Consider the following 140,000-nt stretch of genomic DNA (forward strand, 5'->3'; position numbering starts at 1 on the left):
AACAACAATAATAATAATCATAATAAAAATAAAATAAAATAATATATTAACATTTAACACAAAAAAAAGATTTGAGTTAAGCACATGCAAAATCACAATAAAAACAAGAACTCTCCATTCTCAGACCCCCTTTAAAAAGGTTTTCCAAAAATAAATATGCAAAATATGCAATTAAAAGTGCATAAGAAATCTTTTAGCCAGGCACTGCAGTATATAGCAGAAAACAGAGCTGATTTCATGGTCGCTTGTTAACGCTTTCATAGCTGCTCCCAGTGCAGCAAGCGGAATGGAATGGGTTGGACACTGAGCAGGGAGGGGGTACATTTTGCTCAGAAATTTCTGAAAAATAATATGTCATGCAGCAAAATTATACTATTATTATTGATGGGGATAATTTTGTCAGCTACAAACATTGGGGGGGACAAGTTCCCTCCACCCCATCACGTGGTTGTGGACAGCCACAAATATTCTGAAAAAGCATTACCTTTCCAGAGTTTAAAAGTCACACAAATGAGCACACAAATTCACAGGCCACCTGGAAGTATTTTCATCGCTAGCTGCTATGTAGGCTAAATGTAGGCGGCATCTCTGACTCAAAGCATTCGTCACTGCTGATTGAGTTTCACTGTCATGCTTTGAAATTAACGTGGAGGTGGAAAATTGATTCAGCTCTCCTGCTTTGGATCCCAGGATTGATGTGACAAGCATGTGAAAAATAAAAAGCAAAATGTCGGGATTTTCATCTACCCAAAATTGAAGCAAACAAGGAAACATGCCATTTTGGCTGATATCTACTACCTACTAGGTCTGTTATACATGGAGGTCAGATAAAGTCACTCAATCAAGCAATCAAAAAGCTTGATGTACTGATAAATACAAAAAAAAAAAAGGTTTCTCAATGTTCTCATATCCAAATGGAGGCAGCTACAAGCCAGCCAACGTGTCTCATATAGGACTGGGCCAGTGAGGTTTTTTTTCTTTTTTCTTTTGCATTCATTTCTTTTTTCAGCCTGCGATTTCAATCATTATGGTAACAGCTACTATAGTATTCTATCTGTATAACCTATTTTAACATGCCATAGGCTCCTTATTTTGTTAAGATGTGGGTGGTAAAACAAGTAAGAGGGGGACCGCACCTTCTCTGCATTTTGGAAATCCACATACTATAAGAAATAAGGTAACGTCAGAGTCCTTTTCACGACAAGGGTCCAGCAGATAGATTCTCACTCTAAAAATGAGCTAACCTGGAGAAATGTTGATAGAATGTTCATTGTTTACTTAGAATTTTTCTGGAGGAATTATCATTGTTGTCCGTTTCGCCATTGTATACTTGCACAAAAGTACTTGTACATAGACATGCTATTATCTAAGTTTTGTATAGGCTCTCTCAAACAGGATGAGCCCAAAAACAACCGTCTCTGAACAGTATTTGTAAATTAGTTGCAGAGAAAATGCATTTCCCCCATCTGCATATATGAATTTAGTATAACTTCAGCTCATCAAAGAACGGACTATGGGCATGTTTTTAACTGACGACTGAAAAGCATTTTAGCTAAAGACATTTTCCACAATGTATAATGTGTTAGGCTTGCATAAAACAACACAGCATTTTTTTGCATGTGTAATTAAACTAGCATTTTCAATATGCACGCAGATTCTGTTGCACTTTGGCAAAAACATTTCTTGAGATTCTATGCCAAAAAAGGTTGATGTTTTACAACAAAAAATATTTTGCGATGCCTACGTCTAAATAGAGGACTTCCTTTGGAGGAATTCCAAGGAATCTCTCATCTGAGTGACTATTTTTAAGGAAGATGGTGAAAGCACCATTGACAACCCAAAGAGGGCATTTTCAATGAAGTGACTCCATTTTATATCGGTGAGCATCAGTGTGTGTGTGTGTGTGTGTGTGTGTGCGGGTGTGTGTACATGCACAGGTGAATGACAAAAAATTTTGTATAGGGTAACAAAAATAATTTACCTACTCTTGAAATTTGTTTACTTGAAGACTTTTAGAATGTACCCCTGAAACAGCTTGCCAGTAAAATGATTAGAAATTTGTTTTGAATTCACAGCAAAGTACTGCCAGATAGCTGTAAAGTAATTCTGCATAAAATGCCTTTTGCCCTGCATGTATCATGTAAATTTACCAGGAATATTTAAATGTCAATTTACATCTCATATTGATATGTATAACTTCAATACATTTATTTTAACTAAAATATGAATTCCATTAACTCAGCCATTGATGTGTTTACATTCGTATCTTCCAATGTTTACAGTCAAAATAGATTTGTCCAACATTTGTCAAATTAGCAATATATTTATTTAATGAAACATAAAGGGTGACATTGTTTCTTGAATTATCCCTGTCACCAAAGACAGACACTGACTGAATGTCTAAATATATAATAAACATTCCATTATTCTTTAAAATGATAATCATGATCACATTTATAATCTAAATGAATGGAAAGAATGAGATGTAACGTTACTGTGTGATAGGTGAGCAAACCCTTCAAGCAAATTTTTATCACTGAATACAGAAACAATCTCAAGATATACTTGTCAAATTCAAATTCAAATTCAAATTCAAATTCAAATACTAGCAGAAAAGGCTTCTGCAGCCAAAAAATATATACTTCATCCATTATTGAATTCACTGTTCACACATGATGGGAGAAGGACATTCGGGAGTCGCATTTGAGGGATTGGGGTGATAAAATAATAACCAACAGGCCGAAGCCCAGTGCTCCTGTCTGACCCACAGACGGGCGCTTTGGCCGGGCACACCTGCGAGGCTGGGCCTTTCTGCAGGTGCGGTTCAGTCCTCCCAGAGACCTGCGCCCAACATTCCCCGCACAAAGCTGCAAATCCTATTAAAGCATGCTTCTGTAAATTGAATTTGAGTATTCACACAAACAAGGAGACGTATTAATATAACCTTTGAGCTAGCTTAATGCCCCCTAAACGCACTTCATTAGAATGTGCTTCCTTTAGGTGAGGCTTTATGAAAAACCCATTACCCGCCTCGTCTAGTATACCTGCAGTGTATCCATGTCTGGATTACATTTCATTCCTTTTTTAATTTTTTTATTTCTTTCTTTTCCCCTAAAAAACCGGCACATTCATTCACAGCACGTCTCTCTAGTGTGTTAAGAAAGAAAAGAAGAGTGGTCTGGGGGTGGGTGGGTGGAACTGAAAAGATTTCAGATCAGAACGAATGCTGAATAAATATCAGGAGATTTAGCAGGGGAAGTTCCGTCACGCTTTTTTGCCTCATAAACAATTTCTATTTTTTTCTCCCCTCCGATGTATTCAGCAGGCTAGGCAATACAAAGCTGGCCAGAGTGAGTCAGACCAATTACTATTGATTACCAATATGACGAGGGACACTTATGAGCTCATCACATGAAGAACAAAAACCATGCAAAACAATGAAAACACAAACAAACGAGCTAGAACCCAGAGATGCTGTTTGGTTGAACATTTGGTTTGGTTTTTATAAGGCAGCCTTGTAAAGCAAGGGATGCACTCTACTTGTTGTATGCCTGCTAAGTCCAACTAAACAACTGCTTCAAGATGTGCTACGACCATACACAAAGTAGGCCTATATTTAAACTGGGAATAGAGTCAAATTGGTAAAATCTCTGTGGGAAGACAAAGACAAAATACAAAGAGGCTATGGTACCTTTGTGTATGAGCAAAAAGGATTAAATCACGTCTGATGTTTCTTTAAATACAGATCGATGGTTCTTCTGTCGCCTATTCAAGCAATACTTTGCCTGTCTCAGTCCTTTGGAGATTGTTTTCATTAAAGAAGGACCAACTTTAATATTATTAATATTAGCATTAATATTATTTCACATATATTTAATATTTATTTTACACAAAACATAAGACACAGTTATTTAATCTGGTATCCCTACACTGGAATCATCAGTACCAATTTATATAAGGTACATTCATTGTAAATATTTTAAAACATTTCATAAGTAGCCACCCTAGTTTTTCAGAATTGAAGGAAATGTGTAACTTGTATCAGATGAATTTAAATTCAGAAAATTAGGGTATGACTGCAATTTAGGTGCAAGGTAGCAAAATTTTTTAAGTCTCCTCAAAAATTCAACTATGCACTTATTACATATAATGCAAACCACCTTCAATAAACAAGATGAAAGCATAGTCTAAAGTGAAAACAGCATTTACAAACCAGGAAAATCCCTCAGACTGTGTTCTGTACATATATTTATAAGTCTGATTGATTTCTCATTCAACGCAGGGGACTTAACAGTTCAAATATATTTCATTCTCCCAAAATACAGTGTCTTTTAAATTGTGACTTCAGAAACTGTTATCTCTCTCAAAAGATTTTTAGTGCATACTCATAATCAGAATAAAAAAGCAGTTTCAATAAAATTCCTACATGTCCTATACTGTAGTAAGTCCATTTAACAGAAGCTGGTTTGGTTTAATAAGAACAAATAAAAAAAGACATAAACAAAGCAGCAAGCAGTTTCACCAAAGGTGAGAGCATATTAATTGTATTGGTTAAAACCCAAAACGAAAATGTACACAAGCTTGGAAAAGAGAGATGTCCATAGGTAGCCTTTCCAAATAAAGAAATGTGTAGGGGAGATAAGGACAAGAGTGGGAATGAAAAGTCATGGGAAACCAATGATATTTCAGAAAAGTACATGGGAATATTTGGAAAGGTAGTATCTACTTTCTGACTAGTAAACAACCATTTAAAAGCACTAAGGGCTAAGCAACAATAAACGAAGAAGGAATCGCATGCTCCAAACGTTTTAAGTCAGATCCCTTCATTATAAAATACCAAAGTGCAATGCAAAATACGCATTAAATATAAATAAGTAAATACCTGAATACATCAGTGAGCCACATGCTCTGTGATATTATCCCTAATTAATTCTGTGCCCGACTCCTGCGGCGTGAAGCCTGAATCAGAACGCTGTGAATTATCGCGCGCACCTTCCTGCTGTTCAGAGACTGCATCTCTGCATTTAATTCACCTTAATCCTGGATAAAGAGACAGGCGTTAATACAGTAAACACGGCTTCGGCGAGTTTTAAATTAAGGTTGCAAATGAAATGTCGCACGGCGGAGACTTTCGTCGCGGTGGAAACTTGTAAACCGAAACGAACTGATTCTGGCAGGGAGGCTGGGAGGGGGACACAAAGACATTTACGTGGTGACAAAAAAACGATGGACCTTTACGGATCGAACATGTCGCCAAGGTACACCTCCACACACGAGCTGCGCGGCGGTCCCCGCGGGGGAGACTCAATGACCCGCAGCGAGGGCCGTGTCACAGCACACCCCCGACGAGGGTCCCGCTGGACACAGTGAGCATAATGCTCCACACCAGCCAATCACAGAGGAGCCTCCCTGCTGGACACAGTGCGCATAACGTTCCACACCAGCCAATCAGAGAGGAGCTTCCCCGCTGGACACAGTGCGCATCACGTTCCACACCAGCCAATCAGAGAGGAGCTTCCCCGCTGGACACAGTGAGCATAACGTTCCACACTAGCCAATCAGAGAGGAGCCTCCCCGCTGGACACAGTGAGCATAACGTTCCACACTAGCCAATCAGAGAGGAGCCTCCCCGCTGGACACAGTGAGCATAACGTTCCACACCAGCCAATCAGAGAGGAGCTTCCCCGCTGGACAGAGTGCGCATAACGCTCCACACCAGCCAATCAGAGAGGAGCTTCCCCGCTGGACACAGTGAGCATAACGTTCCACACCAGGCCGAACGCTGAAACCCGCCTCAAAGGAGACGGTGCCGTGGAAACCCATATTACAGCCAATCAGAGAGGAGCTTCCCCGCTGGACATGGAGTCAAGCCTGTGAGTCATACTCCTCATGCTGTGCTCTCAGACACTGGCGGCAGCGCACAGGACTATGGGACTCAGAAGGACACCTCTGGGAGTGCAAGCCTCGCTGCATATTTTCATAAAATATGTGCATTGTAAAAGCGTTTGTGGCAGGCACGTGACCGCTATCCAGAAGTGGTGGTTAAATCTGACGAATTTGGCCATGCCGTTTTAAACAAACAGCGCTGAAATCCTCTTGTCCCTCTCTCTCCATCTCTCTCTCTCCACACCCCCCCCCCCTCCCTCATTTGCCAAAACCAGCAAAAGTTGTTTTGACATCACACGTTCCATTTAACAGTCAGTTCAAAAGGGCAGGCAGTGAGGAACTCTCAGTTTTTCCGTATGCAAAGAAGACCCCAATTATAGTGAACTTTGTTTTGTCAAAGAGTCCCAGCGGGGGCTGTGTGTCGTGGAGAGATTACTGACAGTGACACACCCCCTGCCCTCTGTCCCCATACCAGTTCCCCAAATCACTTCTGTAGACAGGTTTTTATCTTTCAGGGGCAAGAGGACTACACTATTGCTTTATTCACTGCCTCAAAAAGAAACCAATAATTTAGCTTGGTCAAAGCTTCAACAGTGGTTTAACACTGCCTTCTGAAAAAAACATTCCAGAAAACCTACTCTTCAAAGGGTTAATCAGGAGCGGGTTGTGGTAAATGTCACTCAGTGGGTCTCAGGCTAGTGATGTCTGGGAGCTGCTGTCCTGCTGTAACCCCTGAACCCGAGTGGCAGACGGTCAGGGGTGGCACAGGAGCACGCCATTAGCCAGGAGGTACAGCAAGCTCATTGTTGAGGCCTGGCTTTCCTCAGAAACCCTCCTCACATCTAGGGGAGAGTGCCCAGGTAACACCAGCTCATAAATCACGAATGGGCGGTACTGGTACAGGCTCCTTTTGGTGCCACATCTGAGTACAGAGAATGAATAAGGGAATGTTTTGCAGTTTTACCTCACACACGCAATATAGCGTTCAGTGTCAAATCAACTCTGACAGAGTTTATACAAGTCGACTATAGCCAGAGAGCTCTTTTTGGTCTGATCTTGTTCCCCCCTCACTTGAATAACAGCCACCATTTTGTTTAAACCGACCAATGAGAACAGAGCAAAGCAGTGAAAGTGAACTGACAATGTGGGCCTGGTTTCATGACAACATGAAGGCAGTGTTGTATCACGAAACCGGTGTTCATATTTGACTAATATTTCTATAGTAAAATGATTAAAGTAAAAAGGGGGATTTTCTTTGTGTGTGTGTGGTATTTAAATATGGCAAAATAACATGGAAAATGTGTGTGGCTGATACGCCAGATTAGCAGCTGTCAGGCAGAACCAGATGCTGTGCTTTTCATGCTTTCCGGAAAAAAATAAACTATTTTCAGAAAGGACAAATATTTATAGGTGTGTAGATAAGATATACAAATTAAAAACCTTTAAATAATGGTAGAGAAAGGCATCCCACAAAAGAGGGGATTTTCACTCTGACATCAGAGTAAAAGCCAGAGAGGTTTTGCATCTTCTTCAAATAAATAATTTTTGATGTGAAGGGTGAATGTCACAACATTAAATTGACGCAAAATGTTAAATTAAAAAAAGTGTATTCACATCATACTGCCCATCAACGCAGGCCGAGACACGGATATATTTAACATGAAATTTCGAAGCTGTATTTTTTTTTGCAAATAAGACATGAAAATAGCTGCCACCCCTGGGCTCTACACAAACATTGTGTAGAACATGTGTTCCAAAGTTGAAAAATGAAGGAGAAAATCAATACATCCCAATAAGTGCATGCGCTGCTAAATTCCAGTTAGCACACATAAATTTCAGGAGCAAATGCTCATACAATGGGAGCAATATGGAGCCCGGCACCTGCAGACAGACAGATGGCAGTGACCTGGAGCTGCGATGTCATTTTTTAGTAGGACAGAACAGAATGAAACACGCTCCACATACAGCGACGCATGGAAAGAGTGAGAACAACACGTAGCAAACACTCTACAAACAGCCGGTATCGAGTCGGAAACACATCGTCTTCCCTTAAAATCGTAAGGGAGGAAGGGAGAAAAGGGCAGAAAAAGGAAAAATCTGAGAGATAAAAGACAGTCCAGCGCACAGACGATGCGTGTGTGTGCGGCGTGGCGTTTCTGGAGGCTGATCAAACACGCGGCGTGGGGAACCGGTGTGACGTTCCACACGGAGTGGCACTGGGCAGGCCTGATAAGAGCCCATCGTTGTGCCTCACCCCCCACCCAACCAGCACCCCCCACCCAACCAGCACCCCCCACCCAACCAGCACACCCCACCCAACCCGCACACCCCACCCCAGGCGTTTACATACACCCGGGAGCGTCCTGTGAGATTCCTCATCCCCCAGCACAACAAACTGGAAACATGACACAAACATATTAACAGCAAATATAATAGTCACCATAACTTTATTTATTAATATTCCTCTTATAATTATTATTATTATTACTTGTTCGTAATTTGTTTTTGTTTGTTTGTTTTCTTGTGTGTTGTTATCATTATTCAAAAAGCCAGTATGTATATGTTAGAGGTAGAGATAATTCATTCTGAGATTCTCTGCATACAGGGAACCACTTAATGACGCCCTGACTGTATCAGAGCAATAATATCCACCCAAATACACACATTCACCAAACCCACACCCACCCCGAAGATCAAACACATCTGCATACATATGCATGTCTGCGCACACACGTGCACACACACGCTCGCAGTGTGAATAAAACATGGCGCGTCCAATGCGGCACGATGGCAGAGCACAGAATCGATACACATCAATCGCTCCCTAACCAGCCGTAGTTTTCCAGCCCATCTCGGAGGACGCATTTACAATGTAAATCCTGCCCCTTTGTTTTATGTAACCGCTCTCCACCAGGCTCTCCAGGAGGGTCCACTGGCTCTCAGGCCCAAGGGTGGAGAAGGGAAGAGAGCAGCCACACAAGCCTCCAAGCACAAACGCACCAACCTGCAAACTCAGAGCTCCAATGAACCTGGATGAAAGGAGCAGATCTTCTCAGAAACAAACCAGCACTGACAGTAACAAACAACTGACACCCAATTAATGCAAAGAGTTTTATTCTTAATATGTGACTGAGTGTAGGCACACATAACAAAGCACAGAGCATCACTGCACGTGGAAAGGCCAGACTTCTAAAATCAACTGCTAAAACTGCGATGAGCTATAAACCCGTATTAAAAACCAAAATATTGTTTCTCATACTCATCGCAAAAGGAGAGACAGAGGGTTGGAGTGCAGGTCAAAGAGACAGAAAAACACAGTCACAGAGGAAGAGAAAATGAGAGGAGCAAAAGTAGGATTAGAGAGATAGTAGAGGGGAAAAGACGGAGAACAGGACAGTGGTAACAGAGAGACAGGGGGAGGAGAGATCTCACATCGGATCCTTGCCAAAACTATAGCACCTCCTTTCTGGGGCTCTACTGCATGCCCCCAGCAGGGCCTATATCACAGGTCTGAAATTAAGCAAAAAAACACCCACACCTCTGCCCGCATGGAGCTCTGCTGACACCTTAGAGTGATCATACACACGGCATGCACACACGCACAACACAGACGCACGCACACAGGCATGCACACACACACAGGCGTGTACACACACATACACAGGCACACCCATGCAGAATGCACACTCACACACAAACCCAGACCAACTTGCACACACAAACACACACTAACGTGCACACACAAACACACACTAACTTACACGCACGCACACGCACACGCACACGCACACGCACACGCACACGCACACGCACACACACACACACACACACACACACACACACAGCCTGTGGATTGCCCGGAGAGGCTCTGAGGCCACACTGTGAATCAGTATGAAAAACAGGACATGGAGGGGAAAAGAAATTCTGAAATTCTAAATCAGAGCAAATCTCCCACCATTTCTCCCTAAAACAAACCCCAACCAAGGAAAGGAAAATAACAGAGCAACATGGCCCACACTGCCTGGGAAAAGCCTCCATCCCCCCACCATCCCCACTCAGGTTCCATCTGACTGGAGACCAGAGAACGGGTAAGAACCCCCCTGCTCTTTCCCCCACCCCAGGACCATAACCCGCCACCCAGGACCCCACCAGCCCCTCTGCCCTGGGGGGTCCCACTGAAGTGTGGGATAAACAGGACGTGCAGGAAGGATTTATCGCCTACCCCCCACCTCTCAGTCGGCTGGATTTACAGACGGGAGACCGGCTGATTGTTTCCAGCCTGTTACATATTCCCCCACCCCTGACTCTTTTACCTTTTTACACACTGTGCAATAAAACTCAACCAGCACTACTCCATACATATTCCCACTCCAAACCAAACCTACAGCACTACTCCATACATATTCCCACTCTAAACCAAACCTCCATCACTACTCCATACATATTCCCACTCCAAACCAAACCTCCATCACTACTCCATACATATTCCCACTCCAAACCAAACCTACAGCACTACTCCATACATATTCCCACTCCAAACCAAACCTACAGCACTACTCCATACATATTCCCACTCCAAACCAAACCTCATCCTTTCCCACACCACAAAATAAAACACTGACAGAGCCAGCTCACAGTCATGCTAAGGACATATGGTTCAATTATTAATTTGATACTGGAATATTCTAGTGCAGCCAAGATGGAATATTTGAACCATCTCTAGTAGTAACCGCGATGGGATCCAGGTCTCACCCTGTCAGAACACCCCCAACCCAATCTCCAAAACCCCCCCCATCTCACCCCCATGCCCCCGATACCCTGACCCATTTACCTCTAGCACACCTGCTTTCCTGTCCTGCCCCACTGAGTTAAACGGTCTCTTTTGCGCCCAGTTAAACTGCCCCTCCTCCCCTGGCTCTGGCCTGGTGAACTCCATGGGTGGGGCAGGGTGAGGACAGGCTCCAGAGATCACAGGGAGCCTCTGTGTCTAACAAAGGCACACTGGAGGAAATCCCAAACTGAGCCGGACCGCATGTCCCAGCATGCACCACTGCGCAAGCATGGCCACTCGTGCAGAAAGCACGGCTCGCACCCAAAGCCCAGTAAAATTTTAATCAGGAAGAGGAGCAGACAGAGAGAGGAGAGAGAGGGAGAGAATGCACAAAAGACAGAAGGATTGTTTTCTTTTTTTAAACATCAGTGGACAGAGGAAAATACCAAGAAATAAAGAGATACAGAATGGTTTGCTGAGCCTGCAGGTTAAACTTATGTATAGACCTTTGGAGATTTGCTAAATATATTTTGTATTCATTTCATATGACTCAATAGCTTCTCGCAGCCTAATTAGTTTTCTCTTGAACTTTTCAGCAGAAATGAGAGCAGATTACCTGCTTCTTTCTCCACATTTGCATGCAGATCAACCCCCATGCCACAGCACAGGTCTGCAGATGGCCGAGGCACAGAGTACACTCCTGGCACTTTCGCTGCTTTAACTTAGCTGCGTTAGCTGACATTTCAACACTGAAAAGACTTCGGGGTGGGTTAATGAGCTAGTAGCTCAGGATTTAGTTATCATTCCAAGCTATAAAAGAAGCTCAGTTTCCTTTTTAGCCGCTAACGTATAAAAAGGCAGCAAGAGCAATAATAGGGTCTAGCTGGTTGTTTCTTTTCTTTTTAATTCACTTTCCATTTTTTGGTTCAGGTCTGTTTTTTCCTCAATATTCCCATTTCACTCATTTCTTTGTGACACTGACTGTAAAAATCGCTACATAAATAAAATAGAAATACACTTAAGTTAGCAATCTTAAAAACTGAACAAGTAAATATGGGATCTTTTGCCTGTGACTGCGTATCCAAGACAACCAAACACACTATACAGACTGTAAATGTCTGCTGTACCACCTCAGACATTTTACCACTTTCTCTATGCCCATACAAAAAACATCCACTGTTTCTGTCAGTCAGGCAATGCTGCTCAGCATGTTATTCAGTATGTGACATTTCAGACAAAGGTATGTGTACATGTTGATGTACATGTTGGCCAGCATGTCAGTCAGTTAGTGTGTCAGTCTATGTTTCAGTCAATGGAATGGATGCCTGGTTTGAATGTAAGTGTCAGTTAACATAGATTGGCTATCACCGTACCCAAACCATTTTAAAGAGGTCTGCAATGGCCTAATTTTGTCGCAACTTATGTCAGAGCCTATGTGTTAATTGTGTTGTGGATGAGCATGCTCTAGTTAAGAGACTCAGGGTAAAAAATAGAAGCAATCTTTGGTTTTCGAGTGCTTTATCCACTGAACTACGCGTCAGGGGTGAAGCATGGGTGAAAGCAATCTGACTGGGAGGTTTTTCAAAAACAAAGAAATAATTGCTGTTCATTGATAAAAAAGGCAAAATCCTAATATTTCATCTTGTCATTGGCGAAGAGTCAGGGCAATACTGCAAAATTTGGGAAAATTGTCAAGTGCCTGAATTCCAGTCCTTCGTCATCAATACCCCTCTATCCACACTGAATCCGGACCTATTACTGATAGACACAATATCTGTTTTTTTTTAACCAACATTTTATAGCAGCTGGAAATCTTTTTGAAAATGTGAAAAATCAGTCCTCTACAGGAGACACGTCTGACCTCAGCTCTAGGTGTTTCACAAATTCTTCAAGTATTGTTTACATTTAAGGAATTTACAGTGAAAGAGGTCCTATTAGAATTAAAACGCATAGATATGAATAAATCTGCTGGAAAGGATCATTTAGTCCCGAATCTTTTGCAGCCCCACTGACTGCAGTACTACTCCATACATATTCCCACTCCAAACCAGTAACTAATATTTTTTATTTGTCATTATCGACCGGGACTATTCCCAGTGTATGTAAAGCTGCTCATGTTCTTCCATTATTCAAGGGTGGTGATGCCAGTTCAGTAAACGGCCATCAGCCCATCTCAAAATTGTCTTTCCAAGATCTTGGAATCACTTGTTAAGCAACAACTAAGTAGCTTTTTAACTACTACCAACAATATTATAAATCCACAGCAATCTGGCTTCAGGCCGGGTCATAGCACCATTACAGCAGCTTCATTGGTTATAAATGATATAATAACAGCGTTGGATAATAAACAAACATGTCCAGCCCTTTTTATCGATCTAGCAAAAGCTTTTGACACAGTAGACCATACAATCTCAATACAAAAGTTGTCCTCCATTGGACTTGATAGCTTAGCCTGTTCATGGTTCCAGGATTACCTTTCAAATAGAACTCAAGCTATTATGGTTGAAAAATTGTAAAAAATTGTAAGTAAAGAAAGGAGTACCCCAAGGATCCATACATGGACCAATTTTGTTTACATATATTCTATATAAATGATATAGCTAGCAAATTGTAAGGCTCATTTTTATGCATTTTTATGCTGATGACACAGTGTTTTACCAACGGGCACCCAGGCACTTACTTATTTACAATCAGCTTTTATACAGCATGCTCTAGCTGGTCTTAAACTTGTTTTGAATACTGAAAAAACTAAGGACAAGATCTTTTCTACACAAAAGACAACTAAGCCAAATACTGATTGACTGATGTACAAATTGAGCAAGTTCAGTACTACAAGTATTTAGGTATCTGGCTGGATCATGATTTCACTTAAAACTCATGTGGCCAACTTGTCCAAAATAATTAAGTCTAAAATCGGGGTTTCTTTACAGAAATGGATCCTGTTTTTCACTGGACAACAGGAAGAGGATTGTGCAGGTGACAATCTTACCCATATTTGACTACGGAGATGTCCTGCACAGGCATGCCTCTAGCAGTACTTTAAGGCCCTGGGACGCAATTTACCATAGCGCATTGCGCTTCATTACAGGAGATGGTTTCCAAACACATCACTGTGCTTTATACAGTTCAGTAGGATGGTATTTTCTTCATTATAGAAGGAAGTAAAATAGCATTCCTTGTATTTATAAAGCCTTGCTAGGAAAAATTCCGGTCTACTTGACCAGGCTGCTGTCCATCCAAACCGTAAGTCATCGTAGCAGATCTCAAGATTGGATTACGCACCCAGAACTAGAACAATTCTTGGCAATACCGCTGTTGGTGCATTTTCACCTTATATGTGGAATAAATGACAGGATATACAGAAGTTAGATAGCCTTAACCCGATCAAGTCCTTCAAGAAATTAGGTTAATGATACTAAGAGAGGCCGAATGTACCTGCCTTTAGTGATAAATTAGGACAATCAGATCACTATTCCGTCTTATGTCCTTTTTATGTTTTTATTTATTTATTCTATTATTTTATCCCTATATTTCACGTGCTGTACGTGAATTCCTGGGATCCAAACTGTACATTTTGTTTTGTCACTGTAAATATTATATTATAATCAGGGCTCCCCTATAAAAGAGACCTTGGTCTCAGTGGGACTTCCCTGCAATAAAGGTTTCTATCGATCTATCTTAATGTGCCAGTCTATATGAGTCAGTCAATGGGCAGGATGCCAGCTTCCAGTGTGAGTGGCAGTCTGTTATTGTGTCAGTTTATGCGAGTCAGTCAGTGGGCAGAATGCCTGATTCCAGAGTGAGTGGCAGTCTGTTATTGTGTCAGTCTATGTGAGTCAGTCAGTGGGCAGAATGCCAGGTTCCAGTGTGAGTGGCAGTCTGTTATTGTGTCAGTCTATGCAAGTCAGTCAGTGGGCAGAATGCCTGATTCCAGAGTGAGTGGCAGTCTGTTATTGTGTCAGTCTATGCGAGTCAGTCAGTGGGCAGAATGCCTGATTCCAGTGTGAGTGGCAGTGTTCTTACCTGCAGAGCTGACGATTGCCCCACCCTCCAAGTTGAGCTGGATGGTCTTGTCAGAGTCATGCTTCCCCTGCCCGAGTACCATCCAGGACTCCAGCCCATCTGAGTCAGAATTTGAGTCAGAGTCCGCCGAGAAGTCGTTCAGCACTGCTGGCGGAGAGGAGGTGTGCACGTGAGGCCGCCCCCTGCTGGTGCGAGGGAGGCGCTGCAGCGTACTGCCCTTGGAGACACAGATCCCCTCCTCGTCTTCCGTATTGTCTGACACGGTGATGATCTCAGGGTCCGAGTTGATAACGATGACCCCCTCCAGCGGCTGTGCCCTCACCTCCAGCCAAGGCTGGCCTTCATCCTGCTCCTCATTCTCCACCTCCTCCTCTACCTCGATGTTGTCATGGCAGGAGGCATAATGCAGCTGGCTGTAGAGCTTGAACTCCAGCTCACTATCCACCTCTGAGGCACTGGAGTCCTCCCTGTCCTGGTACAGTTCATCCTCGTAGTCCTCCCTTGCCTCGTACCCCCCAAACATGCTGAAGGGTCCCCGGGCTACCTGAGAAGACATTCATCATCATCTTCATCATCAGAAGCCAGCAGCCCATTGCCATTTTAAATATCACAGCAGACATACAAGTCTAGAACTTACAGTCCCCTCTTGTGGCTATACCACAAGATGCAAACCACTCAGTAGTAAGAATCGGAAGGAGAGATTACAATTTGCAAAGAAGTACAGAGATGAGCCACAAAAGTTCTGAAACATTTTACGTACTGATGAGACCAAGATTAACCAAGAAATCTCCACACAAGGAAGAATGCAACAGTTTGGTGATGTCAATGGGTTGCAGGCTTGATGCAGCTATTGCAAGCAAGGGATATGTTACCAAATATGAGTGTTATTCACTTTAATTTATTAAATACTCTCTGTGTAAGTAGTTTAGTAAGTAGTTTATGTCCAAGTAGTTTATGACATCTAGATGTAAATACTAGGAAATAAAATCTGAAATTCTGAACTCTTGTCTTGTTCATTTATTTATCTCAACCCCAAATGTATTGTAAAAACAAAGGACAATATTGGCCTTGCTGTTCCAATACTTTTAAACAATTAAACAGTCCCTATACAAGGATAAAATGTGGTTTGTCCCATTTTAGGGATGGTATAGAACATGGTTATATTACATTGTGTGTGTTTATTCAGGTCTTTTGTTTCCCACACTCTCATCCTCCCACCCCATAATCCAGGGCAGCCCAGCCGGTCTCCTATTCCTGGAGACATACAGTCTAGCAGATGCTTTCAATGCTAATATGGCACACCTGATTCACACACCTGAGTTAGCAGCACAGTGAGCTCTCTAGCTGTGAAAACCTACAGGATGGTATACCTCCAGGAACAGGGTTGGGTAGCCCTGCTGTAAACCATGTTCCCTTCTGCTTGGTCACAAAACTGGGAGGCATTTCAGTAGTTTTGTTTGGTGATTCCTGGGTGTGCGCTATGATCCAAGCATAGAAGCACCATGTGACAAAAATGAATATCCCAAATAAACAGTTGCAAGTGAACTTTGCTTGGGTAGCATCTAAAATCGGCAAACTCATTGTCATGACACCGCACATGAAAGAACAGTGATGGATGTAGTATGTAGTATGAAAGTATGAACAGGGTCCATTTCTGTATAATGTGCACATGACCGTAGAATAAGCCCTAGTTTCACTCCATTTCATGAGTGTTCCCAAAGAATCTGCTACAACAGAACCTTATGAAATAGTGCTTCAAAAATTGATTGCACACAGTTGCATAAGATTGGGATAGTGAGCCTCTCATTGCTGCAATAATTTAAATTTATACCAGGGTTTGGTCATACAGGTACAGTTATAAAATTCCAGAAAACAAAAGCCAATCCAAAAAACTGAAGCCAGCCATTTCACAAATAGTATCTACTGTCAAAATGAGGTCATAGAAAAAACACCTGTGGACCCAATGAGAGGAGGGCACTTAATATTAGACTTGGAGAGAGCTCTCTGTATAGGCCCACTGATCTGTTCAGTGGAGCATCTCTGTAATGATAGCAGGTGATGAACAACTCGATGGCTCTCTCTATAAGGGACACAAATCGGTCACAAGTCAGCAACCGGGGGAACAGGACAAAGGGGGAAAGGAATAAGGAAGGAAAGACTAAACAGTCCAACTGAGATCCAAAATGTAGACCGTTTATTCATGATTCATTTCCCTGCAACGCTGTTGGGGGTTTGAAAAGGTACAAGCAGCTCTCTCCTGGTTTGAGACATTACATTGCGCATCGACCTGAACATTGCCACTTTGACTGCACTTCACAGGCAAGGAAAGAACAAAAATACTGTATGTGGGTCAGGAGTCCGATTCGAGAGAATTGTATAACTCCGTATCCTCAGCCTATAAGCACATCTTTGCTGATGCAATATGAGCTAATTCGTTGTGTTGTAATGCAGTGTTTTATAAGGACTGTATAAGGGTATGTGCAGCCATCTGATCTTTGAAAATGCTTATGCTGTACATACACACAGAAGCTTCATTAGATTGAAACCTACACAAAGTAGAACAAAATACTGAATGCTGGCTAATTTGCATTGATATTATAGCTAACGAATATAAACGGTCAAAGTATGTCATATCTTCGTGCAAAGTAAAATAAGGGATGTTAAATTGTTGTCTCATCAATAAGGGCCAGAACATTCTGTTGTAGTCAACCAGACCGTGATCACAGTCTTGGCACATAAAAAACAATAGAACTTCTTAGCTCACGCCAGCATTTCCATTCCAGGTTTAAACCAAGAACGCCACTCAACCTTAGACAATACTGGTTAAAAACAGGACAGTAATATATTGAGTTACCTGGCGTGCCAGCAGGTTATAGCTGTCCAGCAGCAATATGTAGCCAAAGCTAGCAAGGATGCGGAATTCATAAGCAAGTCGCACTTCTACAAAACGTCACTTCAGCACGCAAGAATATCATTAGCTAGCAACAGGCAGCTAGCAGGCTAGCTATGCAAGGCAAGCTATACAAAATTAGCCTTTCAAGAAAAGGCGATTTATTTGTCAGCGGTCAAACATTTAGAGTTTCAACTTTCTTGACATGAACGTGCATGTACTGTAACATGTTACATCATGAACAATGATATAATTAACGTGAATTAGCAAGCTAGCTAGTGAATAGCATGCTGCTTTCAAACTAGTAGGTTAACTCGTTTGTTTCGACCATCCATCGAAACAACACATTTGTACGCAATATAGCTGCACAGTTATTCTGAACTTCACTGTGAGTTTTTCAATGTGTTCCGCTTGTGTCAAACTTAGAAAATGTAGCTCCGACATTGTATTATAGCTCCTGTTGTTAGCTGCCTAGCTATATCCTGAATACCCACGTGTTTACGCAAGCTAGTCATACACAATTCGCTGCCAGATGTAAACCAATTTGTGCAGGCCATACAATGGTCATTGTGAACGTTACATTATCATTCACTTACAGTGCCATACAGTAGTACCATTTGCACTGCAATCGAACAAAAAACTCACCTCTATTTACCAATTTGCCAACAACTTTCCTAGCAATACTTCCAAAACCAGCCGCAGATCAAATTTGACCGATCAAAGTGTTTCCCGGGGTTTCAGAAACTGTTGTCGTAGCAGTATTTTGTTGTCCAACCATAGCACCAGTGTCTGTCTCTTTCCAGGAGTTGTGAGTGTGTGAATCGCGTTCAAGCAAGATCAAATTATTAGACTAAACCAAATATTAGACTTCTACAAATAATTGTTGTAAAATAATAATAACAATATTAATTACAACGTAACGTATCAGGCGGTGTGGTAAGAACGAATTGATGAATTGGAAGTCCCCGACTACTGCAGGCGTGCAAGTGGGAGCCTACTGCATAATGTGTAGGCTAGCAATTCCGTTTACGTGTCTGTATGTGTAGCTTGCTTTTTTGTTCTTTCGGGTGTGCTCTAGTCTATATTTACGTTAGAATGTTCTGAGCTGCTAGGGGGGGGTTCTGTTCTGAATGTCATCCGATTGTTGCGATGTTACCATGCGTGTCCTGGGCAGGAAAGCCCATCACTGGAGTAAATTGTTTTATTCCAAAGGACACATTCCCACCAATGGACTTAAGCTCGATACCGGGCCTTGCTTTACCAGGGGTTCGGTATCGGAATTAGATTTAGATGGTAATGCGTCACTGCTCCCTGGAAATAGAGATTTAGGGTTGATTTATTTTCTATTTATTTATCATTACTACAAAAATGAGCATTCCGCCTCTATTGACTGCTATATAAATTCAACCATTCGTGTGTTTAAGGTGGTGTTAAGACTGATGCTCTGTTGTGGATTGCACGCAGACATAAACCTGAGTTATGCATGACAACTGGATGAAGAACTGTTAATGATGTTAGACAATTTGATGTAGTGTAGGCCTATATGAAAGGATTATTCATTTTATAAAGGGAACATACCTGAAGGATTGCTTGATGGTTGTGCAAGTGAAGCTGTATAGGAGAATAATAGTTTACATTGTACAGGCAGCATTTCTTTTTCAGACAGCTTTATGGTACAGTAATACATGCACAATAACCTCTATGTTGCACCTGTTGTATTTCAGAACAGTATAGCCTATACAGATGTATTTGGGAAATCTTTGATTGACTAAATAACTGTCTCACCCAAGAATCTAATGGCAAAAAACTTTGTTCTTAAATTGTACCTCTAACTATTTGACAAATCCTCTTACACAGCCTAGAAGCCATCAACCTGCCATTATGGTTGTCACTCATTCTTCAAAAGAGTTATCGGTTATACAAATGACGCAAATTACATGAAATAACATGTTTGACTAAATTATAGATAATACTCTGCCTTTTCCATCCTAAAATGGAAATTTAGCAGGCAGGAGCATCACCTTTTTTGTTAGGTCTATAGTGGGGACAGGAACCAAGTATAACATCAACTTTCAATTTCAACCATAAATATGTGCCTTGAGAACAGGCTACTTTCTGCTGTTGTGGTCCAGAGAAAGAAGGAATACAAGTGTATGATGTAGGATGGAGGTGGAATCAGTTTGCACTATGCCTTCCCTTCAGTCACGGGAAGTCATGGAACACATTCCCTTGGAACCCCCCCAAAAAGTTCTAGGAAACATAGAACAAATTGGCATAAAAATGCTGTTTATAATTTAATGCTAGCAAATCTGTCAGAGGGGAGAATTTATCTTCAGTCAAATGTATTTGTTTTTTGTTTCAGATATGTTGTTGAATAAATTATTGTTTTATACATGTGTCAATTATCATTGAAGAAAGCGATTGTGTGAGCAGTGGTCAGATTAACACTGTTCAGATGAGTTATGTTTCCATTATTATACAGCAACTAAAGTTTATGCGATTTGATTGATTCCGGAATTTGAAAGAATCCCAATTTTATTCAACTTGTCGTTGTGAATACCCTTAAAATAAATGGGATTGGCTTGTAAACGTGACAGCTTTCACACCTCTGCATAGGAACAGTTTTTTCGAGTTGACAGCCTTTTGACCCACTGAAATAAGTTCCATGGATCCCATAACAAGAGGATTGGACACAGCGCGTGAAATGTAATTTTCCTCCGATTTTTAATCAATGGGATTAAGACCTGTAGAGACGGTCTTTTCAATAGCCTATTAGCCAAGTCCTGCGTACCGAGAGGAAATGGCCTTTTGAACGCTGAGCAGAGAAATGGACGTGTTGATGATAATACTTAGATTTAGCCAGTCGTTTTAATCTCGCTGTAACCTTCCATTTAGAGTAGCTTCGCAGCCTATCCCATTATGCATAACATTACATTTTTACACAATATCAGGCCACCTCGGTAATACCTTATCAAATCTAAAATAAAAACTGCTCGCTTAATTTCGTTACAGGCAAAATCGCCACAACATATCCAGCACCCATGATTCATCCTGAAGGCGCATGCATAGTCATACAAACTTTTCGTGCAAGGGTAAATTAACATTTGCAATTTATGCAATTGCCCCGAGTCCTCAAAAATAATAATAATAATAAATTCACTCAACCAGTAGTATGTCTAAACTGCGCTCCTTTAGAATCTAGGACGAAACTGTCAATTTTAGCCAATGGCATTAAGGATTTAATTAATTTAAAGGCATCAATCTTCGCATAGAATAAAAAGGGGCTTATTTTTAACTGTTCCGTTTGAAGAGGTTTAATTTGCCGACCGAAACCGAATATTCCGTGTTTGTTTGTTTGTTTGTTTGTTTGCTCAGAGCTGTAATTGTCCATTTTCATTGCAGTGTCTCGGTCTTTCGTGTCATTATTTTCAGTTCCACTTGGTCAGTGAGGGGTCGCAGAGTTAATTTGGCGAGTTCTTAGAAGCATCTCAAATATTAATTGTGTTATTAATATGATTAAGCGGGAGACAACAAGCACTGAGTGCCATATGTAGCCTACTTCTTGTTTATTTTTTGTATATGCAGTATGCAGTTTTAGCAGTAATCTAATGATATTAGGTTACTGCAAAAAGGCAACCCCTCATAAAAGTCTGATATAGCCATAATTAATTGCACATTTTATAAACAATATTTACTACTGTCTCATTAAGTCAAATCCATCTTAAAGTAGCCCATCTACAATTACGCAGCCATGTTGCCATTTAAGCCCAGCTATTGAAATCAATGGTCAATGAGAAGGAAAAGGATTTTTTCCGGAAAATATACTTATAATAAATCCACATTTAAACCAAACAAATACCAGGTATTGTCGACTGTAATCGAACAAGTCCATGAACAAGTTACTGAACAATAATAAATATTTTAAAACCTTTTTGCTTTTTTAAAAATTGCTTGTCTAAGCTGTATGCTTTAATGTAGTGGACTGATTAAACATTAAGGATGTGATATTACTAAACTGATCCACTAAACTGTAATCTGTATATAAACTGTAATGTTTAGATATTATAAATTTGCAGATCATTACATTATTATTTGGAATGAATTCGATATTAAATCTTACCTACAACCTTTGTTTGTAGGTCCTACTGTATCTATATAATTTTTATTTGGTCCTGTCATAAGCAATTCTTTTTTAAATTTGGTTTGCTCAACTTATTCCTACATTCCCTCGCTGAAGAATTTAATATTATCTCTAAATGTTTGAAAGACATTGCACGAAGAGTTTCAAACGTATTCCTCCAACGTGTACATATATTCACGTCTTGCCAATAATAATTTCAAATTAAAGATACAAATAGAGATCTAGCATGCAAACAACAATAAATACAGAAAAAAGTAACATGACTATCATCTGACAAGTTAAATTGATTACGGTAATAAATTAATGTTCGTACCTAATAAAAAGCATTCCATTTTCCCACGTTTATGTTGTGTATGATTGTATGTTGACTATGCCCATATATATGACTTTTTTATATTACAATACGTAGGTTATACAATATGTGTGTGTACAAATAAAATCTTTGGAACAAAGTAGAACTTTGGAGAAAGACGAGCAAACAAGAAAGGAAGATAAAATAAATATAATTATGCAAGAGGAAATAAGTATTTCTGCATAAACACTGGAAACGTGTACATTTGATATTATATATAATATATGCAAACCAAAATATTTTTAAAAAAATCATTTTTGGTATCTGTTCGCACTATATATATAGATTTCTTTTATTTTTATTTTTTTTTGAGGGGGGGGAATATTATTATTATTATTATTATTATTATTATTATTATTATTATTATTATTATTATTATTATTATTATTATGTTGTTGTTGATGTAAGTTGTAAGTATCTCTTCATGTTCCTATTTTCAAATCAGAATAATAATCTCCGTAGCAGATTTGAAAAGGTAATAATATGGCCAAGCATTACCAAAAAGATTAAATGTAAAATATATGTTCCACAAAGCCAGAGAGAGCCTGCACACCTTGGTAGAGTTTTTTGCAGGTGCAGCTTTTTTTGAGGTTAAACTTTTGAAAAAGTAAGGAAAAAGCGCAACATTGCTACTTTACAGAGTCAAATTATTGGCAGACGTGCTGACGTTTCGGCACTAGGCCTTCATCAGATGTCTGCCAATAAAGTGGTGACTCGGTAAAGTAGCAGTGTTGCGCTTTTTCCTTACTTTTTCAAATGTAAAATATATGACATGGAAATTATTTATTCATATTAATGTATTCATAATTTACATATCCATTTAGCAGACATCAATTTTGCATCCAATGCATTACTGTAGCTCAATGGTCGTAAAATCCATTGAAACAACAAATGTGGAATTTTGGTGGCTATTCAAAGTGCAGAATCTTTTTGGCAAAGTGCTGTCGTTCTAACAGTCCTTTGGTGTCACTTTATAAATGAGTTAATGTGTCTTCACGTATACTGTATAATAACGAATACTCAGTGGCTGATAAATTATTTTGGTTTAGGATTTCTTGAGTATTAATACTTTAGGAACAGTCAACCCCTAGTTTGAAATCAGATATTTGAATCAGAACTGAGCTTATTCATCTTTCTAAGTTAAAACAAAACAATGATTATACCATTACAAAGGAGTGCCCAAAAACTCAATTCATATAAAACTAAAACTGCTGTTTTACTCTGCATTTTGGCCGACACCTTACCCCCACAGAGTTAACTGTGTCAGTGTCAATCAAGGGGGATTTCATTAGCACAGATCATGTTTTCTGTAAAGGATTATTTAAGGTCTGGTTCAAGCTAACCACAATGCCCTTTGCCCTTTGCCCTCTCCGCTTGAGTATGTATTTAATTAAGTTTCTTTTTTTAATACTTACACAGACACATTTTCTTTTCAGTCAATGAGATTCATGAAACATGTTGTGAAACAACTGCCAAAATGTGCAAAACCACTTTAAATGACTTTCTCAAAAATAAAAGTTAATTAAAGTTAAGTCTATATGTAATAAATTGGAATTGAACCACTCAAGAAGTTTTTTCCCAAATATACCCCCAATACATTATTACCTAGTACATTTCCAAACATATCTGCTGATTATGCAGTGTAACAGAAATTATGCAAAGCCAATATATTGCCTTTATAAACCCATGCCATATGAAGTTATGCATTGTCATTTTTGTATCTTTAATCCTTTATTGACACAGGAGACTCAGTATTCTTGAGCTGAGGCTCTAGACTTTTACATTTACAGTAAGAAAGACAGGTGAACAACAGCAACTTATTGGTGTCCATTTGATGTAGCTGTTACCTTTGTGGGTCTGAGTAAAATGATGATTCACTCAGGATTAGCAACTTTCCAATAATTAATTTTGGTAAGTTAATAACGCAATAACATGCTTCTACAATATGGTGAAACCCAGAGAGTGATCAGAATGGCATTGTTACAGTTCTGATGATATAAGTGATGAAGTTAGTGGTATTGGCAGTAGATCTCTTGTTTCTGGAGGAAGTAGAATAATTATAGTGCATGATACTAGCTTGTTACAAACATAACAAGCTAGAAACAAACATAACATAAAAGATGAGGTTTAGAAGGGTTTAGAATATGATAAATAATATATGTGTTAAATGGCTGTACCAAAACCTTGGCAATCCAAACAGGAAAATTGGAATAGCACTAGATGAACCACGACACACATATCGTTCTTGCATGACCAAAGACTGTAAATGGCTGCATCCAACTTCATAAATATTACAATACATTACTGATGTCTGAGTGCTGATTATGTGATATACAGTACTGTACAAAAGTCTTAGACACCTGTATAACCTTCTGTGCATGTAAGATTCTTTCAAAAATAATTCAATGAAAGGCCCAAAATAAACATACTATACATTTTACATTACATTTTAGTAATTTGGCAGAAAAGTTAAAAACTGAATCAAATCAATTTTTTGTGACCACCCTTCGGTGTTAAAACTGCACCAGTTCTCTAAGATAGCCAGCACTGTCCTGCAGCTCTATAACACAATCAGCAGGGAGGTTATTCCAAGCATGTTCTGCAGACTTTGGTTGGCTCCTTGCCTCTGATCTCAGACAGTCTTGATCAAGTTTTTATGTAAGAAGTAGTCAATTGCTTACAGTAATATGTTACTTTTTTAATTAAACACAAAAATGAATATTTGGAAATTTCAAATGTGTTCTGTTATACTAACACACACAACAAAATAAACATATATAATAAAGTCTAGTGTGCCTAAGGCTTCTGCACAGTACTGTAAATATACAGTTCTGTCCATAAATGTAACATAATTAACATCATTTCTGTTTTGGCTCTGCAGGCTACTCTATTTGAAATTAAACAATGAATATGAAGTTAAAGTACAGATTGTCAGCTTTAATTTCGAACTATTTACATCCACATGGGCTGAAATGTCAGCCCATTCAGTTTCAGATCGAGAACACTATCCATAAGTTAGGCATATATGTGCCAAAGACTACCTAAAAAGAAGACTGCACCAGTATAACCTCTGAGGGTTTACTGCAAGATGCGAACTACAGGTAAGCTTCAAGAACAGAATGGTCAGGTTAGAGTTTGCCATGAAAAAACTGAGCTATGGAACAAACTCTTTTGGACAGTTGACATGAGTGGTGAATGAGTGTATGAGGGGAAGAGAAAAGTGGAGAAAGGTTCCATGCTCACGTACCTCCACTCATAGTTGAAACATGGTGCAGGTAGTGTTACAACTTAGGAATGTATGGCTGCCACTCAAACTGGGTCACTTTTCTTTATTGATGATGTCACTGCTGATTGCAGGATTAATTCAGAAGAGTACATAAACATCTGAGCAACTGAAGATGGCTGCATACCCAGCATGTTCATAAGCTGCAGACTTCAGACAGTCATCAAATGCAAAGGATTTGGCACCGAGTACTAAATATTACAAAATTAAGTTAATATGTGTAATTACATTTGGTCACCTAAAATGGCAGGACTATGTAATTCCTACATGGATCTTTGGTTTTGGTTTTGCCGAGCCTAAACAACAAAAAGTAATGTTGCTGTCCAAATATTTTCGGACTGCACCATATATGCAGAAAAATTGCTTTACAGCTGGGAAAACAGACAAAATTATATTTTATTGGGAATGCATATTCACTATGCATTCCCTTTTAAGCAAAGTGTACACATTACACAGAATTCAATCCTTCTAAACAAAGTATTAGTATGGTTTTATTGTTTCATTCATGCAACCTCCAAATATAGTCAGGGATGTCATGTTCTGCTGTGTCACACTATTGTGTGCTGTTTAGCCGATGAGGCATAAAGGTCCATAAAGAGCAGTACTTTTTCTTCATGGCCATGGGTGTCTGAGGGTCAGGTCGGGTGCATCGTCCAGCAGCCGATTGAAGAGAGCCGATTTGTCTTGGTTCCATTGTACGGGCTTCCATTGTCTTGAGGTTGTCTGTGCACTCTGGACCACCTCAAATCTCATGTTATTTTTGTTTTCTTCTTGTGTTTGACGGTTTCTCATTCTTGTTATTGAGGACTATGCGTGTCTACTGCAGATGATCACATGATGATAGTGTCTGCTGTGCACCATTCTTTCACCTTACTCTGAGCCAACAAGGCCCATAAAAACAGAAGGCTATGTGTGCTTCATTTTCAATAATGGCTTTTAAAATGACATGAAAGTTGTGACACTCGGTTTTGATTAATTAACAATTGAATAAACAGAATGTGACATAGTTGCACCTCCACAACATTTGAAGAAAAAAAACAACATCAACAACAGTAACAACAACACTGCAGTTAAATGACACAGTTAAATGAAGCATGCATTTAGAGAGGAAAGACTTGAAAGAATAATAGCCTATAGGAGCAACACAGAGACGTTTGTAAAAACAGCAATATGTATTACACGGGGTAAAATGTCAGCCCTTTCTGTTTCAGATCGAGAACACTATCCATAAGTTAGGCATAGATGTGCCAAGGACTACCTAAAAAGAAGACTGCACCGGTATAACCTCTGAGGGTTTACTGCAAGATGCAAACCACAGGTATGCCTCAAGAACAATTCCTTGTACATCTAAAGAACAGCATTCAGGCCACATGCTTTTATGTTGGACAGAAGAGAGGCCAAAGTTAAGGGCTGGTGCACCACAGTGTCTTTAACAGAAATCAATATAGACAAATATATATATATATATATGCCATACAGGATTCACAGAGACTGTTTCTGTTTAGAAATCGTAATTTCTTCCGAACTAACTATATAATTGATTTAATTCTGTCTGGAGAGAAAGGGTAGATACATCAAGGGATTTGCAGGTATATGATAACCCACACATTGTGGTTGCAAAAAATGAAAGGCTTCCAAAACTGTCGAGAGCAAAGTTCAAAGGCCTACTTGGTAAACTCAAAAGTTTGTATTTATGTAGCCTACACATTTGATCGTGTTATTTTCCCCTCTTCTCCGATGCGGCCCCTAAATCCTATGTACAACGAGACCTAGGGCGTCGAGGAAGGATAACAAATGTGAATAAAAGAAAGAAACAGAAAAAAAAGTCTAGAAAAGTGGGGCTCAGTAACAGATGTCAGACCGCGGGACGGTGTCTGGGGAAGGCGCGTGATGTTGGGGAGGAAGAAGACCCGGGCACACAGCGCGAGCTGCTCTTTAGTTCCTTAATCATTTCACGGTCCCCACTGAGCCCTTTTTCCACCTAAAACGTTTAGTTTCAGCTCAGTGAACACTTGCAACAGCGCAACAGGGAGCGGAAGAGTCGAATTATTTCAATCTACAACTCACCAAATGCCGCTGTAGGAAAAAAACTGGAAACTTTTTTGTTCTTTTTTTTTTTCTTACTTCATTTCCCTTCCAACCCCACGAACCAACATGGAATTAGACCACAAGCAACAGTCGTACAGGGGCGGAAGTTCAGGTAGGGGCACTCTTAATATTTTGCGTGTTTGAAGGAAAGTTAGGAAACACTCGGGTGTCACATATAAACCAATGTTTATATGGCTAAAAACGTTTCGCCTGAAAAGTTCGTAACTTGCATTTGAAGTTGACTTTGAGATAACCGTGACTTTGAAGACTTCTGCTGTTGTGTACCACTGCATCATATTAATACATTATAGCTATGCAACAAGTTCACACTATGTCCTAAATGTAGCAATTACTGTTTGTGAGAGAAGACATATTAAATGTTGTAGCCTATTTGTGGATCAAATAATTCTTGCTTTCAGTTTAATTACAACAGCTGTCTCAAATATAGGCTATTTTGTTACTTATGTCACAATTGTGCTTACTGTTTTAATTTTTTTATATTAATGTTTATCTTATAATGTATATTATTATTTTGAAAATAATATTGATAATAATATTGATTAAAAAAAACTATTTTCAGATTATATATTATAATTCTCAATTTCACGCCAATAGCATGTGTATTCTGAATGAATTAGGACTGACTGAATTAGACTGCAATCAGCAGCTAATCTTAATATTATTTTGCATTATGCTTTTAGATCGTACGTTAAACGGTATTTTATTCCGCCAGTGTTTTTATATAACGAACCCGTTTTGAAGAAAATGACAAAATATCTTTCTTCGTATAGCCTATATGCCTGGTTTCCATTGCTCACACGTGGCTCCCAAATGAGCGCGCGCCCTCGTTAAGGGTGCTCTTTGTTTTAAGTGGTTGCTTATTGTATTGGGTATATGTTTCAAAGAAGGCCAACGTAAGTTATGACATCTAAACCTATAGAAATAAAAGAGAAAATCAATGGTCATAATGTGTGTGCTTATCCCACTTGCTCGACAGGGGAATCGATGGCCAGTAACACGTTCTTGCAGGAACACTGACGTTTCTGCAATAGTTGATATATGTCTATATTCTCGTCAGTATCAACGTTTTTTATTGTATTAAAGGCACTGTATTTTCCATATTAATTTCTTCAATTATCATTGTTTCTCTCCCTTAAATGACGGAAGCGTGGAGGAAATTTTCGTCTTGGTGCGTACGTTAATCATTTGTTAAACAGTTGAACTCATGTTTTTGAAACCGCGGCGGTAAGCACATCGCGCGCACAGTCTCAGCGCGTGCCACTGCGCGTTTGATTAATGTGACCTATGCATGTGAACAAATTGTGTAATCCATGATGAAAGTAATTACATATGATGCCATTAAAAAATATATAATCAATAACTGTGATGAATAATGTCCTATTATTTTCAATTTGAGCAATTTCCCCAACCACGGCGTCACATTATTTAAACAATACATTGGCTGAAATAGACGATATGGGGCCTAATTTTAGGAAGAAGTTAAATCTGTTATATTTACAAACATTCCCCTGTAAAACTGGAAATTCATAAACCGTGAAGGTAATGTAGTGAGATTCAAAAATCTAACTGTGAATGTACAGTGGTCAACTGCGGCCGGGGAATTAATGAATGAATTGCATTATTTATTTTAAAAGGGCATTGAATCTTTTATATCAGGGTAGCAATATTTTCTGTATTAAGGCAGTTAAAATATGCTCGTACGAGTTATCCACACATTTCATCATTAATTTAACTTAGCATGTACACATACAAAATACGTTCATTTAGTGTGCTATTGATATTTACTGCTAGAATCGTGTGCCAAACCAGTGCTTTCTTTATTGCTGAATGAAACATACAGAAGGCAAAACCTACAAGGTCCTGCGTGCAGACCTATTTAATCTCTCTCGTCAGCGATGCGTTCTTCGCTCTATAAATTGAGGTTTTATGGTGTCTTGCCTTCGTGGTTTGACGCAACAGGTTTCTGTGCAGGTGTTGCAGATTAGCAGGGATCCACTGAAACAGCGGGGCTTTTAATTAGAGTACATTAGAATGCGCCACCGAGCCACGCCGGTAACTAAACAACCACTTATCTTCTTCGGCCTGCGGATGTCTATTCCTGCCTGTTCAGCGTGATGTATATATTTTCACACTTTTAAAAATACAAATACAACAAAATAATTTGTTAAAAACGAAGCAGGAACCATCATTTTGCCTAAACATTGAAATATAATTCGTGAAATAGGCTATTCTTATTTATTGGGAGCATTTGGCCATGTTTTTATATGATTATTATTCGATCTATTACCAATCAAAATGTGTGGTTTTTTTTTAATTTATTAGGCTAGCTACGTGTAATGTCTATGTTTTTATCCTCATGGAAAAACACCCTCATCATGCTGCTACGAAATAAAAGTAGTTCTGCCACGCTAAACTTCAAATCAAATCGGTATGTCTTTGATCTCAAAGACATCGAAAATGTTACCGTTTAACCCCTCCCCTTGCTGTGAATTTTCATAATGACAGTCTGAGAAGCTCGCAAATTAAGTGTCTTCTGTGACAAGCTCGCGCCTCTTTGGACTTAGCTAGCGTCGTTTATTATTAAGTTTGTAATGATATTGCTGACGGTCGGTCAGCGTCCACCTTGTGCACAGATCCTGCTTCACCAAGACCGTGAATGATCGACAGGACCCTCTTGCCGTCTGTTTGGCCGCGTTCAGGCCATCACCTCAAGCTTTCTGTGACCCGTGAAATAATTTATAGAATTGTTTACTTCCAGGCCCTTTTCTGGCTGCCAGGCTCTCTCTTTTGTGTTACGCACGTGCACGGGCCTCTGTACTCTCATGCGGCAGCGATCTGATTCTCAGTCACTGAAAACCCCCAGACGCCGGGGTCAAAGCCCCATCTGAAGAAAAATGAAACTACGTTGTCGAGTCGTGTAAATAACAAAACAGGATATACATTAAATTGCCCCCGGCCCCAATGGGCAACACAGTCGATTCCCTATCTTTTTTTTTTGGAGGACAATAATATCATTTAGTTTTCAGTTTCATCAGGAGTTATATGGCCTATTATCTCAACTGTTTTAGCACTTATTGAGTGTATTCTATAGGCTAGCTTAACAGATGCATCACCCAAAAAGGTTTTATGAGCTTTGAATTGAGCTTTTGAATTAAGTCATAGGTCTACTTGAACTTAAACAAGTCATTTGCATATTATATTTCAATGTAGCCTATAGTATTTAGAAGGTGTATGAATTAAGGAGTCCTGAGTGCCTCTAGTTCAAGGGTCTCTTGAAAACAGATGTAAGTTCCATAGTCCAAATTCTCCCTCAATTGATTGACTATTTCTAATAAGTTATTTTCAGGATAAAAGACAATGTCACAGTAATGTCTTATTTAATACTTATTACTAATACTACTAGCCTACTACTAATCATTTGTATTGATCGAAGTGAAAACCAAACATTGTTTTTTTTGCTGTTTTCCTGTTAAAGCAAATAGTACTCTCTTAGGGCTAAAATAAAAATAACAGTCTACTTTTGCGAGCATTTATTATGATATAGTTTACTTATGCGTAACTCACTGCATAATACTTATATAGGCACATAACTTATTTTTACTATTGTATATTTACTTTTTTTTTATTTTTATTCATATGAGCACGCAAAACAGCCTCTGTGTGTTTGGACCAGAGATTTGTTTTCACTGAACAATCATAAACCATAGCTTGTAGGCCTATTGTAGGCCTATTGCGTACTGCTGAAAGAAAGCTGGACATGTTCAATTACATACTAACCTTATGTTAATTCATAATGTTAAAACTTAGACACAGGGAAAGGTAATATTCAACGGTTTTCAGAACCTAAATTTTCTATCTGCCATTGCCCCTCAAAACATGAAATCGCTTGGACCTATTGGCTACATCTACTACTGTCCCTAAAATAGATAAACGGGATAAAACAAGACATAGCCTACCCTCTAACCAACTCATAACAGTGCTTGTGGACTTTATTTTCATTTGACTGTACAAAATAACATAGGTTATAGTTATTTGATCCTACTCAAGTCATCAAAAACTCACTGCAAATGTAATCATTTGATACACCGACTTTGGATGAATCACCAAATGTTGCTGTGGTGTATCAGTGTCTACATGTTGGCACAGTACATGCTATGGATGACAGAAAGCTACAAAGACTCGTTTTCTTGCCGTCAGCGGCGTAATGGCTGCACATTAACAGTTGGGGACCTGTTTAATTTACCTTAATTATCAGTTGTAGGGGTTATATGTCTAGCAAATCAATAGCGAATAATGTAAATCACCAATACGTCGCCGTAGGTCAGGTTCAGTAGGCATATTGTTTGCATTGATATTACTGTGCATTACCGCATTACTCTTTGAATACTAGTAATATTTTCTCGTGTTAATCTTGATTTTAAATCCCTTGGACAGTCTGTAACAAGTATATCCGACGGTGCTCGCCCCCTAGTGGTTAGCCGATCTTCTGACGACGTGATTCTTAGTCTTACTTTGAGCAAGAATTGTGCATAAATATTATATATCCCAAAGTGTATGTATTCAAACAACGTTTTTTTGTGTGTCAAAGAAGGCCAACGAGAAATTAGTAGGTCACTAGAAACAGTTTAAAGCAGACTACTATTGTTGTTGTTTTTTAAATTATTATTATTATTCATAATAATAATAATACTAACAACAATAATGATAATAATAATAATAATTGTTGTCATTAGGATGATGCATTAATATTATTATTACTATTATTATTATATTCGTTATCATACCCATCATCCACATAATATACCACAATATCACTACCACAATTGGATATATTGGTTGTAGTCTTCATTATATCAATTAATTAATTAATATTGACAGAATAGCAAGTACACATTTCTTTATTTTGCTATGATGTTATTTAAATAATTTAAATTCCCAGATCTCAGTAATAACATGTATATATATTTTCATGTTGCCTCTCACTTTTGGGCTACTCAACATTGTTGCTGTATAGGTCATTCTTTGCCTCCCCTGTCACAGTTTATCTGCAATATGAGTCAAACGGACTGTTACATATAATATTAAGCGGCCTTTCTCACGTTTATTTCAATTTATTATGAATTAATCAAATTAATCTAATTTGAATGCAGTATTGCGGAATAGTTCTAAGATATTTTGTATGAAAGTAAGCTATTTACTACAAACTAGCAAGGCAAGGCCTTTCACTCGTCCATGGACAAGTTTAAACCGAACGTAACTCGACCACGGGACGCAGGTTAACCAATCCCACTGATCCCATATTGAGTGTATTTGAGCTTACTTCGCGTTGGTTACCACGAAAGAGGAGGCCCGTCCTGATTGGCAGAGCCGGTTTGAGTGGCGGAATATCCGAGGCGTGGTGGTAGGCTCCGGGGCTGAGCCAGAGGCGCTGTCCACACGAGCGCAGGTCCTGAAACCCGCTGTGTGCGATGGTGGCTCTGCCGAAGGCGTAGCACGGTGGTACCTTGCCGCGGGAATATTTACCCGAGGAACAATAAATTCTGCGTGTTTTCAGTCTCTACAACGCGGCAAGAGAGCATTTCTGTATAGACGAGAACTACACAGGCTGTTTCCGTGGATTATATTCATGTTAGGAAACAGAAACAAATTAAAGTTTACCTGCCCTATTCCTTCGCGCCGGATGCTAATTTTCAAGTTCGCCGGAAAACTAAATGCTTCAGTATATTTATTTCCAAATTTTTGCAATTGTTCCATGTGCGCTCCTTATTTCTTTCACGTGTAAATTATATTAAGTCCTGCAAAGCTGCGCCTTTTACCCTACAGGTTCTGTTTGCATTATATTTTTGGAAACCGCTTCACTGGAGTTTATGAGTAATGCTTCAAAAATGGGAATTCAAGAGGGAGACCCTTTCCACTAAAACAGAAAACAGAATTACTATTCAAATTTTGTAATTTAACATCTGAGCGGCTAGAATGGCAATGAAAAGATAAGTAATAACGTAGCCTACATAGGAATGCAGATTCTATGAGGATCAGCCAAAGACACCGGGCAAGGGAACGCGGTTTGCTGTGCAGCCTATTTACACAGCCGGGTTGGCTACTAGGCTGTACGGTCTATATTGAGTTGGAAGGGTGACGTACAACGGCAACAACAACAACAACAACAACAATAACTGCTACTACTACTACTACTACTACTACTACTACTACTACTGCAGCGTGTCAGACTATTTACCATCTGGACATAGATCTCATTCGTTTTGTCTGCCATTTATAATTCAGTTGGCTCACGTGCAAAAGGATTAAAATAGCATTTTCGACGGCCCCATGACTGACAACAGCTGGGTATCAGGTCAAAAACCGGGGAAATGACACCGGGGAAGTATTTTCCCAGTAAAACAGGCTATAAAAGGATATCAGCTTTTTTGTAGTCTACGCTGTTTGTTTTTGCTGTGGTTTTTACAACTTTTTCTGAGTTTTCTTTCGAGACAATTCCCTCTGTTCGTTTTGGAACTTAAAGATAGGCTACTCCTATGAAAAAAACTCGCCCAAAGCAGTAGCACGGCTCCAGTTGATTTATTTCGGCATTGTTTTGTTGATAAGCCAATACAAGTAAAGGCCATTGAAGGCTGTGTGAAGTTGTACCACAGGGGCAGGGGACAGGCTGTGGTTACTTCGCCAGCTAAGATACCTACTTCTTGATGGAAATACACTGTAAGCACGACCCGTTCGCAGCGATGCACAGTAAGTGAACAGCTTCTGGTTTAAAATATGTAATTTAGGTTGGCGGCCATTGCAGTCAAGTTTGCGCATTATTTATTTTGTATTATTAAGAACGAACTACACACAAATGAGGAGAGGCAGAATATTATTTGTATAAATATCATAGATACATGAGTAAATTGAATGCAGCGCTGATTAGGTCAGTTTAAGTCTCATTTTGATTCATAATACGCCTACAGCCTAGCTTGCCTGTTTAGCAGTAGTTTGATTTATGTGTTGTTGTTTTTGGTGGTAGTGTGTGTGTGTGTGTGTTTGTGTGAGTGTGTTTGGCGGGTGGGTGGGGCGAGCGTGGGTAAGCTAAAAAAAAAAAAAACGATAAGAAGAGCAATGCTGCAAAGTTAATTTGGATTAAATAGGGAACAAAACGAATCTAAAAATGAGAAAAATAATAGGCCTATTATTAGTATTTGTCAATACGTTGCATAATGTGATTTTGAACTCAATCAATGTTTGATATTGAAATTAATGTATATTAGGCCCACTACAATTGTTGCTCTGGCATCTGGCATCGAAACGTAGGGTATTCATTTTTAAATAATCCCAATTAACATTTCCTTTGTGAATAATGGATTTGGTTTCTTGCATTAAATGCTATGTAAGATAATTTCCCGGTCTCCACCGTACTTTAGAGTCTGGAGAGATGGAAGATTTGTCATTTCACAGGCAGTTATATGAAACGACGATTCTCCTCATGGCGTGTTAAACGCTAGATTAAATATACGAAAAGAAAACTAGAATGAATCGCAATTACTTCCTTGTCTAGTTTTTCTTAGACATAAAGAGTCACTAAGACATTTGAAACGATCACAACAGTGCATAAAATGTTTCAAGGCGACAAACCAGTGTCACGGTGAGGTAAGAGCTAGCGGAGTTGTCGAAAATGATTAGCCGAGGTAATATGGATATAAAAAAGTGTGAAGTGTGAAAGAGAATTTGGAGCTTTGTGTATGTGTGTGTGTGTGTGTGTGTGTGTGTGTGTGTGTGTGTGTGTGTGTGTGTGCGTCTATGTATGTGTCACATAGAGATTGTGTTGTGTATCTTATCCTTCAAAGAAACAAATGTCCACGGAGATGTAAATAAGAGGCAATGCATCGAAATGACTGAAAAAAGGATCAAGCATAACGACTAGGGAATTGAGATTACAAGTTGGTTCGATTTTTAGGTTCTGTACTGCTCTGGTAGGCCTACATTGGGCTTCAGTAAATATGTAGCTTACTTGGATGTAAAAAGAACGTAAAGTGTAAACTGCCTTGGAACGCCTGATAAATGCGTAAACTGTTAAAGACTGGATAGAATACTGTGCCGTGCGCGATCTTAAAAAACCCACATGGTAAATGTGGTGTGAGATCCCTGGTGTGTTATTTGCTACCACCCACAGTCATATTTCCAATTTTGGCAAAACGTTAAAAAACAATATTGAATATGTGAATATTGTCAGATATGCAGTTCAGATTATTAGTTTTAATACAGTCCCCTAAAACCTCGATAGCATGTGACTTCAAGAGCAGCCTCCAAATCCAGAAACAGGAAATGAAGTGTTGAAAAGATAACTGAAATGTCTGTATGTTATTTCACTTCATTTTGTCTGTCTCGGAAATGGCCAGAGAATGTAACATTACGCATTTCATAAACGCATTTTTTATTACATGTAAAATTAAATTAACAGCAGGTAAAATCTATGCAGATTTGTAACGGGGCTTTGTGTTTATATCCCAATGATATGAATGAACACACATAGGAAATGCATGCTTGGAGAGATAAGCAGTCTGTAAGTTAATTATTATTATTATTATTATTATTATTATTATTATTATTATTATTATTATTATTATTATTACTACTGCTGCTATTGTTACTATGACTACTACTACTACCACTTCTACTACTACTACTACTACTACTAATAATAATAATAATAATAACAATAATGATAATAATAATACGAATAAAACAATGGGCCTAATAATAATCTTGTGAACTAAGGCATATGGATCAATAAATTGTATAATTATGCTACTAGTAATACTACTACTACTACTACTACTACTACTACTACTACTACTAATATTATTATTATTATTATTATTATTATTATTATTATTATTATTATTATCTGCCCAATAAAATTAGGTCTTTACATTTTGACTTATAGGCACAGCTTATTATACTTAATTGAACCCAGTATATTAAATGAAAATATCTCTTGTATCTACTCATATCATTTATTGTAAACCGTACTCAGCGCATGTAGTATTAAAATAGTATTAATCCGCCACTAATACTTTTTTTTTTTTTAAAGGCCTGTGATGGACATTTAAGCAAGCCCATCATAAAATTACCCGATAAGAACATTTCTGGAGTCAGCTTTTGCGTAGCCGCCAGTTTATGAGCCCATGTATTATAGACTATGTAATAATTTACTATTTACTAATTTATCTATTCTGTTTATGGATGTACAGAATAAGTTGCCGGGCGCAATGTTTCAGTGGCATTGTGAAGTCTAATCTTAACCAGGCCATGTGAGCGCCACATTCTTCTTTCTCTCGTTTTATATTTGCCCCCTGTTCCTAAGTTATTAATAAGAAGCAAACCCGTGACCCGTTAACTGCAATAGCGGCTTCTGACAACGGAGATAAAAGATTGAAATGGAATAGAGTACTCTAATAGAGCTTATTTTCTGGATGACCGAACATAAATGTATTTTTCTTCAGCGCTGTATTTATTCCGGAAAGATCCACTAAATCAATCAGGGGGATAAAGAAGAGCCTGATACATAAGCTATCAGCAATATAAAAGGAAGAAATACTGTAAAGATCAAAACCCCTCCCCTTTGGAAACCCGTCCACCGCCCGAAAGCAAGCTCTGTCGCCAATCCTTAAACTATGAAGTAATGAAACGCGAAGACTCCAGGGTTATAATATATTGTAGCAGTCTCCATATTGTCTACCAGTGTCTTACTATGCGCGCCTTATCTTTCAGTTTTAGTCGTAGAGTAATCTTTTCATGCATAGATACACAATATAAAATAGTATATAGTTTTGCTCATTGAAACTCATGCCCGGATTTAAATCTATTACGGTTCGTCCTGAACCTTAAATAAAATAATTGAATTATTTCTTAGAACAACATTGTGGTAAAGGATTTTTTATTGCCCATTCAAGATTTAATAATTTCTGAAATTATATTATGACTGTGTATACTGCTGGCTGTTCCTGATTCTGTTTTAATGTTGAAAATTCTACATTTGTCTAAACTTGTGATCCCAAGTCCAGGACACAAAGCACATTCAACATTAGGGTGTATAAGAGCAGGCCAAAGACCAGACTTGTGGAATCTTTTTTGACTCAAGTACTCCCAATCAACTTTGAACTGCTCAGTGAGGACTGCTTGGTTTTTCTAGAGATGAGATGTTGGTGAATTCTGTCATCATGTTTGCTTTACTTGTCCCTGTAAATAGGTGAGCTTCCAGGGGGAAATCACATTTCCACAGAAAACTCCCATCAGCCCCCGAATCGGCCTGGGCCTTCCATTAGCAACTTAATCTACTGGAGAAACTATACTTGTAGTACCTGATGGAAGCAGCTATCATTTATCTGTGCACGTGACGCCCTGGTAGCCATCACAGCTGTGGTGTTTTCGTTATGCTGTATCAGAGCACAGATTTCCCCTTACATACCTGCTGACCATGTGACCGGACAGGAAGATGCCATTGTGCATTTCCACATAATCGGAATCAACACACCAATATTAAAACCTGTCTCTTTCACGTCATACCGTGATCTACACCATCTTGAGAAAATGCAGACTTTGGAATTTGGGGTACCTTGGAAGCGTATGTGTAGTTTTGGGTGGAGACAAGGAGACATGTCCCTTCAACATTTTCATGTGAATTAATTGCTAGACTAGCTAGTATGCTCGTGGGACTTGATGTTTGACTATGCAAGACTAGGTGGTCCAGAAGTGTGTCTCCCTCAAAGTTGAAAGGAAACCTACACCAATGCTTGGACATCTAGCAGAGCCATCCTAATAGGCTGACTGGTTGGTCTTACTGTAACCATGCTGATTCAGCAGAAGGGCTAGCTGAAAGAGGCAGACCTGATGGGAAAGTCAGCTGGACAGGTCACAGCCCATATTCGGCACTGGGTTGAGTTGTAGATACTCCGACAGCCTTCATGTTGCACTAATTCTACAGGACTGTTTTTGTTCCTTGCAGTGCTGGGCCTGGCTTGGCCCAGCTCTGTCCAGGCCTGGAACAGAATCCTGCTGCTGTTCCATGTTTTCTCCTGGTGGTTAGATGGTGTCTGGATCCACCAGCCATTGATGAGGATGTCATGGTTTGAGTCAAAATTGGGATAGATGCAGGAGTGGAATTAAAGAGTTGGCTGACTAACTTTAATAATCATATGCCCATTCAAAGTTGAGAATCTATGGTTTTTGCACAGCAAAAGCAATGATTATTCTGATCTCTGAACGTATATGCGGTTGTCCTCCTCAGGCAAGATCTTTAAATATCTACCCTCCTCCTAATTTGAGTGCCAAACATACAAGCCCTCCCAGTTCTTAGTTTAGTATCTTTGGTTTTTACTTTTTACTCTCTTCATGAGGGTAGTCACTTCCTAACCTTTGATTTCATGGCTTGAGCCAAATTCAGCCTCTCCCCACTGATGAGATCAGAATACTTTGGAATGAAGATACAGCATCAGAACAATTCTCAGCCAGTCACAAACCTGCTAGGGATGTGCTATACATGGTAACAACCAACAGAGGAAACCTTGCCAGCTTATGAATCAGCATTACTGCGTTAGCTGGATAAGAGGACCGAATAAAGCCCAGAACCCCTTCAAATCTGGATAATGGACTGAAGTGAAAAAAGCTGTTCTGGCTTTTAGCCAGTGTAGTTATCTAGCTAACTCAGCAAGCCTACTTCATGAAATAGCCCTGATATGTTGCATCAGCTAGCTGACCTTTGGCTTATATGCAGCACACTTTCTCTCAGCAAAATAAACACACATATGTATCATATCTATCTCTAACACAGAACTTGTGGTTCATTATGATTCATAACTCGTGTTCAACTCATGTACAATATTTTACTGAAATGTAACTCATTTAGAGCCAAAGGTAAATGACAAAAAAGTGAAAAGTGAAAAAGTGAAGACTCACAATACAATGAAATCCCTACTTTGTATTATTGTTATGGACTGAGTTCTGCAACACACACCACGGGGCATATTTTGGCTGAGAGTTTCTTCAGCAGGAAACAATGCAGGAGTATACACTCTCCGAAAAAATAGTTATTTGGCTTGTCTCCATAAAGGAACCCTATTACTTCTGTATGGAACCCTCTATCATACATGTCATGTAGACAAAAGAACAAAGAATTTTGCCCAACAAAGAACCCTTGAACTAGACAGGGTTCTTCTCTGGAATCTCAGGGGTTCTTTTGGAACCATTTTTATCTCAGAATGTACCTAGCTCATGATCTATTCTTTAGTTTAAGTCTTAACTGCTGAAGGACATGCTAAAACCCAGCCCTTTGTGTTTATTTTCAGAATTCAGCAGGAATGCATTATAATCACAGTAAGCAGGGAGAGTAAGTGCTTACAGCTAATTGTGTGTCCTGGGTTTTCTCTCTCATTGTTATGATTTATATTATATGCTGAACTCCTAACTCCATTTAATAGGAATGCAGGGGCCTGAATACCTCCGCTGCTATGCAGCCAAAGCATATTTAGAGAGGGTAGGGATGCTCTATGACAGTTTTTTGTTTTTGTTTATTTCATGAACTTTCTACCCCCTGCTTCCTATGCAGTATCAGTTACTGAATGTAACTCAATTGTGAGGAAGAAGGACACAGAGGTTAGGCTACCCAATAGAATTTCCAGTGTTAATTCAGCTCTAACAGAGCACATAGGAGTCCAAGTTGGACGTAACACTGAACATTTTCCTGTGTACATGCAGGCCCACTGCAAAGGAGCATTTGTCTGGCTCCAACTGCAAGCACTTGCAGTGCATTCACAGTGACATTCTTTTGTTTTATATTTGGCCAACGCATAAATGACTACAAATTAAATTTTAAAAAAGTAAAATATTGCCTGAGTAATATGTATTTGTGAAAATATTTAACATTATTTTGTATTATTTGTGCTTGTAATCCATGCTATGCTTTTAAAATCCCTCCACCCCAAAGCCAGGATTATCTCCTTCTCTCCTCTCTCTCAAAATATTTTCCACAAAAAATGCAATCAGTATGATAATATTATAAGGTAAAGGGATTAGAGAGTGTCTATAGTCTATGGTTGAGTTATTTATTTTTGTGTGTATGCGATATCCACATTGTTTGGTTTAGTTGCATGCAAACAGGAGTGTATTGGTATGGCAATAATTATGTAAATGTATTACAGTGAAGCTAGGTGTACCAAATATATACAAGGGTTTGACGTCAAGTGTAGAAGTCAAGAAGAATCCTTGCATGGTACGCTGGATATCATGAAAAAGTAAACTTTTTTTGATATCCTCTTCAACATACAACTACATTACATTACATTACATTATTATAATGTAACATACAACTAGATTTTCCAAGGTTATTTTCAGAGGTAGAGCTCTATGTCATTTATTGCTATGCTTGTGGGGCCACACTGGTATGTGAAACTATTTAGCACAGAATAACGTTTACTTTCTTTTGTCAAGAAGAAGAATGCTGATGAGGATGTAAGAGCCCAGGGCTATTCCAATATTAAGCTGTTCCTCACCATCGGGAAGCACAGGTCATTTATTAAATATATTTGGTTTTAATTGTGACCACCAGGGGCAGTATTCTGCTGTCTTTGAAATGACTGCTGGCTGCAGGATTTGTGTCCTTATATCAAAGAGAGAAAACAAATTTGAGTGCTTTTGGTGTGTTTGTGGTTCAAGGACAAAAGAGTCAGCATTGTTGTTTGTTCTGTTACCAAAATTCATCAATCATAATAGGTTCACATTTAAATCATAAGACTGTGGTAGTGCCATTTGCTCAGGATGTAAGAGCTGGCAGTCAGAGATTTGCCAGTTGGATCCCATGCCCTGGGTGTCCTGAAGTGTCCCTGAGCAAGACACCTAACCCCCAATTGCTCCCGACAAGCTGATTGGTGCCTTGCATGGCAGCCTCTCACTGTTGGTGTGTGGGTGTGTGTATGAATGGGTGAATGAGAGACATCAATTGCAAAGTGCTGTTGATAAAATGCAGTCCATTTACCATTAAGGTAATTCTAGAATGTGTGGTTTAGATGAACCATTGTGTTGAAATGTGTGATGTTTAAGTACAAATAGCACTGACTTTTGTAAGTTACCAGAGTCGTACGTTCTGTTTGTTAGTTACCCCGTAAGTACATATTACACAAAACCACTACATTTATCACTGCTTTTAATGTTAATGTACAAAGTTATTGACATGTCAATCTGGCTCATACCACGATTTTGATTAGCAAGTATAATTAAGGATTCCCATAAACCTCAGTCCTCCCATAACCCCTTTTGGGAAAGAGGGCCATGCCATAACTTAAAAAACTTGCTTTATTTCCTTTTAAAGTCATGCCATGAATTCAGTGGGTGTGAGTGAGGATGAGAATGTCTCCCCATCTTTCCCAGGGCATGGCGGGGTCAACCAGCTGGGAGGGGTGTTTGTGAATGGGCGCCCCCTGCCTGACGTAGTGCGGCAGCGCATCGTGGAGCTGGCGCACCAGGGCGTGAGGCCCTGTGACATCTCCCGCCAGCTACGCGTCAGTCACGGCTGCGTCAGCAAGATCCTGGGCCGGTGAGACTCTTCCTGCACATACACCGCCTTCCATCAACTGCAGTACACCACCTTCCAACACCTACACCGCCTTCCAATACCTGCAGTACACCACCTTCTAACAACGACACTGTCTTCCAACACCTACACCACCTTCTAACAACTACACTGCCTTCCAACACCTACACCACCTTCTAACAACTACACTGCCTTCTATCAATTGCACCTCCTTCCAGCACATACACCACCTTCCATCAACTGCAGTACACCACCTTCTAACACCTACACCGCCTTCCAATACCTGCAGTACACCACCTTCTAACAACTACACCACCTTCCATCAATTGCACCTCCTTCCAGCACATACACCGCCTTCCAACAACTACACCACCTTCCCTCAATTGCACCTCCTTCCAGCACATACACCACCTTCCATCAACTGCAGTACACCACCTTCTAACACCTACACCGCCTTCCAATACCTGCAGTACACCACCTTCTAACAACTACACTGTCTTCCAACACCTACACCACCTTCTAACAACTACACTGCCTTCCAACACCTACACCACCTTCTAACAACTACACTGCCTTCTAACACCTACATCTACACCACATTCAAGCACCACCACCGCCTTTGAGCACCTATAGTACACCACCTTCTAACAACTACACCGCCTTCCAGTATATACACCGCCTTTGAACAACTGCAGTACACCACCTTCTAACACCGACACCGCCTTCCAATACCTGCAGTACACCACCTTCTAACACCGACACCACCATCTCTCTCAACGCTGTCATACTGGGACCCCACACCTTTATCCTCACATTCCGAAGCACTCAAACACAACCTCGGCACATCTGTCTCCATCGCATTATAGTCATACTCAGCAGCTGGCAATTTCTCTGAGCAATTCATAATGACACTGTATACCAGCAAAATTTTGCTAAGTATAGATAAATACTGATTAACTATAGCTTTACCCTCACAGTCAGAAACACTCCAACACAAGATTAGGACTTCTGTATGAATTGTGTTTAGTTATACACAGCAACTGGTTATTTCTCAGAGTACAGCTAAATGCATATCGTTAATTATTTAAGGTTATCATAAAACCTTAAACTAAGTTTGTGTGGGTCGTCTCCCTCCTTTGGCTTGGGTTGTGACAGTATTGACACCCAACATCTTTACCTCACACAAGCACTCAAACACAACATTGCCATGCCGGTATCAATCACCGGTAATTTCTCTGAGCAATTCGAATGACACTGTACACTAGCACAAATAGAGGCAGCCAGGGGCATCACAGTGGGGGGGAAATAGTCATAATAGTCATAGAATGACTACCCAGGGCCCCCAGTCAGGGGTTGTGCTCACATGGTCTGAAATGTTTGCTTTGGGAAGGGGACCCACTGAGACTATTAGCACAGGGCCCTGAATTTTGTGCAACAACTGGATTTAACAGCCCTCTATTCTATCAAACTGGTGCCAGTTGCCTGAAGGAGGTGAGTAATTTGGTAGGAGCACAGTGTTTCATTTAGAAAAAACATTCCAGATGTACCTTACTCTAACGCTGGTGTTTTCTCGTAGCACTGAAGACTCCAGATTGCATTTACTTTATTTATCTCTCACACTCGTTCCCTCGTTACTTCCACCCATCCACCACATCCCTGTGTTTGACTCCTTTCAAAGACAAACTCTGAAAATTGAAAGGTCGGGCAAATTCCCTCCCCTCTTTTCACTGTCACAAAGAGAAAGCCCCACAGAAGGAAAAAAAAGATTACTCGCGTTTGAAGCATTTGCATCAAAATGAAACCAGCACCTTATTTTTTCCGCACGGAAATATTGAGAGGCGGTTTGGCGGAATGACGGTGAGGGATAAGCTGGAGCGGCCCTCAGCTATATGAGAAACGTGTTGGCCATTGTTCTCCCCCCAGCCATCCTCTCCCTCTGCCCTGACGTTCTGCTCACTCAAGCGTTACGTTCTGGGGGGGGATTTACCCTCAGCTCTCTGCCTCCATAGCTCAAAGCGCTCGCATTTTATGGGTAAAATAAACGAGCTGATATCAGTAACATTTCCTTGGTAACCGCAGATAAGTTTTTTGACTGGGCTAAAGTGCTAAATGTGGCTGTTTATTTTGATCCCTGCACCCCCCTCCCTTCATCCCCCCTCCCTCCCTAGAGGAATAATCACTCAGCGCTGATACAGGGGGCCTAGGCTGGAAGCAGCCTGTCTGAACTGTAGCCAGGGGCGCAAGCTGTCTGGGTTCAGAGCCAGATAGGCACACAGCCTTTATCCCCTGCCCCAGTAGAGCCCCTGTGCTTCCTGCTTCACCATCTAGTCAAGCTGCAGATGCATGTTTGGCTGCAGTCTTTTTCTTGTTCAGGAATGTGTGTGTTTGTGCCTGTGTGAATGTGAGTGTGCATGTGTGAGTGTGTGCGTGTGTGCGCATGCGTACATGTGTGTGAATGTGAATGAGTATGCTTGTGTGTATGTTTGCGTATGTTTGCTTTCCCAATGCAAGTAAAATGAATGTGTGTTTGTGTGAATGTGTGTGTACATTGCAACTTTTTAATGACAATATTCATCACTTCTGTTTGTCCCACTGTCATTTTCTCATACCTCAAAAGAAATTTCCCCAATACTTTATCTCATGTGCCCCTCCGGTTGGGAGTTTCCACCATCTCAATATACGAGTGGAAAAACACTAGCTCTTATGCAATTTTTCAATGAACCTATTCATCACTGGTATTTGTCTCCCTGTCATAATCTCTCCTTGGACTCTCTCCAAACTTTGACTTCATACAAGCCAAAAGTTAGTGCCCTCCACCATCTCAACACACTCTTCAGGTGCCCCTCTCCGCGGCGCCTTAAGGGATCTACAAAGGACATCCAGCCAATAGCTGAGTGTAAATCATCCCCAGACTCCTCTACAGTCAGTCCTTCGAATCTATCCAATAAATGATCAGATTATAATCAGGAAGGCCCTTAAAGCCTCTTAATATTCTTTCGGTATTGACATCCCTTGCGTTTTCCTTATCTTTTTGCTTTAGCCAGGCATTGTGCCCCTCCCCTGTAGGGTTGGGGTATTCCCCGACTGCCCGCTCAGCATGTTGAATCTCCTCCAAGGTTATGCTGGAACTCATTCTATGCATGGCCTCAGTCAGAACTTTAACCTTGCTCCTTAAAACCCTAAATCTAAGTCCCCCTACTTCAGACTCCTCTACTGACAAGTATGGCTGCTCATTATCTCTGAACCACATATTTTTCCTCTTACGGGCGTTCTTGCTACCACCTCAATGGTTAACAATGCATTCCTTCCTAACCCATCCCTGTCAATCTCTCATCAGGGGGGCCTAGGGCCGGGTCCTTGACAACATGTATTGGTATTGGTATAACTGGCCTGGCCATTCTAAATGGCCTTTTGTTGTCATTTTGGACAGATACTATGAGACAGGCAGCATAAGACCAGGAGTGATCGGAGGATCCAAACCAAAGGTTGCTACACCCAAAGTTGTTGACAAAATCGCTGACTACAAGCGCCAAAACCCCACCATGTTTGCCTGGGAGATCAGAGACAGACTGCTGGCAGAGAGAGTGTGTGACAACGACAGCGTTCCCAGCGTCAGCTCCATCAACAGGTGCGAGGGCCCTTGGGTTGGCACGGCAACACCAGACACAATGCATTGGACTGGAGATGCATGTTTTTGTATTTATATCACGTTTTTTTATGCTATAAAGAAATTGTTCCAAACCCTGTTCCTGGAGATCTACCACCCCTCACAGAGCACATTTCATTCAACAGCTAGAGACCTCTCTGGGCTGCTAATTAGTAGAGTTGGGTATGCCAAATTAGGGTTGAAATGAATTACATTTGGTAGATCTCGAGAAACAGGGCTTGAAATCACCCCACCTGCAGCACCTGGGACAGAGGAGAGGGGGACACGATGAGGGCAGAGAGGGGGGGGGGGGGTGTGAGACAGGAGAGGGGTTTACATGATCAGCCATGCAGTTAGAGAGAGGCCCACTGCCTCCTAGTCCCACAGAGTTATAACCTCACACACACACAAACACACATACACATATGCACCCACATATGCAAGCAGACAAACACACACACGCACACACAGGTAACCACTGCACTTTTCTTCTTTCACAGGATCATTCGGACAAAAGTGCAGCAGCCCCCCCTCCAGCCAGGCTCCAGTCACAGTTTAGGTAAGAGCCCCCCTTACAGATATAACTGCCCCTCCAGCCAGGCTCCAGGCTCTGGTTGGTGGAAGATGTGTCCATGCCCTGTCAATCAATTTCAGACCATAGTGGGCGTGGCCATCTCATTACATTACATTACATTAATGGCGTTTGGCAGACGCTCTTATCAAGAGCGACGTACAGCAAAGTGCAAAGTGCATACCCATAACCAGGGATAAGTGCGCTGACAGACCCGAGAGGGAGGGAAGTACAACATCTCTCTCTGCTTCCCTCCAGCTTCCACAGCAGCAGTCACTCAGGTGTCCGCGGTAACCAGTGACTCACCCGGCTCCTCCTACTCAATAAGCGGCATTCTGGGAATCAGCTCCACTGCAGATGTCAGCAAGCGCAAGAGGGAAGAAGGTAAAGCCATGAACGTGTGTGTGTGTGTGTGTGTGTGTGTGTGTGTGTGTGTGTGAGTGTGAGTGTGTGTATAAGTGAAAGAGAGAGAGAGATACTATGTGGTAATGGTAGATAGATATAGATAGATTGTGAGAAGGTGATACTGGTTTGACAAATGTTTCATGTGAACTTCAGTATTGTCTATTTATAATATTTCTGGTTACCTAAGTAACATGTTTCTTGTTATTTAGGAAAGTGGAAATAAAGCATATTGTGGCTATGCGTCCACATAGCAGATGGCCATTTTCTGGGTGACTTACGGTTCATAGCTTCCATTAAACTTTGTCTCATCGCTTAGATGTTTACTGAAGCAGTTCAGGAAGGGCTCCTCCCTCCAGCCGGACTTAACTTTTTGTTAAGTTTATGTTACAGTTATCTGTAAAACTGCAAAGGACATGTCCACCCACCCCCCTTTAAATTCTACCTATGCCTCCAGCATACAACTGGAGCCAGAATCCAGCGTTCCAGCATCCAAGTCCAAAATATGCCCCTCAGTAGGGAGCCTCAGAAGGGAGTAGGAAAGGTCTGTTGTATAGTGAAAGCATGGGGTGCCTATTGATAGGTGGCATGATGTAACGCTGTCATCAGTCCATGCTATCAGTGTGTTCACAGCAAATGAACAGTGTCCTGCGGTGCTGGTCTAAGGGCAGATGCGCCTGTTGTCTGTCATCATTCGCTCCCTTCTGTTAATTAAAGAGTGCCCACCCCATGCTGGGATGTAGTTCATTTTTACCATATGTTTTTCTTAAATGTTTGTTTTTGTTCTTGCTGGTTTCTGTTTAGGGCTGTGGACTGCGTGTGTGTGTGTCCGTGAGTACACATGCTGGGAGGTAAGGGGTGATACAGGTGTGTGTGTCGCCAGTTTGGCACCCTGTTGTGTCTCATGCTGGGCGCTGGATTTCTCACCTTTAGAAGAGCTGTGATTTTATGGCAAATAATCTCACAGCCACAGTTTGAGCTGGGTATTGTCAGGTGCCTCATGATACAATACGTGTTCTGATATGGAAGTTGTGATGCAATACGTATCCCGATACACATGGAGCTGTGAAATTTGGAAGCATTTTTTAAATAAAATTCGATATAATTGAGGAAACAACACCATTGCAAGACAATGAAGCACAAACAGTGAAACCCCAAGTGCTGTGAACATTCCAAAATATGGATCAACACTAATGATACTGCACATACAATATGCATATTTAAAATATGAAATATAAATAGATAGGTAGACCAAGACATGGGTCAGTGTTAATTTGTTTTATTAATTTATTTGGTATAGTGGTACAGTAATTTGTCAATTTGACAGTACATTACAATTGACAAAGTTCTTGGAGACTCATTACATTACATTATAGCAATTTGGCAGACCCTCTTATCTAGAGCGACATACAATAAAGTGCAAATCATAACCAGGGACGAGAGCGAGATTCTTACTGACCTGTCACTTGAATGTGACATGGAGCAATACGTCTGCTGCAATCGTACTCTCAAATCCCAGGAGTGTTCTGCATTCTGTCTCCTCACTGTACATCTCTACCCTGCCTCTTACCGCCAATACTGCGCATATGGTCTGTGTCAAACATGGCTGCTGACAGGCTGGTGAAGAGACTGGGGTTTAGTGTGTGATGTTTTGCACTCCTGCAGTACAGAGTAATACATGCTGTTTCCCCAGTAGCATGAGAATCTCTGTGTATACTGTATATGCCAGTGCGTGAGTCTAGTCAACTGCATGGTCAAGTGTGTACTGTCTTGCCAACGGATGCTTTGTTGAAATACCTTTCTCTTTAACAAACTGTATTAAAGCAGTGCAATTCCAGTTATCTGATTTCCCACAATGCAGATGGGGAGTTGGGTAAGGGTTAAAATAAACACCCCCCATTTAAAACAAACATGGCTGTTCAGGAAGGACATTAAAAAGCCATCTTGCCCGCAGAGCCCTACAGTAAATGAGGGGGGACCAGATGTTGAGATGGGCAGACAGGGTGGAATGGTTTGCCATTGTATACAGAGGGAGGAGCGTGGTAGAATTTCACTCAAAGCCAGAATCGAGATGTCAGAGGGGTGAAAACGTGCTTGAGAGAGGTTAACCTCAGTGTACTGTAGCTCAGGTTTTACCTGGATGCAGCCTGGCTACATGCTAGTTGGCTAGAAATCCTTCACTATTCAACTAAATAAGCTGGGTTTGTGCGCTGAGAGTGTTGAAGTGTGCAACACTGAAGTGTGTACTGAGAGTTTAGGGTATGATATGTGTGAGGGGAGAACAGAAGCAGAGAGGGGATGTAGTCTGACCGCTGTTCTGACTGTTGGACATGTTAACGTGCTGATGTGGTGCTCCTAGTCTCTACCAGATACAGTATCGCATTCTCTGAGGACCACCCACTTCTGTGCTAAAATTAACATGGATGAACATAGACAATGCAAATTATTTAAAAAATGATAAAACAAATGGAACAGCATCAAAGACCATTCCTGCAGTGTTCTCTGTGATTTAAAAAGAATGCTCAAATGGAAAGTGGGTTGTCTACATGAACATGTACGTTTACATGTTGGGATCATTCACTTGAGCGTTCGGTGAATGTTACCGGAGCCAGAGCTTGCTGTGTTCTCACTCTCCTGCGCTACGATGCCCCCTCAGCGGGAGATGGGAGCGGTGTGAAAGCAGGCCGCTCTGCTGTTCGTTTCATTAAGCTCATTGTTAATCACAGCGCAATTAGCGTGCGCCTGCCACTTTAATTGGTGTTACACATGACGGCGTGTTGGTGGCAGCGTCGTGGAGGGGAGGAAAACAAAGCGCTCTAAACGGATTTGAATATTTAATTGACAGTGCGTCACGCTGTGAGACCATCTCGCCGAAACGCAGCCGGAACGTCCGCTCACGATGCCCTGAAAACATCTGCTTGTGTCATTCTGGGCGGCCTGTAGCGTACTGGTTAAGGTAAATGACTGAGACATGCAAGGTTGGTGGTTCTAATCCCGGTGTAGCCACAATAAGATCCACACAGCTGTTGGGCCCTTGAGCAAGGCCCTTAACCCTGCATTGCTCCAGGGGAAGATTGTTTAGTCTAATCAACTGTACGTCACTCTGGATAAGAGCGTCTGCCAAATGCCAATAATGTCATTCTGATAACTTCCCCTGAACCCTGCTTTTTCACAATGCTGTTCAACATTGCATTACGCTGTCAGGATTTTATTTTGACTGCCTTTGCTGTGAATTAAGTTTGAAAGTTTGAGGAAGGCTGCAGTTAAATGATTTTCAGACATGGTTTAAAAGTACTCTGAAATCCCTATTTTTGAACATCACAGCCATTCACCACATATGAAAATAGATAATGTACACTATCGCTATGTTAATCTGTGGTGCTTTGACCATTATTCTGGACTGACCATGGGCACCAACTCTACTCCTGATGTGGGTCTGCAAAGCATTGTGGGAATGAAAGTGCTGGGAGGTGGCAGCTCTGATTGGGTGGGAGAGGGCCGCAGTGACACAGCCTGAATGCAGTGGAAGTGGGGTGAATGGGGCATGTCCTATAGAAGTGCAGGGGTGCGGGGAGGGGGGGGGGGGGGGCATATATTGTGACCAGTGAGGCCTATTTTCAGGAAGGAGGGTGGGGGGTTGCCCTCCCTGAAATAATGCTTCACCCGCATTGAAAGCGAGCTCATTAAGAGGTTAGACATTTTGGGGTGTTGGCAGAGGAAATTGATTATGCTTAATTTCTTCAGAGCTCATATACCTCCATTTCTCCTTCTGCTCCTATCTCTGTCCCATTCTCCCCGGACCAGAGGGAGGTATAGGACGATAGTAGGAGATAGAGGGAGAGGGAGATAGAGAGTGAAAGAGAGATAGAGAGGGAGAGAAAGAGAGAGAGAGACAGAAACAAAGAAAGAAAGAAAGAGAGGGAGACAGAGCGACAAATGAAGCGAGAGAGAAAGAGTGGAATGTACAGAAGGACAGGGGGGTAGGGAGTGATCTGGGTTTTGATCTGGTGATTGGGTTGACTGGGCGGATAGGGGTGATTGGGGCAGTTAGGGCGATGGGACGATTGGGGTGACTGGGTATCACAGATGGGTGGACACAGTATAGAGGGAGACTTGGGGTGTCTGAGAAAACATCCGGCCCCCCTCCCCCCTGCTCCTCACCCTGCTCCTCACCCTGCTCCTCCCCCTGCTCCTCACCCTGCTCCTCACCCTGCTCCTCCCCCTGCTCCTCACCCTGCTCCTCACCGTGCTCCTCACCCTGCTCCTCCCCCCTGCTCCTCACCCTGCTCCTCACCCTGCTCTTCACCCTGCTCCTCACCCTGCTCCCCACCCTGCTCCTCACCCTGCTCAATATGGTAATCTGTGTCAAGTGCAAAGAGATTCACGCCTGTTGTTCTTTTTTCGCCAACCCCCCCTGTTCACCCCCTGTCCCAAACCCGGGGGTGACAGACGTCCGCTCGGGCCCCGTTTGGCCTCGTTAAAGCCTTTCGTTTGCAGGACCAGACAAAGGCAGCGGGGGAAAGAGAGAAAGGAAAATAATTCAGCCTCATTGTTGCTTTTTCAGAGGGGGTGTGTGGGTGTGAGGGTTTTTTTTTTTAATAAGAAAAAGCGGAGACATTGCTGAGCTTCCTCTGAGCGTAGTGTCACCGACACACACACACACACACACACACATACACACACACACACACGCGCACACACACCCACACACACACACACATGCGCACACACACACACAGACACACACAGAAACACAGATAGACACTCTCACACACACGCGCACACACACACACAGATACACACACACACATACACACACACACATGCGCACACACACACACATACACACACACACACACACACACACACACGCGCACACACACCCACACACACACACATGCGCACACACACACACAGACACACACAGAAACACAGATAGACACTCTCACACACACGCGCACACACACACACAGACACACACAGAAACACAAATAGACACTCTCACACACACCCGTGCGCACACACACACACACAGATACACGCACAAACACAGATAGACACTCTCACACACACCCGTGCGCACACACACACACACATGCACGCACACACATATACACACAGCGAGGTGTTGAGAATGCTTTCATCCTGTTCAGCAAGATAATCACCTGTATCGCCTCCAGTCACGGCTGCTGTCAGTATGTGTTGCTATGACATTTCAATGTTCTGATAGCGGCAGTCCTTTGCTTCGCTTCTGCCATCAATCATGGGTTCCGGGGAGGGGGGAGCGCAGCCAAAAGAGATGGGCCACACTCAGTGGGCAGGCTACACCAGTGCAGACAGAGCGATCGGGTCCTTGTGTTGTGACTGACAGGAAACAGCAGCACCGCATACACAGGCCTCAGTTGTGCTGTTGGAGTACAGTGACCTCCCCTCTCATCTCTCTCTCTTTATGAAGTTCAGTTCAGAAACATTTGATTTAGCCTGGCTCACTGGCCCATGCTGTCCCCGAGACCTAAGTAGTGAGGAGTGTGTGGTGATATGTGTGTGTGTGTGTGCATGTGTATGTGTGTGTGGGGGGTTGATAAGGGGGGCAGGTGGGGAACAGTGCAGGTAAAAGACACCTGAATTCATATTCACTGACTAAACGGTGACAGGGGCCAGCTGGTGCTACCCCTCCTGATCGCTGGCCTTTCCTAGACTTTACACTTAACATCTCTACCACAAATAAACCCCTCATACACTCAAAGGTGTTTCAAATGCAACCTGCTGGTATATCTGAAGCAGTGTAAAACTTCTGTGGAAGTTAGGGGAAGCTTAAAAAACTAATGTTAAGCTAAAGTAAAATTGCCAGATTTAGAATTAGTCAAAACCATTTGACTAACGTTCACAGCTGGAAGCCTAACATCCTATTGGCCTTCTTTACTGCTACCGCACATTGACTAGAACACCAACTATGACCAAGTCTTTTTCCACTTGAGCACTATCCAATTTTGTACCCCCCAAGAAGTAATCCTGCTTTATATTTTTATTTCCCACGTGTAGAACATTACATTTTGTTTTATTGAATTTCATTTACCAGGTTTCCGCCCACTTCTGGATTCTGTTTAAGTCTTCCTGGATTGCTTTAGTAGAGTCTATACTAGTAGCTAAACCTCCGAGTTTTGTATCATCTGTAAATTTAGCTAATTTTCTTTCAATACCCATGTCTAGGTAATTTATGTAAATGAGGAAGAGCAGTAGCCCCAGCACGGATCCCTGTGGGACTCCACTTCCCACAATACCCTGCTCGGATAAGGCCGCTCCAACTTTTTTTGGATTGTTTCTTTGCAAACTCTAAAGACTAGAGGTTGTTGGCAGCAATACACTCAGTGAGCACTTTATTAGGTTTTTATTATAATTTTTTTTTTAACTTATTGGTCTTCTGCTACTGTAGCCTATCCAGTTAGAGGTTTTGACATGTTGCCTGTTCAGAGATACTGCATACCACTGTGTATAATGTGTGGTTATTTGTGTTACTGTCACCTTCCTGTCAGCTTCAACCAGTCTGGCCCTTCTCCTCTGACCTGTCGTTAAATACACCACACATAATGAACAAATAGATTTCTTGGATATTACCACATACAAGGGACCATTATTTCCCAAACACACACTTTAGCACACCACATATACAGTGCCTACAGAAAGTATTCACTCTGCTTCACTCTTTCCACATTTTGTTATGTTACAGCCTTATTCCAAAATGGATAAAAAAAAAATTTTTAATCAGAAATCTACGCACAATACCCAATAATGACAAAGTGCATACATTTTTTTGGCAAATTTATTTAAAAAAATATATAATGAAATACCACATGTACATAAGTATTCACTCATTTTCATTCATTAATTCATTAATTTGGCAGTAATTACATCCTTCAGATGTTTCTATAACTTGATTGGAGTCCACCTGTGGTAAATCAAATTGATTGAACATGATTTGGAAAGGCACAAACCTGTCTGTATAAGATCCCACAGTTGAGAGTGCATGTAAGAGCAAAAGCCAAGCCATGAAGTCAAAGGAATTGTCTATAGACCTCCAAGACAGGATTGTGTTGAGGCACAGATCTGGGAAAGGGTACAGCAACATTTCTATAACATTGATGGTCCCGAGGAGCATAGTGGCCTCCATCATTCGTAAATGGAAGAAGTTTGGAACTTCCTAGAGCTGGCCGCCTGGCCAAACTGAGCAATCGGGGAAGAAGGGCCTTGGTCAGGGAGGTGACCAAGAATCCAATGGTCACTCTGATAGAGCTCCAGCATTCCTCTTTGGAGATGGGAGAACCTTCCAGAAGGGCAACCATTTCTGCAGCACTCCACCAATCAGGCCTTTATGGTAGAGTGCCAGACGGAAGCCTCAATAAAAGGCACATGACAGCCCGCTTGGAGTTTGCCCAAAGGCACCTAAAGGACTCTCAGACCATGAGAAACAAGATTCTCTAGTCTTATGAAACCAAGATTGAACTCTTTGGCCGGAATGCCAAGTGTCACGTCTGGAGGAAACCAGGCACCGCTCATCACCTGGCCAATACCATCCCTACAGTGAAGCATGGTGGTGGCAGCATCATGCTGTGGGGATGTTTCAGCGGCAGGACCTGGGAGACTGGTCATCTTTGGTCAAGGGAAAGATGAATGGAGCAAAGCACAGAGAATGACCCTTGATGAAAACCTGCTTCAGAGCGATCAGGACCTCAGACTGGGGTGAAGGTTCACCTTCCAACAGGACAACGACCCTAAGCACACAGCCAAGATAAAGCAGGAATGGCTTTGGGACAAGTCTGTGAATGTCCGAGTGGCCCAGCCAGAGCCCGGACTTGAACCAGATCGTAAATAGCTGTGCAGCGACACTCCCTATCTAACCTGACAGAGCTGCAGACAAGAATGGGTGAAATACCCCAAATACAGGGGTGCCAAACTTGTGGCATCATACTCAAGAAGACTTGAGGCTGTAATCGCTGCCAAGGGAGGCTCAACAAAGTACTGAGAAAACGGAGTGAATACTTTTGTCCATCCATCCATTATCTTAACCCGCTTATACTGAACAGTGTCGCAGGGGGGCTGGAGCCTATCCCAGCATACATTGGGCGAAAGGCAGGAATATACCCTGGGCAGGTCGCCGGCACACACACCATTCACTCACACACTCATACCTATGGGCAATTTAGACTCTCCAATCAGCCTAACCTGCATGTCATTGGACTGTGGGAGGAAATCGGAGTACCTGGAGGAAACCCACGCCTCACGGGGAGAACATGCAAACTCCGCACAGAGAGGCCCTAGCCGACCGGGATTCAAACCCAGGACCTCCTTGCTGTGAGGCGGCAGTGCTGCCCACTGCACCATCCGTGCCGCCCCTGAATACTTATGTACATGTGATATTTCTGTTTTTTATTTTAATAAATTAGCAAAAATGTCTAAACCTTTTTCACTTTGTCATTATTGGGTATTGTGTGTAGATTGCTGAGAAAATAATAATAATTTAATCAATTTTGGAATAAGGCTGTAACATAACAAAATGTGGAATACAGAGAATACTTTCCGTAAGCACTGTATAATATTAGAAATCATATGGAGACAGACATGCACCTGGACTAATTTCCTTCATCATGGACTTGAGTCACTAGAAATATTGGGTCTTCAAACAAATAATAACTGGACATCAGATGAGAGATGCAGGCTGAAAAAATACTGGATCCTAAAATGTAGTACTTTATTCCCAAGAGGACTGAACAAACACATAAAACTCCAACACAAGAGGGACCAAATTCTTCCTACTTAAAGGTACAAAAGGTAATTTTGGACTTCTAACAGTCAAGAGAGGAATAGCAGCAACAAACATTTTCAAACCACAACACTGTTTATCCCTTCCCCTTCTCTATAACGCATTAATGCTGAAACACCATTGGCTGTGGCAGTTGGAACCAATTTTCAACCAATGAGCAAAATCTTCTGTCCCAAGGGCCCCTAATAAGAGACAACTTTGGAAAGATTTTACAAACCTAATCGTAAACCTAACCCTAATCCTTATCCTAACCCTAACCCTCACCCTTGATAATTCATTACAAATTAATTGTAAATGTTTTCAATCAAATCAATAACACAGGCCAGACTTATATTGTCCTGTCAGGACCAGAAACCAGACCTGTATAAATGGTTTCAAAACTGGGCATTCCAGTCTAAAACGGGGCATCTGGCAATTGTAAGGCAAAGTGATATTATTTCACCTGTGGCTGAGCTTCACACTGCTGTAGCCCAGTGTCACAGCCTCAGTTCTTATTTTTATCCTCGGTTTTCTAGTGCTAGCAACTGTATGTACACCTGCTCTCAGCCCATTTGAGTCATGGATAGGGGAGAATGCAAACCACTGAAAAAATACTGTTAGCATAGAAACCATGTTGACTATTACTACAAGTGCAGTACAGGCAGACTGAAAAGCTCAAATGGGCTGAACAGACTCATGGTGACTGCTCCACTTGATTCATTGATGTAGTAGCCTGTCTGCTGTGGCTGATACAGGTGATCTAACTCTGTCTCCCACACACGGAGGTGGGCGGTTGGTGGGAAGAGTTGGGCTTTGTGTTGCCCAGGCTGGAGCAGGGTACGGGAGGGGAGGTCAGGCTTTGAGGCGAGCAGAAAGCAATAAGCTGGCTGAAATGGTGCCATCAGAGGCCGCTGATTGATCAGCTGGATTCCATCAACTGTGGAGGATGGTGGGATTAAGTGGGTGGTGATGACTTCAGCCAGTTAACTGCTCTTCATCGCCTGCTTTATTCCAGCTGCCCCGCAGGCCTGGAATTGGTCAATCACTGGAGACTGGAGATCATATACTGAAATATACTCTGTGTGCGTGTGTGTGTGAGCCTGTGTGTGTGCGAGTGTGTGTGTGTGTGTGTGTGTGTGTCTGTGCATGTGTGTGTGTGCAAGTGTGTGTGTGTTTCAGTGCGCGTGTGTGTACATGTTTGTATATTTCTGTGTCTGTGCGTTTGAGTGTGTATTTGTGTTTATTTGTGGGGGCTAACAAAAAATAATAATGATCATGTGCGTGGTCTGTGTGTGTTGAGTCTCCTGTTCCAGCCCCATCTCACCCTCACTCTCTCTCCTGTTCCAGCCCTACCTAACCCTCACTCTCTCTCCTGTTCCAGCCCCACCTCACCCTCACTCTTTCTCCTGTTCCAGCCCCACCTCACCCTCACTCTCTCTCCTGTTCCAGCCCCACCTCACCCTCACTCTCTCTCCTGTTCCAGCCCCACCTCACCCTCACTCTCTCTCCTGTTCCAGCCCCACCTCACCCTCACTCTATCTCCTGTTCCAGCCCCATCTCACCCTCACTCTCTCTCCTGTTCCAGCCCCACCTCACCCTCACTCTCTCTCCTGTTCCAGCCCCACCTCACCCTCACTCTCTCTCCTGTTCCAGCCCCACCTCACCCTCACTCTCGCTCTCTGCTGTTCAGCACTGTCTCACTATATCACTCTGGTCTGTCCTGATCCAGCCTAGTTTAATCTCTCCCCATCCCTCTCTCTCCCTCTCTCTTCTGTTCCAGCCCCCTCTTACCTTTCTATCTCTCTCCTGTTCCAGCCTAATCTCTCATTTCCTGTTATTATATCCTTGTCTCATCCCTCTCTCTCTTTCCCTCTCTCTCCTGTTATTATAGCTTTGCCTCATTCTCCTCCCCCCTCTCTCTTCTGTTGCAGCTCTGCAGGAGTCCCCGCTGGTGAACGGTCACTCCCACGTGGGGCGGGACTTCCTGAGGAAGCAGATGCGAGGAGACCTGTTCACACCGCAGCAGTTAGAGGTACTGGACCGCATGTTTGAGTGGCAGGCGCTCTCTGACCTCTTTCCCACCCCAGAACCCAGCAGGCCCCCGCAGGTAAGGGGACGCTCCGCCCCCGTCCTGCCCGAGCGCACACTGCACTCTGCTGGCTCGCTGTGGACACATACTCGCATACTCGCATACTCGCACACTCACACACTCACTCACTCGCACACTCACACACTCACACACTCACTCACACACATACTCACACACACACACTCACACACACACTCGCACACTCACACACTCACTCACACACACACTCGCACACTCACACACTCACTCACACACACACTCGCACACTCACACACTCACTCACTCACACACTCACACACTCACACACTCACACACACACTCGCATACTCGCATACTCGCACACTCACTCACTCGCACACTCACACACTCACACACTCACTCACACACATACTCACACACACACACTCACACACACACTCGCACACTCACACACTCACTCACACACACACTCGCACACTCACACACTCACTCACACACTCACTCGCACACTCACACACTCACTCACACACTCACTCACACACACACTCGCACACTCACACACTCACTCACACACATGCACACATACTCTGACACTCACATACTCCCACACACTTGTACACTCACACACTCCCACACACACACACACACTCGTACAATCACGCACACACAATTGTTCACTCACACACTCCTACACACACACACACACTCATACACTCACACACATGCACACATACTCACACTCACACACTCGTACACTCACAAAATCCCACACACACACTCCTACACACACTCTTACACGCAGAGACTCCCACACTCACACACACACGCACACATACACACTCGTAATCACACACTCATACACATGCACACATACAAACCCACACACATCATAGATGCACACACACACACAGGCGCATACACACATATACACACTCGCACACATCATAGAAGCACACACATAACACACATGTACACATATACACGCACATACTGTATGTACGCACACACACACATGCACACACCATAGACGCACAGGCATAGGCATGCGCAAAGGATTGTACACATGGATGACCAAACACACACATGAATGCATGTACACCCACACGCAGTCACACAAACATTTCCAAATATTCATGCTTGTACACATTAATGCTTACATGCAAATATACATTCAATTACAATATAATCTCTGTGCAAACTACTTGATTAAATTAATAAACATGATCTGTTGTAAAAATATGAACTTCTTTGCAAAGAACAGATTCTGATGGTTTCCAGCATGGTTAGCAGAGGATGAGGTGGTCGTATATGATTGGTACTAGCTGTTAATTGAACATGCAGTGGGTTTGTGTGCTTACAGGACTTTATTTGGGCTCTCTGTGAATACCCATGTACATACAGAGCTCTAGGTGGGTTGGTACTCACTGGTACGCAGTACATTTTGTTATTTGGAGTATCATGACTTTCACTTGCGCGTCAGCTCTTATTTTATGCCACCAGTACACTTTTCTACCCCACGCTCAACCTCTCCCCCTGAATGTGTCTACCCCACGCTCAACCTCTCCCCCTGAATGTGTCTACCCCACGCTCAACCTCCCTCCATGAATGTGTCTACCCCACGCTCAACCTCTCCCCATGAATATGTCTACCCCACGCTCAACCACATTCTCTCCCCATGAATGTGGTGTTGTCAGTGGTAGTTCCAGTGCTTGCAGTGGCCTGGCGACTTTTTTACTTCAAGAACAGCCCATACTTGCCAGCCTCAGAACAGGAGAAGCAGTATGGCAGAGACCAGGCAGAGACCCAGCCAAACATGCTCTCTATCAGCTCTATCTTCTTCTTCTGTGTACATTTAAAAATATATATGTATTTATGGTTATGCACATTTATGCATGTACTTGTGTGAGCTTTGTTTTCTGTTTTTGTTGAAGGTTTAAATATAGTAATTCTGAATACAGGTCATCATCATAATCATAATTTTAATTATTATAGCAATACTAATTATTCACATTTGCTTCCCTCAGACTGCACTGTCATGTTTTCAACAATCTCAAAATGGACGTCTTGCTATTTTAAATACAGTTGCACATTTATAAAGTCTGTGCAATGGCTGGTGATGTTTTAATAAGAAAGGGTTAAAAGAAAAACATGCTGAGGATTGCAGAACTGCAGCTACGTCTCTCCCCTTATCTACACCATCTCTCCATTTCCCTCCTCTTTTGCTGAGCTGGTCAGAGCACTAGCCGCCTCAGTGTTGGTGAAGACAGTTAGGCAAAGCCATGCCTGTCTGTGAAACAGCGCTCGGTTGTCAAGCAGCGCTCATCTTAATTTCCCTCTCAATGGCGGTAAATTATGCCGCCAGTACATCACGTCTGCTTGCCATAATGGAGGACCTACTTCCTGGCTAATTACCCAGAATGCTGCTGTCAGATCAACAGGGGTGTACGGACTGTGGGGAGAGGCAAGCGGATGAGCCTCTGCCTCTGTCTCCTCTAGTGCAGTTCAAAGGTCAAAGTCAGAAGTGAAGTGACCTTCCACAGTGTGTGTGTGTGTGTGTGTGTACCTTTCTGTGTGGATGCATTTCTAGGTATGTGCATGTCCATACTAGTGCGTAAATGTGTGTGTGTGTGTGTGCTTTTAAGTATGTGCATATAAATATGATATGTATACGTTATGTGGATATGTCTGTGTGCTTCTTTGCCAGCTGTACCTGCTTGTAAATATGTTTGTGCATGTGTATGCTTCTGTGCATATGCAGTATGCACATGTGTGCATGTTTCTGTTCACCACGGAAAGTGCACCATCCATGTGTCTCCATGCAGTCAGGGTCTGTAATGTGTGCTGCTGACTTCCTTCCCGTGTGCGAGTGCAGCCGTGTCGACAGTGCTGATTTATTCCCGTTGGTGCCTCCTTGCATGGTGTTAGCGGGGGGTGCTGCTGACTAGGGGGGTGAGGGGGTGAGGGGGTGAGAGGGGGGGCAGGGAGCAGGGCTCAGCCAGTGGAAATGGCATTATGTAAATGACGCCAGGCGTCCTTCACTGAGCCAAAGTCATTTTTGTGTTGCGCGATTAAACCTCATCTGTTAGCGATGCGAGATCGCCGCTCTATTAGGGCAGCCAGCAGCAGCCAGGGAGCTATCAGAGCCAGTCCCTGCTGTCTGCTCCGGCGCTAAGTAGGGGAAATTGAATTGGGAATACCTCTGAATACCGAGAGCAGGAAAGTAGAGGGAGCCGCCCTGGGTGGAGTGCACACAAGGCCAGACTGGCAGGAAAAAAATCTGTACCCGTGTGGAGGAGGTCAGTCAGAGACGGGGATCTTAGGCACTGTGCGTTTCACATCTCTGCACACACACACATTCATGCACACACACGCACACACATGCACACACATTCACACACACATTCACACGCAAACGCACACATACTTGCCCTCACTCCTCACCTCCGCACATCTCCTCTCTTCCTTTTACTAATCCATCCTTCACCTCTCTCTCCTTCTACCCCCCCCCCCCCCCCCCTGTCACAGCTGGGTTTTCATGTTCTGATCAAGCTTGATGGCTTATGAATTCCAAAATTGACAACATTTACGGGGAAAAATGAGAATAATCCATCTTCCTTAGCGCCCTGTCAGGGGGCTGGCGGAACTTCATAATGTTCAATTACCCACCACTCTTCCCCACACATTTACATGGCCACATTAGGGCCCACGAGGAGAGGAGGACAAAGAGAGACAGGGATTCAGAGAGAGAGAGAGAGAGAGAGAGAGAGAGAAGGAGAGATGGAGAGAGGAAGAGGGAGGGAGAGAGGGAGGAGGGAGGGAGAGAGGGGGAGAGAGAGGATGGAGGGAGAGAGAGGAGGGAGAGGGACAGAGAAGAGGGAGAGAGAGAGAGAGAGAGAAGGAGAGAGGAAGAGGGAGGGAGAGAGGGTGGAGGGAGGGAGAGAGGGGGAGAGAGAGGAGGGAGGGAGAGAGAGGAGGGAGAGAGACAGGGATTCAGAGAGAGAGAGAGAGAGAGAGAGAGAAGGAGAGAGGAAGAGGGAGGGAGAGAGGGAGGAGGGTGGGAGAGAGGGGGAGAGAGAGGAGGGAGGGAGAGAGGAGGGAGAGGGACAGAGAGAGGAGGGAGAGAGAGAGAGAGAAGGAGAGAGGAAGAGGGAGGGAGAGAGGGAGGAGGGAGGGAGAGAGGGGGAGAGAGAGGAGGGAGGGAGAGAGGAGGGAGAGGGACAGAGAGAGGAGGGAGAGAGAGGGAGGGAGAGAGAGAGGTAGTACCGATGACGAGTGGTGAGAGTGCTCTGGTCACAGTTGGCTGGATGCGCTCCGTTGATGAGCAGGGGGGTGTTTAAGAGGTCAGGCTGGATCGTCACGTCGTCACAGATTGTTTTAAAGAAATGACAGCCATGTTTATCCCCCTACTGCTGCCAAGGGAAGCAGTAACCTATGCACAGTTTCTCTCTGTCTCTTTCTCTCTCACTTTCTCACACACACACACACACACACGCACATAGTGCTCCCTGTCATACCTTGTTTTGCTGTTAAAGTTCATAGATCATTAAATCAGATAGACTGTAAGTCAAATGGACTTGCAACCTAAGAAATGAAGGACAGCTAAGGAGAGATTGGCAGGTTTTACAGACATTACTTATATGTGATTAGGCTTTCTCTGAAAGTGTTTGTCTGTATCTCTTGCTCTTTCTTTAGTGCCCATTCAAACAGGTAAATCACACCCTCTGGGAAAGGCATCAAAAACGTTAAACTAGACCATGAAAACATGTTTTTATTTTTGAAATGTTTTATTATTTGAGACATATTTTGTTTTTTGAAATAACCAAATTTTAGTGTTTCATTGTATTCCCAGGAGGAATTGTGTTGGAATTTCCAACAAGCAATTGTGTACTGGCAAACAATATTATCTATGCCTTACAATGCTATCATCCAAAAATGGCTTCACATTGAATCTTGTTCGATGGCTTTTTCAAATTATCATCCTTCACGATAATTTGAGAAAATCGGCACTTTGGCTCCTGTGAGCCTGACAGTGTTTTCCATCACTAATCATAATAGAGTTTTGTGAAAATCCATCGTTTTAACACCTGGACCTAAACCTAGCTGTCATTGTCACCTCTGCTATCCAGCCCCCCCAGACATGATGATGGTGAGTCAATGATGAAGAATGGCTCAGGGTAGAGCCAGGAGGTCATGAGCAGGTGAAGCTTCTCCCCAGTTGTGCACATTGATCCAGCTCAAGTTTCCTGCACTCTCAGAAATGCAGTCACACTGGGGTACATTTCTGTTCTTGATGGATCAATTTCCCAAATGTACCCTGAAGGAACAGTAATGTTCTCTCCCTTCTGGAGCCAGACCCGGGAGGGGAGCTTGTCGGCGAGCATCTGGTGGCCGGGCCTTATCCCATGGGGCCCGGCCGGGCACAGCCCGAATTGGTAACGTGGGGTCGCCGCCCTGTGGGCTCACCACCTGCAGGGGTCGGCATCGGAGTCGGGTGCTTTGCCGAACAGGCAGTAGGCATAGGCGGGGATCTGGGCGCGCTGATCCTCGGCGTCACAGACTGGTTCTGGGGACGTGGAACGTCACCTCTCTGCTGGGGAAGGAACCGGAGCTAGTGCGGGAGGTGGAGCAGTACCAACTAGATCTAGTTGGGCTCACCTCCACGCACAGTACTGGTTCCGGAACCAAACTCATGGAGAGGGGCTTGACTCTGTTCTTTTCTAGAGTTGCTCAGGGTGAGAGGCGCCGGGCAGGTGTGGGGATACTCACAAGCCATCGGCTGAGCGCCACTGTGTTGGATTTCTACTCGGGGAACGAGAGGGTCGCCTCTTTGCGACTACGTGTCGCTGGGGGGAAAGCTCTGACTGTCGTTTGTGCTTATGCACCAAACGGCAGTTCAGAGTATCCGGCCTTCTTGGAGTCACTAAAAAGGGTGAAAAGGGTGCAGCCTGAAAAGGGTGCAGCCTGGAGACGCCATAGTTCTGCTGGGCGACTTCAACGCTCACGTGGGCAACGACGGAGAAACCTGGAAGGGGGTGATTGGGAGGAATGGCCTCCCAAGATCACATGTGAGTGTGATCTTAACCCGAGCGGTGTCTTGTTATTGGACTTCTGTGCTGGTCACGGATTGTCCATAACGAACACCATGTTTGAGCATAGGCTTGCTGGCCTGGTGATCCCCTGAAACAGCAGACAGGTACCGGGTGGACAGACGGGCTGCAGCTTTGGCAGTCGCTGAAGCAAAAACCCGGGTATGGGAGGAGTTTGGGGAGGCTATGGAAAAGGACTTTCAGTTGGCCTTGAGGAAGTTCTGGCAAACCATCCGACGACTCAGAAAGGGAAAGCAGGGCTTGTCTCAGGCTGTTTTCAGCAGTGGAGGAGAACTGCTGACCTTGGGATGTTGTCGGGCAGTGGAAAGAGCACTTTGAGGGGCTCCTGAACCCGAACAACACGTCATCTGTGGAAGAGGCAGAGCCCGAAGACTCAGGGTAATCTGCACCTATATCCATGCCGGAAGTTGCTGAGGTAGTCAAAAAGCTCCTCAGCAGCAAGTCACCGGGCGTGGATGAGATTCGCCCTGAGATGCTGAAGGCTCTGGACATTGTTGGGCTGTCTTGGCTGACATGCCTCTTCAGTGTTGTGTGAAGGTCGGGGACAGTACCTGCAGAGTGGCAGACCGGGGTGGTGGTCCCCATTTTCAAGAAGGGGGACCGGTGGGTGTGCTCCAATTATCGGGGTATCACACTCGTCAGCCTCCCCTGGAAAGTTTACTCTAGGGTGCTGGAAAGGAGGCTCCGACCGACGGTCAAACCTTGGATTCAGGAGGAGCAATGTGGCTTCCGTCCTGGTCGTGGAAAAGTGGACCAGCTGTTTACCTTGGCAGGGTTGCTGGCGGGGTCATGGGAGTTTGCCCATCCAGTCCACATGTGCTTTGTGGACTTGGAGAAGGCTTTCGACCATGTCCCCCGGGGAACCCTGTGGGGGGTACTGCGAGAGTATGGGGTACTGGGGCCGTTCCGGTCCCTGTATAACCAAAGTGAGAGCTGTGTCCACATCCTCGGTACAAAGTCAAGCACGTTTCCAGTGGGTGTGGGACTCCGCCAAGGTAGCCCCTTGTCACCGGTCCTGTTTGTGATATTCATGGACTGGATCTCAAGGCGCAGCCGAGGTGAGGAGAGTGTCCGGTTTGGCGACCTCAGAATTGCGTCTCTGCTTTTTGCGGACGACGTGGTTCTGCTGGCTTCATTGGACCGTAACCTTCAGGACGCACTGGAGCGGTTTGCAGCCGAGTGTGAAGCGGCCGAGATCAGAGTCAGCACCTCCAAGTCCAAGGCCATGGTTCTCTGCCGGAAAACGGTGGATTGCTCCCTCCAGGTTGGGAACGAGCCATTGCTCCAAGTGAAGGAGTTCAAGTATCTCAGGGTCTCTCCTGGCCTGGGAACGCCTCAGGATCCCCCAGGAGGAGCTGGAATGCGTTGCTGGGGAGAGGGACGCCTGGAATACCCAGCTTAGCCTACCCGACTCTGGATAAGCGGGTGAAAATGGATGTATGGATGGATTTCAGGAAACACGCTGAATGACGTAGCGTTAAGAAGGCTTCGGGAAATGCAGCCCTGTAGGTTTTATTTCAGTCCTAATTTTGCACACCTGATTCTACTGATTAGCAGCTCAGTGAGGTATCTCACTGTTGAGTGAGGTGTGCTTTGTTAGTGTTGGAGTGAAAAGCTTCAGGGCTGTAGTCCTCCAGGAACAGGGTTGGAAAGCCCTGCCCTATGTAATGCCTGCAGACTAGCGCTTCTGCCTGCTTCATACTAACCATAGTGCTAAAGTTATGTTGGTGTGTTGGTTGTGCTTCTATCTGACGCTCCCACTCTCTTCCAGACTGCAGACTACTCGGCGATGGTGTCCCTCGCCGGGGGACTGGAGGAGATGAAGAGCAGCCTGGTCACCCCGGGAGGGGCGGAGATAGGAGGCAGCGTTTCTGGGCCTCAGTCATACCAGCTGGTGTCAGGTAGGGGAGACACGCCCTTCACATTTGTACATTATAGGCATTTGAGTGACGCTTGTATCCAGCAAAGTGCAACAAAGTGCATACCCATAACCAGGGACAAGTGCACTGAAAGACTCTAGAGAAATACAGTTTCAAGTGTTAGTAGCTGGTTGGTGCCTTGCATGTCAGCCAATTGCCATGTGAGTGTGACTGTGTGTGGATGAGAAGCATCAATTGTACAGCGCTTTGGATAAAGGTGCTATATAAATGCAGACGTTTAGGAATACAAAAAAGAAAAGGACTTGGCCTTGAAATCTGAGGACAATATAGAATGGAATTATATAATCCTCTAGAGTAGGATTGGGTGGCATGGATGGTGCTGTGGGTAGCACTGCCGCCTCACAGCAAGGAGGTCCTGGGTTCAAATCCCTGTCGGTCGGGGCCTCTCTGTGTGGAGTTTGCATGTTCTGCCCGTGTCTGCGTGGGTTTCCTCCGGGTACTCTGGTTTCCTCCCACTGTCCAAAGACATGCAGGTTAGGCTGATTGGAGAGTCTAAATTGCCCATAGGTATGAGTGTGTGAGTGAATGGTGTGTGTGCCCTGCGATGGACTGCCGACCTGTCCAGGGTGTATTCCTGCCTTTCGCCCAATGTATGCTGGGATGGGCTCCAGCCCCCCTGCGACCCTGTTCAGGATAAGCGGGTTAGGATAATGGATGGAGCCCCGCTGCGACCCTGTTCAGGATAAGCGGGTAGGATAATGGATGGAGCCCCCCTGCGACCCTGTTCAGGATAAGCGGGTAGGATAATGGATGGAGCCCCCCTGCGACCCTGTTCAGGATAAGCGGGTTAGGATAATGGATGGAGCCCCCCTGCGACCCTGTTCAGGATAAGCGGGTTAGGATAATGGATGAATGAATGAATGAGCAAGGGCAGGCCGTGTGTATGCTGGTTTTTATTCCAGCTTCAGATCTTGATTGTATAATTACTTGAATTATTTGCTGAATTGGAGCTGTAGGTTTGCACAAAATGTATATAAAGTTAAATGGTTATTTTTGTTGTCTAAATAACAACTGTTGCTTATATTCTGTGATTTCATGCCGTTAACTGCATATGACTGAATGAGTAATTGGAATCAGTTCAGGCAGCATACATGGGTTGGAATGAAATCCTTCGTACACATGGCCCTCAGTAGCAATGAGTTGGAGACAACTAGATCTTTTTCTGTCAGGAGGAAATATTGAGATTTAATGTAGCTACAGTATATCCTCTTATAGATACCATGTAATGTATAAAGTATATGATCATTTGCTCTCCTCTGAAGTCATAAATGTAAAACAGGGGGAGAGAAAATGGCAGTGATTCTCACACATGTCACACATGCCACGGCTCTGTTCAGCAGTCTGGGGACTACTAATTAAGCCCTAGAATGTACTGTTGGCTTATTCTGGACACTAATGAGAAAATAAGGGAGACCTGAGCATGGAAGGCTATAATTTGAGAGTGACACCACCTTATAAGCTTGTATTATATAATATAATACCTAGTATAATACATTTTATACTACTCTGTTCTTACCTGGAGTGCCTCAGCACCTATGTATAAACCACTAATGTCAGAATTCATATTTCATAAAGAAAATAATGGAATTACATGTTTATATTTACATGTTGTATTACATATAAGTATGTTTCCATACATTTTCATGTAATTCACAAAGATGAGTGAAAGAATTTGGTGATAGGTGAGTTGTTAGCAGATATTAGTTGAGCGCAGTTGGTTGAACTTGGGGAGTTTTAATTAAACCTCAGTGCAGACTGATGGGCTATGCTTTGTCTGTGCTCAGTCTCCTGTAATGACCCAGCAGTGTCCTCTAGTGGTAGAGATCATCACTGCCTGATCCATAGTATCCTGAGCGCACACATACACCCTCCCCCCACTTTCACACAGACGCATATATGTGTATGAATTTGTGTAGGTGTGTGTGTGTGTGTGTGTGTGTGTGTGTATTTGTACAAATATTCTACAAGACAGAAGAAGTACTGCACTGTTGGGAGGCAATGTGCTGTGGGGCTGTCACTGGGAATGTGTGTGTGGGGGAGGGGGGGGGGTCTGAGTGGGAGAAGCATGGGGCTCTAAGAATTAACCTTAGTGACAGTGCTGTGGAGAAGAGTCAGGGTGTAAAATAGACATATGTATCAACCCCCTCCTCTTCCTTCCTCTTTCCTCCACTCCAGTCCTTCCCTCAGTGGACCTGTAGAGAATTCCCCCTCCCTCTGTATACACATCTCTCTTTCTTTTTTCTCTCTCTCTGTACATCTCTCTCTCTCTCCCTTTCACTCTGTTGCCATTTCTCTCCCAATCTCTTTCTCTCTCTCACGGCTGCCCTGCCCGCTGACCCGGCTCAGTCTCCCTCCCATGCTGCTGCACTAATGTCTCCGTCTCGCCCCTCATGTACCACCGAACATGGTAACAGGGGACAGACTGAGTGCTTACAGACATGGTAACAGGGGACAGACAGAGTGCTCACAGACATGGTAACAGGGAACAGACAGAGTGCTTACAGACATGGTAACAGGGGACAGACAGAGTGCTTTCAGACATGGTAACAGGGGACAGACTGAGTGCTTACAGACATGGTAGCAGGGAACAGACAGAGTGCTCACAGACATGGTAACAGGGGACAGACAGAGTGCTTACATACATGGTAACAGGGAACAGACAGAGTGCTCACAGACATGGTAACAGGGAACAGACAGAGTGGTTATAGATATGGTAACAGGGAACAGACTGAGTGCTTACAGACATGGTAACAGGGAACAGACAGAGTGGTTATAGATATGGTAACAGGGAACAGACTGAGTGCTTACAGACATGGTAACAGGGAACAGACAGAGTGGTTATAGATATGGTAACAGGGAACAGACTGAGTGCTTACAGACATGGTAACAGGGAACAGACAGAGTGGTTATAGATATGGTAACAGGGAACAGACTGAGTGCTCACAGACATGGTAACAGGGAACAGACAGAGTGCTTACAGACATGGTAACAGGGGACAGACAGAGTGCTTACAGACATGGTAACAGGGAACAGACAGAGTGGTTATAGATATGGTAACAGGGAACAGACAGAGTGGTTATAGATATGGTAACAGGGGACAGACTGAGTGCTTACAGACATGGTAATGGAGTGCTGGGGTGCTTAAAGCAGCCTTTATATAAACCTTTTCACAAAAAAGTTAATGTATTATTAATCTGATCATTAAAAGGGGTTCTGCACCACCTACTGCTGTGTGTATGTTATTTGTGTGCCTCAGTATTTTTTCATGTCCGCATGGATTATGAGCAGAGAGCAGAAGGGTTGTGCCAGTCCAGGATTGTCCAAGTTTCTAAAGTTTGATGTTTCTGTAAAACCCCTTGGTTTTAAGGAACAAAGTACAAAGTCAGTCTCCTGGCCGTCCCCATAATCCACTACATTCTCAGCCATAGTCTTCAGCCTGTTTCGCATAATTCCCCTGGCTGGAAGGCACATGGTCTTCTTCTTTTATCCCTGGCCATTCTGGCGTCAGAATCACCTCCACTGTGAATGGAGAGTTGCTAAAGGTTTGAGAGTCCCGGGTTTATTATGAGGGGCGTCATCTCTTAGCTAAGGAGAGATGCTGAGGGTTTATAATACGCGGGGTTGGAGGTGAGGGAGATGATTCAGCCTGATCGACTGTCATGTGAGCTAATTCAGATATAAATCCACTCAGCACTGACTGACATTCAGGAAGACAGGCTCGAGGGAGAGAGAGGCAGAGAAAGAATGAAAGTTAGAGAGACTGAGTGATAGAATGAGAGAGGGAGTGAGAAAGGGAGAAGAGAATAGGAGGTAATGATAAACCTGTTGGCCTTTTGCTGCATAAGAGATTCAGTATTGGTCAGTCAGAAGGGGAGACAAGGAATTAAAAGAGGAAAAAAGGAAAATAAAGGAAAATAAAAATCTACCTCTGCTGGTCCCTGTGTCGCACCTGCCTGTTTTAATAGCCTGTAATTGGAGTGGAGGAGCTGGCTGATGGTGGGGGTGTGGAGATTGGGGGTGTGGGGGTAGCGTAGGTCGCGCATGCTGTCCGATAGCACAGCAGACACACGGAGGTCTGTCCAGGTTGCTCCTAAGGGCTGTCAAATCTGCAGCGAAACACTCACATTTCACTTGTGCCCTGTAATTACACAGGCTGAGCAAGGACCCTTCATGTTAGCATGTTTCCGGTAACTAATAATGTTATGGTCTTACAGAAGTTGGGCAGTTATTTTTCTATATGGGCTGTAGTTCTACAGTTCTGTTTTCAGATCTACCTTCTTGGTAAAAATAGTATTTGTGATAACAGGTGACCTCAAATAATGACTTATTTTAGACAGTTGCACTGCTGAAGGAGAGTGTGTGTGTGTATGTTTGTATGTGTGTGTGTGTGTACGTACGTTTTATGGTACTGCATGTTGACAGGTATGGACTCTTTGTCTCTATAGGTCGGGATCTCCCAGGAACCACCCTGCCTGGATACCCCCCTCATGTGCCCCCTACTGGCCAGGGCAGTTACTCCACCCCCACCTTGACCAGCATGGTACCTGGTGAGTCATCACAGAACACCCGCTGTAGCAGTTCAGAACCCACTAGCGGGTGCTGGGGAGGGAGTCTGGGAGAACAAAAAAAGAGTCCTTCACAGCATTCAACTGTTGAGTCACCCTGCACACAGTGGATTGTGTATGCAGTTATTTTAACTTTTTTGTTAAAAATGTAAGAAGTGGTTGAACTATATAAGGCTAGGTGGCTAGGTAAATGTTGGCTTGTTAATTGTGCTCAGAAAGTTCTGGAGCCCTTGCTCTGTTGGTACTCGCTGGGCTTAAGAGAGGGGCCTAAGAGGTTTTATCAGGAGAAATGTCATGCAGCACTGCTGCCTGGCATGGTACTTTTTAAAAACACTGCTGCCTGGCACAGTATGCTTGAAGAAAAAAGCTTCCGGAAAGCCGGGGATCCCCAGGGAGTTTCTGGTGTTCCTGGTGTGTGTCTCTCATACTGAGAGGAGCGGAGCTGTCGTGTCCCTTCAACTGGATCACTGGGCCTTTTTTTCTTTCTCTTTTCTTCCTTTCTTTTTTTTTCTTTCACCGTGAGCGGTTTAAAAGGTCATGGCAGAGAAACAGATTTGGAGGTGCCGGCGAGGAGAGCGGGAGATGAGGTCACTCTCGCTGTCTTTCCCTCGCTGTTCCTGTCAATCACGGCTCGCTCGCTCGAAGAAAAGAGTGCGCCACGCGACTTTAACTGCTCCGTTTGTTCCGATCTGATTCACCTGAACCGAACGCTGCAGCGCGCTTAATATCGGTTGGCCAATAGGGAATCCTATTGTACGCGCAAACGAAGTGTATGGAGCCCTACAGAACCCTTTGTTAAAAACAATGGACCTCATTTGCTTTAACAGGAATCACACGTTGTTTCATTGCTGCACATAGACATTCATTCCGATGGCATCTCAGTCAGTTACACGGTGATATGGAAACTCAGTAACTGATCTCAGATCAGGTTATATTTAACAATAACTGATATTTAAAGAGCTATGGTCAGAACACAGAGCAGTATGATAGCTGATATTTTGTGTGTTTAGTCACATTGCCGCAGTAAAATGTTCAGTGTTAATTCAGTTCCAACAGAGTGTAGGCTTATAATAATAGACCAAAAGGTTAACTGTGCCTTATCAGTGTAGAATTGAATCTGAATTGTGTTGATTTAATGCTGATGCTTTTTTATTATGCTCTTAGGAGTGGTTTACTGTTCTAAATAACTTTCCTTATATGCCTGAAACTGGACTTTTTACTGCCAGGTACTACCAATCATACATTACTACCAATCATAGCTTTCTGAAGAGCACAGTGAACATAAAAAAAGAGAATCTTTTCCCACAGACAGTTCTCTAAAATATCCAGTGTTAATTCAAACAGAGTTTATACAGGGATATAATATACAATATAACACTGAACATTTTACTGTGTGGCAATACAAGGACCAAAAGTGAGGTATTTTGAGCATGTGTGCAGTTTGTGCATAATTTCCTTGTTGTGAAAAAGAGTGAAATGTAGATGGCTAAAAAGAAAGATAAAAGCAGAAATGACTCCCACAGTTCCTCTTGGTTGGGGATTTATTTATTTGGGTCCCCATTAGCTGATGTAGCAGCTACTCTACCTGGGGTCCACACACAGACAAAACACAACATGCATAAAAAGACATATAACACATCTCAATGAAAAACATATTTAGGACAAGTAAAAGTCAAGTAAAAAATTAAAAATCACATACACATCAGATTGCATTCCATCCAGGTTGGTCAGGTAAAGTGAGTTGAGTTTGAGAGATAGCTCACTGTGGGACAGGGTTCAGGGCTCACTGTGGGACAGGGTTCAGGGGTTCAGAGCTCACTGTGGGACAGGGTTCAGGCCTCACTGTGGGACAGGGTTCAGGCCTCACTGTGGGACAGGGTTCAGGGCTCACTGTGGGACAGGGTTCAGGGGTTCAGAGCTCACTGTGGGACAGGGTTCAGGGGTTCAGAGCTCACTGTGGGACAGGGTTCAGGGGTTCAGGGCTCACTGTGGGACAAGGTTCAGAGCTCACTGTGGGACAGGGTTCAGGGCTCACTGTGGGACAGGGTTCAGGCCTCACTGTGGGACAGGGTTCAGAGCTCACTGTGGGACAGGGGGACAGGGCTCACTGTGGGACAGGGTTCAGGGCTCACTGTGGGACAGGGTTCAGGCCTCACTGTGGGACAGGGTTCAGGGGTTCAGAGCTCACTGTGGGACAGGGTTCAGGGTTCACTGTGGGACAGGGGGACAGGGCTCACTGTGGGACAGGGTTCAGGGCTCAGAGCTCACAGTGGGACAGGGTTCAGGCCTCACTGTGGGACAGGGTTCAGGCCTCACTGTGGGACAGGGTTCAGGCCTCACTGTGGGACAGGGTTCAGGGCTCACTGTGGGACAGGGTTCAGGGCTCACAGTGGGACAGGGTTCAGGGGTTCAGGGCTCACTGTGGGACAGGGTTCAGGCCTCACAGTGGGACAGGGTTCAGGCCTCACTGTGGGACAGGGTTCAGGCTCCAGACCCTACACAGGACAGTTTTTAATGCCGAACTGCCAGGTAAACTATATGATACATAGCATGAAACGCATTATTTTTTTTGAGTCAGACAGATAACCGGCGCCGTTCCTTTGTGTGAACCATTGTGATAATGAACCTCTTTACCTAGCTGTTATTTATGTGGATACCCCATGGGATAGGGAGGGGGGCTGTCTTTGGCACTTCCTCTTTCTCCCTGTCTGCGAGGATGACAGCGGTCCCGGGGGGGCAGGGAATGTGGTGGATGGGGGTTTGGGGGCGGTGAATACAGTCATTAGAGCACAATCGCAGAAGCCCAGCTGTCCCTTCTTGACATCAGTTAATTTGTTTTTAATGAAAATCACCACTGACCCCTGACTAATTCATTCATACTCACCCCTTCCATCTTCTCCTCCTTTTTTAGGGTTTGTGTTTCAATCCAGCACATTCACACTGCACACACCACATATAGATGCACAGGTCATGTGTGCATGCGGGACACATCTCACACAAGCACACCACATATCTCACACATATCACACACGCACACACACGCACACACATGAATGCATACGCACATAAACACATGCATACATACACACACACGCAAGCACATGACATATCACACAGACACAAAACACACATAATGCTTGCACACAAACACACACATGCATACATAAACCCACACACAAGCACACCACATATCACACACACGCACACACAAACACATGAATGCATACACTCATACACAGATGCATACATAAACACAAACAAAACACACACACACACACACACACATACATACTGTATGAATGCATAAACTCAGAAACACCCCCGCCCCCCACCCAACACATACACACACACATTGAAAATTCATATTCATTTTCAGTTATCTGGAGAAAGTCTGTTCAATCAAAATGCTCTTTGTGCAAATATGTTAATGTGATAGAAACAGAATAGAATAGAATATTCTGGTGGAATACAATAAACACAATGGAAATCAGAGTGACGTCCAGCCACAGCCTCATCTCCAAGAAGAGTATACAAGACACGCACTACTATCATGAATATTTTCCTCAATTCAATGAATTTTCATGAATTTCAGAGAATCTGCCTGTGACAAATTAGAATTGACCTTTGAAGTGTTACTTTAGCATTTTTTCCAAGGTCATTGAATGTACATATCCTTTTAAGGTGTAAGATCACAAATATGTGATTACAATCTTCTTAACTGAACCCACTCTTCAAAGGGTTAACATATATGCAACTGCACTGTAGTACCTCTCAATAGTATGTGTGTAAGATGTTTTCTGTAGAAATGAATGGTGGAGTGGAGTGGAAAAACACAGGCACTGTTCTGTATGTGTATTGATTTTAAACAGATATTCAGTCTCATCATTCACACCATGGCTTCTGCATTTCCAGCTTGTGAAGGAGAGGCATGATAGACCCAGGAGCTGCCAGGTGCTCATCACAGAAACCACACGTTATTTATTCCACATGTGCAGATGTACAGAGCCAATGCTCATGCCAATCAGGAGCCTGAACCTTCTCAATCATCCTATAGAGAAAACTGCATCTCCTGGAAATAATAATAATAATAATAATAATAATAATAACAACAACAGCAGATAATAACTATGATAATTTGAAAAAAATCATTATAATGATAATATAATCATAATAATGAATATAAATAATTGTTCATAATAACAATAATAATAATTCTTATTATTATTAATGTGGGAAGAATACTTCAAAAGCTCTCTTTTTCTCTTTGTCCCTCCATAACCACAGTAATTTTTCCATACTAATCAATAATAAGAACTTTATTTATTTAGCACTTTTCTTACAAATACATACAAAGTGCTTTACATAAAATAATAAAAACAGAAGATACAGTAACTATGCAGGAGAAACCAAGAAATTACAAGTAAAATAATGAATGTAAAATAAAATGAAATTAAATAAAATACAGACAGGTATTTTAATCTAATTTCAAGTGTCAGACTGTTCCAGAGGCACAGTGGAAAAGCCAAGGCCCCCCTTTGATTTTAGTTTGGACTCTGGAAAAGTCAGTTATCTGGGGACCTAAGAGTGCGTGTAGTTTCGTAGGGTTTTAGCAGCCTGTAAATATAATCAGGAGCAAATCCGTGTAAGTCTTTAAAGGTTATTTATGCAATTTTAAAATCAATACTGAAACTAACTGGTTGTCAATGTAAGGATGCTAAAGCAGGAGTTATATGGTGATTTGTCTTTCTTTCGTTAAAAGTCTGGCTGCTGCATTTTGGTTTAGCTGCAGACATGAGAGAATATGACCACTAAGACATGAAACAATGTGTTGTCCAATCTTGATTAAATAAAAGCATGAATTACTTTTTCCAAATCGCTAAAAGATAAAAAATTATTTTGTTTTTTAAAGATTTCTTAATTGTAAAAAGCAATTACATGTTCCATGTTGTTCCTGATTTAGGTTAGAATAAAAACATAACCCCAAGATACCTAGAGACAGGTTTGACATTTCAAGTGACGGAACCAAGATTTTCACAGATTAGTTCAGAGTTATGCTTGGGACTTTTTACTTGGGACATCCAGCATTTAATGTCAGTGAGACAGCCTTCCAATGAGGGTAATTTATTCCAGTCTCTAGGGTTCAGGAAGATATAGCTGTGTATCGTCAGTGTAAAAATGAAAATTAATGTTGTGATTATGAATTATATGTTCAAGACATATGAATGGAAAACAAAATAGGACCAACAATTTAACCCTGTCGGATATCACATGTAATAGGTTCAGAGGATGATTCAGAATCTCCGATAGCAACAGAGAAGGTTCTCCCAAAGAGGTAAGACCTTAGCCTTAGCCTTCGAGGTGCCAGTAGTATTCACACAGTTTTTAAGATCAATTAAAATATTATGGTCTGCAGTCTTGAATGCAGCACTAAGGTCTAAAAGAACTAAAACTGAACATTCACCAGCATCAGCAGCTAGGAGTAGCTTTTGTTCAAACAAGTTATCAACTGCTTAGAGACTACTTTTAGACTTTTGATTATAATGGAAGCTTAGAGATAGGTCTGTAGTTACTAAGACGGTTAGTAACTAGTAAGGTTAGGCCACAGATGTTTAAAACAGAAAGGAACTACGCCTATAACTGGGGAACTATTGATAATTGAGAGAAGATGTGGGCAAATAGCTTCCATAATCTCTTTGAGAAATCTAGTAGGGATAATATCAAGAGATGTAGTTGATATCATACAAAATACAGTTTCCTTAAGTGTTTCAGCTGAGATTAACTCAAAAGAGTGTAGGGAAGCAGTCTTCTGAAATGTCAGAGACAGATCAACATTTGAAGGGGAAAGACTAGGAATCTAGGATTTTCAGAAAAACTTTCATGATATCATGATGCTCCTGTAATTTATGTGCCTTCCATTTCAGTGTTCTCATTTAGCTATGGTTATAGTAGTTCTTCCATAGTTACAGTAGTTCTCCCATAGTTACAGTAGTTATCCCATAGTTACAGTAGTTCACCCATCATTACAGTAGTTCACCCATCATTACAGTAATTCTCCCATAGTTACCGTAGTTCCTCCATAGTACCAGGACATCACGTATCCCATCGCTCCCATAATACATTTTGTGATAATTGCCTTATTTCAAATGATTTTATTTATTTGTAATGCTCATGACATGATGGATCTAAGACAGCAGATTCAGACTTTCTGTTTTTTGCTTTGGCTTATTTCAAAACGTCCCCATGATGTAAGCGTGGTGCTCCTGTATGCTTCAGGTATGCTGTTTTAACAAGCAGTCTAACACTGGCAGTAAATGAAAAACCACCACAATTTATCTGTTTCTGAAATTCCATGTCTTTCGGTTTCTGAAGCCGTTACCTCCCCTTCACAGCGACCGTGCTGCGTGGCTACCGCTCACACGCCTCCTCCCTGTGTTTCACAGAAGGGTGTGACCTTGGCGCTTTAGAAGCAGGGGGCCCTTCTACTTCCTTCCCCACTCTCGCGTCCATGAACAACCTGACGTGTGGCCTTCACTGTGGCGCTAGAGACACGCATCCCTCACCGGGTTTCAGGCCAGCATGAACGCTGAAAGTCACAGCCTCCTCCTGTCATGTTTCTCAGCCGGGAGAAGAACTGTGATGGAAGCCTGAGCTTTCTGAAAGAGGGAGACGCCATCCCCTCCATCACCGGGGCATTTTTACTCCATCTGTCTCCTCCTCCTCTTTAAATCCCTCTTTCAGCCTCCTTTCTCCTCCACCCCTCCCGAACAACACCACGGTTTTCAGGTGCATCTTTCTCTCACATGTCCCTCTCATTTGGGGGGCCCTGACAAACAGAGGTGCTCAGAACCACTGAGGCAGAACAGAATGAGTGTGGGAGAGGGAGGGAGGGAAGGAGAGAGGGAGGGAGGGAGAGAGGAATGGGACTTGTGATTGTGACTGTCAGCCAGGGAACAGAAGTCCCTAGAGTGGGGAGAGAGAGAAAGACAGGGAGGATCTCTGAGCTGGGGCGAGAGGGAGGCATTTACCATGGCACAGAGATGCAAACCAAGGGGCCACGTTCAGGGAGATCAAGAAGCGAGATGCTGAGGGAGGAAAGGGAGAAGAGGAGCGATGTGAAAAAGCCTGTTCCCAAACAGCCTGCTCCCAAATTTCCATATCTTACACTTACGTGCGTCATAAGCACTCGGACCGCCGAAATGCAGAAAAGACCAAAGTCACTGCATAAGAACGTTTCGACAAAACTGTTCACCACTTCCTTTGACCGAAACAGATAGAGACATGTGTGTTGTACAGTGTGTGATCACTCTTAACATTGCTGCTCCTTGTGTGAACATGCTGTTTGTGTGTTTCTTCTGTTCCAGGAGGTGACTTTTCCAGCACCCCTTACTCCCACCCACAGTACTCCACATATAACGAGTCCTGGAGGTTCCCCAATCCCGGCCTACTGGGTAAGGAACAGGGAAAATAACACTTTATTATTTATTGTTTGTTTATTTTTTTTGACAGAGACAAACCCTGCCCAGCTCTGTACATGCAGATCTATCATCCTGTAGGTTTTCATTTCAACCCTCATTGGCAAATCTTGGCCAACTGATTGTGCTAACAATTAGCAGGTGTAATTTTCTGGTTGGAGTGAAACATTTCAAGACGGTACTTCTCCTTGGGCAGGGTTGGGCAGCCTGGAGAAAAGCTGTTGTGTTTGAGTTAGCCTGCTAGCGGCGGTGAGGATGTGAGGAGACGTGTGGGGCAGTGTGGGGCAGTGTGGATCTCCTCCCCCCCCCTGACCGTCCCTCTCTTTCCCCACAGGCTCTCCCCCTGACCGCCCCTCTCTTTCCCCACAGGCTCTCCCCCTGACCGTCCCTCTCTTTCCCCACAGGCTCTGCCCCTGACCGTCCCTCTCTTTCCCCACAGGCTCTGCCCCTGACCGTCCCTCTCTTTCCCCACAGGCTCTCCCCCTGACCGCCCCTCTCTTTCCCCACAGGCTCTCCCCCTGACCGTCCCTCTCTTTCCCCACAGGCTCTCCCCCTGACCGTCCCTCTCTTTCCCCACAGGCTCTCCCCCTGACCGTCCCTCTCTTTCCCCACAGGCTCTCCCCCTGACCGTCCCTCTCTTTCCCCACAGGCTCTGCCCCTGACCGTCCCTCTCTTTCCCCACAGGCTCTCCCCCTGACCGCCCCTCTCTTTCCCCACAGGCTCTCCCCCTGACCGTCCCTCTCTTTCCCCACAGGCTCTCCCCCTGACCGTCCCTCTCTTTCCCCACAGGCTCTCCCCCTGACCGTCCCTCTCTTTCCCCACAGGCTCTCCCCCTGACCGTCCCTCTCTTTCCCCACAGGCTCTCCCCCTGACCGTCCCTCTCTTTCCCCACAGGCTCTCCCCCTGACCGTCCCTCTCTTTCCCCACAGGCTCTCCCCCTGACCGTCCCTCTCTTTCCCCACAGGCTCTCCCCCTGACCGTCCCTCTCTTTCCCCACAGGCTCTCCCCCTGACCGCCCCTCTCTTTCCCCACAGGCTCTCCCCCTGACCGTCCCTCTCTTTCCCCACAGGCTCTCCCCCTGACCGTCCCTCTCTTTCCCCACAGGCTCTCCCCCTGACCGCCCCTCTCTTTCCCCACAGGCTCTCCCCCTGACCGTCCCTCTCTTTCCCCACAGGCTCTCCCCCTGACCGTCCCTCTCTTTCCCCACAGGCTCTCCGTACTACTACAGCACGGCCGCCAGGAGCGCCGGGCCGGCCAGCGCCACCACCGCTGCCTACGAACGCCACTGACGCACCGGAGAGAGAGAGACGCACCGGAGAGAGAGAGACGCAGAGAGAGAGAGAGAGAGAGAGAGAGAGAGAGAGAGAGAGAGACAGAGAGAGAGAGAGAGAGAGAGAGAGAGAGACACAGAGAGAGAGACAGAGAGAGACAGAGAGAGAGAGGGAGAGAAAGAGAAAGAGAGAGAGAGAGACAGAGACAGAGAGAGAGAGAGAGAGAGAGAGAGAGAGCGCTGCCAGCACCATCATACGGAGACAAGGCCACACCCCAGAATGGATTCGTATTTCATTTGTTCCCCACTAACCCGCTGTCGCGCCACTGCACTACACAGCCTACAGCAGAACGCCCATTGGGTTCAGAATCAGGATTTATATACTTAGTCATTCCTATATTTCTCAACATGTAAACTCAAAGCTAGTCCTTATTTGGACTGCATTTGGGCTTGTGTTGTTTTAAATGATAATTCAAAGTATTATTATATTTTAATATTTCACTTCAACTCCATCTCCCAGAATTAATTCATTTGGCCTTAGAATGGAAACATTTGAAAGGCATTTTATGGAATTAGTAAAGTCATCTAGGAAGCAGCATTTCTCATACTGTGTGAAATGGAATAGAAAGCTGTTTCACATCTCAGAATAGCAGAATTAACCCCCCCATTTTGATGGTTTCCCTCAACATGGAGGGTCCTGTGTGTCTGGCAGCTCTCTCCTTTCAGCTGCACTGGCCTGGGGAGGGAGACTCACAGCTGGGGTCCTGTGGTGGAGGTTTCTGTTTCAGTAAGCCATTGCTACAGGAATCAAGGTGAAAAGTAATTGATATAATGATGCTATATATACAGCGTACCATCACTCTCCAGTCGAAGGTTCTGTGTCTGCCTGTTGTGTGGTGCTTGGTGAAAGGAGGTTTCTAATCAAGTTTGCAGATATCCTATGACTAGGACTAAAAGATGTTTTTCAAACATAGGAAATACACAAGTTTTTTCCAAGTTATGTTTTTTAAATGTAATATTCAGCAACATTAGGGTTATTTTCAGGAGTAGGAAGAGGAGCTGTGTGTAGACAATCTTGGTCTGACAGTACTGCTGTGTGTTTCTACTTTCTAATTTTCATATTATGAGGAATATATTTTATTATATGTCAAAGAAAATGGCATATATCAGTTATTGCCACTGTTACATGTGTAATTACATACAATTACACTGTATGAAGAATAAATTCAAGGTGAAAGCATGAGTTTACCCCATATCTGAAAATGGCAATAACAGATATATAGCTTAATTACAAATTATTTTTAATATATACTGTATTTTGCTTTTTATATTTTAGTATTTATTTTTTCAAGTAGGAATGGGCATGTCCCTACGCATGCGGACCTGCCCATTCAGTTTCCTTGACAACCTGCAAGCCAACAGTTCGATGGCAAAACAGAATAATATACATTGAAGAACAGCACAGTGAAAAGCCATTCAGAACAAATTGCCAAATTGCTTTTATCATGGAAATATTGGGATTTTCCATTCGGTCTGATTTTAGACACTTAAAACATATTTTAACTCAGGTTGGAATGCTGGCGGTATTCCAAATCTATTTGTTTAACGAAATAAAAGCGAGAGAAAGTTTGCGCGTGGCGCGGCGTTAATGACGTGCGATGCGACGGTATTTACTGAAACCTAAAGTTTTAAAACAGCTTAGCTCGTGTGGATGAGCGCGTGACTGCCACACATGAGTGAGATAGAAGCACAATGTCCGCGCCAGGCAGGGTGCGTAAGCCCCTCAGACCCAGCTCTGAGCCTGTCTGGGGTTTGTACAGTGAAATAACAATGTAAAACATCACAGATCTACAGCTGCATACTGCTTCTGTCCCTGAGCGCATTCCTACCTTACCTAACTAGGCTGTGGGAGTATATGGAGATTATATGTACAGTCACGTATACATATATGTAAAATATATATATATATATATGTATGGATGTTAATGTAATTCCACTACTGTAAATTAAGCTTATTTGTGATATGCTCCAGAAATGCCCATTGTAAAGCACAGACCTTCGGAATGTGGCTCACAGCTTACAGAACATCTCTCTTAGGTATATAGAGACACATTGAAAGTCATTGAAAGTGTTAAGTCAACTCTAATAGTGTTTATATCCTGCAGGTACAATATATACTCCATAAAGGTACACTATTAGAGTTTAATTTCCTTTTAACTTTTCACTGTGTGTCAGTGAAAACAGTGGACAGCTGTAAAGAAGCTAATATTCAACTTTGTGTTTGGGAAATTGAAACAGAATTATTTATGAGATTAATATATTTAAATGTTTACTACAAATAAATGAATGATGATAATGAGAACAATAAGTAAATGGTTATAATGACAAGTGTACCTTTGGAAAGCTAAGCATGTTTACAATTTATAGTTTCAAGTCCTGATTTTCCCCAAATGCCGAGCCTGGACTTGACTACTATTTAGGTTCAGTAGAAAGTAGAGCACTTAGCAGTGCTAGTGTCAGAACCACTCACAAAAATCTGCCATGAACTTGGCTGAACTAATTGTGTCTTGCCATCTCCCGAATATTTACGGCGCCAAAGTAAGACATAAATACATTCAGAATGTGTGAGAAATGCGTGATTTTAGTATAGTTTCTCATACGTGCGAAAACCCATACAATGCGCTGTGACAATGCTTGGACCATCATCAAGGCAACATGAAAGAGCCTTAAGAGCCGGACCGCTACGCATCTTTGTTGTAAGCATGCTTACATTACATAAGGGGGCATTTTAATCACCAGTGCAAGTAATGGTTTCTCAATAAGAAGAACGTTTTTAGCATATTATTTGTAAATGTTATAGTTGCCTCACACATTTTTATTTTATTTTATTTAAAGCAGTTCTTTCAACAGGACAGTCGTGTCCAAACTTCTAGAACTGCAACGAGAATAATCGAGAAGGACATTTCGTCTTTGCTGTCTGTATTTTAATGTTGTATCATTGGTTGCTATCTTTATAACGTACAGTTGCACAGACGCAACTCTAAAAAAAAAAAAAAAAAAAAAAAAAAGGATAAACTCCCCTGCGCTGCAGCGGGTGAATCTGTCCTTAAACGTTTTTCTCGGAGGCATTATGAACCTGAGCTACACCAGCTGAAAACAAGGACCGTGCCTTTTATACTTTTTATACTCTTTCGTTCTGACCACGAGTCGATAAAAACAACTGTTGACCCTTTTGTCTCGCAGTGTCAGTGAGGGGGGGGGGGGGGATGTTACAGCACTGCACAACTTCCTAACAATCACCGAAGCGGTAAGCTGTGCGACGCACTGGGAGCTGACCAGTCTTACCCAGTCAATCACCAAAACACAGAATAGACCAAACAAAAGATGTAAAACTCTGCCACTGCCCAGGAGTTGGCCTGGCAAACAAATCTCTGAACATGGAATAGACCAAACAAGAGAAAAAAATCTTTACCGTTGCCAAGGAGTTTGCGAGGCTAAACAATCTATTAATGTAGGGGACAATATAGTTCAACAGCATGGATCAGATTCGAATAATAAATATTGCCATTGCCTGGGCGATGGCCAGGCAAACAAATCAATCCCTGAACACACACATACACACACATACAAAACTGAGCAACCAAGAGCCAGATTACAAACTGCCCCATGCTACTCTTAATTATTATATTTGATAATTATATCATGGTGCAGGTTAGTTTGCTGTCCTGTTTAGCTGTCTCATAGACAACTGCTCTCTCACAATCATTCTCTCTTTTCTCATATATCATTTGAATTGTTTCTTGGGTAGAGAGGTCATGGTGCCAGTGAGATTTGCCAGTCATACAGTATTATATGCCACAATACATTTTTGTATAAATGTCTATGACCTCTGTATCAGTATTACACAAAATGGTGTTCACTACATTCCATGTTGTATATTGAAGCATACAATGGACGTTTGAGGTCTGTAAACATGGAGGTTAGTACTAAAGCCTACAAACATGGAGGTCGATAGTAAAGCCTACACATATGAAGGTCTATTGCAAAGTCCTAGAAACATGTAGGTCACCACACAGTGTCCCCATCCTTTGCTTGGCTTCATGTGGTTTAATCATACATTTGCTTCGTTTTGCAGCAGACTTTTAAAGTAGGAATATGGCTAATTGTTATATGTACATGTTTTTCTGTAATCAATCCATTTTGACACAATGCTAGATTCTGACTACTTCCGAAATGAAATGCCTTATTTGGTTCTTTTTTTCTTTACTTTTTCATTTATGTACTGCATACAACTCTATTACTCATTATACTGGCTCACAAGCAGTATAGTTTGTGAAAATACTGCCCTGAGAAGAACAGTAGTCAAACCCACATTAACACTTGAGACAGCCAAAAATGAAACAGGCTTTAGTGCTATCTTAGCCTAAATTTCACTTCGTTTTCTATTGGAAGTGCAATTATTTATTTCAAATCATGAATAATTCCATGCTGCGTATTCCTGTTAAAGTTTACAAACTCAAAAGCACGCACAGACAGATTAATGTGCAAATGCTTTCATCAAAAGAGGTCTTTTCATATCATCTTAATAAATAAGTAGGGTTACTGGGGTTTTAGTAGTTTGTTCTCCATAATCACTATTTCCTTTTCTTGCTCTCTTTCCATCACATAGGGGCGCACCTTCATGAGAGCGCACACACTCACCTGTTTATTTACAATATTGGGTAAAACCAGAGGTGGAAAGTCCATGGGTCGGAAAATAAAAATCCTGCCCTGTGTTTTTCCACCGATGATCTCCATTTAGCTGGTAATTCCAGGTGATTGGAACAAAATGCTGGGGAGGACATTTACTTTCTGAACCTGGATTTACCACCTCTGGGTCAAAACAATACAAGCCCTTTAATAATGAGGGGGTTCATATATAGATACACTTCTATATACAGCAGCAGATTCAGACCTGCAATTATCTGGTTTTTTTAACCAAATTGTCTCACCTTTTCAATGGGACAGAATCACCACAGTTAGGACTTGGTGATTCCAATAGTGATGGTATCAGCATTTCTCACCACTACATTTTCTTTATTGAGAGAGGGGCAGGGAATTTACATGACCAATGCTTTCCAAAAAATCTTGGTCAATCACCTAACAGTGGCCTTGCAGTTCATCCTGGCATTACTTGTCCATGGCCTCTTCTTGTTATCGGAGGTTTTGAAAGTATTTTTTCTGAAAATACAGTAAAATATATAAATATTTTGGAAAAAACAATGCTGTGAAGAATGAGAGAGGATAAGTAAATTAATTCACTAAATATGAAAGAAAAACAAATCAAGACATGCATAAATAATAATACATATCTATAGCATCCACCAAAGTCTGAGATGCCAGTTAAATTGTAAAAAAAAAATAATAATAATAATAATAAAAATTAAAAAAATAATAATAAAAAAATTTAAAAAGGTACGACACAAATGAGATGAAAAGTGTGTAAAATGCCTTCAAAAGGACGAAGACAATAATGTACTTCACAAACTAAGTGGTTCTTTAAAAATGTGTATGTTTTTTATTCAATTTTATAGTAGTTAAAGACAAACAGATGTTGGTGTTCTTTCTCAGTGTTGTGTGTTGTCTTAATATTGACTTGGAATAACAGCAGTGCCAATTTGCCAAAGATATCATGTCGCTTCCTTTCCCTCCTTTCTAATTTTAAATTGTCCACGCTGGAAATAGTGACTTTAATATCATGATTATTTTTATATTGGTATTGTTATTATTATAATTATTATTGTTCTTGCTATTTTTATTGGTTCCTATTTGTTCATTCCAGGGGTTTCTAAGTGAAATGGTGAATTGCAGTTTGCTGGGTGCCACTGCAGCACATGTAGCTCCTGCAATGATACGGGATTGTAGGCTAATCAGTATATGTGCGTCCGGTCACCTGACTGAGTGTCGTTTGTGAATTCTTGATTTAATGTACCTGTACTGTGAAACAAAAAATAACTATTTGTAAATATTTGCCATAATTTTATTGGTTCCTAAAAAATAAAGGTCATTTTTTTTAAGTTCAAAGATTCAATGAACATGAGTGATCAATCCTAAACTATACTCTTGGTACAATTGTAATATGGAACAATGTTTATACAAATAGTGCACAATTTAATTTTCACCACAGTGTGAATATGGTAATGATGCCTCTGGAAGTTGGGAACGTTGTAAGTTGTGGGATGGCTAGAGCTGAAATGGTGGTTAAACAGGTGAAATCTGAATACCAAGTTCTCCACCAAACCCAGTTTACTCTGCAGACCTGGGCCGACAGTGGAAGAGTGTCACTGGACTTTCCAGAAGCCCTGGAGAAAGGAGCCTCATGCTGAGCACAACGGAGCACATTTCTCAGCATCCGTGCGGTACACTTGGCTCCGGGCCCGGAGAAGAAGGGGACAGGGGTGGGGGGTATAATGGGACACACGCAGAACAACATGCTGCACATCTGCTGAACAGGTCCAGCCCAGCTTGAGCCCTGGCTTGCCCTGGGCACTGCTTGGGTCTGCATGCAGTCCATCTCCAACACACTCTGCTCAGGTAAACCAGGGCTGTCCAACCTCATTAGGGCAGGGCCGGTGTGGGTTTAGGGTTTTTGTTTTGCCCAAGCACAATGACATCTGATTTGACTTCTCTTGAAGATGATCAATTGTTAATTAGTTGAATCAGGGGTCATCGTCCTGGACTAAAACAAAATACCTGCACCCACATCAACCATTTTTTGGGATAGGACCAGACACCCCTGTTCTCAACAAAACATTTCCTTATATTTTTCCTAGATTTGTAATCTTATGAAAAAACAGTTTAGTAGAAAGGCGTGAAAAAGTAGCTACGTCTACATGGCTGGGAGAAGGTAAAGAAAGCAGTTATTCTACCTTCTTGCATTACATTAAAACTTCAATATGTTGTGTGCTTATAGGTAAAAAAAAAAACAACAGCTAAAAACAAAATTGTTGTCCTTAGCTTGTGTGATATGTCATCGAGTGTGTACCTTATTGGAAGTTTAGCAACTGGGGTGTCTGAATAAGACGTAGCATCAGGCTGTTTGTACTTTCTGTATCTGTCCTCTTTCTGCCACAATCTGCATGTCAGATAATGACAGAAGAGGTGTCTGTGTGTATAGCTTGTTGGACTGATGTCCTCACTAATGTCCTGATGTGTGAAACCAACACTCTTCTCCCCAGCGTTTAGCAAAACTGACATCATGACATCACTTACAGGCTGAGGGGGGAAAAAAGGCTAAATTGACACCCCCCCACGTCTCCTGTTCTCTCCCTGTGGGTCTGTCTCTCAGTGCTGCCCCATGATAAATGGCCCTGTCTACACAAACCCATCCTGGGCCCAATTAAAGCAAGCGAGAGCCAACTGGAACTGTCAAACAGTGGGGAAAAACTCTCGCTCACGGTTTCTCTCACTTTCCCACTCTCTCCCTCTTTCTTTATCACTGCTTCTCTTGCTCCCTCTCTATCTCACACACACTTCCTCTTTTTCCATCTCTCCCTCTCTTTATGTATTGACAAACCAAAGAACACGCAAGGGATGTTGCTGGTGACAACAAATTGTTTTACAAAGCATGACATCACTTTGTATTCTTATTCACATTGACAGTGACATCAAGACCCCAACCCCACAGCATTGGTCCAATCAGAAGCCAATAGTAGTTTCATTAAGCTGGACAGAAAGGTGCTGGAAAAAACATTAAGTTCATTTTATCGTCAATAATTGCCTGCTACATAACTGTCCATTGCCTGCTAAAATCAGTTTGGAAAATATTGGATTCATGCAGTGTTGCCATTAGAACTTCTTAGAAATGTACTATTGCAAAATGAAGTTTTCATCTTTGAAGTTTTCATTTATGAATATACTTTTGTTTTAAACAAAAAAGAAACAATTGTACAGTACTGTGCAAAAGTCTTACGCACCTTTATAATAACATAAGATTATTTTTTTTTTATTCTATGAAAGGTCCTAAATAAATGTACTATACATTTGACATTACATTTTAGTAATTTGGCAGAATGGTTAAAAACTGAATCAAAACAATATTTTTTGTGACCACCCTTCGGCGTTAAAACTGCATCACTTCTCTGAGATAGCCAACACTGTCAATCAGCAGGGAGGTTGTTCCAAGCATGTTGGAGAATTTGCCAGTTCTTCTGCAGACTTTGGTTGGCTCCTTGCTCCTTGTTTTTATGTAAAAAGTAAAATAAACATATATACAATAAAGTCTAGGGCACCTCAGACTTTTGCACAGAACTGTATGTGTGAAGCAGTGAAATGAGCAGTCCGACATTGAGCGCTAAAGCCAGACCCGACTCACCATTTTTAACTCAAAGGAGTTATCAGTCGGTTTCTTTGTGTTGGATTTGTCCTGTGCGTTTTTACACAGAGGCATGTTGTACCTGAGACCATAGAAAGTCAAAATGACCCTATGATACCTTGTGAACTTGTGGACCTTCAATAACATTGCTGTAGCCCGAGATCAAAGAAGTATATCACTGTGGTCCTGTCTGCGGGGCTCATGGTGTAGACCTGAAACCTGCATTATGTTTAGTATTCAATGTGGTACATGCATTATATCCGTAAGCAAACATTTTAAAAGAACAAATTTACACTCAGTTATGACTTCATTAGGTAGACCTGAACACCAGCTTGTTAATGGAAATATATAATCAGTGAATCATGTGGCAGAAACTAAATGCATAAAAGCAAGCAGATGTGGTGAATACGTTTTTAAGACCAAATGTCAGAATGGGGAATGCAATTCCGCCATTAATATTATGGCATTACTACATTTCCACAGGGAAAAGTACATTTGCTTTCACATACTACAACTGCATTCAAATGTGTCAAATTGGGCTCAGAATATGAATGCATGAATATGAAATCCATGTGAAACACAAAAGCTTATACCATTCCAGATGGTCATTTTTGCATTTGACCTCCTGGTTTGCCCAAATTATAATTTTTTGTTCAAAAATTACAGAAGAAAAGAAATAGCTCATCTTAAGGTTAATACACAAAACTTTGCAGGATTTTTGAAAGCTTCCAGAAATGATGAGAAATGGCTAAATGGTGACATCAGGTGGACATTTTGGGGCTTTCGGGAAATAATGCTACTACCACAACACATCCTTAAAGCCCTGATTTCACTTAATACAAACACCAATGCCATTTTTCTTTATTAATTATTTAATTATTAATATTTAGAGTAAAACAAAAGGAAGACCACACTCATAAGTGACTCAGGACAATAGAGAACAGAAGACTAGAAAAATATGGACCGAGAAGTTGGGCATCTTTAATGATGTCCTCTGAGTAGTGCAGGATGTAAAACGGTTCATAATAAAAGAAAAAGCTGTGCACGGTGTACAGCGGAGCGGGGCGGGGCGGCTGCACGCCGTGCCCATGGCGATGCCCATGGCGATGCCCATGGCGATGCCCATGGCGATGCCCATGGCGATGCTCAGACGTGCGACGTGGACAGGATGTCCTCCACCAGGTGTTTGTACACCCAGGCGTCCCCCTTCAGCCTCTGCCGGCGGATCCCCACCACCTCCAGCCGGGTCAGCACACACACCTCCAGCTCAAACTGCATGGTCACCTTCCCAAAGTCCGACCGCGTCCGGCACTTTAGCGTGTACCTGCGCTCCCGAGAGAGGACAAACAGCGATACAGGACGCCGGATACAGGACCACCAATACAGACTACAACAGGGGTTACTGGTAATAGCAAATACCACCTGTACACATGACCATGCATCTGAACACAAACCCTGTCCAATACAGTACATTTCTGCAAATTACTACATGCCTCAACAGCAGTAAATGCACAAAGATCGAATGATAAACTTCCATCCTACAGGGACAACAGTAGATACGTTACCAGGCCACAAAGTTCAAAAACTCAACCACTGTACAGGGTTTTTAAATAATTACTTGTCTACTGTATAGCAGGCAGGCTCAAAATACTCATCAGATCTAATGAAACGATCTGGCATGCCCAATCATTAACTCTGCAGTTCACAGCTGGACTGTGTCTGGACATTGGTCTCACAGGTTTAATGGTGTATAGATGGAGAGGTTCTATGAGAGAAACCCTGTAAGAGTGAATGAAATATGGGATATTAAACAATACACACATGTGCAGAAGTTGGACTCACCCTTTCTGTACAAAGTCCACGTTCTTCTCGGGCAGGATGCAGAGGATCTGCTTGAGGACCTGCTCTGCGTTCGTCTGGCTGGTTAAGGACACGTTGTACTGTGCCTGAGCACAAAGCCAAAGGGGTGAAAATGTCCCAGATGCTAAAGCAGTAGTGTAAATAACCCTATGTTTACATGCACTTCCAAGTCAAACTGTACACCCACCCAAAGTGGAAGACTAATTTGCTATCCAGTGAAACAGCAGTTCCTGCATTTTTGCACAGTAGCTATGATCTTATTTTCTTAGCAGACTGGGAAGTGCGCCCAAAGCTCCTGACTGTTCATATAGCTGAATATCTACTGAAAAGATTCAGGTTGAAGGCCTTGCCCTGGAACACCATCTGGGAAGGGAACCTGGCTAAAATCTGTGAAATTCAAACCTGCCCCACACAGTCAGCATGCAGTCTACTGCTAAGGCTAGCAGGCACTGCAGTGTAATGTTCTCTTACTACAGTGCTCCTGTTAGCATTAGCACGCAGATGATTGGGCAGAGCTCCTCATAGTTCGGAATTCTTCATCTTCATCTTTTTTAAATTACCAGAAGCAATTACCCATCGTTGACCTTCTCTTATTCAGAAAAATGACCACTAAATAAGCAAGTGTACAAAATAAGAGAATTAAAATATACATTTAGAAAGCAACAGCTACAGCAAATGCTGTAGTTGACATTTTGTCGTCTACACACAAGTAAGTTTTGCCTTACATTGAGTTACATTTTTTGGCTAATTTTAGCATTGGCAACAGTGGTTGTTTGTTCAAACTACGATACTGTGTGAGCAATGGGCGGAGCAGACAGGCAGGGGCGGGGTGGAGCAGACAGGCAGGGGCGGGGTGGAGCAGACAGGCAGGGGCGGGGTGGAGCAGACAGGCAGGGGCGGGGTGGAGCAGACAGGCAGGGGCGGGGCGGAGCAGACAGGCAGGGGTGGGGCGGAGCAGACAGGCAGGGGCGGGGCGGAGCAGACAGGCAGGGGTGGGGTGGAGCAGACAGGCAGGGGTGGGGTGGAGCAGACAGGCAGGGGTGGGGTGGAGCAGACAGGCAGGGGCGGGGCGGAGCAGACAGGCAGGGGCGGGGCGGAGCAGACAGGCAGGGGCGGGGTGGAGCAGACAGGCAGGGGCGGGGCGGAGCAGACAGGCAGGGGCGGGGCGGAGCAGACAGGCAGGGGCGGGGCGGAGCAGACAGGCAGGGGCGGGGCGGCTGCGCCTCACCTTGATCCTACGGGGGCCGTCCCGCAGGGCCTTCTTCTTGCTGGGTGTGAGCATGGTGATGACCTTGTCCAGCCCCCTCTCCAGGCTCCCGAAAACCTTCCCCGCCTTCCTCTTCTGGGAGCTGTCACTCTGGGGCGTGGCCATGTCCAGAGAGCGGGACCTGGGGGCGGGCACAGCGAGTGAGTGACAGCTAACCCAGAGGGGGCGGGGTAGAGATCCCTCTCCTCGACAGAAGAACAGAGTCAATTTGGCATTTAGCACAGAGTGAGTGGAAGGACATCATGAAGGCCACACCCTAAGCTGGCCAGAAGAGGATGGACTCCACAACCTTAGGAGGAACCAGACTCAAAACTTTCCTGCCACTTTTGCCCCAGAGGCTTGCTCTTGGGGGGGTTTATGGCAGGTTCAGTAAAGCTTGTTGTGGGAAATGCATTTATACAACTGAACTTCTCCCCAATTACACAAAACACTTTTTACCACAATTTCCAATTTCATCAGAACGGAGCTGTGGTCAGAAAATGCACCTCGTAGGAAAACTGAAAACATGCAGTAAAATAACAGCATGCCCCCACTACACCCACCAAAAACAGTACCTCCACTGTGGACTGAAACCCCATGCCCCAAACCGGACACGGTACGTCCTCTGGGCTGAACCCCCACCCACCTGCTCCCCTAAGTGGGACACGGTACCTCCTCTGGGCTGAACCCCGACCCACCCACTCCCCTAACCAGGACATGGTACCTCCTCTGGGCTGAACCTCCACCCACCTGCTCCCCTAACCGGGACACGGTACCTCCTCTGGGCTAAAACCCCACCCACCCGCTCCCCTAAGCGGGACACGGTACCTCCTCTCTGGGCTGAAGGGCAGCACCTCCAGTTCGGCCTCCACCTCCTGCTCAGAGCCCTGCTCCTGGGGCGGTGGTTTAGAAGAACCACCGGCAGCCACTGTGATGGACATGCACACAGACATCACACCAGGGGAATAACATACCCGGTGATAAGATCAGTACTGGGTCAAGAGGAAGTAATGCTACAGTGGAGACATGTGCACACACTGACCAGCGGACACATGCCCACAACACAGGCCCACGCACACGCACACACGCGCACACACGCGCACACACGCGCACACACGCGCACACACGCGCACACACGCGCACACACGCGCACACACAGGCACACACAGGCACACACACGCACACGCGCGCACGCACGCACGCACGCACGCACACACGCGCACACACGCGCACACACGCGCACACACGCGCACACACGCGCACACACGCGCACACACGCGCACACACAGGCACACACAGGCACACACAGGCACACACAGGCACACGCGCGCACGCACGCACGCACACGCACACACGCACACACGCACACACGCACACACGCACACACACACACGCACACACACACACACACACACGCACACACACAGCAAGCAGCTCCGCGTGGGATCAGGATTACACTGTGGCAGGCATCAGGACTTTCCACCTCTAACATGCCAATATGTTGGCAAGTGTATGAAATCTAATTTTCTTTTCATCACTAATTCCTGCTTTTCCACCCTCCCTTTACCTGGGAGTCATGTGTGAAAACAGTCTGGCCAATGAGTAACACCAAGTTACTGCGACAAGTAAACTCACCCTTTCGCGTATCTGTGGCAGGGTTGTTGTTGCTGCTGTTGTTGTGGTTGTAGTGGTGGTGGTTGTTATTTGGGGTGGAGAGGACGACCTTGTTGGGCGGGCGGGCGCTCCTCTTGCTGCTGGCCGGAGTGCGGGGGGCGGCGGGCAGGGCGAACGTGTCCCTCCCCCGGGGTTCAGGCGTGACCCCACCCACATTCTCCTTGTTTTCCACCACAGCCTGCTTCCTGGGATGGATGCGCTCGCGGTCCAGGGCGGACACCCTGGCTGGCTCCGCCCTCTTCCGCCCAGGCGTGCAGGTCTGCCGCTGTTCAAACCAAGAGAGAGGTTGGCACACAGGCACAGGCACAGGCACAGGCACAGACACACAGGCACAGACACACAGGCACAGACACACAGGCACAGGCACACACAGGCACAGGCACACACAGGCACAGGCACACAGGCACAGGCACACACAGGCACAGACACACAGGCACAGACACACAGGCAGACACACAGGCACAGACACACAGAACATCCAGCAAGCAGCTACGACAGTGGGGTTTTTAAACCCACATGTGGCAACACGGATCGTTACAGTACGTGTGGAGGAATTTCAGACAGAGCCTCATATTAAGCCGCCCATTTGACGGCTTTGCCACAGACTGACAACCAGTATCCCCGGAGCAGTGAACGCCGAGGGATTCAAACCCACAAAGGCCAGAGCCCTAAGCGCTGCTCACAATGACAAACAGACCCAGGGAGAAGCAGACTAAAGACAGGCACACTACGCCCACACTGACTGGGTTCTCCGGCTGGGTGCGGGGGGACCGGCGGACCCAGGGGCTGCAGCGTCCGTCAGTGGCGTCGTCCGTGGCGAAGTCCACCGGGCCCAGGACCACAAGGGGCTCCACCTCCCCATCGCCGTCCTCGTAGAACTGCAGGGTCTTTTTGGGCTGAAGGCAAAAGCATAGAGACAGCCAATCACTGCCCTGGCCTTACAAACTGCTGCACGCAGTAGGGAATGTGAGCGCACCAACTGTGAAGGCTCAGTCTAATAAGAGAGCTGCAGGTAAAAACATTCACCAAAGATAAGCACCAACACAATATCCAAGATTGTACACCTTGAATAGGGAAAGGTCATCTTGTTCACCCAAAAAGTGGCTAAATAGCGTCTGGATGTTGTGAGATCGGAGGAGGCACATTTCGGCAGCACTGATTGGCTAACCCTGTTTCCAAGGCCTAGTATTGGTTACTGTTTGGATGGAAACCCCAAAACCTGGCAACCACTGCTCTATTAGGTGACATGACTATGTGGAAGGGGGGAGAAGCCGGAGGTATGACCGTGTGACCAGTGTGCACCCACACCCGCCTAATGCTGATGTCACAATCACAACTGGTAATTGAATTCTGGAACACGGGCAGAACCACAGAAGGAGAATGTGGCCAAACACCCCGCAGGCCTGTGGCTGTACTGAATGGCGACGCGATCGGCTCTCACCTTGTGCTCCAGCTGGGGCGAACAGGTGATGTCCTGCACAGGGCGGAGACGCACCGGCTTCCCGCGCTGCTTCTTGGCCAGGAGCAGGAGGTAAGTGGCAGTTGTCTGATCGTACCTCCACTGCAACAACAGTTTGTGTAAGCTAAGCAGGAATCCTCCGTGGAGATTTAAGGTTCAGAAACAATGACTGACTCCAATGAAACATATTATATCCCCATTGTGTAAAGGACATTAAATCACTGCTACCTTATCAGTTTGAGAATTCAAGAGATAAACAAGACAGCTGTCCAAGAACAGGCTCAAATTGAAACGGGCATCCTCCATTATGGTCTGTACTCTGCTGGCCACTAGTGGTCACACCTAGGTAGTACACATTCATCAAAATACTCAATGGCTTACTATTCTCAACAGTTGGATTGCAGCAGAGTTAAAAGGTGGTGAATCACATCTTAATGGACAACACTGACTGAAAATAAGCAGCAGGGAAAAAACATGGCAGAAGTCTCAAACCTCTGAGACAAGCTGGGCGGTGTTTTTCCTGGAGCGTTTTAAACTGACGGCCATCTCAGTGATGCAGTCTTCATCAATGTGCCCCAGCTGAGGAAAAGCATGAGGGAGAGAGAGAACAAACCCAGGAAAGAGATAGAGAGATGAGAGGAGTGTTAAACAAGTCAGTAACAGTGTTAAAAACCTTCCCCCTGTCCACTCTCTAAAAATGCAACTCAAGAGTCTGATGCTAGAGAACGGGACCATGCTCCATGAACGAACACTGACAATGGACATGGTCATGATAATGTCTTAATCCTTCCCCTCCTTAAGACACAGCACTGGACAAGAGCAGCTGCAGGTTTCCAGGAGGACAGGGGAACTCACAGGGCGTTTGCTGCGCCACTCCACAGGGCTGCTGTCGCCCTGCATCACCCAGGGGTGGTCCAGCAGGTGCCGAACAGTGACGCGCATCTTTGGCTCCACCTGCAGGACAGATGTGGGAACTGCCTTTACTTTGAACAGTGGCAGCTTATAAAAAAAAAAGGACCACACTTAGTCAACAGAAAAAAGAACAGAAACATCTGGCTGGGTTTTGAGTGACAGGAGGAGATGCATCAACACAAAGAGCAGCAAATAACAACCGTCCAATCACAGCTGTCCAGAAGCAGAGAATATGCTGATTGGAGGATCCAGACACAGTACCTGCATCATCTGGTTGAGCAGCAGGATACTGCCTGGAGACAGCCAGTGAGGGTGGTCATATTGGCCCCTCTAGAAAAACACACACAGCTTAAACCCGTTCAGTGGAAAATACCCAGAGCTCAATAAAGCATGACAATAATAACTTAATGTGTGCATCTAGCTGGTGCTGAAAATTTGCATTAATTAAGAAATAGGAAGTATTTACAGACCCTAAGCCCCAGGGGTCAGTAATGTGTTCTTCTGGGTACATTGAGCATACACCCAGTGGACTGGATGGGTAAAGCCTCGCTTTATCTGCCCTTTTTTTTAAATTATCTTGCAGTTCAGTTGGAATCCACTGTGTGTCACTGTTTCTGCTTTTTTTGAATGCACAACCACAGTTTGTGAAAGAGACTGTTACTGGGACACAGCTTTGTTTACATGGAGTTTACTTCATTGCATGCTCATACATATATTAACCTGGAGCATATCAAGGAAGCTGTCTGCGATATAGCAGTGTTCCAGTTAAGAGTTTGGCACGTTCCAGCATTACTGGAAGAACTTTATCCAAACACACTATATTGTACTATATCACTTATGGATGAAGAAACCAATCAGGGTCACACTTATATTCCAATATCCACAAGCAACTGTTCAATTCATATTAATCATAAACAACTATGTAAGATGATTCAAGTAACCTGAAGTGTAACATCCTCCTGAAGTGTAACATCTCTTGATTGCTTAACAGGTGTCCTGATATTAAAGGACTATATTATAAACAAAGCATTATTCCTTTGATAATCCATCCATCCATCCATCATCACCCGCTTATCCGGAGTCGGGTCGCGATGGCAGTAGGCAAAGCCGGGTATTCCAGGCGTCCCTCTCCCCAGCAACACATTCTAGCTCCTCCTGGGGGATCCCGAGGCATTCCCAGGCCAGGAGAGATATATAATCTCTCCAGCGGGCTCTGGGTCTCCCTCGGGGTCTCCGCCCAGTTGGACGAGCCCGGAAAACCTCCAAAGGGAGGCGCCCGGGAGGCACCCTGATCAGATGCCCGAACCACCTCAATTGGCTCCTTTCGACGCGAAGGAGCAGCGGCTCTACTCCGAGCTCCCTCCGGATGTCCGAGCTCCTCACCCTATCTCTAAGGCTGAGCCCGGCCACCCTACGGAGGAAGCTCATTTCGGCCGCTTGTATACGCGATCTCATTCTTTCGGTCACTACCCAAAGCTCGTGACCATAGGTGAGGGTTGGGACGTAGATCGACCAGTAAATCGAGAGCTTCGCCTTCCGGCTCAGCTGCCTCTTCACCACAACGGTCCGGTGCAACGCCCGCATTACTGCTGACGCTGCACCAATCCGCCTGTCGATCTCACGCTCCCTTCTACCCTCACTCGTGAACAAGACCCCGAGATACTTGAACTCCTTCACTTGGGGCACTTTGATAAGTCCTTTCATATATGGGCCAAATTTGGAAACTTTTAACAGAGCCTTCATTTTCTTCCCTCTGACCCAAGATCATGCCCACAATGACAGTGCTGCAAACCAAGATGCTTAAGTTGATCATTTTATTCTACTACAGGGGTGTCCTAACATATCGGAAAAAGGCCGCCTTTGTTCTGGCCCAGCACTGTAACACTCGATTTAACCAATAAGCTAATCGTGGTCTTCAGTCAACATCTTGATGAGTAGAATCAGGTGTCATAGTGCCAAGTTAAAACAAAAACCCACACACACACCGGCCCTTTTCGGACAGGATTAAACACCCCTGAGACATATATCACGAAGCAGAGTAAGCTGGATGAATTCACAGAATAACCTGGACTTATCCAGCTAACTCAGTAAAGCTACTTTATGACATACCCGGCTCAAATCTACTGGACGTGTTTACAGAGGAGAGCCTTACTGTAATCTTCCTGTAGAGCACCATGCAGTTGTCATCATCGAAGGGCAGGTAGCCACACAGCAGGGCGTAGAGCAGCACCCCCATGCTCCACACATCGGCCTGGTACAGCAGCCAACACCAGCGTTTAGCACAGGGACACACCACAACACACTAGCACAGACACACCCCAACACACTAGCACAGGGACACACCACAACACACTAAGCACAGATACACCCCAACACACTAGCACAGGGACACACCCCAACACACTAAGCACAGACACACCCCAACACACTAGCACAGGGACACACCACAACACACTAAGCACAGATACACCCCAACACACTAGCACAGGGACACACCCCAACACACTAGCACAGATACACCCCAACACACTAGCACAGGGACACACCCCAACACACTAGCACAGGGACACACCCCAACACACTAGCACAGACACACCACAACACACTAGCACAGACACACCACAACACACTAGCACAGGGACACACCCCAACACACACAGCACAGACACACCACAACACACTAGCACAGACACACCACAACACACTAAGCACAGGGACACACCCCAACACACTAAGCACAGGGACACACCCCAACACACTAAGCACAGGGACACACCCCAACACACTAAGCACAGACACACCCCAACACACTAGCACAGACACACCCCAACACACACAGCACAGACACACCCCAACACACTAGCACAGGGACACACCCCAACACACTAGCACAGACACACCCCAACACACACAGCACAGACACACCCCAACACACTAGCACAGGGACACACCCCAACACACTAGCACAGACACACACCCCAACACACTAGCACAGACACACCCCAACACACACAGCACAGACACACCACAACACACTAGCACAGGGACACACCCCAACACACTAGCACAGACACACCCCAACACACACAGCACAGACACACCCCAACACACTAGCACAGACACACCCCAACACACTAAGCACAGGGACACACCACAACACACTAGCACAGACACACCACAACACACTAGCACAGGGACACACCCCAACACACTAAGCACAGGGACACACCCCAACACACTAGCACAGACACACCCCAACACACACAGCACAGACACACCCCAACACACTAGCACAGACACACCACAACACACTAGCACAGGGACACACCCCAACACACTAAGCACAGGGACACACCACAACACACTAGCACAGACACACCACAACACACTAGCACAGACACACCACAACACACTAGCACAGGGACACACCACAACACACTAGCACAGACACACCACAACACACTAGCACAGACACACCCCAACACACTAGCACAGACACACCACAACACACTAGCACAGGGACACACCACAACACACTAGCACAGGAACACACCACAACACACTAGCACAGACACACCACAACACACTAGCACAGGGACACACCACAACACACTAGCACAGGAACACACCACAACACACTAGCACAGACACACCACAACACACTAGCACAGGGACACACCACAACACACTAGCACAGGAACACACCACAACACACTAGCACAGACACACCACAACACACACAGCACAGACACACCACAACACACTAGCACAGACACACCCCAACACACTAGCACAGACACACCCCAACACACTAGCACAGACACACCACAACACACTAGCACAGGGACACACCACAACACACTAGCACAGACACACTCACTCACACACCACAACACACTAGCACAGATACACCCCAACACACTAGCACAGGGACACACCACAACACACTAGCACAGGTACACCCCAACACACTAGCACAGGGACACACCACAACACACTAGCACAGACACACTCACTCACACACCACAACACACTAGCACAGACACACTCACTCACACACCACAACACACTAGCACAGATACACCCCAACACACTAGCACAGGGACACACCACAACACACTAGCACAGGTACACCCCAACACACTAGCACAGGGACACACCACAACACACTAGCACAGATACACCACAACACACTAGCACAGACACACCCCAACACACTAAGCACAGGGACACACCACAACACACTAGCACAGACACACCACAACACACTAGCACAGACACACCACAACACACTAGCACAGGGACACACCACAACACACTAGCACAGGAACACACCACAACACACTAGCACAGACACACCACAACACACTAGCACAGGGACACACCACAACACACTAGCACAGGAACACACCACAACACACTAGCACAGACACACCACAACACACACAGCACAGACACACCACAACACACTAGCACAGACACACCCCAACACACTAGCACAGACACACCCCAACACACTAGCACAGACACACCACAACACACTAGCACAGGGACACACCACAACACACTAGCACAGACACACTCACTCACACACCACAACACACTAGCACAGATACACCCCAACACACTAGCACAGGGACACACCACAACACACTAGCACAGGTACACCCCAACACACTAGCACAGGGACACACCACAACACACTAGCACAGACACACTCACTCACACACCACAACACACTAGCACAGACACACTCACTCACACACCACAACACACTAGCACAGATACACCCCAACACACTAGCACAGGGACACACCACAACACACTAGCACAGGTACACCCCAACACACTAGCACAGGGACACACCACAACACACTAGCACAGATACACCACAACACACTAGCACAGACACACCCCAACACACTAAGCACAGGGACACACCACAACACACTAGCACAGACACACCACAACACACTAGCACAGACACACCACAACACACTAGCACAGGGACACACCACAACACACTAGCACAGGAACACACCACAACACACTAGCACAGACACACCACAACACACTAGCACAGGGACACACCACAACACACTAGCACAGGAACACACCACAACACACTAGCACAGACACACCACAACACACACAGCACAGACACACCACAACACACTAGCACAGACACACCCCAACACACTAGCACAGACACACCCCAACACACTAGCACAGACACACCCCAACACACTAGCACAGACACACCACAACACACTAGCACAGGGACACACCACAACACACTAGCACAGACACACTCACTCACACACCACAACACACTAGCACAGATACACCCCAACACACTAGCACAGGGACACACCACAACACACTAGCACAGGTACACCCCAACACACTAGCACAGGGACACACCACAACACACTAGCACAGACACACTCACTCACACACCACAACACACTAGCACAGACACACTCACTCACACACCACAACACACTAGCACAGATACACCCCAACACACTAGCACAGGGACACACCACAACACACTAGCACAGGTACACCCCAACACACTAGCACAGGGACACACCACAACACACTAGCACAGACACACCCCAACACACTAAGCACAGGGACACACCACAACACACTAGCACAGATACACCACAACACACTAGCACAGACACACCCCAACACACTAAGCACAGGGACACACCACAACACACTAGCACAGATACACCCCAACACACACAGCACAGACACACTCACTCACACACACCCCAACACACACAGCACAGACACACTCACTCACACACAACCAAATACACTAAGCACAGACACACCACAACACACTAGCACAGATACACCCCAACACACTAAGCACAGACACACCACAACACACTAGCACAGACACACCACAACACACACAGCACAGACACACCCCAAAACACACAGCACAGACACACTCACTCACACACAACCAAACACACTGAGCACAGACACACTCCAACGCACTAAGCACAGACACACTCACTCACACACTGCAACACACTAAGCACAGACACACCCAAATACACTAAGCACAGACACACCCCAAAACACAGACACACCCCAAAACACACAGCAGACACACTCACTCACACACCACCAAACACACTAAGCACAGACACACCACAACACACTAAGCACAGACACACCACAACACACTAAGCACAGACACACTCCAACGCACTAAGCACAGACACACTCACTCACACACCACCAAACACACTAAGCACAGACACACCCAAACACACTAAGCACAGACACACCCAAACACACTAAGCACAGACACACCCAAATACACTAAGCACAGACACACCCAAATACACTAAGCACAGACACACCACAACACACTAAGCACAGACAGCCAAACAGACTAAACTAAAACAGCAGATGACATGACGGAACCCACTTTGCCATGTTTTCTGCCAAACCCATCACTGTGTGTGAGACTTAAAGGAGAACAGACTAAAGTGAAGAGCTGAATGGACCCTTGTGGTTTTGCGCCTGCCTCATAACAGGCACAATGCATGCAAGCAGCTTTGTTCATTCACAAACTGAATGACCGAGCAGGCAGTACATGCAGAAAGACTGACTGAGCAGCCAGTCACAGACCACACACAAAGCTCTGAGACACAACCATGAGAGAAGCTCACCAGCAGGCATTCAATCAGCATTTTTCCTCAAGGTCTCATAGGTCTATGTGGACATCAAAGTTAGGGAGGAATATTGATTGAATACATGCCGCGTGTCTCATGCACACCGGAGGAGCACACATGGGCCGATTCAGAGGGTTTATTTTTGGTCCTAATTGGGGCGGGTACACCGGTGCACCTGTGGAGACCCCAGCTGGATCAAAGTTGTGCTTTCGCTCCCTCCCTCCCTCCCTCCCTCCCTCACCTCAGAGCCGATGTAGGCCTTGCCCTGGATGAGCTCTGGAGCCGCGTAAGCGGGGCTGCCGCAGCAGGTCTTCAGCTCGTAGCCCAGGCCTCCCTGTAACGCACCAGGAGGGGGCAGGGGTCAGTGCACGGTCACGAGCGGCTGCACCTGACCCTGGGACAGTTGTAAAAAAGTATGATGTAGTAAACCTGAAGTACACCAATTTATGCTTCAGAAAACTTGGCGTATACTTAAAATATAAATATAAAATATACTATAAAATAATTATGCATCAATTTTTTCACATGGCAGATTAGGCTGACTAAAGGCCGACTCGAGCACCAAACAGGACATATGACAAGGATGGATACGATTAGAGGAGGTGAATTATTCTACATTCATCCATCAGCTAATGCGTTAATCCTTAGTCAGGGTTGCGGGGGGGGCTGGAGCCTATCCCAGCAACCGTCGGGCAAGAGGGAGGAATACACCCTGGACAGGCTGCCAAAAATAATTGCACAACCTCATGGGGGGAAAAAAAACCAAAAAGAACCATTGGATGAATTGTGTTCCGTGTTAAAGGCTTTGGAAAAGTGCATAGCCTGTAAACACGATTCAAGTAGACTGCATCTCGGCTTGATGACACAGTAACAGACACTGAAACGTAACGCAACAAAAAGTCTAAGCCTCAAAAGATTCAAAGTAACTGGGTCTAGCCATTACTGTGCTAAACTATAAAAGGTTATATGAGATTACACAGCTACCAAAAGCTAACCAAGTAATCAGAAACAACATTTCGGATAGAGTATAAAATGTGATAGAAAGTCGATTGAAAACGATAATTTGGAAGGAGAAGGAATTTTATTTTTTATTTTTTATCAATTAAAAAAAAGAAAAAAAACTTGATTTTCAAGTTGAGTCAGACTTCAGCTCGATCAGAGGTTGAACACAGCTACTGGCGGCAAAGTCAATACAAAAATGGCTGAAAATATGACAGACGGTTCACAGTATAGCCTGGCATGTACCTTGGGTTTTGCACACAGACCAAAATCAATCAGCTTTAGGTTGTGATCCTCATCGATTAGCAAGTTTTCCTGAGGGATAGAGGAGACCATAATACATTAACAAGAACTAAATATTAATTCAAAAACATCGGGAGAAACAGCTTTATAATTGACATATAAACCCTCTAAAGACCACCTAAAAAGCCTCTTAAAAATGGCTGGGTACATGAAGCAATTATCATCCGGCTTTGTAAAGGCCAAGAAATTCTATAAAAATGTTTTCACCGGAAGCAAAACCATTCCCTAGATTCCAGTTTTCAAATACGTTTTCACTTTTACGGGGACAGATAAAGGAATGTCAAATCCCTCCTAAATAGTTTGGCTACATGCCCACTGAACGTTCAAGTAGACTCAACACCTATAAGAACAGGTTGATTCAGAAATCAAACTGCTGATTGGTCAGACTCACTCACCGGCTTCAGATCCCTATGGGCGTAGCCCTGGCTGTGCACGTACGCCAGCGCAGACACGATCTGGCGGAAAAACACCCGCGTCTCCTCCTCCGACAGACGAGCCTTGGCGATGATGTAGTCAAACAGCTCGCCCCCAGGACAGTACTACACACAGTGGGGGCAGGGGGACACGTCAGAAAGGGACCATTTCAGTCCAAGCCAGACTGACCACAAACTGAAAACATGGAGAAAGGTAGGAGGTGTTATTCTGTGCCTTTAAGCAGGGCTGGAAAAATCTACTCAAAAGGATCACCCACCACTGTAGCATAGGCTGCAGAGGCATGTCTAAGGGAATCACAGTTAAAAGATTTACTTTATCTAAGGACAAATGAGCAGGGATGTGCCAGAAGGCAGGATAAGCAAATGGAACCACCCTCCTGTAAAAGCAATTTCATTGTGTAGTGAGTGAGGCAAATGTATGGAACCATGCATCATAGGAAATTCTAGTATGTATAATTCTCTCACCACAGAGGCAACCTTTGGTGTCAGCACAAGAGGCTGCCTTCACTCAATCTGTCAGACACACTGCCTAGGGGGGCCTCACCTCCAGCACCATGAAGATCTTGGTGGAGGTCTCGATGACGTGGTAGAGCCGGCACACATGCTGGTGGCTTAGATTCTTCATGGCCTCAATCTCGATCTTAACTCGTGGCAAGTCATCCTGTAAGGGCAGAATAAAGTGGTGCAAAGGCTTTTTTTGTGAAGTTAAAGCGAGCTCTTAAAAGTAATCACGTATACAAATAGTAAAATAATCTACTTGTCATTGGGAGACAACAGCGCCACTGCAACAGCTGACAGACATTGCACAGGATAGAGAATCACCTACCCCAAGGTCTTTTTTATCCATTATTTTAATTGCAACATTTTCCCCTGTTAAAATGTGTCGCCCGAGCTTCACCTTGGCGAATCCACCTGTGCGTGAGCAACACATAACGGTTAGCAACACACGAAGACGTAAATGCATTTCATTAGTGTTTCATAGATGTAACTTAGTTGTCATATCTTACCGGAGCCTATGGTTTCGTACACTTCATAATATTTAAGAAGCTCCGCAGCACTGTCCACAGGCATCTCGCAGATCTGCAACCTCCAATTTAGCAACGGGATTAACAACTATAACTGTCATTTAGTGGCAGTTTAATATATCCTTTAGTTGCAGGTAGGTAATTTATGCAGCTAATGTAACTTACGTTCCCTTAACTAGACTAAGCTATATTGAAAACAAACAGACTAAGTTTGATAGCTAATATCAAAGAGACTATTTTAATTATCGGTGACAAACGTTAGACAGCTAGGTCGAATCACAAGAAACAGATCTACATTAACACTGCCACCTGGCTTGCCAACTTACATAAACAAACCAGAAAATCAAACGGGAAACCATGCATCAGAAAACATTTTCCCAAGAAGTCGCAAGGTATTGTATGTTTTGGAACTGCAATTTCGATTCAAGTTAAATTAGCTAACTCGGGTTTAAAATGTGCTGCTTTTGGCGAGCTGGCTGGCATTTACCAGCCACTTCAATCGCTAGTCGTCAATGAACGTCAACAAGACTTGGTTAGCTTGCTAGCTCGACCGTTTTACGGAAATAATCTAGCCATCTATTTTAGCTTCCAAGCACAACGGAGAGAAACGTGTGATGTGTTCAGATGCAGAAGCAGACAAAATACCTGTTTCTTGTAGTTAAATATGTTCAGCAGCGAAAATCTACGATTTCCATGCAGTTAGTTGTTTGCTATGAACTGACAATTAGTTAGCCGCCCGTAACTGAGAAGTTAGCCAACTACAAAAGTTTGAATTTCCCTCGAATGACTTAATTCCGGTTTCCGGTACACATGACCAATCCTCAAGAGCGAGGGCGGGGCTACAAAATTAAACGTTCCATCGGCTTAAAGGTACAACGGGTCATTTCTGGCTCCTAACGGTCAAGAGAGGAATTGCAGCAACAAACACCCTCAAACCACAACAGTGACTTCCCACACTCTATGAATATAATGCGAAATATAACGCGTTATTTTACAGTGCATTCTCATGCACTGTTTTGGAAAGCCGGCAGGGACAAACGCGAAAGAGCCTGCCGTCTTTTCGTAGTGTTCTAGTTAGAAAATGGTTCTCCGAACAGGTGACTTTATGAAATGTTGACTTTAGTGTGCGACACAGCACTCTTTATATTATTTGTCTTTTTGAGGTTTTCACTTTAGCTAACCAACAAGGCTATATTATGAGCAAGCAACGTGTTTGGCTATGTAACTAGCTGGATATATAACTAAGATATAATAGTTTACCACAAACCATGCAACTGTAATTTACAGTTTGAGACAAATAAAAGTTTAGCTAAAGACGTATGATTGAACACGTAAAGAGGCAAATGGAACGTGCAGCAGTCCAAATTGCACTCCAGACAAGCGATCTAGCGAAACTCTATATAGGCTACTATTGCTTATTATCAAAGCGAAGAATACATATCTAGTTATAAACGTTCGTTATCGGTAGCAACAAGCAAATTCGCTTTTAGCCTTTCATATTGGTTTCACATTGGTTATCTAGGTAAAACCCGCTTGAAAATAGTTGGAGGTCGTTGATGATGATGATGATGATTATTATTATTATTATTATTATTATTATTATTATTATTATTGTTGTTGTTGTTGTTGTTGTTGTTGTTGTTGTTGTTGTTGTTGTTGTTGTTGTTGTTGTTGTTCTCGCGTCAGTGTCTGGCGCAATATTAAGCCAAACTGTTCGCCAAACCTTAAAATGGCATTTGATGTTGAATATTGCTTCTCTTCTGGGTGGAGTTCTTACTGTCTGTTCTGTTCTCACACACAGACACAGTACCCGAGACACAGAACTGCAATGCTAGTTATGTTTGTCCTTTAGTGTCACCGAAAATATACACACTCACTGAGCCCTTTATTAGGTAGACCTGTACACCAGTTTGTTAATGCAAATATTTAAGCAGCAATGGACTTTCACGCACAACAGTCTCTAGAGTTTGCTAGGAATTGTGTGAAAAACAAAAAACATCCAGTGAGCAGCAGTTCTGTTGGCAAAATTGTGTTGTTAATGAGAGAGGTCAGTGGAGAAGGGCCAGACTGGTCAAAGCTGACAGGAAGGTGACAGTAACATAAATAACCACACATTGCAACAGTGATATGCAGAAGAGCATCTCTGAACACACAACACGTCAAACCGCTTAAGTAGATAGGCTATAGCAGCAGAAGACCAATGAGTCTAAAAATAAGTCATAAAGACCTAATAAAGTGCTCACTGAGTGTATACCTGCCAACAACCCTGAATTTAAAATGCTTTTTTGTGTCTCTGTGTTGGAAGACTACACTACACAACTGTTTGTTTTCATTTGTAGAAATAACTACGAATAACAGTTTTTAATGACTATGTCTGGTAAGCAGCCCTTTTTCTAAACATTTTATTTTTGAAGAGATTTCAATTTATGACATGTGATATACTGTTATTTTCATTTTTAGTTATCGGTTTAATGGTTAAATTATGCTAATTTATTATTCCGGATTAATCATTATGGCATGATACTCTCAAGAATAAAATTGGTTCTTTGTACAGAACATAACACACATACGCAATACAACATTCTAGTTGTATTTTAAAAATGTGTCCAAATCACCGATCCCACCATACCCATTACCATATAGCACAGCCTGGCTTATGTGCACTCTGTTCATCATCGTGCATAACTTGTGTCCATTTATGAGACTCAGTTCCTGTTCCGGTGTGTCCATTTTCCTGTTCCTGTGTGCCGTGGTTTTTCTTCTTCATTAGCATGCACACGTGAGCACTTGAGTGATGACTGACCCTGCAGAATGTCAAATCAGTAGAAGAACATGCAAAAGGGGAAAAAGAGTCTTTGCATTGTTCTAACTTATTTTGATATGTAGAGATATGAAGATGAGATAATGCACTGGTCCAATCTATAGATTGATCCTCTAGCTCTCTCTCTTTTCTCTCGCTCTTTCCGTAATTCTCTCTCATTCTCTCTCATCCTCTATTTCTTTTAATGATCAATCTGTGCAGCCGTTAAAACACATGCAAATGAGATGGAGACAGCTGGCATCACAGGGGCTCACATGATGTTGGGGTGGGGGTTGGTGGGTGAGTTCAGAGACATGTGACACCTACGACAGCTCTTCCTCTCCTCCGGAGAGAATCCCTGCACCCCTTCCTTCTCTCCCAGTCTCTCCCTCTCCATCATTTTCCTTTAAAAATTAAACCCGCAAAGGAAGAAGGTATTTTGCTTTAAAATAAAAATTAAAGAACTGGTTTAGCATTTCAAAATAAGCACCCCCCTCCCCTACCGTCCCTCCAGATCTGTGGGATGGTGACAGCCCCAGCAGCAGCAGCAGGTACACAGCAGTCAGCCAGTGATGGGTTGCCAGGTCTGCGTCCCTCAGACTCACATTAAGATTCCAGCAGGCTGTACTGGCACGAGAGCGTGGCAAGGCAGCCAGGGAGCTCCCCCTGGCTCCAACTGGGCTTCAGGCCTGTGCCAGCTCTCTCTGTCTCTCTGTCCCCCCTTCTTCTCTCTCTCTCCCCCCTTTTCTCTCTCTCCCCCATTCTCTCCCCCCTCTCTCTCTCTCACACACACAGTCCCCCGCTGTGTTGCATGCAACCCAGTGTGCTTTTCTCTGAACGTGTGTGTACATAAGGCAAACATCAATGTTCTGTACACAATGGTTTGTGGGTGAGAAAGTGTGTGTTTGCTTTTAGTGAATGTGCTCACTACCTTACCAAATAGTATGTGTCTGTTGTGTGTGTGTGTGTGTGTGTGTATGTGTGTGCCTGTGTATGTGTGCTCAGCATGGAGGAACTCTGAGATCAAAGGTGGATTCTGACGAAGCCCCTGCCTCTCATTTAGGATCTCTCTGCATATTAACAAACCTCCTTTCTTCTCCCTCTGTCTCTTTCCCTGCCGCCACTCCCTCCCTCCACTGCCTCCCTCTACCGCCCCCCCCCCCCCCCCCGAACCCCCCCACCCCCCATCAAAGCGTCCATTAGCATACTCTCTCCTCATTATCCTGCTGGAACACAGGCCATGGGTGTGGCTCTCCTGTGGCTCCCAGCACGCATCCGCTGACAGGCTCCGGCACAAGGAAGGCCAAATCCAAGACAGCGCCCCCTAGACACGGGTAAGAATGTGGGCTGGTTACGCGATCATTGAAACGTGTGGATAAGGACAGGTATTGCACTAAATACTACGTTCGGTAAAATGGCCGAAGGCTAAAACATTGATAGGATGTATTGTTTGCCAACAGGATTGTCAGTGCAGTTAAGGCCTTGGAGGGGAGACGCCATCTTTGGTGTGCCAGCTGTCAGCCATTGTGATAGCTGTGACCTTGTGCGGTGTGCAAATTCATTTGCGAACCAAGAACAAGGAAGCGTCTCCTTTACACGCGTGCAAAATGGGTCTGGTTAAAGCTGGGGAAAAAGCCATTCTCAGTTCTTCTGTGTTTCCCAGTAATTTTATGTGAGTGGTTCATTAAAATACAAAATTGCATACACAACAGATGAAGCGCTAGAGAACTAGCACATGTTTGTTTTGGAAATGAAACATGTTAAGCACTGGCCTATTCTGCTGGTAACAACAGTGTGTGTGCTGTTTTTAATTAGATCTGTATGATTATTAATTATTGTTCTCATCCCTTTGTAGACAATTTTGTGTGTTCATCTGCTTGTGCAGTTAGCCCCGTATTTGAGACCTTGATACTCGCAAATGTTTGTGGTGTTTGATATATTCATGAAAGGGAGAAGGTCTTGTTTGGATCGGTGAATTAATTTCTCTTATTGATATATTGTGATGCAGAGGCTTTTTTAGTTAGGAGTAACATTGTAATGAGAAAAAAAAGAAGGTTTTCGTTTCATTGACAAATTAAAGCTTTTGCCAACAAAATAATGACTTTGTTTTTACTGTATATACTATTTTGTGAATGATAGAACTTAATTAACAGAATCGGAATAAAATAATACCCACTATGCTTCAATTTACTTTTATTAGGTAACAAGATTTTCACGTTGCTAACATACAGCATACCTCACTAATAAAAGCAACTTAATGTATTGATAAAAAACTTGCATTTACAATAGACTAGAAAAATGGCTTAAAAAATGTCAGAACTGTACATTTAAACTAGAAATTACATTTGGTGTGAATGTGTACAATCTGGCTATGAAGTATTATGTATCATTAGTTTCTCATTAATATTTCCCCCTCGGGAAGGGTATGATTGAGTAATGTTTATCATGACAACCCCGGCGCTGTCCCAGCATGGTTCAGGACCAGGCTGTCACCTCACTCTTCTTCCCTCCTTTTTCCACATATAGTCACAGTTCACCAGTTCGCTGTATGTAGGACACCATACTCTTTCAGGTGTGTACTGCTGGCACATGGGTGGGGTTTTCACCAGGCTGTTCTTCCGTAACCATGGTGCCGTGTGTCGGGAGAAGAAGAGAAGAAGACCTGATGTAGCTTCTCCAAGACACAACATCGTGACAGGAATTTGACACCAGTCCTCTGTTACCAGGTGAAAGAGGGAAAAAAAAGTTTTGAAGGGAACCCTAGAGGTTATTTTTCAACTCTACTGAAGAGTTTGTTTCATTGCCAAAAATGACAAAAATAATCTTTACAGATATTCATAGGACTATTCATAGAAATACATTTAAAAAAAGTAAATGCAGATAGTATCACTGAAAACAGTTTGCCTAATAATATTGTAAATAATGTTGTAATAATATTCCTGATGAATTCTGAGAATGTTAAATGGATTATCTCTGGAGCTAACATACATAACCAACATATCCTCCCCCTGTACACAAGTACAAAAAGAAAACAAATTTTAGGTTGAGATTTTAACTTTTTTTGTATTTGTATAAATGGCTGTAACAATAAACCTGTTGAATCTTTTCACGGTTTCAGTTTCCAAAGCACAAAATGTTTGGTTGTCCCAGCTCTCAAGCCCTTCTTCCTTCCTCACCATCTTCAGGTCAGAGAAGATCTATGGCACAAGTGTTTAATGGCACAAGTGTCTCTATTGAGATTAGAAAGATTAAAAAATCATCAGACCCTACACCCCTGCCAGACCTCTTTGTTCAGCCTCCACAGGCCGCTTGGCACCTCCCCCTCTCCGAACCTCCACCTCACGCTCACGACTACTGTCTGTTCTGGCTCCACGGTGGTGGAACAAACTCCCCGTTGAGGTCAGAACTGTAGAATCTCTCCCCATCTTCAAGCGCAAACTGAAGACGCACCTCTTCAAGCAGCACCTCTCCCCATCCCTCCCTACCTCCCTGTGAACCTTAATCGTTGTCTTTGTGATTTACGTTGTGTTTCGGTATTTTTTAGTTGGCTAGGTAAGCAGTATTTGGATAGTTAAGTTTGGTCATTTTTGCTTTGTTTGATTTTATTTGTTGTTTATAAAAAGGCCCTGGTCCTTATCTTTGTTATACGGGTAGCAATTGAAATTGTACTTCCCTCTAGGGTCTTTCAGCGCACTTATCTCTGGTTATGGGTATGCACTTTGTTGTACGTCGCTCTGGATAAGAGTGTCTGCCAAATGCCAATAATATAATGTAATGTAGTTGTTCAATTGATCAACAAATTACCCCTCTTCAATAAAGCTGAATGCATGCCGATTATTAATTTAGCTAGAATTTAAGGGATTTGAATTTTATAGCTTACAGACACACCCTGGACACTTTAAATGACTTAGAATATAGAATAGCATTCAATTAGCTCCAATCTAATAACCAATGAGCGAGAAGGAAGGAAAGGCTTTGATAGTGGCTCCCTAGAGCCTGACCCTGTCACAATGCATCTTAATAGGAGTGCAGGTCTATGATCAATGATTAGCCCTTACTGCTCACAGTGGATAAGGCTTGGATATAAACAATAGAAATATGATTACGGACAACTCGTTCTCCAAGGAGCTTGATGAATATGTGCCATGTTGACATCGAGGTCTCTGAGCCCAAAGGGACTGAAGGCTAGCTCAGAAATAATTATCCCAAAATATAATATAATATATATATATAATATCTCTGACTTACCTTTTCTCTGGGGCTGAACTGCTTTATGTAACAGAACAGTTACTACTGTTTTAATATGAACAAAATTTGATCAGTATGAACATATTATTGATAGATTTTCTAACTAGTGACATTATATTAACATCTTGTACTGTTATGTTGACAAGATGTTAATATAATGAGACTTAGAAATTGATTTATTAATATCTTCATAATGTCAGAACTTGTTTTTTTGAGTGCAAAATAACCTGTACTTATTTATTTGCCACAAGCTCATTAAAACAATCTCTGCAAATGCACAAACACACTGTGGAGTGAAACTAAAGTTGTTTTTTCGCTGGCTTCCGAGTGGAATTATTTGCTTACAGTTCAAGTGACAGGCCACAAGACGTGCCTGCACAGAACAATACCATCTAAATTTAAAATTCTCCAGCTCAAGTCCACTAGACACAATTAAATGATTGCTACTGTGAATGTAATTAGAGATGTGTTAATTAGACATCTGTGAGTGGGTATATTTATAGCGCCCGATGTGGAGATTCAGAGCCACCAAAATATGCTTTCACACAAACATCTCTTTGTGTGTTTCCTGGCTTTTCATACTGTGTGTGAGAAGTGGTGCGTATGTTGAATAATGTCTGTTGGACAGGAATTCATGAGAGGGTGTGTGGGGGGGGGGACAGTGTGTTGATTAGGGGTCAGAAGTTTCTTGTGCTGCTGATATTTCAGACAGAGCTGGTCGTAATCTTGGATTAGAGAGAGCTTTTTCTCGCCCAGGGACAGAGGGTGTGAGAGAGTGAGACAGCGAGGAAGGGAGAGAGTGTGAGAGACAGAGAGGAAGGGAGGGAATGAGAGAGTGAGAGACAGGATAATGAAACATGTCAGTGACATCATAGAAAATATTGCAAACCTTTTAACCGAGTTTAAAATATGCTTCCTGGAGTTGTTCCATTAAGAATGAAAACCCAGGAAATGTGCTTTGTTTTATGTTCAGAGTATAACTCAGTTTGGGAGAACTGTGTTTACCAGTGAACTTGAAACAGTGTACCTATCTACACTCTTTACCTGGACCAGACACTTACTGACTTTTTCTATAGAGGATTAAGCATTTTTAATAATCAGTTAGGACTGTTAAAAGCTCACTGTAAAGTAATCACAAAACATTTTTCTTTGCCACCTCCAATGCTGAAATGCAGTACTTCCCTGAATGAAAGCCGGGAATAGTCAAGCATCGTCTTGCTCCTAACCTCTGACTTGGATGGTACAGAATTACTGTCACTCTAGGAAAGATTACTGTACCTCAGATGGAGCCAGTGCTGTTTTATCATGCCAGGGAGTTGTGTCAACATGAAAAATAAACTCTGTCCTCTGGCTTTTACGGTGGGGAGAATGGAGAGGCATAGTGCAGGGTGTTTGACTGGCAGCTGTGTTGTCATGGAGGCTGCAGGCCTGCTCAGCCCCTATGCTTTTCCTGCCTGGGCAAAAGCAGGCTCTTCCTCTTGCCTAACCCACTTCCTGTTTTGCTGTGAGTCACTTCACATTGGGGTAGTGGTTGAGAACAGATGCACATACAGATGCACATACCTCTCTCTGACTGTTTCTGTCTGTCGCAACACAGAGCTGTGCACTGTGGATCTGTGGCTGACTTCTCATTTCATGGCACTGACACAGAAAAAAGAAAATGCATGCCTTAAATAGTGTGGCTTTTATAGCTGTTCCTTCCGACCTCCCATAGTCTGACTCTATTAGATAATTATATAAATCACTATCATCTAATTAGGTCTTACATGTTAAGGATTCAAAAATGGCCTAGATTTGTCAAAAACCATGAGGTGTGTGTTGAAAGAATTGGACATGACTATTGGCAAACCTAGCGGAAAGTTGTACTTCCTTTATTGTTTCATTGTGTGTTCTAACACCTGAAGCGTGATAACCTTATCGGATATGACTGTACTGTGTGCACGTCATGGACATGTGTCCTGAACAGTTGAAAGTGATTGCTCATGTTAAGGTTCAAGAAGGAGTGTGCAAAACATTGTATTACTGCATAATAATTATGCTAATACTACTAGATCTATCCCTGAGGTAACTGAGAGAGTAATGGCAGAATGAGGGTTCATTATTCCCATAATGGGGCGGAGCTATAATGTCATGCCATTCATTCAAGCCACTTTGAATGGTTGAGTCCAGTGAGCCACAGATATCATGTCTGCAATTGGACTCGCAGGAAGTACATTAACCCTGCTACTGTACTGTAACCCTGCTATTTGTAATCCAAATGAACCAGAATGTGGTTCAGAGGTGTGAAGGATAATGACGAGATATGGACAGGCGCGTTTTAAGCCAAAACAAATTTTGGTTTCCTTTGAAGAATCAAGGGTGGTGGACACCACCTGCTCACACCTGCAAAACAATGAACCAGGTCTTCATTATGGAAAATGTGAATCAACTTATGAAGGTGACTGACACACAAGGAACAATGAGTAAGAGAAGCCCCATGTGGTGTGACTCCAAAGAAATGAGAGCTATGAGACTACATTTATAACTACATGTAAATACTAAATACTCAAAGTTTTAAATCTATTTGTGTTTGTTTTGAATTGACAGCCCCTGACAATTTTCATAACTTCAAAGTCGCAATATTGATCAAGATGGAAGTTGATCAATGTCCTACTCACGTTTGTTTATTTGCGAGAATTTTAAATTTTCCGAAAATAGTGAGCAATAATATGAACAGAAAGAGATGATGAAAATTCAAGGTTTTCCACATGAGGAAGAGAAATAAAGAGAGAGTGCATGAAAGATGATGATTGAGGAAAATAAGAGAATGAGAAATAAATTTGAAAGGGTGGATGAGAGAGTAGATGGGGAAACAGAGCAAGAGACAGCTATGGTTCGAGAGGTCTGACAGCTATGGATCACTCAGATTTCAACAGTTTTTCAGGTCCTTTTAACACCCTCTTTTGGCTCTTTCCAGTCAAAACACAGCATGAGGTATTTACAGCTGATGAATGAGCAGAATCCAAACGCTGATATCGCGCGCTCTCTCTCTCTCTCTCTCTCTCTCTCTCTCTCTCTCTCTCCACACACACTGTGGCATTGATCTAGCTCACCTCCTTGCTCTTAGTGAGTTGTGGTGGTCACAGAAAAAGGTGGGGACAACTGGAAGCTCTGTGCTGTTAATATTCAGGGCAGAGTTCTACAATGTCATGGGCAACTAAAGCCTGACAGAGGTTAAAGGGTCAGGCCTTATTTACAAAGCCTCTCACACTTCTATAACTCACAACGAGCCTTGAAAACATGGCTCTCCTGCATAAAAGCAACCAGCAGTCACCTTAACCATGACAGTGGTGATGCCAAAGTTAACCTTCCTGGATGGAATGTAAGTATTCAGTATTCACGGTAAGTATTGAGTTTCCGCTCACTCAACCGCTCGCTAAATACATCTTGCACTTTGCCTCACACTCCCTCTCAAATGCTCCGCCCGTGAGTTGAAGACACAAAAAATAGCAACAAAGAACTGTGACCTACCTTTATTTCCGCTGTGTTCTCTCCCCCAGTCCTCAGGGAGAGCAGACATTGTTCCTCACTCCGCCCTGTCCTTCCAAAGCCAGCTACCATCACCCTCATCTGTCACCCCTGCCTGTGTGTTAGGGCTCAGTCTGTAGCTGAATTGTGGCATGTTCTCATCTTAAAATACAAACCACATACAGCTCATATACAGTCATTTCATATGGGTGTGAAAGTGTAGTTTCAGCCACTATACTATGGGAGTGACCACTTCAGCATAGCATTATAGCTATTTCTGTCCATTTAAGCATGCATTATATAGCCCAGTGTCTGCTTAAAGACCACTGAGTGGATGCAGAGAGGCAAGGCCCTTCCTCTGCATTTGTCCCCCATCTCAGGAATGAGGACAGTAAGTAAGAGAACTCACATCACAAGTTAAGGCAAGTTGCAGTTCTCTGGATACTGACAGGAGGCTAATCTAGGCAAAAGGGGGAAGCCACACTAGCTTCAGATGGCCAGTGGTTGCTTTTGAATATCAAACTCCTATTCATTGTACAATTGCGCAAGACACTGGAAAAATAACACGGCTTCCTTTGCTATTCTATTCATTTTCACAGTAATAACACAAAGGAACACCTCAACAAGGAGAGAAGGAAAAATCTGAGATAAAAATATGTTCAGAAAAAACCTAAATTGTTCTCTCCTTCACTCCCATCTGGGTGGGAAGCTGGGAGTGTGTTGTCAGCCTTCAAAAGGGACCAGTGCGTGTCACGACTTCTCGGAGCCTCGTAGCATAAAGTACAGCTGGCATGGATATTAAAACCCAGGCAACGGCATTTAAAACGCTGAAACTGTGAAGAACACTCTTCTGGAGTTCAGCGAGCCATTTCCTGCCTTTTTTTCAAAACTTGATGAGCTGCTAAACTTCAAAAGGCCCCAAAATGTCATTAAAAATGAAGCATTACGAGGGTGCCTCATTTGCACCTCCCCTGCGTCTGCCCCAGGAGCCTGTGTGGGCCTGGAGTACGAATGCCTGGGATGCACCCACCCTCATTCCTACACAAACCCATATGAATTATATTTAAGTGCAATAAGCTGGTAGACATTCTGTATTCGGTTCCTGCTGCGAAACACTTGGAAGTATGGGTGTGGTCATATCATCCATCCATCCATCCATTATCTTAACCCGCTTATCCTGAACAGGGTCGCAGGGGGGCTGGAGCCTATCCCAGCATACATTGGGCGAAAGGCAAGAATACACCCTGGACAGGTCGCCAGTCCATCGCAGGGCACACACACCATTCACTCACACACACTCATACCTATGGGCAATGTAGACTCTCCAATCAGCCTACATGTCTTTGGACTGTGGGAGGAAACCGGAGTACCCAGAGGAAACCCACGCAGACACGGGGAGAACATGCAAACTCCGCACAGAGAGGCCGCGGCCGACGGGATTCGAACCCAGGACCTCCTTGCTGTGAGGCGGCAGTGCTACCCACTGCACCATCCGTGCCGCCTTGGTCATATCACGCCTTCTTTAAATATTTTTTTTTAAATGTATTAACTGTTTATTTGTTCAATTGTCACACTTGGATAGCTGTTGTTCCTTTATTCTCAATTGTGATCGCTCTTTGCCTGTCTTTCTTTCTCTCTCACACACACAAACACACACACACACACACACAATATCCACATTCCCTCTGCTCATCTCATTTTGTCTCATTATGTGGCTGTCAGTCACACCCAACAGAAAAAAATAAAGACCACATTTTTTTGGGTTTTTTTAGCTTCACATTTCACATTCTCTGTAAGTGTCATTCCAGTCATTCAGGTCTTTGCTCTTGCTTAGCCTGTAGCCTAGCTCATCTCCTTTTTGAGCTACGTTCACATATAGTGAATCGATAAAGTTTACAGGGAGGCTTATATATTCTGTTAGCAGATTGCTACCATGGTTTGTGTATTCTCCCCTCCCCCTATACAGTGACACATGTTAACGTCATGCTGAATATGTGGAGTTCCTGGCCCACGCAGGCCCACCCTGACATGTGCCGTCCTGCCTGAGACGCAGTCTGGCTGCTGGCTGTCTCTGTCCTCCGGGCTTCAGCACCCCGCTCCTGCAGGCTGACTGGCACATTTACGAACACAGTCAAGGAGAACTGAAACCACAGCTCCCAGAAGACATGTGCTGGCGCTCCACCAAGAGAGCTGCCAAAACCCCCGCTCTCTATCTCTCTGTCTCCCTCTCTCCCTTGCTCTGTCTCATTCTGTCTCTCTTCTCTTTTATCTCTTTCTCCCCCCTCTAGCTCCCTTTCCCTCTAGCTCCCTCTCTCTATCTTTCTCTCTCTCTCACACACACATACACACACACACACACATACACACACAGCACCACAAACACTAACACACACACACTAGGCCACCGGAGAGGGGTGATAGGAGCGTTTTTGTCTGGTCTGCAGAAGGTTGTTTAATCCTGCTTCAACACACAGACCCTGGACAACACTGACTGACTCCACAGAGTAACTCATCACATTGAGCACACATCCTTTAACCCTGAAAGCTACAGTGTTCCTCTGGGAAGGCTTCCTTTGGGGTCACACCCACCCAACAGGACCTGTGGATTTATTGGAGTAGTTACGGATAACCCTAGCCTCACAAGTCAGGCTCACCGAACATCTGGAATCACAATCTGGAGACAAAAAGAAAATATGAGAGATAGAGTTCAACACACATGACTGTCATGAGTTCAATATGATACATCCGTTTGGGCCCAAAAACATTTGGGGGGCCCACAGTTTGTGTTTTTAGGGGGAAGATTATGTCTCTATTTGTGGAATGTCATTGGATAATGGTCTTTGTTTTGTATGTAACCTTCTTGAAGGGAAACTTGTCAAATGCTGCTATGTCTTAATATTTTATTTTGATACATTGCAGTGTTCTTTCTTTCTGAAAGGGTGCGAAGCAACACTACAGCTGCATTTCATCAATGGATCTGAAGGACCTGACAGTACTGTTTTCACAACCGGAGGTTGTTGACTTTTAATCGATAACTACTGCAACTTCTCCCTGCAAGTCATTCTACCTCGGAGAAGGTGAACAGTCATGGTGATACTCTGTGTCTGATAATGTGGAAGCCAGTGAGGGAGGGGGAGAATGAATGCGAGGATGAGACAAGGACAGGGACAGAAGAAGAAACAGAAAAGAAAGCTATGGGGGAAGTGAAAGACTGAGGGGGGGGGCGCACTGAAAGAATGATTAAAACTGTCTCTCTGGGGAGCTGTGCGACTAATCAGTATAATTTGCAGTGAGCCGTTTCAACTTCAAAGCCCCCCCCCCCATGCCCCTGTTCCTCTCTGAACCTGTCTGCTTTGTTTGCGCACCCTGGAGAGGAGTATAGACCCTTCACCTGAACATGCTAATGCTCCAGCGTTCCCCAGGCTCCTCAGGGGCGGGGTGCCATTGTCGCTGCTTATATTTCGATTCCTCTCTTTTCTTCACCAGTTTGTTTGTCACTAGCCCCCACCACCTATCCATCAGATGCACTAATTGAGGTCCACGCCTGAATCATGCTATAATCAGCTTGGCTTGGCTGCATTTTTCCGTTCTCATAAAGCACTCATAACAAACTATTTGTTTTGCATTGTGACACCAGAAATCCATACTTGCTAAACAACACTTGGGTTGAGTACTGATGAAATAGAAAAGAAAAAGGAATTCAATGAAAACATCATGAATTTTAAAATGTTCTCCAGTGTTTATAGCCAGAGGAGCAGGTACTGTTATCACCGGAGGTAGGAGATTGACGCTTCATCAAGGAATGACACTACAAAGGGCTGTCAATCACTGAAGCACATTTGTTTGCGTGAAGCAATTAAAAGCATTTCCAGGTGGATGTAAATGATTTGTGGATAACATACAGGCATATTCGGTCCTCCAAGTTTGTGATAGTGAACACCCAGCACCACATTGCAGCATTGAGGTCAATAAAATAAAGGGACATTCATTATATTTGCGTATATTCCTGCAAATACACTCAGTGAGCACTTTTTTAGGTATATATTAGACTTATTGGTCTTCTGCTGCTGTAGCCTATCCAGTTAGAGTTATGATGCTTTGGGTGTTCAGAGATGCTCTTCTGCAACCACTGTTGTAATGTGTGGTTATTTGCGTTACTGTCACCTTCCTGTCAGCTTTGGCCAGTCTGGCCCTTCTCCTCTAACCTCTCTCATTAACAACGCGTTTTTGCTCGCAGAACTGCTGCTGGATGTTTTTTAGTTTTTTTTGCACAGGCCTACCTTACAAAATACAAAATCTGGAGAAATTAGTGTAATAAAACCTGGAAGAATGAACACAAACAAATGAATACATTTACCACAATGGGGATGAGAGGGAAATGGATTGAGTTTCTTAGATACACAAACAGGTATCGATGATTGATTAGCTGAGCTGAAAAAAAATCCTTTGTATGTTATTTGTATAGGAATACAACTTTTCAACAACAAAGTTTTATGATTCAAAGATATGACAGTACAGAAAAATGAAAGAAACAGCAGGCACATAGTGTGTGTTTGATGTTGAATGTTTTTGATGTGAAAATGAGGTGGCGGCTGGCAGGGACGGAGCGATTTCATGCCTGTGTGGCCGCTGGGCTGTGCGCTTCGGCCAGGGTGTGGAGGCAGCAGTGTTCTGGCATTAGGCTGAATCCCCTCAGAGACCAGAGAGGAACAATATAATTAACACCTGCCTGACTGTGCGTTTGGCCGGCCCCTTCACCCCTCTGACGTCTGTGTTCTGGCGCCCTGCTAGTCCCGGCATGAGCCTCCCAAAAAGGGGGACACACCATGAAATCGAATAACTATTTATTTACTATATAGCGCCTTTTCTGCAAGACTGTAATTTAAAGTGCTTCAGATAGTAAACATAAAACCTAATAAAATAACTATGTATATGCAGCACAATACTGGAAATGGTCAAACAATAAAAATAATAAAACATCAATAATAACAAGAATACTCGTAATAAAAACAATATAACTAATAAATGAGAAGTCAAATGAATAATGGTAATATGTGTAAAATTAGGTCAAAGTAAAGAAATTAAAGTGAGTAAAAATAAGTGAAATAAACTAAGAGGTGATAAAAGTGAGGTAAAATAAGATAAAATGAATAAAAGGTAGTGTATTACCCTGATCTCTCCACAGAGGCCACCGAGCAAAAGAGCCTAGCCGTGCCGAACGGTGTGGAAAAAATGATTTAGAAACACTTTTACTTAATTGTGTGCTGTGCATTGCAATTCAAAGCAGAGCTTTGTAGTGCAAAAGCACACACCTTAATATTCTCAGCCATACTTCTTAATTTTATTTATTTAATTTTCTTCTTTCAAAAGTTCGGCATGCTACTCCTCCCACAGCTTTGAGAAATCCCAGGCAAGATATATATCAAAACAAACGGAATAGATGGGAATCGATGGGAAAGACTTTTCTCAATTCTGCGACATCTCGTTTTCTTACGAAATGCGAAAAACCGACCGATTTTTGCCCATAGGAATGAATGAGAATTCGTAAAAAAAAATCTCACAAATTGATCAAACCCACCCCTCTTTGGAGCCACACCACTTCGTCATACTTTGTCGCAGAAACGTGATTAAAGGTTTAAACGGGTCACAAGTCTTTGACCTGTGTTGGTCTAAAGACACTTTTTGATATCTTCTACGGTTTTTACTAAATCACAGTTTATGTTTTATGAAATTCAGATTTTATAATGGGTGTGTATTGCGTGGCTTTAGAGTGCGGTGACATCACCCACTCTAGCATTCAGCCCTTCTAAATTTTATCAAAAATATTCAAGACATTCTCATCTTACTCCCACAGCTTCTACTCTACAACATCAATTTATACATCAAAATGTAGAGAAACTTGTCTCGTTCAGTGTTACTTCCATTGAGATAGGACTCACGGTTTTTTAATAAATCGCCCAAAAGTGCAGAGAGTGCCGGATCCAGCTCTCATTGACTCCAATGTTATCTGAAGCGTCAACTGCAGAGTAAAATAAATAAAATATGGCGATTTTTAAACTCCTGCATTCTAAATCCTACCGACACATCTCATAGATCGATCTCGCCACTGAAGTCTTGGTTCACTCAAAATGATTTTTTTTTAAATGTGAGTTATAGTTTTCAAGATACAGCGATTTGTTTGACGTTAGCTTCGGTGCTAGCTTTCGTTAGCTTCGTTGCGCTAGCTTGCGTTAGCTTCGGCGCTAGCTTGCGTTAGCTTCGTCGCGCTAGTTAACATTAGCTTCGGCGCTAGCTAGCTTAACTAACTAACTGACGGTCTGACTAACTGATTAACTAAGTGACTGTTGCTAACTGACTAACTAACTAGCTAGCTGACTGGCTAACTAGTTAGCTGACTGGCTAACTAACTAACTAGCTGACTGGCTAACTAACTAACTAGCTAGTTAGCTGACTTACTGACAGACTAACTAGCTAGCTAGCTGACTGGCTAACTAGTTAGCTGACTGACTAACTAACTAACTAGCTGACTGGCTAACTAACTAACTAGCTAGTTAGTTGACTGACTAACTAACTAGTTAGCTGACTGGCTAACTAACTAGTTAGCTGACTGGCTGACTAACTAACTAGCTAGCTAACTAACTAACTAACTAACTAGTTAGCTGACTTACTGACTGACTAACTAGCTAGCTGACTGGCTAACTAGTTAGCTGACTAACTAACTAACTAACTAGCTGACTGGCTAACTAGTTAGCTGACTGGCTAACTAACTAGCTATTTCGCTGACTGACTAACTAACTAGCTAGCTGACTGACTCCATCCTGTCCACATTATATGAAAATACCGAGGTTTTTAACTGTTTTATTTCCATGTCCATGTCTTAATGGTTGTGCTAACTGTAACAGGAAGGTGGGTGTGGTTGAGCAACCCATACTTAGCCAGACAACGCCACCTTGGGAATTGTACCCTTATACTGCCCAGACCACCCTAGCAACCACCCAGAACACCCTAGCAACCGCCCAGAACACCTTAGCAACCGCCCAGAACACCCTAGCAACTGCCCAGAACATGTGTATAGATGAGGATGTCTATTTTTGTGAGGACCAAATTTTGTTTTAGATCTGTGTGTGTGTGTGTGTGTGTGTGTGTGTGTGTGGCCTATGAACTTATCATAAGGGCAAATACACACACACACACACACACACACACAAGTGTATAGATGAGGTTCTCCATTTTTGTGAGGACCAAATTGTGGGTTACATCTGTGTTTGTGTGAGGGATGGGCACCAGCAGCAGCACACTTAAAATTTCCCTGGAATTTTTTCTAGTTAACTTATTAATCTTTACCGCATATCCAGAAAACTGAATTTATCATTTCAGACATTTACAGTGGGGTACAAATATATACAATGAATCGGATCTGATATGTGATCGAAAGCAAACCTGAACTCTAAATTGTTAAACATGAGACCTTTCTGCAAATTTTAAAACAAGATCACTTTTTATTTTCATTTTTCACTGTTTATAAATGATAAAAAGAAGGAAAAGGACCCTGTGCAAAAGTTTGGGAACCCTTTTGCATTATTCTTTGTTACTTTTTAAAAAGATAGTTACTAAGGCCTAGACCCAGGGGATTCACTCATTTAACCTGGTGTAATGGGAAATGTAATAATTAATAATAATTGTGTTGATATTTCTCAAAAATGTAAATCACAACAATAATGCATATACACTCAGTGAGCACTTCATTACGTAGACCTGCACCCAAGCTTGTTAAATGGTAAATGGTCTGCATTCATATAGCACTTTTATCCAAAGCGCTGTGCAATTGATGCTTCACATTCACCCATTCACACACATACACTCACACACAAACGGTGATTGGCTGCCATGCAAGGTGTTTGCTCAGGCCCACCATTGCTCCAGGGCAGGATTGTCTTCTGCTTAGTCTAACCAACTGTAAGTCGCTTTGGATAAAAAGCGTCAGTTGGAACCAAGACTAGTGTAAGGAAAAGGCTGGCTTATTTCTCCACTGGCACGCCAACCCGGCATATCACTTTCAAGTATAGTATATGAATGATACTAATGAACCACAAGTGCAGTTTAAATGAAACTGTACACAGCAATGATTTTGACATTTTCTTTTCGGCAAAAAAAATTGCCCCAAGCCAAATACAGGTTCTCACAAAACTTAATATTTTTGCTGCCATATACATGAAACAGTGCAAAGCTTTTACAAGTGCAGATTCTATAAGATGCATATATGATTACAAATCTAATATATAACCAGTAATAAATAAATAGGAGATACCAATTAAAATTCTGCTGAGCAAATGGTTGTATTCTGAACAGGTAATTAGAGAAGCATGTCTGCATTGTTTGTATAGAAGCGCTTGTTGGGTTTGATGCTTAGCCCCAATAATCATCACCATCCATCCATCCATCCATCCATTATCTGAACCCGCTTATCCTGATCAGGGTCACAGGGGGCTGGAGCCTATCCCAGCATACATTGGGCGAAAGGCAGGAATACACCCTGGACAGGTCGCCAGTCTATCACAGGGCACACACACCATTCACTCACACACTCATACCTACGGGCAATTTAGACTCTCCAATCAGCCTAACGTGCATGTCTTTGGACTGTGGGAGGAAACCGGAGTACCCGGAGGAAACCCACGCAGACACGGGGAGAACATGCAAACTCCGCACAGAGAGGCCCCGGCCGACGGGGATTCGAACCCAGGACCTCCTTGCTGTGAGGCGGCAGTTCTACCCACTGCACCATCCGTGCCGCCCCAATAATCATCACCTGCATCAATATTCTACAGCAAAACTGTCCTATGGAATGTATTTCCTGTATTACCTACAGTCAGATTTGAGTATCTTAATGTGTCCCTTGTGCATATCACTCAATGTATCATGTATCAGCCTGTTATCTAAACTTATTGAACTTTTAAGATGTAATCAGAGATGTACAAGACTATCAATCCTCTGTCAAGCTAGTCATCACACATTTGTTATCACACGCATACAGATTAATACATGAAATACAAATAATAACATCTATTATTTAATATTTAATAAACAAATTGATGCCAAAATGTCTATCTCCACTTTTGCTGAATGAAGAAACAGCACCAAGGTGTGCATTAATATAGCCCCTAGCCAGCTGTAAATGCGATGCTGACCAAGACCGCAATGGCTGAAACACTGTTATTTTATTCTGCATAATAAAAAATCAACAGCCAGTGGAGGCAGTTTGGGTTTATAGTCGCCCTCTTTAGGTCTTAAGTCTGTTTTCCTTTACTGTGCACCCATGGCACAGCTGGGCATGCCTGCAGCACATTTTGCTTTAAGAGCCCTATCTGCTTTAAAGAAGGCCATCACAAGTTTGTGGTGCCAGCATTTTGTGCCTGGTTGTTCTCTGGATGGACAGGAAAATGAAAACACATGTGGAGCCATACTTGGGCCAGTCTTCAGCCCTGTACACACCCTGCCCACACCCTACACACTCCCTACGTATACCCTGCACACTGCCTCCATACACCCTACACACACACTGCACATTTCCAACGCATACCCTGCACACACCGTACACAATCCAAACTCACACCATGCACACTCCATGCAAATGCCCTCCACACTCCTTACATACACCCTACAGACACCCTGCCCACACCCTACACACACCCTGCACAGGCCCCAACCCAGTGCGGACAGACCATTTTTCTGTACTGGTAACAGGAAACAGATTCTTCTAAAGAAAAAAAACTTGGCAGATTCTTGCTGTGCTCTCCAATGTGCGAGTCTGTCATCACAAGCTGTTTTATTTGTATCATGGATTTATTTATTTATTCTTTTATTGATCAGTCATTCAGAAAAAAACAAACCCCCACTGATGAAAACACCCTCAATGTGCACATCCTTGTCTTTCTATCCCTGGCATATCTTCACCACTCTTTTTTATTTTTCTTTACTTTTATTTTTTCTGTTTCACTTGATTTTAAAGCCAAGATTCCAGTGCCAACCTTCCCCCAGTTATGGCTTGGCTGGGAGGCAGAGGTGACACTGAACCCCCCCCCCCCCCCCACACCACCAATTCTACAAGCTCTATAGTGTCACTCTGTGTCTCTCTGTCTTTTTACCTTTCTATTTCTCTCTAATTTTCATTCTCTCACCCACTACCTTCACCTGTACATTTCTCCTGGGGCCCCTTTCCCTGCTCACAGTGTTTTCCCTCTAAGAGCCGTTGCACATCTATCTGAATATAGGCGAGGTGACGGCTGGCACCGACAATCCAGCAGGTGTGTCGCAGCAGCATGTTGCCGATGAAAATAGCACAGAGCCATCTCCCCCATGCAGTTCTACATGTAAAACCTTGGAAGGAAATTTGTTATGAGGAGATCTGAGTGGTTACGTGATGAGGTTTGTCCCTTCGCACCTACAGGTTTCTAACCACAAACAGGTTTGTGTATTAGCACACAGACATTCCTGCAGTGCTTCCAAGGGCACCAGAATGGCGCATGTGTCATCTGTTCAGTGGAACAGCATGTTAATAAACATTACAGCATGCACATTTCAACTACAAATATTAAGATTACATCACTTTGATTACTGATGACATATAGACATGTTGATGTGGGAGAATTGTCTTTACATTGTTTATATTCCAATGAGCTTATGCAGAATATTGCACATCCATGGAATGATTTTGCCAGAACAAAAGAAATTGCTCTTCACTCATATGTGTTCACTGTCATTCTTTCAGTCCAGATCTTAACCACCTAACTGCCAGGTCATGTTGTGGTTATGGTTGAGCTAAGCTTATGAAAAGCAAATCCCGGTCTCTATACTGAGCATCATTTGGTTGATGCTTTTATCCAAAGCGACTTACTGTTGATTAGACCACGCAGAAGACAATTGCCCCTGGAGCAATGTGGGGTTAAGGGCTTTGCTCAAGGGCCTAACAGCTGTGCAGATCTTATTGTGGCTACACCATTACACTACAGGCTGCCCAGCACAGACATGCTACATTTTTTAATATTATGGAATATACATTTACTACATTCGCCATAGGCAAATACAATATTTCCATTTTCATTATTTCTTCATAGGTTTAAAATGATCGCTATGTGAAGGTATCAGGTTTATGTGACTTGTAATTGCTTCCTTTTGTTTTCATTTTTGGCAGCTTAGACATCAGTAGGATTTGAGCTTTATAGTCTCTCTCTCTTTCTCTCTCTCTCTCTCTATCTTTCTTCCTCTCTCAATTAAATTCAAAGAAGCTTTATTGGCATGGTAAGAGTACAATGCATACACATACAGTGGGAGCAATAATTATTTGATCCCTTGCTGATTTTGTAGGTTTGCCCACTTACAAAGAATGGAACTGTGTAGAATTTTAATCATATGTACATTTTAACATTGAGAGACAGAATATCACAAAATAATCCACAATAACAACATCATAATATTTTTTTAAATTTAAAGTCATATTTTCACATGAAATAAGTATTTGATCCATAGAACAATAGGACTTAATACTTGGTGGAGAAATCTTTGATGGCAAGCACAGAGGTCAGACGTTTGTTGTAGTTTTTAACCAGGTTTGCACAGATCTTGGGAGCAATTTTGGTCCACTCCTCTTTGCAGATCCTCTCCAAATCCTTAAGGTTCCAAGGCTGGTGCTTGGCAACTTGAAGCTTCAGCTCCCTCCACAGATTTTCGATGGGATTTAGGTCTGAAGACTGGCTAGGCCACTCCAGGACCTTAATATGCTTCTTTTTGAGCCACTCCTTTGTTGCCTTGGCCGTATGTTTTGGGTCATTGTCATGTTGGAAGACCCATCCACGACCCATTTTCAGTGCTCTCACTGAGGGAAGGCGGTTGTCGCCCAAAATTTCCTGGTACATGGCCCCATTCATCCTCCCCTCAATACGGTGAAGTCGTCCTGTCCCCTTAGCTGAGAAACGCCCCCAAAGCATAAGGTTTCCACCACCATGCTTCACAGTGGGGATGGTGTTCTTGTGGTTGTACTCAGCATTTATCTTCCTCTAAACACGACGAATCGAGTTGATGCCAAATAGCTCTATTTTGGTCTCATCTGACCACATCACCTTCTCCCAAGCCTCCTCTGGATCATCCAGGTGTTCTTTGGCAAACTTCAGATGGGCCTGTACATGTGCCTTCTTCAGCAGAGGAACCTTGCGCGTGAAGCAGGATTTTAATCCTTCACGGTGTAGTGTGTTACTGATGGTTCTCTTCGTGACTGTGGTCCCAACTGCCTTCAGGTCATTAACAAGTTCCTCCTGTATAGTACTGGGTGGATCCCTGACCTTTCTCATGATCATTGGTATCCCGAGATCTTGCGTGGAGCCCCAGACCGAGGGAGATTGGCGGTGATTTTGTGTTTCTTCCATTTTCTAATAATTGCTCCAACAGTTGTTAACTTCTCACCAAGCTGCTTGCTTATTTTCTTGTAGCCCATCGCAGCCTTGTGCAGGTCTACAAGTTTGTCCCTGATGTCCTTAGACAGCTCCTTTGTCTTGGCCATGGTGGAAACGTTGGAATCTGATTGTGTGGACAGCTGTCTTTTATACAGCTACATAATGATGTAACGAGTTGTTTTGGGTAATGAGTTGAGATTAGGAGTGCTTCTTAATGGAAAACTAACTGGTCTGTGGGAGCCAGAATTATTGCTGATTGGTAGGGGATCAAATACTTATTTCATGCAAAAATACAATAATAAATTTATAAAATTATATGTTATTTTGGATTCTTTTGTGATATTCTGTATCTCAATGTTAAAATGTGCCTATGATTAAAATTCTACACAGTTCCATTCTTTGTAAGTGGGCAAACCTACAAAATCAGCAAGGGATCAAATAATTATTGCGATAATACAGTAAACATCGATAAGTCAAATTCTACAAATACATCATATACAGTACAGTCAGTAATGAACTATAATGGACCTTTCTTTGTTTAGATTTTTATGTCATGTTACTCCCTCAGTTTGTGGCAAGTGGCAATATATTGTGCTGCCAAATCCACACATTCACTCTTCTCTCCCAAAAGGAATAGCAGCCTCTCTCTCTGAGAGAAAGAAACAAAATGTTCACTGAAACTTATTAGGGAAAATTATAAACACAAATCTATAACATAACCCTTATACTGTAACTATGCACACCCTAATAAGCACATGCATATACACAAATCTACAGAATACATACATACAACGTTTTTATTTAACAAAACAAACAAAAAATACTATTAAATAAAAACCACTGAGAATATCATAGAACTATTGCTTGCCATTGTTTTCATAAATAAAAAAATTAAAAAAAATGTTGGATGAATTGGCTTGTAGGATAATGTAATGGAGCCTTATCAGAATGCAGATGAACGGACTAGCCTCAGAATCATAATGTAACAAAATGTGAACTGGGGATTATCACCAGCCGAAACTGCAGACATGCATTTGTAAGTGAATAGCTAGTGTTTTCTGTTGCAACTAAGATCAATGCTTCGAAAGACATTATTGCATTGGGCTGGTGAAATATGTTTTAGCATTACCATAGCTATGACATATTCATTCTCATTCCCCATTCACATTAATGACTGGTAGCTTTGTAGGAAGATGATGGAGAAAATATTATGAGCTGCATCATCAAAAATCAAAAGTACTGAATTTCGAATTCTGCAAGGGCAAAACACATGTATATCTGTAAAAACGCCCCCTGCTGTCTACAACCTCATAGTTTCTGCCTTGCCATCAAATTTTCACATACAGCAAGGGCCGATCAGCACGAGAAGCAAATGTTCCTGCGAGCAGATTTAAAATATATGGATTTGACAGAATACCTACCTTCTGTCAGGACTTGTATGGAATTATGTCCTTGCGTTTGCTGTGCATGCACCGTAATCACTTAATCACTTGTTTCAGCCAGGAACTCTGACCCTAATGGAATCATAAAAACTTTTTACAAGGTATTTCGCAGACCCTATTTATCCAGAGCGACGTACAACAAAGTGCAGATCGAACACAAGGACAAGTATGTAGAGGACCCTAGAGGACAGTACGGTTCCGAGTCCTAGTGTGACCATACAGATACAATTGGAACCCTTGAAGAATACATCAACTTACAAACTAGCATACCACAGTTGGCAGCTAGAATACCCAGAGTACTAGATATAAGTGCCATTATAATCTATGGCATATTTGGAATGTCCTCTCTGTTGATGCTGCGCAAATCATGAAATAGCTGGTATGCAATAGAATGTCATACATACAGCTCAGCTGGGCTACAGCTACCCTATTTGCATTAACTTACATGGAGAATGGGTTGGTGACGTGTCTCCTTGCCATACCACAATTAATGCAATATGTGTCCAAGTGCATAGTCCCTCATACAGTGGTCAATAAGCACCCATGGTATCGGCTGTGACTCACGGCCTGCACCACACTGTTCAGATCCTGCTTTTTGTCTGTTAGTTTATTTTGTATTTTTTGTAATTTTATCATTTTTCATATTCATGTCTGGTTTTCTGTTTACATTCATTAGTCTTTGCACTCATCTTCCCCTGTGATGTCTGAGTCTTTATGTGGTTCTGAGCCCGAGTCACTTCCCTGTCTGCATGATTCACTATTCGGGTGTTTTTGGAATTTTCCAGTTTCCCACGATTCCTTCTCAGTCTCGCTTTTCTCACTTCCTGCTGTCTACCCATTCATGTTTGTAGATAGCACTAATCTACTAATCCCAACTAACATAGTTACCATACTAATTACATTAACACAATAATTTGTCTGTATAAATAACTAACAGTGACTAGTTTTGGGTAATTATAGTTTAATCACGTGAACTAACAGATTAACTTTATCCCTATTTCTGCACTGCTCTGTAGCTCCACCTTTGTGTCTTTGATTTTCTGCTCTTTTGGATTTTTGACCTTCAGACTGTATCTTGACTAGTTTCTGGATAACCTGGCTTTTGACATTGGACTGTAATAAACACAATTCCGTGGTCTGCATTTGGATTTCTGATTCCGTACGTAACACGCACAATATCTCATGTCACATTTAGTTTTACAGCTCTGATTAACAATTGAATTTTGTGAGCCACATGTTGCTGTAATGTCAGAGTATGACATTTGCATTATTTTTCTCAAAGTGGCAAGATAGGTAAAGATAGGGCTTCCCATATATCATCATCTTCATGCACTATAGGTAGACCTGTATACTAGCTTGTTAATGCAAATATTCAATCAGCCAATCATGTGGCACCAACTAAATGCATAAAAGCATGCAAATATGGTTAAGAGGTTAAGCTGTTGTTCAGACAATATTTCAGAATGGGGAAGAAATATGACTTAAGTGACTTTGACTCTGGACTGATTGTTGGTGCCAGACAGGGTGGTTTGAGTATCTGAGAAACTGCCGATCTCCTGTGATTTTAAAGCACAATAGTCTCGAGAGAATGGTTCAGAAAACAAAAAGCATCCAGTGAGCAGCAGTTCTGTGGGCAAAAATGTGTTGTTAATAAGAGGTTAGGGGAAAAGGGTGACATTATTCTCTTTAATGTTGTTGAATGCACCTTGCTCTTGACAATAGACAATAATGTATTTTAATTGCAAATGTTTTTATTATATTATTGTAAAATGTATGTTTAATTGTTTTCGATGTTCATATCTTGTCTTTTGCTTTTATTGTCCAATTATAATCATCATTATTGTTATTATCAACAGTAGTAGATTGGTCTTTATTGATTTCTGGTAGGCTATTGAACCTGAGCTAAGCTAAAATATCAGATACTCACCTGACTATACTGCATGAGCTCCATGCACAGAGTATATTTTGAAACATAAAGTTTATTTTAAAAATTGATGCAATGCTGGTGATCAAGTGATTACATTTTTACAACCAAAACAAATTTACTTGATCTGCTATATGTGTTTGCTGATATGAGGATGAGTGCTGGTTCATTACACACATAACATGTGCTCACACAATGCTGGGCCAGCACTGCTGTTTCCATTGATACTGGGTCTATCTGTGTATCTCCCACAGATGGGATTCTCTCTCCCTGGGCCTTCTTTGTTTCTTTCTCAGATCTCACTCCATCAGTGCAGCTGGTGTGTGTATATATGTGTGTGTATCTGGAGCCCCTCCCCCCACTGTTTAAACAAACCAATAAGGGAACATGTCAGTACACCCCCACTCCCCACGAGCACCACTACACACCCCTTCCCCCTCAAAGCCTTCATACACTCTTCCCATCCCCCCACTGCTCTCTTTCTCACACCCCACTGTCCCTCCCACTGCCTCTGCAGCCTTATCATGAATATCAGCAGCACACTGGGTTAAAAATTGATCTTCCTCGCCTGCCCATGTTAATTCACTGGCTGCCACTGCATGTGTGTGAGCGTGTGAGTAATTTGCATACCATCAAAATGTAGAGATTAGATAGATAGATAGATAACTTTATTAATCCCGAGGGAAATTTTAGGCATCCAGTAGCTTATACATACACACATACCTCACACACATAAAGATCAAAATCACTCACAGAAAAGTAAGAAGTAAAGAGCATGTGAAGTGATTACAAAGGCCTAGTAGGGACTGGCCCTGTGATATATTGACTATGATAAGGTGCTATGGTAGATTGTACTTTTGCACTACCACCATTGCACACAAAGTAAACAGTAAACAGTAAACGGTAAACAGTGCAGGGATTTACTCAGTGCAAGTTGTGCTTGTTGTTAAGTATGACTACGGGCATACAATGAGTGTGAACATAAAATAATTGCTTAACAAAGAATAATAATATAATTTAAGCATAAAAGAGCTTCGGAAGGTCAAATAAAATTATGAAGGTACAGCATGTAGAAAAGTCAACAGGGGTAAAAGTGAGGATTACAGTCCAGATTGTGTAGAGGGCTAATATAGCCTGTTAGGACAGTCAGACAGATAATGGATAGAGGATGGTAGACAAAGGTGATGTGGTGGAAGGAGCAGAAAGAGACTCATGCTGAAAAGTCCAATTCTCTCCTCCCGTTTTGTGTGATGTTGTATAACTGAATAGCCCATGGAACAAAGGACCTTCTTAACCTGTCTGTTGAGCATGTCAGAGACAGGAGTCTGCTGCTGAAGATGCTCTTCTGTCTGTTAAGTGTGTTATATAGTGGGTGGCGGTCATTGTCCAGGATTGCCAGCATCCTGTTCAGTGTCCTTTTCTCTGCTGTTGATATTAAGCACTCCAGCTCCATTCCAACTACAGAGCTAGCTTTCCTTACCAGCCTTTCCAGTCGCCCAGCGTCCCTCTTCTTAATGCTGCCTCCCCAGCACACAGCGGCATAAGAAAGGACACTGGTGATGACAGACTGGTAAAACATCCAGAGGAGCTTACTGCATACATTGAAAGACTGCAGCCTCCTGAGGAAGTAGAGCCGACTCTGCCCTTTCCTGTAGAGTGCATCAGTGTTGGCTGACCAGTCCAGTTTATTGTCCAGGTGTACCCCTAGGTATTTGTATGTGCTGACCACCTCCACATTGACCCCTTCAATGGAGACTGGCAGCATAGGTGGCTTAGTCCTCCTGAAATCCACCACCATCTCCTTGCCTCACATATAGGAGACATGTGAATCATATATAACTGTAGCTGATTTACTTGCAATTTCATTCATTTAAAAGTAAGACGCACCCTGCTACCAAAAAAAGCAAATAAATACATAGGTTGTCTCGATATTAATACCTGTAAGCAGGGGCACCGCGCAGAATTTTGGTACCCATGAAAAAATCTCACGTTGGGTCCTGCCACCCCAGATTTCCTAAACCATGAACATTTATAGCACAATGTTTTTTTGTCATCCAGAGCCCTCAGAATCCTCCAAACCTTCCCTCCCATAAGACAGCCCTGTCTGTAAGTAAAGAAATGTGAGTTTCTGTAAACTAGTTCTACAATTACTATTTACAATGGTCCTCCAGCACACATTAGTTCTTCACATTATGTATTTTTAATGCAAAAATAAATAAAACTGGCCATATTTGTTTGAACAAGGAGATTCAAATGTCCTTTTGTATAAAATGCAAACGTGTACATTGCAATAGGATATATGGCATACAATCCTCTCCAAAATGGGGTTGTATTGGTACAACAAGGTCAATTCCTTTGTTTTTGCAATACACTGAAGACAATTGAGTTTGGCATCAAAAGATGTACATGAGATGGCAGACCTAAAGTTCAGCTTCATTTCCTGCTTTTTTTATTTCGATTTGTTTAACAACTTCAAACATATCATCTTTTGCATCAGACCACCCAATTTTAGGTGAGCAAAAGTATTGGAACATGTGACTGACAGGTGTTTCTTTTTGCCCAGATGTGTCCTGTTAGAATGATTGGTTAAACAATAAATAGTTCTGCACATCTACTCTAGGTTTTGCCTGTGAAGACTGCATTTTTGTTTGAAAAGATTTAAAGAAAGAGGGGAAATTGATAAAAGCCATTGCACAAGCTTTGGGGATAGCTTGTACAACTTCAAATGTCCTGAAAAATAATAAAGAAACCGCTGACGTAGCAACAGACATCAAACAGGTCTACCAAGGAAAACAACAGCAGTTGATGGTAGAAGCATTGTGAGAGCTGTGAAGAAAACCCCCAAAACATCAGTCAGTGACATCACAAACAATCTCCACAGGGCAGGCGTGAAGGCATCTCAATCAACCGTTCAAAGAAGACTAAGAGAGCAGCAATAAAGAAGCTAAACTACAAGATGCAAACCACTCATCAGAAGTAAAAATTGGAAGGCGAGATTACAATTTACAAAGAAGTACAGAGATGAGCCAAGATTAACCTCAACCAAAGCGATGGAAAGGCCAAAGTGTGGAGAAAGATCAATCCGGTCATGATCCAGAACATACAAGCTCATCTGTGAAGCACAGTGGAGGAAGTGTCATGTCTTGGGCTTGCATGGCTGCTCCTAGAGTGGGCTCACTAATCTGTATTGATGATGTAACTCATCATGGTAGCAGCAGGATTAATTCAGAAGTCTACAAAAACATTATGTCTGCCAGTTTACAGAGAAATCTGTCCAAACTAATCATGCAGCAAGACAATAACCCAAAACGCATCACAAAAGAAGAATACAACCGTTTGATGTCAATGGGTCGCAGGCTTGATACAATTATTGCAAGCAAGGAATATGCTACCACAGCGCTACTCCACGTCCTGCGGGCCGCAGTGTCGGCAGGTATTTGTTCATACCGTGCGCTACACCACCTGATTTCACTCATTATTTTACCTGCTTGGCTCAGATAAGCCAATTCTGAAATAAGGTGGTGTAGTGGGCGATTGAAGCAAATGCCTGATAATAACTGGACAATAAAAGCAAAATACAAGATTTTAAGATCGAAAACAATTAAACACTGCGGCCCGCAGGACGTGGAGTTCAGTAGCGCTGTGCTACCAAATATTAAGTGTTATTTACTTTCATTTAATTAAATGCTCTCTGTTCCAATACTTTTGTTCACCTAAAAAATGAGTGGTCTAAGTTGTTTAACATATCTAGATGTAAATCCCAGGATTAAAAGCTGGAATATATGAAAGGAATTCCATGCACCTCCACTCAGCTGCAGTTAATTATATAACATACAACCAGGAAACACCAAATCAATAAACGTTCGTTTGCAAGCCTGCCATTATAGCTACCTTATTTTATCAGTTACTGTTGGTATATTCCACATTACACTTGACCTAACATCTATAAAGCACTAATTCCTAAGAAAATACAGCGTGCTCACTGGCTAACGAGATAATTGGCTGCTATCCACTACGTCACGTCACCATACGACATAGTTGTTTGGTAAAGTGAATTGAACTGTAGACGTCCACCACAATTCTAATCTAGTAATATTAGTGTCAAAATAGCTCATCCTGTACGATTGAAGAGGTTTGAAACAGGTAACGTTGCAGACATCAAACTGTCACGTGTATCTACAGCAGCTATTAATCCACAGAACTCCTTGTTTGTAAATAATTCACAACTCCCCTCTCTCGCAAATCATAGCCGCTGCGCTCTCTGTAAGACCTAATCAATCGATGCGAAACAAAACACTAGCCAGCAGCAAAACAATGTGCGATGGACATTAAATATGGCTCCATTACTGGTAAGCAAATGTTTTTGTTGAGTAGAGATTTTATTCATAAAAATCAACGAAATATACAGACTAAACCTAAGCTTTGTATCTGATCTTGGGAGTTCTTGAAGTAACAGGGATGATTGTTTTCAGACTAAATTACATGCATATCTGTTGTTAAACACTTTAAAATAATTACGTTGCAGTGTCGGTAACTTTGCTATACATTATATTAAGCGAGCTGAGAACGAGGGGTCAACGCGTGAGTGAGTTTCATAGTTCTCTGGTTTCGACGAGTTTGGTCTTTATGGAGATGTGAAATCTCATTGATCCCGACCTCAGTCACATTTCACACTGACACAGACCGAGCAGGGATCGCACACTCGGTACTGCAGAGCCCAGAGAAGGGTCCCTCCTCCAGTAGGGGCTTTAATTCTGAAGAAAACAACACGAATTCTGCGGATACGCTCTACCTATGGTTGATTGTAAGACGGAACCCACTTTTATATTTACTCTAACTAGCTAGTCCCGTCTAGGTATTCTCTGAGAGATTTGCTACTTCTATGTTATTTCAGTTATAACCTTACCTCCCAAGTCTATATTCCTTAGCAGGCTAGTAACCGATTTTTTCTGAGGAACGCACGCCCAAACGAATTGATTTAATTATTCGCTCTAGCTTTAAAAAGGAATAATGGTAAAGGTCTCAAGCTTTTAAGCTTGTTTGTCAAGTCGGTCCACTCGGACTAGTCTTAAAGACAAAACTAACTAGTTTTACCAGAACGTACGGCAAAGGGGAAGGAAGCCACGCTAGCTTAGCTAGGGCTAAAGAACAAAAAGTGACGCTGTGTAAACTAGCTAACATTTCGTTTATATTCGAGCTTATACAACAGTATATCTAACTGCCTGGAGTTGTGTATTGAATGTCCCCTTTAGCCTGCTAACGAGGAGTTGTGGGAAAGCATTAGCAAGCGGCGAGCTGGTTAACGCGAACCGGGTTTTTCTTCGTGTGTATGTGCCGATGTAAGCGAGCTATCGAGCATCCGGAGCCATGGAATAGGTTTTACGGAAGTGGTAGCTGGCTGCGCGTTTAATTTTACTCCGGGAAAGGAGTTCACCCCTGGATTACAACTCTAAAGGACTAAAACCACGCTCGTTTTCGGTAAACGCAAGATAATATTTGGGGGAAAAAGAGGGATTACTAATCATACCAACCTACAACTGGGACACAGGAGGAATTTTAGGTTAATATTACCCAAGAGCGGTTCGGCTTTTCGCAACATATTGAAGGGTTTGGTTGGCTTTACCCTCTTTGAGAGCAGCAAAACTACAGATCATAAAGTAAAGAGAACTCGATGTTTTGATAAATGATTTATCATATTACGTAGCCTGTTTTCAGTATTAGTATATGTACATTTGATGTGATGGAAAATTGATAGGGTAGCTAAGCCAGTTAGCTACGTTCTAATCGAACTCACGTTTTTTTTTTGTTTCTTGAACTGTCTTTGAAGTGATTTCGGTACAGTAGAGGAAGACAAAAAGGCTAGGAAAATCTGAAAGGAAATGCCAATCGCTGCCGCTGGTCAGCCGACAACACAGGAGCCTTGCGTTTACTCTCAACTGCCCGCTACCCCCGATCCCATTCCAAAACGGGGTCATCTTCGTGAAGACACGGGGATCCAGCACCAGGAGCACATTGTTTACGCGGGAGCGGAAAGTGGCAGAGGACCTGGGGGCCACAGTCACAACAGCAGTAGGGTTTTTCCAGAGCCCGGATCCTCCTCTCAGTCGCAATCTCCTCCTATCCCCTCCCCCTTCGCCACCTCCTACCCCCATCTTCAACACCACCCCCATTCCCCGGCCATGGAGCCCCCGAGGACTCGATCGCGGTCGCGGTCTGGATTCTACCAGTACAACATGAACAGCGGGGCTAACAACAACACTGTTAATACCAGCTCCGGCTTCGGCGTCTCCCTTCCACAACAGCACAACTCTGGGTGCATACCCCTCGGAGCACATAGCCCCACCGAAATCCAGCGTACCCCAGGAAGTAACCTGCCCACCAGCGCACAGAGACATACAGGGCCCGGAGCACATAGAAACGCCGGGGCAGGTAAGCGATTTTCCCATATTACTTTTAAGGAACTATTTAACAAGCCAGTATTGGTAGAGCTGGCAATGACAGAATATCCAGAATCTGCAATGGTAAACCAGCCAGCATTTGGGTTTTAAATGGAGCAGGGGGATGGGCGACGAGGTTGGCATGGCAATATATTTGTATTCGTCTCTTATTAGCTAGCATGATGTTAGCTCATGGCTTGATGTGGCTTACTATCCAGCAGGTTATTAAGATTAATTAGTCAACGTACCCCATTGCTGTCAAAAATATCCTTAGTGAGATGTTGGTTTCTTGCTGGCTACTCAAAACGGTGCCACACGCCTAGTTAGTCTGCCCGTAAAGCTAATGAGAATTGGTGTATACCGTTATAATGGGAGTGACTCATAGAATTATGATACCCGATAGGATATTTTTTAATAGCCTAGTTGTTGATGAGAAGGGGAAAATTGGTATGCAATGACTCTTTCGAGGAGATGCGATGTGCAATCGCATTCCCCGTGTTCGTGTTTTTCCGGCTGTAGTTGGCTTTCTGTCGCTGCTGGACTTGAGACATGAAGTGGCAGTGGGAGTGACTGGGGCTCAGCTCCTTCTGCGCACATACTTAACGTCGTTAACTAACCAGTGCCCCTGCGAATTAACTCGGGTATAAACATGCAGTATTTACAATCCAATTAGTTACATTTGACATTTGCGTTATGGAGGTGGCTAGTTGCTGCCTCCATGTTTTGTTTTTTTCATGATTATTAGTTCTTGGAAATGTACTTGCACTATTTACCCACCTTGGGGACAGTTTCACTGACACAGATTAAGCCTAAAACTAAATTCTATTTCGAATGAAGATTTCCCATACAGAACTCAGTTTAGTCCAGGACTACGGTTAACCTTTGTCCAGGCGGACAGTCAGATCTTAATCTTGGAGTATTGGTTACTTAGCCATATCTTCAAAGATGACTTACAAAAATAGGAAATGTCATGGTCATATTAATAATGTGATCATTTAACTGGGATGCAGTACCCTGCTTCAATGTTTTTCTATCATTGATATTAACAGTAAAACAACACTAATGTGAGCCAGAAACCACTATTGACAGGTGTGTCTAAATGTTTACTACACACGAGGAATACATTTTTGTCTATGCTGCAGTAAATACAAATTGATTAAAACTGACAGCAAAGTGCGCAAGACTTTGGGCACCCCTGGTCAAAAAGCCTTTTACAATGAATACGTGAACAGAAACTAACCTGACCTCTAAATGTACAACTTTAAACATGACACATTTCTTAAAATTTTAAAGCAAGATTACTTTTTATTTTACTTTTTTACAGTTTCAAAACAATAAAAAAAAGGAAAAAGGCCCTGAGCAAAAGTTTGGGAACCCTGTCAGTTAGTACTTTGTAACTCCTCGGGCAACTGTAACTGCTTGTAAACACTTCCTGTAGCCGGCTAAGAGTCTTTCAATTCTTGCTTTTGGAATTTTCCCCCATTCTTCTTGGCAGAACACCTCTGCCTCCTTGCACGTATGGCATATTTGAGATCTCTCCACAGATTTTCAGTATTATTCAAGTCTGGGGACTGTGGTGGCCAGTCCAAAAGAACCCCAAAGCATAATGGATCCACCTCCATGCTTCACAGTTGGCACAGTGTTCTTCTCTACAAAGGCTTCACCCTTTTTTCTCTGAACATACCTTCTTTGGTGGTGGCAAAAAATTGTCAGTCCAAAGCACATTGTTCCAAAATGTTCTAATGTCTGTCTGCTTTAGGTGCACTGCTTACACAGACCCCAGACAATTTATAGCCTGTTCCTACTGAATAAAAAAGATTAAATGCATAATTTCCAACATGCTTTTATTGAACAAATTGCACATGAACAGCCTATCAATTTAACACAACATACATTTAAATTAATAATATTCATTGCAGTTCAAGCAGTCTTTTGCGATGTGTTTCTTACCTGTTCATATCTCGATGATGATAAATATACAATATCTTGTAGATCTCGGGCATTCCATCTGAAATCGTTTTTGGTCTTCCAGATCAACTGTTCCATTTCTCTTCCATTTTCTAATAATGTTCCTGACAGAGTAAATGGGTAGTTTGAAACATTGAGAGTTTTTGTAGCCTTCTCCTTCTTGGTGAAAATCTTCATTCTGAAATCCTTGGTCTGTTTAGAGGAACCCATGGTTACTCAGAGTAAAAAGTTCAGCCTTGGAATTATCCTCACCTGACTCACTGAAGCCCTAACAAGTACATCACCTGGCTCTGGACCTTAGTTAATCATCTTTTTAAAAAGTAAAAAAAGAATAATCCAAAATGGTTCCTAAACTTTTGCACAGGGCCCTTTTCCTTTTTTTATATTAAATAAATCTTTAAAAAAATCTTGCTTTAGAATTTGCGGAAAGGTCTCATGTTTAACTCCATACCATTTAGAGTTCAGGTTTACTTTCGCTCACATACCAAATCATTATAACAGACATTTAAATCAGGGGTGCCCAAATATTTGCACCCCACTGTATTTTAGTTCTAAAAATGCTTTGCGATGTTTTAAAGTGTTCAGTTGGTGTAACTTGAGCTGCAAACTGACAAGAAGAAACAAAGATGTGGATGCCATTGGACTGTTAAAACTGTACTTGTCACCAGATGGCTGCAAATTGATTTCCCTTGGTGGGGCTCTTCCGTTGAACCCTTGAGCAAGGCACTTAACCTGAATAGCTTCAGTGGATATTCAGCTGTATTATGGGAAAAAAGGCAGTGCAACGCAATGCAAAATCACCCTGGGTGAGTTTGTCGGCAGAGCAAATGAATTGCGGTGAAGCAGCGGGTGGCAGCGTGTATAAGGTAGTGTGCAGCATCTAGGATATACTGCAGCATGTATACTGCAGCATGTATACTGCAGCGGTACTGTCAATCTGCAGCATGTATACTGTAGCATGTATACTGCAGCATGTATACTGCAGCGGTACTGTCAATCTGCAGCATGTATACTGTAGCATGTATACTGCAGCGTGTATACTGTAGCGGTACTGTCAATCTGCAGCATGTATACTGCAGCATGTATACTGTAGCGGTACTGTCAATCTGCAGCATGTATACTGTAGCATGTATACTGTAGCATGTATACTGCAGCGTGTATACTGTAGCGGTACTGTCAATCTGCAGCATGTATACTGCAGCATGTATACTGTAGCGGTACTGTCAATCTGCAGCATGTATACTGTAGCATGTATACTGCAGCGTGTATACTGTAGCATGTATACTGCAGCGGTGCTGTCAATCTGCAGCATGCACTCAGTTCAGAGCATAGGTGGCGCAAAGAGCGTGCGACTGGGAGGGGTGAAGTGAACCGAGTAAACTTTGTTG

At 43.1% G+C, this 140,000-nt stretch overlaps 4 protein-coding genes across 13 annotated transcripts in view; 2 read left to right on the forward strand and 2 right to left on the reverse strand.

Moving 5' to 3' along the window:
• The window catches only part of zcchc7 (zinc finger, CCHC domain containing 7), a 44,169-nt gene extending 25,741 nt beyond the window's left edge, over nucleotides 1-18,428 (reverse strand). Inside the window, exons 1-2 of one of the 4 annotated variants that reach the window (XM_061245616.1) lie at nucleotides 18,216-18,428; nucleotides 14,681-15,224 (exon numbers count right to left, since the gene is read on the reverse strand). In XM_061245616.1, the coding sequence (XP_061101600.1) occupies nucleotides 14,681-15,203 (523 nt within the window). In that variant the 5' untranslated portion in view covers nucleotides 15,204-15,224; nucleotides 18,216-18,428. Of the gene's footprint in view, nucleotides 1-14,680; nucleotides 15,225-17,534; nucleotides 17,665-18,215 lie in introns of those variants that run through there. The other 3 variants (XM_061245614.1, XM_061245612.1, XM_061245613.1) reach the window with 3 other exon arrangements.
• Nucleotides 18,429-27,309: 8,881 nt separating this feature from the next.
• On the forward strand, nucleotides 27,310-84,933 carry LOC133130684 (paired box protein Pax-5-like). 2 transcript variants are annotated; one of them, XM_061245441.1, is made up of 10 exons: nucleotides 27,310-27,546; nucleotides 41,868-42,033; nucleotides 45,461-45,658; nucleotides 46,177-46,235; nucleotides 46,506-46,631; nucleotides 57,378-57,553; nucleotides 65,393-65,522; nucleotides 70,007-70,108; nucleotides 77,488-77,574; nucleotides 78,808-84,933. In XM_061245441.1, the coding sequence occupies exons 1-10, from the start codon at nucleotides 27,501-27,503 to the stop codon at nucleotides 78,885-78,887; spliced, it is 1,170 nt and encodes a 389-aa protein (XP_061101425.1). In that variant the 5' UTR covers nucleotides 27,310-27,500; the 3' UTR covers nucleotides 78,888-84,933. The 2 variants fall into 2 exon arrangements, with proteins under 2 accessions (XP_061101425.1, XP_061101426.1); XM_061245442.1 differs by having other exon boundaries at nucleotides 57,378-57,478.
• Nucleotides 84,934-88,075: 3,142 nt separating this feature from the next.
• melk (maternal embryonic leucine zipper kinase) lies at nucleotides 88,076-104,620 on the reverse strand. Of its 2 annotated transcripts, none has more exons than XM_061245772.1 (18): nucleotides 104,486-104,620; nucleotides 103,823-103,902; nucleotides 103,642-103,727; nucleotides 103,360-103,476; nucleotides 102,777-102,920; nucleotides 102,325-102,393; nucleotides 101,321-101,413; nucleotides 96,525-96,623; nucleotides 94,634-94,702; nucleotides 94,316-94,414; nucleotides 93,953-94,039; nucleotides 93,443-93,562; nucleotides 92,745-92,897; nucleotides 91,963-92,266; nucleotides 91,156-91,255; nucleotides 90,310-90,469; nucleotides 89,064-89,167; nucleotides 88,076-88,545 (listed from the first exon to the last, which is right to left on the reverse strand). In XM_061245772.1, the coding sequence occupies exons 2-18, from the start codon at nucleotides 103,884-103,886 to the stop codon at nucleotides 88,368-88,370; spliced, it is 2,046 nt and encodes a 681-aa protein (XP_061101756.1). In that variant the 5' UTR covers nucleotides 103,887-103,902; nucleotides 104,486-104,620; the 3' UTR covers nucleotides 88,076-88,367. The 2 variants fall into 2 exon arrangements, with proteins under 2 accessions (XP_061101756.1, XP_061101757.1); XM_061245773.1 differs by having other exon boundaries at nucleotides 103,823-103,895; nucleotides 104,486-104,619.
• Nucleotides 104,621-134,244: 29,624 nt separating this feature from the next.
• The window catches only part of LOC133130344 (E3 ubiquitin-protein ligase RNF38-like), a 44,157-nt gene continuing 38,401 nt past the window's right edge, over nucleotides 134,245-140,000 (forward strand). The window contains exons 1-2 of one of the 5 annotated variants that reach the window (XM_061244867.1): nucleotides 134,245-134,350; nucleotides 136,035-136,636. In XM_061244867.1, coding sequence (XP_061100851.1) covers nucleotides 136,087-136,636 — 550 coding nt within the window. In that variant the 5' untranslated portion in view covers nucleotides 134,245-134,350; nucleotides 136,035-136,086. Of the gene's footprint in view, nucleotides 134,351-134,456; nucleotides 134,557-134,879; nucleotides 136,637-140,000 lie in introns of those variants that run through there. The other 4 variants (XM_061244868.1, XM_061244866.1, XM_061244865.1 and 1 more) reach the window with 4 other exon arrangements.

Source organism: Conger conger, chromosome 6 (genome assembly GCF_963514075.1).
Source record: "Conger conger chromosome 6, fConCon1.1, whole genome shotgun sequence".
Lineage (NCBI taxonomy): Eukaryota > Metazoa > Chordata > Actinopteri > Anguilliformes > Congridae > Conger > Conger conger.

Excerpts from the sequence above, each read along its gene's own strand:
- LOC133130684 (XM_061245441.1), top strand. The coding sequence starts at position 27,501 with ATGGAATTAGACCACAAGCAACAGTCGTACAGGGGCGGAAGTTCAG. Across the intron at positions 57,554-65,392 it reads AACCCAGCAGGCCCCCGCAG|ACTGCAGACTACTCGGCGAT; the intron begins GTAAGGGGACGC and ends ACTCTCTTCCAG. Across the intron at positions 70,109-77,487 it reads CTTGACCAGCATGGTACCTG|GAGGTGACTTTTCCAGCACC; the intron begins GTGAGTCATCAC and ends CTTCTGTTCCAG.
- melk (XM_061245772.1), bottom strand. The coding sequence starts at position 103,886 with ATGCCTGTGGACAGTGCTGCGGAGCTTCTTAAATATTATGAAGTGTAC. Across the intron at positions 94,703-96,524 it reads TGCTCTACAGGAAGATTACA|AGGGGCCAATATGACCACCC; the intron begins GTAAGGCTCTCC and ends GTGTTTTTCTAG. Across the intron at positions 92,898-93,442 it reads CGCCCCAGCTGGAGCACAAG|CCCAAAAAGACCCTGCAGTT; the intron begins GTGAGAGCCGAT and ends TTTTGCCTTCAG.